A 121,896-nucleotide genomic window follows, 5' to 3' on the forward strand; every position below is an offset into this window, starting at 1 on the left:
ACTCAGTTTTAGTTGTAAAGAAAAAAAAATAATAACATGAAACAGACACACGCACTCTTCCCCTCGCCCCTCCCTAAAACCTGCTCTTGGATGCGAAAAGAAAGCGAGACTGAGCTCAACCAATCAGAAGTCAGCTTTTCCGAGGCCCCGCCCCACCCCTGGATGACAGACAGCTTGCTTCGCACCAGCCCAGCGCCACCTGCAGGCCGAGGAGTGCAAACGCGGCCCTTGCCGAGACCCGGCCGGGTCTGCGCGGCGCAGAGAGGCCTGGCCCCGGGGGCCCGGGTGTGACCGCGCGGGGGCCGCGGTGGGGTCCGTCAGGCAGGAACCCCTCCGGAGCTGTCAACGGCGGAGTTCCTCTGCTTTACTCAAGTGACTTTCCCACAACTTCTCCTTTCGTGGTAAAGTATCCCTGCTTGACTAGAAGAATGGATTTGATGGGGGAAAGTGTCTGAGAAAAGTGACACAATAGTGGTTTTATTTTTATTTTTTAAAATATTTTATTTATTCATTCATGAGAAACACAGAGAGAGAGGCAGAGACACAGGCAGAGAGAGAAGCAGGCTCCATGCAGGGAGCCAGATGCGGGACTCGATCCCAGGACTCCAGGATCAGGTCCTGGGCCAAAGGCAGGCACTAAATCGCTGAGCCACCCAGTGATCCCCAAGATTTTATTTATTTATTCACAAGAGACGCACAGAGAGAGGCAGAGACACAGGCAGAGGGAGAAGGAGGCTCCATGCAGGGAGCCCGATGCGGGACTCGATCGCGGGTCTCTAGGATCAGGCCCTGAGCCAAAGGCGGTGCCAAGCCGCTGAGCCACCCGGGCTGCCCCCCGCAGTAGTGGTTTTATTTTATTTTATTAAAAAAAAAAAATTTTTTTTTTATTTATTTATGATAGTCACAGAGAGAGAGAGAGAGAGGCAGAGACACAGGCAGAGGGAGAAGCAGGCCCCATGCACTGGGAGCCTGATGTGGGATTCGATCCCTGGTCTCCAGGACCGCGCCCTGGGCCAAAGGCAGGCGCCAAACCGCTGCTCCACCCAGGGATCCCCCGCAGTAGTGGTTTTAAATGCTTCAGTTGCATCTGTTTGGGGCCCAACCTCCATTAAGCAGATAGCTGTGGAGAGGGGGTGGCACCCTTTCCCTGGTCTCCTCAGTGGGGCAGGGGTGCAGGGGTGCAGTGGCTGCCCCCATCCTCCACCTCACCCCAGTCTGTGGCCCAGAGAGCCCGGGCTGCTGGCGTCACACCCAGACCTGCATGCTGGTCCTCATTCTGAGTGGGCCCGACTGGGTGACAGTCGGCTCTGTTCTCCCTCACCTGGTCAGGGCACAGAAGTAAAATAATCACTATTCATTTCACATGCCTAATCCTGACTTGTTTTTTTTTAATTAATTTGTTTATTTATTTGCAAAGTTTATTTATATAAGTAATCTATACACCAATGTGGGGCTTAAACTCACCACCCGGAGATCAAGAGTTGCGTGCTCCTCCACTGAGCCAACCAAATGCCCCCTTATTCCTAATTTAAAAAAAGTCGGAGGAGTATACTGCAGGACACTGAAGACTTGCTTGGCTCACGGTGGATTCTTTCTTTTTTTTTTTTTTTTTAAAGATTATTTATTTATTTATTTATTCATGAGAATACACAGAAATGAGAGAGAGAGAGAGAGAGAGAGAGAGAGAGAGAAAGAGAGAGAGAGGCAGAGACACAGGCAGAGGGAGAAGCAGGCTCCATGCAGGGAGCCCGATGTGGGACTCGGTCCTGGGTCTCCAGGATCAGGCCCTGGCTGAAGGTGGCGCTAAACCACTGAGCCACCCAGGCTGTCCTGGATTCTTTCCTTGTTGCCCTCAGAGCAGTCCCTTGGTGCCACCTGCCCTCCTCTGCAGTAGAGGTTTGTTCTGGAAGGAGGGAAGCCTGACATCTGGGAAGTCCAGTTGCTCTCAGGACCCCCCACATACGGAGAAGATGGGGGAGGGTAAAAGTGTGGAGAAGAGGAATTTTTATTTTATTGAGCACCTGCTATGTGCCAGGTACTGTGTTAGATTTCTGACCAGGACAGCAGTGTCCTCACAAAAGCCCAAGAAATTTGGTTTAAAAAAATATATTTATCATTTGAATATCACATGTTAATTTTACACAAACTAGAATATCCCTTTAGGTTCTTCTTCTCCCACCTGGCTCTGCTTTTCTAGTCTGTGGCCAAAAAAAGTAGAGATCTGTGGGTATAGAATGGAAAAGCTAAGGTGACCAAAGTCACCTGAGAAGGGAGAAGAGATCCTGGTCTGATTAGGACCAGAGGAATTGCAAGAGCTGGGAAATAAGGATCCAGGCCTTTCCCAGGTGGGCAAGGACGAAGCTCAAGGTTTCTGAAGAAATCAGCTCTGGAGAGTCCAAGATGATGTGCCCCATCAAGGGGGAGTGGACAGGGCAACCCCACACGCCCTGCTCACTGCTGGCTGCTGGGAGGGGAGGGTCTATGTTGGCTACCGAACCTGGGAGATCTACTGAGGCAGGGCCCCATGGGGGTTGGTGGGGGAGCCACTTTGTCCAAAACCACCATAGTGGTGAGGGAAGAGTCTGCCCTGACAGAGCCAAGAGCCACCCAGGACCTAAGACAGGCCCTTCCTGCCACCCCCTGAGTGAGAGGCCCCACACCCTGGAGTCCCTGGGTATCATAGTAAAGTAGCCTGTGCTGTGGGTAAACTGAGGCAGGCACCACTAGGACCCCTAAGAAGTACCAAAGCTTAGCTGTTCCCTTTTTGATGTAGCCTAATCCCAGGCCTCTGTTTCTCCTCCTCATTCCAATTTCCACCGGCTACTTGGTCCCCAGGAACATGCTACCCTCAGTTTTGGTCAGAAAAATCTGCTCCCATGGCCCAGCTTCTTCTTCGCCCCTCCCAAGCCTCTTCTCCCCTCCCCACTCCCCCGCCCTGCTCCAGGCCTCCAAAATCACCAGGGCTACAGATCACATTCAGCTCCTGGGAATTCATTAATTGTGAAATAAAAGGAGTGGTTGGTCTCCAAGTAAAGAAATGTCAAGATGTCTAGGGGTAGGCAGGTCTTCTGAATGCCTCTTGGATGCTGGAACCTGGGATGCCTTGGGAGTGGGGCTGGGTGCTGCAGGGGCAGGGCTGGGGTGAGGCCCTAGGGAGCTCAGGGACCGAGGACAGCCCAAAGCCACACACGTGGCATGGCAACAGGTGAGCAGGTGAGATAAGCCCACTGCCTCGGCCATCCGCCTGTGCTCAGAGGAGCCCTGGTCCCTCTGGGACACTCCATGTGGACACTGAGTGTGGCTCAGAGGCCAGCTCTGGTCCCACTGGCCAATGATTTGCCAAGACACCTCTCTGACCTTGGTGGCCTCGGCCTTCAAATTGACATAACGTTCTCTGGCCCACGTGCCTACTGGTTTGTGATTAGGATTTTAATTTTAATTTATTTATGTATTCATGAGAATACATATTTTTATTTTATGTATTCATAATTTTATTTTATTTTTTATTTTATTTTTTAATTTTTATTTATGTATTCATGAGAGACAGAGAGGCAGAGACACAGGCAGAGGGAGAAGCAGGCTCCATGCAGGGAGCCCGATGTGTGACTCTCATGTGTCACATTGATGTGTTCCAGGACCCTGGGATCATGCCCTGGGCTGAAGGCCGACGCTCAACCACTGAGCCCCCCAGGTGCCCCTTGTGATCAGGATCTAATGGGAGCTCAGCTGGAAAGCGCACTGGAAACGTTAGGTCCCACTGAGGGAGTTATCTGTATTCCTCTCTCACCTTCTCAGGCAAGGGACAGAGGGAAGTGGAGACGCAATTAATAAAGGGACTGTCAGCACACCTGAAACTAATATCACACCGCATGTGATTAGACTCTGATTAAAATATATTAGACTTGTGTTAAAAATAAATAAATAAAAGTACTGTCTGCTGATGTTGGTAGAGAACTTGCTGTGTGCCAGGCTCCGTCCTGGGCACTCAGCATCATCTCATTAAATTCTCCCCAAAAGGAGCAGCCCGGGTGGCTCACCGGTTTAGCGCCGCCTTCAGCCCAGGGACTGATTGTGGGGACCCGGGATCCAGTCCGGCATTGGGCTCCCTGCATGGAGCCTGCTTCTCCCTCTGCCTGTGTCTCTGCCTCTCTCTCTCTCTCTGTGTGTGTTTCTCATTAATAAATAAATAAAATCTTAAAAAAAAAATTCTCCCAACAAGCACAGGTGTGCGCAGGCCCGTTCCCCAAGCCCGGCCTGTTACTCCCTAGCTCCGGGAGGTGGGAGGTGGGAGGTGGCCGGCGCTGGCACCCGTCTGCCTTCACCCACCGCCATCTGGAGCTGGAGCTCCGGGAGCGGGAGCGCCCGTGGCCTGGGCAGCGCCTCCCGGGGTCTGTCCTGAGTCCCGCGCTCTGTGGCTCCCGGCGGGCCTTCTCCGTCCACCACCCCCTCCTTTGTCTACGAGGGGCTTTGCTCTCCACGTCCCCTGCTAGGTGTTCGGGGGTCACTTCCATCATCCCCACCCTGGTCCTCTGTTTGGCTGGAAAAGAAATAGACGGCGTGGGGGGTGCGGGGACGCAGAGTCCTAAAGCGGACCTTGGGACACCTGTGGCCCTTGAGCATCCCCACGTGTGGCCTGGACTCAGCCGCCCGCGGGTGGCAGCGGAAAACTAGTGCCCGATAAGGAAAAATGACTTCTCAGGTGGAAGAGCAAGCTAGAGGCAGAGCGGGGCTGCATCCAGATCCCGGAAGCCCTGGCCCCGCGCTCTGGGCTCCCCAGGCTCAGGCTCCAGCGGGAGAGGAAAGAACAGGGCGAGGCGCGCCTGCAGGGCTGGGGCCCTCCTGAAAGCCCCTGGGGAGGCCACGACGTCGCCGGCACCTGCTTCCAGAGGCGGCCCACATCCCTGGGCTCGGGGCTCCTTCCTGCTCCTTCAAAGCCAAGCAGCAGTAGGTCAAGTCCTTCTCAAACCTTGTCACTCTGCCACCGACTCTTGTCTCCTGCCCTACTTCCAAGGCCCCTGGTGTTTATGGACCCCAGATAATCCGGGTGATCTCCCCATCTCCAGCTGGGCTGATTAGCAAACTTGGTTCCCCCCCTTCCCCCGGCCATGTGACCTAACATATTCACAGATGTCAAAGATTAGGATGTGGACGTCTTTGGGGGGGGTCATTATTCTGACTGCGTATGCCCCTTGTCCCAAGGGCGGCGTCTGCAAATAGTCGCATGTCCTGCATGTCTGACACATGGACTGTGATGTACGCCTGCAGCTCTCTCCTCGCGCCTCTCGGGAAGGACTGTGGCCAGCCCCTGCCTCATCCCTCGAGGATTTCCCCTCCACTCTGTGTTCCCCTGGAAGTGTTCCCACGGCCTGCCAGCTCCTGGTGGGAAGGCCCTGGTTCCCACCTTCTCAGCACTTTCCTGTCTTTCTGTGTGTCCCTCCCACAAGTGGGCGCGTGGCCTCTGGGCCCGAGGAGAGTCAGGGAGACAGGCCCAGGTTGCTGGCTAGGCTCAGCAGAGGAACAGGGACACCTCTGTAGATGGGACAGGGAAGGGGTCCCTGCCAGTGCATCCGCTGACAGGTGGCCAGTTCTGGAAAGTGCAAAGGGCTAGGGAATCTGCTCTTGTCCTCTGAGGAGGGTCCTGCACCTCACTGGAGAGATGGAATTGGTTTCAGCTGGCAAAATGGAGATGGGGGGCCAGGCCCTGCCTGCCTGCGTGACCCTGCTCAAGTAGGGGGTGGAGGGTGGGTGGAGGAAGCGGACGGTGCTGAGCTGGGATCTTCTGGGATCTGGGGTGGAGGCTGTGAGTTTGTCCCTGTCCCCCAAAGTGCTGGGGCAGCTGGGAACTGGCATCACTGCTGGTCTCCTCCATTCTGTCCCCTGCTGCTTGCATTCTCCTGACACTGTCCCCTCAGGGGCCAGCTGGGGCGGTCTTGGGTCAAATGCAGCCACCTTGTCTTTGCTCCCTGTAGTAGGCAGCTAAAATGGTTTCCTGTATTCAGACTCCTGTATATTCCCTTCCCCTTGAGTGTGAGCTGGTCTTGGAGGCCTGCTGTTTACAAAGAGGATAGCTGAGTCTGATGCAAAAGTCTGTGACTTCCCTCCTGCCTGAACACTGTCTCTCGCTCTCTCAGGCTTGTCACTCTGATGAAGGCAGCTGCCATCTTGTGAGCTGCCCTGTGGGGAGGCCCACATGACAGGGAGCTGAGGGCCGCTTTCAGCCTTCAGCCAGCGTTGACTAGAAGGCCTCAGTCCGTCAACCCACAAGGAACTGAATCCTGTTAAGAACTATTGCATGAGGGAACCCTGGGTGGCGCAGCGGTTTGGCTCCTGCCTTTGGCCCAGGGCGCGATCCTGGAGACCCGAGATCGAGTCCCACATCAGGCTCCCTGCATGGAGCCTGCTTCTCTCTCTGCCTGTGTCTCTACCTCTCTCTCTCTCTGTGACTATCATAAATAAATTTAAAAAAAAAAAAAAACTATTGCATGAGTGAGCTTGGAAATGGATCCTTCCTCTTCAAACCTGGAGATGGCAGGATGCCTGGGTGCCTCAGCGGTTGAGCGTCTGCCTTTGGCCTAGGGCATAATCCTGGAGTCCCAGGATCGAGTCCCACATCAGGCTCCCTGCATGAAGCCTGCTTCTCTCTCTGCCTATATCTCTGCCTCTCTCTGTGTGTGTCTCTCATGAATAAATAAATAAAATCTAAAAAAGAAAAGAAAAAAAAAGTTAAAAAAAAAAAAACAAACAACCCTGGAGATGGCTAGAGCCGGCTACGTCGGTTGTAGCCTATGGGAGACCCTGAGCCGATGACCCCATGAAGCCACCTCCAGATTCCTGACACACAGCATCTGTGAGATGAGTGTTGCTGTTGAAGGCACCAAGGTTTGGGTTAATTTGTTACGTGGTGATAGATCACAGATATACCCCCTTTGTCCTTGACCCTGTCGCCCCATCAGCCCTTTGTCCTTGGCCTCTGTTTACTCATCTGGTTCTCCCCTTGCCTTCCTGAGCCTCCTTCTCTCTCCTTCGCCGTCATCTCTCCCACCCCAGGCTGAGGTCTACCCCAGCGTCTCTGGTCTCCACACTCCCCAGGGAGAGCCCATCTATTCATGGCTTCCATAACGTGTAAGTACCGTGTCTATAGCGATGCTCCTCCAGTCATTCCCCACCCCTTCCATCAGCTCATCAGCATTCAGTTCCATTTCTCCTCCGGCCCCTGAATATATATTTTATCTGGATGTTACTATAACAACCCAAACCAGTGAATATGTCCCTTCCCGTCATCTCTGTTTCCAGTCAGCAATAGATGTTCCTTTTGGAAGGCGGCGGATCGCTTGCTCGTACCCCCTGCCAGAGCTGAGCACAGATCTCCTCGCCTCTGGGCTGCTTCCCTCCAAAGACTCACCTTCCTTAAACATGATCCCCAAGACATCAGATTATCAATCACTCTCGAGTCTCCAAGTTCTTTCCCATTGAACTTGCCTGATGTTTTCCACCAACATCCCCACGTGACTCTAACGGCTGGACCAGTGTTTCACCTCCCTGGCCTCAGGGAGGCCCCAAATGTAAGGCTAACGATTGGAAAAGCCCCAGATGTCCTTCAACAGATGAATGGCTAAACAAACGGTGGCACATCTGCATGTGGAATTTTACCCAGGAATTAAAAAAAAAAAAAAAAAAGGTACCATTAACACGCGCAACAACTTGGATGAGTCTCCAGAGGTTTATGTTGGGTGAAAAAAGCCAATCCCAAAAGATCTGACTCCATATGTAACAGCATTGAAAGGAGAAAACTGTAGAAACAGAGCATGGATTCGTATTGCCCCGGGTTGGGGAGAGGCAGGGGGGAGGTGGGTATGGCTGCAAAAGGGGATCACAATGTTCTGTTCCATGACCACGTCAATGTTGGTATCCTGATCGTGATACCACACTTAGGTGTTGAGAGAAGTTATCATGGGTCGGGGGGAGACTGGTAAAGGGTACAGAGGATTTCTCTGTAGTTCTCACTACTGCACATGAATCTAAAATTATCCCCAAAAAGGGATGCCGTGCTGGCTCAGTCAGTAGAGCACACAACTCTTGATCTCAGGACTGTAAGTTCAAGCCCCATGTTGGGCACAGAGCTTACCAAAAAACAAAACAAAACAAAAAAACAACTCCAAAAAAGTTTAATTAAAAAGATACCCTTTTTTTTTTTTTAAGATTTATTTATTTATGCATGATAGATATAGAGAGAGAAAGAGAGAGGCAGAGACACAGGAGGAGGGAGAAGCAGGGTTCATGCCGGGAGCCCGACACGGGACTTGTTCCCGGGACTCCAGGATCGTGCCCTGGGCCAAAGGCAGGCGCCAAACCACTGAGTCACCCAGGGATCCCCAAAGATACCTTTTTTACTGAGTGGCATGGAACTCAACTTAAAGCCTGGAAGGTATATTACTAATATAAGAATATGAATGAAAAAAATCACTGCTTTTTACTAATGAAAATGTTTGTATCTGACACAACCACAGGCTTCCAGCCTTTTATTTTGACATTGAATTACATGCCCCACAGAGAGCCAGGCGGGCTGTGGGGTTGCTCAGCAGCTGCCCTGAGCCCATGAGGTCCTATTCAGCAGGGGGCAGCTCCTTTCCTCTTCCCTCTGGAGGAGCAGAGGAAGGAACCAGGGGAAGGGCTGGGGTGAAGGAGGTTGCAGCAGAGTCAGGAGAGTTCCACAGGGGAGGGTCCCTGAGTCTGAGGGTCAGGCCAGCAGCAGAGGGAGAGAGATTGAGGGGGAGTGACCCTGGGCATCACCTCCTTGCCCTCCCTGTGCCTCTCTGGATATTGCCCTCTCAGTCCTAATGCCCTCACCCACCAAATCCCAAGCAGCTCTGGCTCAGTTCTATTTCCTTAGAGACCCTCATCCCAGCCTTAATCCCTTCTTGTTTGAACACCACAATTTAAATTGTATTTAGTATTTTATTTTTATTTTTTTAAAGGGGGGCGGGGGGCAGAGAGAGAGAGAATCCTCAAGCAGACTCCCTGCTGAGCACAAAGTTCAATGTGGGGCTCTATCACACAACCCTGAGGTCATACCCTGAGCCAAAATCAAGAGTCAAAGGCTCAGCCGACTGAGCCACCCAGGTGCCCCTGAGCTCCACAATTTAGCTCATGATAACTGGCTAATGTTGGTCTGGATTGTGTCTTGTGATAATGCCTCACAGACGGAAAGCATCGCACCAGGCTCCCTGGCACAATGCTGGCTAAAATAATTGTTGGCTTTTATCACAGTCAAAGGGGTGACCCCCTTGATTTATGGAGAGGTCATAAAAATCAAGAAGAAAGAGATCCACAGCCCGATAGAAAAAGGGTCAAAAATAAATCTATAGTTCTCAGTTTATAAATGCAAATGGACCTTAAACATATGAAAAGATGATCAACCTCCTCAAAATGAAAGAAATGCAAAACAAAATGTGGTGAGACATCACTGCTCACCAATCAGATGGGCAAAAATCCAAGAGTTTGGGGCACCGGAGTGGCTTAGTCCGTTAAACAGCTGCCTTCAGCTCAGGTCATGATCCCGGGGTCCTGGAATTGAGCCCTGGGTCTGGCTTCCTGCTCAGCGCCCTCTCCTTGCTTGTCTTCTCTCTCACTAGCTCTCTCTTAAACAAATAAATAAAATCTTTAAAAAAAAAATCCAAGAGTTTAACAACATTTCTCAACTGGCAACATATTTTTTCGTACATATTCCTGATGGGAAGGCAAAATGCTACAACCTCGGGGAGTGATTTAAAAAATTTTTTTATTCAAAAGCAATCTTATTTTTTTTTTAAAGATTTCATTAATTATTTATGAGAGACACAGAGGCACAGGCAGAGAGAGAAGCAGGCTCCCCACAAGGAGCCTGATGTGGGACTCGATCCCAGGACTCTGGGACCACACGGAGCCCAAGGCAGATGCTCAACCACTGAGCCACCCAGGCGTCCCGACCTTGATATTCTTAAAAAAAAAAAAAAAAAAAAATCAGTTATTTTGTAGAATATCCCTTGTTTTGGGTTTGCTATGGTCTGATGTCTGTGCTTCTCAAAATTCATACGTTGAAACCTACTGCCCAAGGCGATGGTATTAGGAGGTAGGGCTTTGGAAGGCTCTACCCTCACGACTGGGATTAGGGGTCATAAAAGAGATCCCACGGGGCAGCCTGGGTGGCTCAGCGGTTTAGCCTTCAGCCCAGGGCCTGATCCTGGAGACCCAGGATGGGGTCCCACATTAGGCTTCCTGCGGGGAGCCTGCTTCTCCCTCTGCCTGTCTCTCTCTCTCTCTCTCTCTAATAAATAAATGAAATCTTAAAAAAAAAAATTTAAGAGATCCCAGGGTGCTCGCTTGTCCCTTCCACCACGTGAGGACACAGCGCAAAGACGGCTGACTATGACCCAGGAAGCCCTCACCAAACACTGAATCCGCTGCTGTGATGGTCTTGGGCTTTTCAGACCCCAGAGCTGTGAGAAGTGAATGTTTTCTTGTTTATAAGCCACCAGCCTATGGTACTTTGTCATAGCAGCCCAATGGGTTAAGATAGGGTTTGGATGCCTCCTCAAGATTAACTCAGGCGATGCATCTCGGGTTGGAAGATCATAGAAATGATGCTGTGTCCTTCTCACAGCCTCTGTTAGGCGGCATACCATTTCCATTTGGCTCATTACTGATGACGTTACCTTCAATCATTTGACAAAAGGGAAGTGTTTCAGGTTTTTCCATTGTAACGTCACTCTTTTTTCCTTTGCAATTAGTCAGTATTTTGTTGGGAAGTATTTTGAGACCCTGTAAATATCCTGTTCCTCATTCAACCTGCGATGTATTCATTTATTTCTAGCAGGACGCATAGATTTCTATTTTATTCAGTGGGCTGTAATCTGTTGGTATCATCATTGATTCTGATGCTCAAATTTTCCCATATTTTGCCAGTGGGAGCCCCGCCCCTGTATCCCATTATTCTTTGAGCACTTCCTTACTTTTCAGTGTGACATACTCTGGGCTCATCTTGTTCCTTGCTTGGTCCTACTCTGGAAACTGCCATTTCTCCAAAAAGGTTCAGTTCCTTTTAGTAAATAATGGTATTTAGAAACTAAGATCTGAGCATGAGGTGTGCTCATTCCAATGGAGGTTTTATGGCTTGTAGGTGCTCTCAGTGGACAGAAAAAGGGACTACTGATATAGAGACACATACAGGCACGTGTGTGTGTGTGTGTGTGTAGATGTATTTTACATCTATGTTTTTATATCTGTCAATACAGTGTGAGGCTCATGCTGGGAGTGACAGATAGAGGCTAAGGTGTCTCCTGATGGAAGGGGCTGAACCAGCATCTAGAAATGGGGGAGGTTTATGACAGTTGCTGTGGGAAATCCAATAAAAGGATAAAATAATTGAATTAAAGATTGTGTATACACAATAAAACACATAAAACCACACAGAACGAATTTGTGTCTTTAGGAGTTTCTCTGTGCATGAGAATGCTGGCACTTTAATGGTTGCAAAGCACTTTCACATCTACTCTTTGTTTTCATGTTTATAACTTCTGTGGTGGGTTAGCAGAGTAGTCCACCCAGCCCTTTGGGACTTTGGGGTGGGTGCTGGTTGCTGGTCCATGGAGTCCCCAGAAAATGAGCTGACTAGCAGTTGGCTGAGGCTTTAGGGAAGTAATATCAAATCCCCAGATCTAGGGATTGCTCAAACTCTGAAGGAATCCCCAGGAAGACTTGACCGTGCCACTAGGAAGCTGGCCCCCACCAAAGGAAACTTCTTCCCCATAGGCCCTCAGGCACAGCCATGGAGGACAATGAACCAGGGAGATTCTTTTAGGACTGGGACCTGGATCCACCTGTGAAGAAGTGAGCCTGGCAGCCCAGGTGGCAGGGTGTGGTCCAGGCCATGAGCAGCAACCCCTAAAGGTTCTTCCCCTTCTCCTCTTTTGCGAAGTCAGTCCCTGTTGTGGATAATCTGTTTTTTCTCCGACATCACAGATTTGGCGTTTTGGGTAGTTGCGTTTAAAATGTAGCCACCGTGGTGGATAAGAAGCAGCCACATCCATCTCATTGAGAGAAATGCACATTACTCAGAGATCCTGATTTTAGAGCTGGTCATGACTTGGATTATCTTCCTTTGGGAAGGAGATCAAGTGCATTTTTAGTTGTAGATGGCGTGGGTTCTTCATTTTAGTAGGAACATCTTAAAAATATCTTTTTTTATTGAGGTGAAATTCACAGAACACTAATCATTTAAAAATGTACAATTCGGTGCCGTGTAGCACATTTGCAATGTTGTGCAACCACCACCTCTATCAGGTAGCCAGAGCGCTTGGAAAGTGCATACACAAGGAAAGAAGGTACACGTGGATGCCGGGCAGCCACGGGAGGAAGTGGAATGTGTTTGCTCAGCACCCCTTGCTCCGGGGAACGAGTTTGCTCCTACTCCATGGGTGCTGGCTGGATGCACCAGTCCCGATGCCATCTCCTGCACTCCCTTATGGGGGTGGGCATGTGATTCATGCTCTCCTGCTGGCTGTAGAACCTGGTGCGCTGTGGGCTTGTGACCACGGCCAGAACAACGAAGTGACCCTTGGAACGTTTCTGCTTCAGTGAGGGTGACCATGAAAACCCAAACTGAACAATGATGTGTCTCAGACGTCGAGGCTCCAGGAGGGGGAGGTGGGTCGTTGCTAGGGGACATGGAGCTTCATGTCCTAGAAGCCTTAGGCCACTTCCTGAGGGAAACGAAAACAATGTTCTTCCCCTGGGATTCTAAACTGGGAGAAGGCACGCCTGGGCCTGCTGGCCACCATCTTGGAGTCTGTTTCAGGGAGGAGAGAAGCGCCAACACAGTGGGGAGCAGACAAGAGTGATGGCGACCATGAGCCCTGGAGCTAGCATTTGAGAAGCCGGACTTCCCTAGTCTCTCCAACCTTGGGCCTCCCCATTGTCTAAACTCTAAACCACTGAATCCCCTCATTGAAACCAGTTTAGGCTGGGATTCTGTCCCGTGTGACTGAGAGTCTTGACGAATATAACAAGCCACATGGAAGGTAGGTGGAAGTATCACCATTTGCTATAGATGAGGAACCTACGTGGATAGTGGTCTATGATGCAGCTCTCCGGGTGGGTGTGACAAGCAGTGGATATTAAGATGACCCAAGTGGTGAGTCACTGTGGGGCTGAAATCACCGAGCCTGATGGTAGGTGAGCCAGGTCTGCACATCAGGGAGGAGGTGCAGCAAAGGCAGGTGGAATGGTCTCAGAAGCAGGCTGGTCCAGAGGACATAAAGTCTAGCAGGGTGCTGGGGCCCAGGGTAGACTCTCATCTGAGTCAGAAGTGTGGGAACTGAGTCTTCCGCTGGAGTCCCCAGGGGGAAGATGTTAGAGGAACATGCTGCCGGTGAAGCAGTTGGAAGGGCCCCTGTGGTAGTCACTGGTGCTGGTTGCTAAATATGTCTGGTTCTCCCTGCTTTGAGATCCGTGGTAGTGTTTACTTCCTGGATCCTGATAGTTGAATGGAGCTGTTTGACTGGTTCCAGCCAATGAGGGACAGATGGCTATGTCAGTGTGATACCCTCCAGTGCCCTCCTTGCGATGGTGGCTCTTCTGTCAGCCAGGGTCCCAGAATATTCCATGAGCTCTACGCCTCTGCAGACTTGCCACAGACACGTAACAGGAGCAAGAAAAGTAAACCTTATGGTTTTTCATAATAGATTTAATAGATTTAATTTATAGTCATACCGTGCTCAATTTTTTATTGTGGTAAAATATGTACAGCATAAAATTGCCATTTTAACCATTTCTAAGTGTCTAATTCAGAGGCATTAAGTGCATTCACATATTGTGCAACCATCACCACCATCCACCTCCAGAACTCTTTTCGTCTTTCCAAACTGAAGCTCTGTAACCCACTAAATACTAACTTCCCACTCCTCACACACACCCACCCCTGACACACCCCAGTCCCTGGCAACTACTATTCTACTTTGTCTCTATGGATCTGACTACTCTATGTGCCTCACGTAGGTGGAATCACACAATATTTGTCCTTTTGTGTCTGACTTACTTCACTTAGCATAATGTCTTCAAGGTTTATCCATGTTGGAGCAGCTTTCAGAATTTCCTTCCCTTTTAAGGCAGAATAATATTCCACTGTATGCATATGCCACATTTTATTTATCTATTCATCTATTCATGAACATCCGGGTTGTCTTCACCGTTTGGCTATTGCAAATAGTACTGCTGTGAACACTGGTGTACAAACGTCTATTAGAGTCTCTGCTTTCAGTTTGTTTGGGTATGTACGTGGAAGCGGGATTGCTGGATCGGATGGTAATTCTATGCTTACTTTTGGTGAGGAACCACCATATTGTTTCCTACAGAATTCTTGTGATTTTAAGTCACCAAAATTTGGGGTTGCTTGTTGTTGCAGGATAGCCCAGCATATCCTGGCTGATACTGCCCCTTGCCCCAGATAATCTAGGATCAACCAGGATTGGCTCCAGTGAAAGAGACAGAAGTGAGAGGGTACAGGAGCCCAAAGGCTACATCAATTGGAGCTAAACCCAGTGTGATGTATGGTTAGGAGGGCCCAGCAGGGTTAGCCAGCACTGATATGCCTCTTCTTGGGACCACCTGGAGGGGGGCCTTCATATGCCAAAGACAATCAGGGCCAGGCTCTGGACCAACCCTATAGCCACATGGTTGCTTCTTACTGGACATAACCCCCCTCTAACATGGTCAACTCGGGCCTCCCGACCCCAGCAACACAGATATCCAAGGTCATACACATCATGGGCTCCCAGTGATTTCATCACAAATAGTTCTACTCAACAGATACTTGATCCTGAGAATTTCAACTTGTGAAGAGCAACTATAATGTTTTTAAAAGTGTGCTGTGGTGATTTCAGGGTGAGGTGAACCAGGCTTTGAATCCTGGTTCTGTGACTTCCCAACTGGCTAGCTTTGACCAAGCCTCAGTTTCTTCATCTGTAGAGTGAGGATAGTATAAACCGCCACACAGGTTTGGCAAGGACTATGCGAAATGTGCCAAGTCTGGTGCCGGGCACACAGGAGGCCCTCGGTAAACAGTCGCTGCTATTTGGGGGCAGCGTTATATAAGCCCTTGAGGAAGGGAGAGGTATGGCGCCATCTTTCTCAACACGGTCTTCCCTTTAGCCATGTGTTAGAGTATTTGTGGATGCCCATCTGGATGTGGAAAGAAAGTGGCAAGGGGCCCGCAGTGCACACATGCGTTCAACCGATGTTTACTGAGAACTTACTGGGCGCCCAGTGCCGAGCTCCACATGTGGTTCTTGTCCTCATGGAGGAAGCAGCACGAGTCTCTGGAACTGGACAGCTGCAATCCACGGACGGCAGGGCCGGTCACCAGCGGCATGGGGTGACGATTGTGTGGACAGTGGCCTCTGACCTTGAGGCTGGGGGGTGGGGGAGACTGGGGCATCTGGGAGCATTAGAGAGCTTCCAGAAGGGGATCGTCTTGGACAAAAGTTGAGCTTCGTGTCTCAACGAGTTAGGTGACTGTTCTTGTGCCCTCAAAGGGGTGAAGCTGGTGGGAGAGAAGGGAGAAGTAGGACTGGTTTCAGCAGTGAGGGCCTGAGTGCCCATCTTGGGGAAGCCCCTGCCCACAAGGGGGCTGGTGGGTACTCGGGTCAGGGAGCACAGGGCACTGCCAGGTAGCTGAGGCGCCAGGTGGATTGGGGGTGCACAGTGGAAGGGGCTGCTGGAGGTACAGGCAGAACCGGAGAGCCAGTCTGGGGGTGCTCAGGGGGTCCAGCGCCAAGGCCTAGAGGTAGCGGTTGGGAAAGTGATGAGCAGAGGGTGGCTATGCTGATGGAAGTAGACAGAGATGCCCCAAGTCAGAAACCTGGAGCCCGGAGAACTCTCTGGGAATGAGAACAACCCCCACGGGAAAGGGGTGAGTAAGCGTGAGGGTGGAGTGTAGGTGTGCACAGAATCTTAGAGCTGGAAGGGATCTTCAATGTCATTTAGTTCAACCTCCCACCCCACGAAGTCTTTCAGTCTTCCACTGTCCAACTGAGGGCACTCAACTCTACTTGGACACTCCAAGGTACGGGGAGCTCACTCCCTTCATGGGGACTCACCCTCGCGAGGCGCCCGGGCCTCCAGGACGGCCTGGACGGACCTGGCGCCGCGACCTTGGCCGCGCTGAGTGGGCCGGCCTCCACTCGGCGGCGGCACCTGGCGGGGGTGGCGGGTCGGGTGGGGATTGCGGTGCGGCTGGGCCGGCGCTGCTGTCCCCGGCCCCAGTGCTGAGGCAGGCAGAGTGCAGTGGGCTCTGGTGGAGGTCGGGAGAACTGCAGGGTGAAGGCCGCCGGGGGCTCCGCGGGCTGCGGGGGGAGGCACTTGACACCGGCCCGGGGAGAGGAGGGGCCGCTGTCCCTGCGGCCAGTGCTGGATGCGGGGACCCAGCGCGGAGGCAGCGCCAGGTAGCGGGGCGCCCGCGGGTCGGGGGAGGGAGGGCTGCAGCAGGGCCCCCGGCGGAGTGGCCCGGAGCGCGGCCGAGGCGGGGCGCCCAGGCCCAGCGCAGGGTCGGGGCACTGCGGGGTCCGGCCCTCGGTCTCGCTGCGTGCCGAGACCCCCGGCGGGGCCGCGGGGGCCGGGAAGTCGGGCCGAGGGCGCTAGGACCGGCCGCGCGCCCAGGCCGCTACCGCCGCGGCGCCCCGGGGCCCCCCAGTCGGCGCTGCCTCCCGGGCCGGCTCCGCAGCGCCGGGGCCGGGGCCAGCGCGGCCGCGGGGGGCGAGCGGCGGGCGGAGGCCTGGGCCCGCGGGCGGCCGGAGGGAGGGAAGGAGGAAGGCGGAGAGAAGGGGTGGGAGGGGGGGACCCGGCAGAGGAGGCGGAGAGAGGGAGCGCGACAGCGAGCGGAGGGAGGGAGCGAGCGCGGCAGGCAGGCGGGCCGGGAGGGAGGGAGGGCGCGCGGGCGGCGGCGGCGGCGGCGGCGGCGAGAGCAGAGGACGAGCCGGGACGCGGCGCCGCGGCACCAGGGCGCGCAGCCGGGCCGGCCCGACCCCACCGGCCACACGGTAATGAGCGCCGCCGCCGGCGGCCCGGGGGGCCGGCCCGGAGGCGGGCGGGGCGGGCGGGGGCCGGCGGGGGGCACGCGGCGGGCAGTGCCCGGCTCGGGGCACGCTCCCGGACCCCTGCAACTCGGCGCCGGGCGCTCGCGGGGCCGGGGCTGCGGGCGGCGGCGGCGGGCCGGGCTGGCCGGGGCGGCGCGGGGCGCCGAGGGTTTGTTTATGTCCCCGCGGGCCCCGCAGGCGCCCCCTCCCGTCCCGCCCGCTCCCGGCGCGGAGCCCCCTCCCCGCCCCCGCCCCCGCCCGGCTCCGGGCTCAAGTTCAAGTCTATACAATGCCGCGGGGGGCCCCTCCGCCGCCGGCCTCCGCCGCGGTGCCCGGCTCGGCGCTGCCGCAGGGGCCCCGGCCTGGCCGCCCCCGCCTTCCGGGCCCTGCCCCCGCCCCGGGGCCCCGCCTGGGGCCTGCGGCCGGGGCGCTGCAGGGCGCGGACCCCGACCCGGAGCGGTCGGCTCCCGCCGCGGCCCGCAGGGAGCGGGGGAGGGGGCGGGGGCCGGGCCCCGCGCAGGCTCCGCGGCGGCGGCAGAAAATGGCAGCCTGGCACGACCCGGCCCCCCGCCCCTCCCCCCGGCTCCCGGCCCTCCTCGGCCCGGCGGGGCGGGGGACCCGGAGGCCCCGGGGGCGGGCCGCGGGGTGATCCGGGGGCCGGGCCGGGGAGCGCTGCGCAGCGATCCTGCTCCGGCCACCTGTGGCTGGGGGTGCGGGTGCCCGCGGGCCGGGAGGGGGCGGCGGGGGTGGCGGGAGTGCCACTCGGGGGCACACCTCCCCGCGGAGGGCCGGGCGGCGCGGGGGGACGTCGTGCCTGGCTCCTCCCTGCCCCCGCCGCGGGCCGTGGGAGCCGGGGCGGCGGCGGCGGCGGCGGCGGCGGCGGTGGCGGCGGTGGCGGCGGCGCCGCAGTGTGGGGGCGGGGCGGGGGCGGGCGAGGATCCCGGGCCGGGGCCGCGGGGGCCGGAAGACGCGGGGCTGGGAGCTGCGGGCCGGGCCGGGCCGGGCCGGGAGCGGCGCGGGTGGGGGCGCCCGGGGTCGCCCCCTGCAGCAGCACCCCCGGTCGCACACACGCACACGCACGCGGACACACTCACGCACACGCACCCCGCTGGGCCGGTGCAGACGTGTCCTTGAAAGCTTCGCATCTGCACAGTGAAGGACGAGGCCTCGCGGAGGCTGCAGATCGGGGTCTTCGGCCCCGCGGCCCCGCGCCCCAGGACACCCCGAGCTTCGGGGCCGTAGGCGGCCGCGGCCCGCGTCCCGCCCTCACCCCGCTCCCCTCCCCCAGGCCGCCCTGCCCGCCCTCCCCCTCGGCGCGCGGACCGAGCTGGCCTGGGTCCAGGGCCCGCCCCCGGCCTCCCCCAGCCCCCCGTCGCTGGGGCCCGCGGCCCTCCGGCTGCCAAACTGCATTTCGCTTTCCTGGAACCTCCCTTCTTGGGGGCACCCACCCCCTCCCCTCCCCTCCCCTCCCACCCCCTCTGTTATTTCCCACTTTCCTCTCCATCCCCAGCGTCCTTCCACCTCTCTGCGCGGCGAGGCCCGCGGGGTAGGTGCTGCCGCCCTGGTTGGGGCGCGGGGGGCTTCCTCCCCTGCGCGGGGGAGCCCCCCGCGGCTGCACCTTGACCCAAGATGGCGGCCAGCACCCAGCGGGCCGGCGGGGCCCGGGGCGGGGGCGAAGGGCCGGGGGCCGAGCCGCTCCGCGCGCCCCCTCCCAAGCCAGCAGGGCCGGAGCCTGGGCCACGGGCGCCCTCTGCCCTGTGACCCCGCTTGCCCCTCGCTGCCGTGCCCGGAGCCTGCCATCAGCATCCCTGGGGGACTGTTGAGTCTTCATGTTTCACCCTGGGCTGCCAGCGGCTGGAGCGGCCTCCGGCCTGCTGGGCTGGCGGCTCCGAAGGGATCCTGGGATCAGGTGCTGCTCTAGCTGTGCCTCCTCCCTTGCAGGCAGATGTGACAGCTGCAGCCAGGGAGGCTTTTCTCCTTCGGCGTTGCTGGAGTGTGAGGACTGGCCTGTGGGCTCTGGGGAGCCCAGCTGTCAGGCGGGGGGACCCCCTTGGGCTGCCGTCCTGCTGGCAGGGGCGTCTGCTGGTGCTTTCCTCGGCTGCACGGTCTGGAGGCTTGGGTTGTCAGGAGTTCCTGCCAGGTTTCTGGGGCAAGGTGGTCCCCCTCCGCCTCCAGGTCCCGTTGAGGCCGTCGTTGGGCTGTTTGACAGGCAACTCCGTGGAAGTGTGAGTCTGCGGGCCTGGGAGTGCATGTGTGTACATGTGCTGCACCGGGCCGGCAAACTTGCACTTCGGGTCTGGCACCTGCCTGCCTGCCTCCCTCCCTTCCCTGGCCCCACTTCTTTGGGCTCTGGCTCCCTCTCTGCACTCTTGTCCAGCTGCTCCGTACTCAGGCTTCAGCTACTCCTCAAGCGCATGGCTCCCGGCTCAGGCTCGGGCTCGGGCTCAGGCTGGCCGAGCCTGCTGCCCATCCCAGGCACGGGGGCCTGCGGTAGAAAGCCTGCCTTGGGAAGGTGAATTCCTTCTAGATTCAAGCAGTGCCAGGGGCACAGAGCAAGGCTGCCCTCCTAGCACTGGAGAGGACGACCGCACTGTGGCCATCTGTCAGGGTGTCTGCCGACAGGATTCCTCTGTGGGGTGGGGGTTGGATCGGAGCTCGGAGGTCCATTCCAACTTTGAAATTCTATGGCTCTGATTCTAGTGGTGGAATTTCAGACCCGGGAATGGGGGTGGGGTGGTCTGTTTTCACCACACAGCGGTAATCCGGAAAGGCTTCCAAGGAGTGGAGGTCTGAGCGGGCCAGGCCTCCTGGGGGATGGGCCTGTGAAAAAAAGGGGCGGGTGAGGGGTGGGGGGGCCCCCCTGCAGGGAGACAGGTTTGGCGCAGGTGCCTCCACAGAGAGTGTAAAAAGACAGCCTCCAGGTAAACCTTCACACGTAGGTTCACACGTAAATCTGTGTGTGTACATAATTTCCGAGGGTTCCCCCCCCCCCCCGAGTCCAATTCACAATATGCTCTCGAGTTCCTCGTGGATATTTTCCTATCACGGTCACACAGCACTGCCAATGGTCCCCTGCAAGAAATGCAGGACAAGTTAGAAAATCCTTGCCCAGGGTGACTTGGCCCCTGGGGAACTCACACAGTGTCCCCTGCTCCAGCTCTCTCCCGTAAGCCTGTGGTCTCCACAGGATAAGGACCTCGACTTGGCGGCTTCTGGGTCCCCCATCAGACATTTAGTGGGACCTCCCTGGGTGTCTGCTGAACAGCAGGGGAGCTTGCTACACATCTGCGGTTTTGGTGTGTGTCCTCTCCTTTAGCGGTGGCCCGGCAAGGCTCCTTTTGTTGGGAAGCACATAGGGAACTCAGAATCGCCTTACCTGCTTCCTGATGGATAATTTAAGAGTAGACCCCTCACTCCCCATCATTGCACCTGAAATATTAACCATTGGTATCCAAGCCTTACAACTGAGATTTGAAAGAGAACTTGAAGCTCTGAGAACACTTGGAGCTGGGTTGGGGGCTGTTTGGGTGTGGGACCAGGCCGGGGTTGGAAGTACTACCCAGAGCCTGAGGCCAGGATTGGGTGCCCGTCACAAGCTCCCTCGTCTCTTCCTGCTGCTGGTGCGGGCATGGGGTCCCTGGGGAGATGTGTGGTATGGCCCTGGGGAATTGTTTCCACTCCTACTCCGGTATCTAACAGATAGTAGCACCAGTCAGGAGCCCCCACCTGCCCTTTTGAGGCTGGGCATCTCTGTGACCACGTTTTACCGCTCCAAAGGGCTTTCATGGTCAGCTAGGGTGCCACATTCCTTTCCTCCCAAATCTTGAGGACTCGTTTTCAGTCCTCTCTATTTTTTGCTTAAAAAAAAAAAAAATCAAAAAACTCAAATCTGAGACCCATGACATATCAGAGATATGTGTGTGTGTTCAAGCTGGCCTGCACTTGGCTGCATGTCGTGGGCAAGACAGGGTGTGGTGCATGTGTGTGTGTGCATACTTCCACGGACACGGTGTGCAGCCACGTGGGGAGAGATAGGACTTGCTTAGACACGGGCCTGTTTCAAGGCAGCTGAAGTGAGGGCCCTGGAGTCCGATGCTTCCCTGCTGCCTCGAGATCTGGACCACCTAACTTAATCGCCCCGTGCCTCAGTTTCCTCACCTGTACCATGGAAATAAGTTGAGGGTGTCGTGAGGACTCAGGGGTCGATGCGCATTACTCCCTTGGTGGAGTGTCCATGCTCAGTGTCAGGTGGCTGTGAGGATCCTCATCATTTGGGCAGCTTGGGTGGACCAGTACTGCGGGAAGTGCTCTCAGAAGCCTGTCCACCTTCCCGCCTCTTTTGCTAAAGAGTGGATGATGGAGGAAGGTGCTGGTTCTGATTGATGTGGATGTTCTGATTGACAGATCTGCAGAGGGGAAGGCTCCTCGGTGCCACTTAGCCATCTGTTCTGGAGAGTAACAGAGCACGTTGTCAACAGGTTGTCTGTGTACCCACCTTAAATCCCTCGCGCTGTAGTTCCAGCTCTTTATTCTGATCCTGTCTTGAGCGTCTCGTGTTTGCTTGTTGAACATTTCTTGTGGGCAGAGCCCTGTGCTAGGATTTGAGGGAACACAAAGTGAGTTTAGGATGAGCCCAGCTAATTGATGACCACAGACCAAGGTCACAGGAGAGGGAGAAATAAAGTGCTCAAAGAACAGTGAAGCCACAATGAACCAGAGGGGATCAGGGAAAGCTTCTTGGAGGAGGTGGTACCACTGAGGTGGGGCCTCCAGGCCTAGGGAGGGAAGCCTCGCTGTGGGGGATGGGTGGCTGGAGGGTGGAGATGCTAGGGGGTGGGGTGGGGGTGGAGTGGGGCCTCTGGTGAGCTGAGGGCCAGGCTGAGGCCCCACATAGATTTGGGGAGAGCAGTCCCTATGCTCTGTAACTCCTGCGTGGCCCTGCGTGTAGTGTCTTGGCGGGGTGGGGAGAAGCCAGAGGGACGGATGGGGAGGTGGGTGGCAGGAGGGGAGCAGGGAAGGGGCCAGCTGAGCTCATTTGGTGTAGGCTCTGGATGATCCCTTTATATTCCATAGACTAGCACTTAAGAGCTCAGACTTGGAGGGAAACAGCATATTTAAATCACAGTAACCCCAGGGGTCTGTGGCTATTAAGGGGAACACCAGCCAGGGTAAGATCTGCACTCCAGTGACAGCAACGGTGGTATGAATGGGGAGGAGGAGGGTCCCTTGCTGGGCCTCCCACTGCTTCCCCTCAACCAGGCTGAGGTGCCCCAGCATCCAGAACATTCCCACAAGGGGCTGTGAGTAGGGGAGAAATGGGGGCAGCAGGGCTGACTCTGCCCTTCCTTGCAGGCTCCCTCTGCCACCCACAGCAGAACCGAGCAGGCTCTGAGGGGATGTGACCCGGGTGTGGCTGCAGGTGCCTAGCAGCAGGCCCCCCCACCCCAAGGACAGCTAGTAGTCAGGGCCCTCCAGGCCACATCTCCCTTGCCGATCACATCCAGGCCAGGCCTGTCTGGAGGACAGCGACGGGGGAGGAGGTGCAGACGTCTGGGGCTTTCCTAACTGAATCCCTGCAGGGAGTGGAATTTTTTTTCCAACCATAGCTCAGCTCAGCTCAGCGTGGTCCACCCCTGTCCTGCTGAGGTACCCTCTGACCCCTAAGGCTTCCCAGCCTTATTTATTTCTATAACCAGGTTCCTATTTTCTCTTTCCTGTGGTCATGGCCCTGCTCAGTGTCATCCCTATTGATCTCCCCTCTCTGTTTCTGTTTCAAATGTCAAGGTCATTTTTATTCTGAGCCAGTTGTTAGCCACCCTGTCTGGGAACACCAAGGGGACAGAGGCCCATCCCTCCCAGCGAGTAAGTGGGGGTCAGAACTTGGGTGTCCTGACTCCTACTCTAGTTCCTCTGCTGCTGTGCCAATGAATGGGCCTAGGGATTGGTGCAGGTGTTCTAGACCTAACACATCCCCTAGATCCCTGTGTCCCAGTGGGCTTTACTTGGACAGATTGAAAGATGCTCAGAGAGGACATTATGGGACAGCGGGGTCAGGTCTGTGGTTTACTGAGCCATGCATGGATTGACAGGGCCATGTCACGGGGAATATCAGGGAACTCTGGGCCTGGGTGGCCGTGAAGCTGGGGGCTCTGGGAGTGTTGCTCCCCTGCAGAGGTTCCCCAGAGGACCCTGAGAGGGGCAGGGGAGGGCACACAGGCCTATGCCTAGCAGCTGGTATCCTCTAACATTCCACCAAACAGAACCTGTGGGAAAGGGGTTTCTTGAAGAATGGTCCTGTATGATCAATTTTAGAGATTCTGAAAAGAGTAATACATTTAATGGATAAAGAGGAATCTATTTAGATTCCCCCAAGCCTTTGAAAGGAGGTAGTAAGCACGTCTATTCTGATGTGTTACATGCCTGTGATATGGTGTTGGGTAACCCACGAAGGCAGTGTGTGGGGGTGTGAACTTGTTTTTGTAAAACCCTTTAAAAATAAATACATATATACATGCACAGAAAAAGTTGTTCTGGAAGGTTACCCAGCAGACCTGTCCACAAAGTCTCTGCCTCTTTATATACCTTATACATTTTTGTAATCTTTGAAAAGATGTAAACGCACACGTGTTACTTTCTTAATGACAACAACAAAAATAAATAAAACCATACTTTTTAAAGCTTCTGGATGAGAACGTGGAAAAGATTTGAGTCATGGTAGGGCTGGAAGGATGACTCTTTTTTATAATGGGTAAGAAAGGAGCTTGGAGGCCGACAGCAAAGGCTAGGGCCACTCAGGTGCCTGTTCTTTCTGGAAGGGTTGTAGGGACAAACATTACAGACCCTGGGAAGCCTCTAAGCAAAGGCCAGGACTAGCAGGGATGGGCTGTGAATGGAAGATAGGCAGCTGGCTGAAGCCTGGCCTGTGGTAGGGCAGGGCCAGTGGGCCAAGTTAGCTCTATGGGACGGTGACTTGAGCTCTCAGTTCACCCAGAATGGGAAATGAATCACTGGGGGACTTCATGGACGGCTTCGATCTGGTGGCTCTTGTGGCCCAAATGGTTCCCTGGGAACCGGTGGTCTAATCGGGGCCTGGTCCCCAGGCGGAGCTCAGGCGACCCGGCCCTGGCATAGAATGGGCAGCGCGGAGAGCCACACGCAGGGAGGACAGCGTAGGGCTTCAGGGGGGCCCAGAAAGGGATGGAAGGGGTTCTGGGGAACTCTTCAGGCATGTGGGCTCCAGCTGGGCCCAGGTCTGTGTCCAGAGAGGCCCACGAGTGGGTGGCAGCGACCCAGGTGACAGGGCGGAGAGGGGAGGAAAGGCAGCTACAAATTCCTCTGCCGGTTGCTTGGCAACAGCCCCCAGCTTCCCCTTCCATGGCCCGCCCCCAGCACCAGCCCCTGCCATGGGTGCCTTCCTCCAGCTTGTTTTCCCCTCCGAGGCGACCCGTTCAACACCACACGGGAAAGGGTATGCGTCCATGTCTGCCTCGGCCCCACCCCTGGCTGAAGGCCGGCAGAGAAATATGGTGACATGGAAGCAAGCACGGAGGGTGTCCCTCTGCCGCACCCCCGGCCTCAGCCCCAGGCCAGCAGGGGACAGGTGTGCCGGCCTGAGAAGGGACGTGGCAGGCAGTCGGCCGGCGCACCTCATGTGCATGTCAGCCCCACCAGCCCTGGCTTAGCCTGGGCCTAAGTGTCCTTGTGCCGCAGATCAGCATGAAAGGCCTCCATCTCTTACCAGCATGGCAGGAAGCCAGTGGAATCCTGTCTGAAGAACAGTTGGCACTGTCCCCAGCACACAGTAGGAGGCGAGGAGACAGGAGCTCCTGTCGTGAGAGGGCTGCATGCGGGTGACTGTGGGGACCGGGCAAGATGGCCCCCGTGAGGCCCTGTTGCTTTGCAAGACCTTACAGAGGTATCTGTCATCCTCCCTGTGGGAATCTCGGGGCCTCTGGAAGGTCGAGGTTCAGCTGGTTGATCTGTAAGCCCTCTGGCCCTGGCCCCCCGATCCCTGGGCCTTTAGTCTTGGTGGAGTCCAGGCCCACTAGGAACCTCACGGGTCCCCTCAGTCCTGGGCCTTCTCTCTCACTGCCCTCTGGTCTCACTGGGCCCAGAGCAGGCCGTAACCTCTCTGCTGGGTTCTGGGCCTGCTGGCAGGGCCGGCTCTGCCCCCTGGCCTGGAGGCCTGGGAGGGTCTAGACCACAGCAGGCCAGGCAGCTGGCACACGGCAATGGTTCCTAATGGTTTTACGACCAGCAACAATGCGGTGCCTATTGCCATCCTCTCACGGCCGGCTTCCCCGCCCATCTGGTGGTGGCCTGAGGGCCTGCCTGGCACTGGGGGCTCAGCTGGGAAGCCCAGTGGGGCCTGGCAGTTGCTTCTGGGTTTTTTTCTGTCAACACCCTCTACACGGCCTGGACTCCAGGAGAACTGGGGTTCAGCAGACTGAGCTGCCAGGACCCTGCCTTGGCAGGCCTGGCAGCTCTCGAGTTTCTGTCCAGAGGTCCCTTGCTTCACATCCTTAAATAATGTTCATCTGTTCATTTATTAAAGACCTACTATGTGCCAGGCATGGGCCACAAAGATGAAAGAGACTGAGCCGGTGCTCTGACATGGAGTGATTATTAGAATGCAGGTGGGTGGAGAGAGCTCAGGGGCTCAGAGAAGGGACATCTCATTCAGAGGAGAGAAAAAAATCAGGAGGGGCTTATTTGTTTATTTAAAAATTTTATTTATTTATTTAAGAGAGAGCGAGAGAGCACAAGCAGAGGGGAGGGGCAAAGGGAGAGGGAGAAGTAGGCTCCCCACTGAGCAGGGAGCTGGTGCGGCTGGATCCCAGGACCCCAGGATCAAGACCTGAGCTGAAGACAGACACTTAACCGACTGAGCCACACAAGCGCCCCAGGAAGGGTTTTAACAAAAAAAATTTTTTTTAAGATTTTATTTATTTATTAATGAGAGACAGAGAGGCAGGGACACAGGCAGAGGGAGAAGCAGGCTCCCTCCAAGGAGCCTGACGTGGGACTCGATTCCAGGACCCTAGGATCATAGCCTGAGCCAAAGGCAGACGCTCAACCACTGAGCCACCCAGGTACCCCTAAATAAACAATTTTTTTAAATTGAAATTTAGTTGACTTATAATGTTAAATTAGTCTCAGGTGCACAACATAGTGGTTCAACAATGTCATAATGACGGGCTCATCACAATACTGTTCTAAAGAGGTGATGGCTGAGCTGAGTGTCAAGGGCAAGGAGCAGTTAGCCAGGGGCTCAAGGGCCTTTCCTGACCTGATGGGATGAGGAACTGTGGGCTGTGGGGCCAGAGGGCAGGGCTGGCACTGGACCCAGAAGGGCTGGGATGTTACCTGCTGATAGATGCTGGGCTTGGAGTACCCATATTTGTGTATGTGGGAGAGCACCCAGGGGCGTCAGGACAGAGAGATCGGACAAAAGGAAAGGGGCAGGGGCAGCCTGGGTGGCTCAGCGGTCTAGCACTGCCTTCCGCCCAGGGCATGATCCTAGAGACCCGGGATCGAGTCCCCTGTCAGGCTCCCTGCATGGAGCCTGCTTCTCCCTCTGCCTGTGTCTCTGCCTCTCTCTCTGTGTCTCTCATGAATAAATAAATAAAATCTTTAAAAAAGGGGGGGGGGCAAGGAGCTGAGGCAGGAGGGGAACAGAGTGTGAGCATGGAGGTGGGGTGCTTAGGGGGGCATTTTGGGAGCGGAGCTGGCAGGAATGGCTGGGTGATGTCACCTGGCCAGCTGCATGGGTGAAGGTGGCAGCCACTGAGAGGCACAGGTGGGGGTAGTCTGGGAGTGCCTTCATGTGGGGGAAAGTACTGGAGTTGGGGCGCCCAGGGCCGGGCCGGGCCCAGCCGGACAGATTAGAAAGGTGGGCACATTTTCTTCCATAACTGGTAGCAAACCCTGTAGATTTTTTAGGAAGAAAGTAACTAGGGGAATCCTGGTGGTTGGAAGCCTGAGCAGGGGCTTGTACTTCTAAGGAGGCCCCTCAGAGGATGAGCCTCAGGCCGCCTGGGTGGCTCAGTTGGATGAGCATCTGCCTCCAGCTCAGGTCATGATCCCTGTGTCAGGCTCCCTGCTCAGCAGGGAGTCTGCTTCCCCCTCTCCCTCTGCCACTCCCCCTGCTCATGCTGTCTCTCTCTCAAATAAGTAAATAAAATCTTAAAAAAAAAAAAAGATGAGCCTCAAGGCCTGGACTCTGTCCTTGGACTCCCCGGCTGCAGGACCTGGGGTGAGTCCTGTCCGCCTTTGAGAATGGCATGTGAATTGCAAAGTTAGCATCCACCCCCCCTCCAGAGGCAGGGCTGCCTAGATAGTAGGGATATGCAGTTTTGGGAAGCAAACAGAAGAGACGAACAAGAACTTTCTCTAAGATCGAAGTGAGTCCTCTATATGTCACAGGAAGGGCCATTAGCAAAGAACTTCTTGAAAAATGACGTGAGCCGCATTAGCGCCACTGAGACAAGAGGCAGTGTGGCATCGTGCCAGGGCCACCAGACCCAGTGCTGGACAGACAGAGGCCCCTCGGCCCTGCCACCTCCCAGCTGCATCCTTGGGCAGATCAGTCCACCCTTCTTAGCCTCAGGTTTGCCATCTGCAAAGTGGAGATAACCTCACAGGCTTGTGTTTGCTTGTTTGCACTGCTTCATGCATTAAACCTGGGCATTTGATGTCACTTGTCACACTCTTTATGTCACCCGTCTTTTAAAAGAACCCTTATGTGGCTGGCCTCATAGGTACTCGGGAATGAACACTTGGCTGTGCATGCTCTCTGTCTGGTGCTGGGGAGGCACACATGTGTGCCCCCCTTCTTTCCCTCTCTCACTGGCTGAGCTGCTTCTTGGTCTTTGCCTCTGGGAGCCCTGTCCCCCTCCCCCCCCCCCGCCCCCATTCCCTCAGTCAATTTTGAGGAGTTGCCTGTCCTGGGAGGGTCCATTTATCATGTTCCATTGACTCTCAAGCCTGGTCACCCCAGTGTACTTGAAGAGCATCTAGTGGGCTACCTGGGAACTGGGGGAGTTGGTTCCTTTTCTCTTTAGTAAAGAGTGGATAGAACTGCCCAGGGCTGTGTGGAGAGCAGAGGGCAGGGAGGGAGAGGCTCTGCACGGGGCCTGGGTGGAGCACAGCCGGGACGTTGCCCGGAGCTGGCTCGGTGTGCTAGGCAAAGGGGTGCAAGGCTCTGGTGGGGTCTGGGAGACGAGCCCGGGGTGACCTTGTCTGAACAGTGAGACTGGCTTCCTTGTGAGCGGGCACACATGGTGACCATTGGCTGTATCCTGGGCCCTGTGACACGCAGCCATGCCCGTGGGGAGACCTTTGAAGCATCTCTGCCTTCTGGAGGAGGCTCTGGTGGGAAGATGGCTTTCTCTCCTCCCAGGCTCTCATGGCCGTGATGTTGGCAGGAAGGCCTGGGCCAGAGTCAGGCCGTCTCTGGCTGGGCAAGGGGTTGGGCTGGGACCACTATCAATTTGAGCGCGGAAACCAGTATTTCACTGGGTTTGTACAGACCTGTGCTCGTACCCTGTCGGGGGGGCAGCCCTCTGGAAGCTGAGCATATATGGACTGAGGGTGTGGTGGTGTAATCAAATGAAACGTACAGCATAATTAATCTGGCATGCCCTTAATGGTATGCATAATTGTGCTGCATGGTAATTAGGTGTAAATGGTAAGCAGTTCACATAAATGTTTTTGTAATTGGTATTAATTTTGCAGAGGCAAACTAAGTTTATGCGGTTTTTCTCTTCTTGCTCTGTTAGTTTTCTAGCACAGGCGATTCCTAGCTCTTAGAGGAATTCTATTGCAAATGTTTGTTTATCGGGCAATGTTTTGTGTTTTCTCTCAGAACAATGTTATGAATGGTTATGAGGTTCCCAAGCTGGTTTCCAAATGCCTCTTTGGCCCATGCCGTAGGTGAAATGTGTGACGCATGTGCAGGGAGAGCCTGGTGCATGAGAGGAATGGGTGTGTGTGTGTGTGTGTGTGTGTACCTACGTGCCTGTCTGTATATGTGTGTCTGTATCTGGCTGTGTGTGTGTGTGGGGGGGAATGCCTATATGTGTGTTTGTGTGTACATGCCTGTGTCTGTGTCCACATGCGTGCGTATCTGTGTGTGCACATGCATCTGTGTGTATCTCTGTGTGCATGTGTGTGTATGTGTTCGTGATGACAGATTCAAGGCTGTGATGAAGAGGTTACCCAGTCTTGTGGCCAGGGGGATTAGGGGCAGGCTTGGGCTTTGCCTCAGAGAGGACTCTAGGTAAGGTCACAGGGAGCAAGAGCCACTTGTGGGTGTGGTCTTAAGCCAGAGTCTAGGTTTCCTGAGGACACTTCACTGGCCTTTTGCCCTGATTAATCACATAATACTTTTTTAAAGACTTAACATTGATTTAGTGCCCACCGTGTGCCAGGCACCGTGCTAAACGGTTGTCTCGGGTTCTCTCATATCTTAAAATGGGCTTATAAAGTAGGAGCTCCTATTTGCTCTGTTGTACAGGTTGGGAAACCAGAGCTCACGTCTCTTGAGTGGCAGAGCCAGCATTTGAGGCGGAGTCCGGCTGAGCCTCCCTAGGGCTGCAGTGGGGCGTGATGGCACCAGAGCTCCTGGGCAGGGGTTAGTGATTCTGAGATGTGCTGCCCAGAATCTGGGACCCTTTTTCCTCCCCTCCACTCCCTCCACAAGAGGTTTGGTTTTGGGTGGGGCGGAGGGTGAGGAGAAAGCAAACCAGGGACTGGTAGGTAGTTCATTTAGCAGTGGGTGGAGAGGAGCTGTGCCTCAACAGCAGCTCCCAGGCCCTGAGGACCCTTTAGGGGAGACATCGTAGCCTTGGCCTGGGAGGGGGTCAGGTGGGAGGTCGCTCCTTGTCATTTGATCTAGGAAGAGTGGAAGAAGTGTGTGCATAGATACCTAGGACTCAGCTTCCAAGGGCCTGGCAGGGTGCGGGAGGCCAGCCCCCCTGGCTTCCCATGGTTCACTGACACCCTGACCTGGGACCCTCACAATTCCCTTCTCCCTGGGCATCTGGGGGCTGGTCGGGCCTGCAAACCCCACAGCAGGGGTACATCCTGGCCTGGGAAATGTGGCACAGGAACCCAGAGCTCCAGAAGAGGGCTTTTCCATTGGCACAGTGCCTTGGGGAACTCTGCTAAGCGACCCCTAGAATGGGGCTTGTGGGGGGTCACTCTGGGCACTGCAACACTGTGCTAGGGATGTTGCAGCTGCCTGGGAGTGACTTCACACAGTCCTCTCTGCCTCAAGGGTCACCCAGAACAGGCAGGAGGGGGAGGGGCAGGAGGGGAAGACAGCTGTTGGCTGTTTGGGGGGCCAGCAAGGTGCCAGACATGAACTCTGACCTCATCTGTTTGGGGAAAGCAGACACATGCATATACACATGAAAAGCAAAATGACCACACAACAGAAACTGATTAAAGACCCCTGGATGGGTGGTCGAGGAGAAGCAATGGGAGTGGGGTGGTGCTGAGGGATGGGGGAGGGAGGGCCCTTCCTCCCCCCAGTCAGAGGAGAGAATGGTGTGAGTGTAGTCACAAGTGTGGGGATGGAGGATGTAAGCTGGAGGACAGTGACCGGCCCTGGAATGATGGGGTCAGCTGGGAAGATGGGGTGGGGGAGCATGCTGCAGTGAGCCATCGGTGTAGGACCAGGCCAGAGTTTAGATTTTACTCTGTGTGAAAATCATTGGCATCATGACGTTTTTAAATTTTTTTATCTTATCTTTTTAATTTTTTTAAAGATTTTATTAATTCATGAAAGACACAGAGAGAGAGAGAGAGGCAGAGACATAGGCAGAGGGAGAAGCAGGCTCCCCACAAGGAGCCCGATGTGGAACTCGATCCCGGATCCCAGGATCACGCACGCCCTGAGCCGCCCTGAGCCGAAGGCAGATGCTCAACTGCTGAGCCATCCAGGCGTCCCATGAGTTTTTTTTTAATAACAGCTTTATTGAAATATAATTCACATACCATCCAATTCAGCCATTTAAAGTGTGCAATTCGATGGGTTTTAGTACATTCACAGAGTTGTGCAACCATCACCACAATCAATTTTAGAGCATTTTCATCAGGCGTCATAGGTTTTGATTGAGGAAGCCATGTGTGGAAAATCTTTGCTGAGCGGCTGGGGTGGGAGTAGAGGGCCGGAGAGGCAGGGAGCCCCGTGGCAGAACCAAGGTCGTGCCCTGTGGTGCAGAGAGCGGAGGAGCTGGGGCATGGAGGCCTGAGGATCGGTGCCTGGTGCCCGGCGGAATGTGGGGACTTCAGGGGAAGGGGATTTCATTTCTCTTCGGGGTTTGGGGCTTCGGCAGCTGAGTGGAGGGAGGTGCCACTTCCACATAGGGAGAGAAGCCAGAGGAAACAGGAGACCTTTGGTTCTAGAAAAGTGGGATTTTAGGTGACTGCAAATCAGCCAGTGGGGGATGTTCAGAAAGTGGAGGTCTGCTCTACACGAAGCCTGAGTACCTCAGCAGAGGGGATTTCGGAGGGCAGCTGGGGGTACAGTGGGATCCAGGATGGTGCCCACGTGCACTAGTGGAGAGGAGGGCCCCAGGGGTGGGAGGATCAAGGGCACAGAGCCAGGTGGAGGCATGGACAGGAGAGAGAGCCAGAGAATCCACCGGTTTGTGAACTTCCAGAAGGAGAGGTGTCTCGTGCTCAGCAGTGGCACTCAGTAAATGATTGACGTGCTTCAAGCGGGGTCGTGGTTAGCTGGCACGGATGCTGGATTGAACTCACGGATGGTGAGGATGGAAAAGGCCCTTTGAGGCTGTGGGTGACCATTCAGAAGACAGAAACCACATAGTGATTTAAACAGGAAAAGTTTACTATCAAGACTTCTTAACTATAACAGGGGATTGGAGTAATGAGAGTTTGGCTAGAAAGCAGCAAAACAAACTGCAGAGGATCTAGAAGTAGCATGTTTGAGACCAGCTACTTCCCTGGGGTCGCCATGGAACACCCACGGAAGATACCCCGCAGGGCTGGGACCCTGATTTTGTTGGAGAAGGCATGGCTGTGGCGCCCTGGATGACAGACATGTTGGCCGAACTTGCTGGAAATCTGCCCCTGGAGCTCACTGGAAGTCGTCCTTTGGGTCTCAAGGAAAGTTGGGCATGAGGAGTTATATTGCTGGAGGCACAGCGCCACTAAGCCCCCCAAGGGAGTGTTGGGTGAAGCTGCTGGCTGCTGTTGCTGATCACCCAACTGCAGAGGCCAGGCCCTGGAGGAGCACCCTCCTGGCAGGAGCCCAGTGCTGGATGGGGCAGGACTGGGCAGAGGGGAGCCACAGAGACAACAGGATGTGGCTGCTGGAGAAGTTGGGTATGGTATTGGAACCATAGGAGAGCACCCCGGGTCAAGGAAAGAGGACTCCCTTTTCTTCAGTGACCCTCCATCACCCTCTGCTGGCAGAGTCTAACGCCCGACTGCCCGCTGGCAAAGAAGAAATATTTCAAGGGCCTAGCTCCATTTTCACTGAGCAGGAAATGAAGGATGAATAAATCGATAACTGGCACAGTCTGCTCCTTTGGCTGCACAGCTCCATTTGCACCTTTCACACACGTTTGGGGCCCCCTACAACTACAAAATAAGCTATATTTCTATCTAGCGAGACACAGCTATTTTTCTCACTGAGGTTCTCACTCTTTTCCCCAAATGAAGAGTTCCACCAATCACTGGATCAGCCCACTGTCTCCATGAATAACTTCTCAAATTCAATCACAGTCCTACTGACTATTCTGTTACCTACAGACTAAATTATAGGGGCACCTGACTGGCTCAGCCAGTGGAGCATGCGACTCTTGATTTTCTCTCTCTCTTTTTTTTTAAGATTTATTGATTTTATTTGAGATAGCACAAGCAGGAAGGGCAGAGGGAGAAGGAGAGAGAATCCCCAGCAGCCTCTGCACTGAGCCCAGAGCCAAACGTGGGGCCCGATCCCACAACTCTGAGAGAACAACCTGAGCTAAAACCAAGAATCAGATGCCTAACTGACTGTGCCACCCCGGTGCCCCTGAGTGTGTGACTCTTGATCTCAGGGTCCTGAGTCTGAGCCCTTAAAAACAACAACAACAAAAAAAAGACTCAATTATAAAGTTAACTTCCAACAACTTGTGTATGAAATCATGGTGAAATAATGGGACGAAGGAGGAAAAAAGAGAAAAAAGTCACCATGTACAAATAAACACACACATGTATATCAAGAAAATAGAAAATATGCAAAACTACTACGGTTTCATATCTATTTGTTTGCAAGGCAACATTTAATGTCTGGTTCCTTTCTCCCATTACTCACCCTACATTTCCTCTGCGCTCAGCTGGACTCCCAGAAGGCCAGGCTTCTTTTACCTGGTGGAGTGAGCTAAACCTAGATTCTGGAAGGATCTGAATACCAGATTGCCCTGTCTTCTTTGTTGTATTGTTACTGAAGTTTTCCCTTAATCCTAAATTTTTGGCATGGAAGAGGTAACTGAGAAAATCCTCTGGATTCCAAACATGGTCTTCTTTGCCTCTGTTGTAAACCAGCAACCCAATGTCTCTTTGGTAATCAGGATCGATCCCCCAAGCCAGGGGGGTAACTCCTTTTTTTTTTTTTTGTCTGTTGATTTAGTGGCATAGGGATCCTGAAAAGCCAAGCTGTTGACTTACCTTCCAGTGGAAACATGGTGGTGGGGATTATGACGTTCAGCACTCCTATTGGGTTTCAGACATAGGGTGCGGACCAGATGCAGGGGTCAATGGGGGAGTAAGTGAAGAGGCTCTGGAGCTGGCAGGTGTGGACCATGGGCCACCTCCAGGGGAGGACAGAATCTGATCCTTGCTCACGGCTGCCCCAGACAGCAGGCCCTACCAGGGTTCACGTGGCTGATTCTCACATGGACCCTCAGCCTGGCCTCCCTGGGTCCCTGACTCCAAGGGTGTGGGATGCCCATCTGGCTGCTATAACACACACGGCTCCTGACTTGTCATGCTCAGAATTGCATGCTCCTTTCTGGAAGTCTGTACTGGCTCTTTTTAATGCCCAAGGACAACTTCAGCTCCTTACCAGCATCTATTTTGGGTATAAATCCTTTTTTTTTCTCCTTGCTTTTGGGGCTGTGTCATGGTAACCATTAGTAAGAGCAGAGGAGTCTTATGCGACTCATCTCTGCTAGTATGGCTGCCATTGTGGCAGCAGGTTTGGTGTGATCATAAACGCTCACACTGGTGGTGCCCTGGCCTCAAGGGTGGTGTAAGAACCACAAGTCATCTTGTTGTGACTCCAGAGCCAGACAGATGGGCTTTGAAGTGGCAACAGGATGGCAGGACTATTGGCCTGTTGCCAGTGGCTTTTGGTATTCTATGTGCAGCTGGTGGTTTGGATGGGAGAGACGTTTCTGGAAGCCAGAGTAATGGTATGATGATGTGCATCTCACTCATGTTGAGGGAGAATGAGCAGTCCAAAGGAGAGATACTCACCCCCACACTCCCACATCCAGCCCAGTCTTGTGATCGAGAGAGGCTGTAATGGGGGGAAAAGACTTGGCAGATAGACATCTCTGTCTAGGAGACCCTGATCACTCCCATCAGCCTTCTGCTGGCCCCCAGCTTCCCAATCCTGGAGCTTATCACCACCCTGGGTGGCATGGGGCCAAGATTACTCTCCTGCCTTCTGTCATCCACAGGAGTCATTTGTACCTCCTCCCAAGCTCAAGTGGGAAATACAGCTAGAAGGCTGTTTTCTGTGGGCTGGTGTCATACCAGGGGCACGTAAAGCTGATCTGGGGTGTATGCTTAGCATGCTCATCCATGACTGAGTGCTGCCATGTGTGTGAGGACTTTGGAGTTAGATTCATAATCCTGCGCTGGAGCCTTCTACCTGTGTAACCACAGAGAGGCAATAAACCTCTCTCAGCCTCAGGTTCTCCTTCCATAAGATGGGAATAACAAGAGAACCTACTTCATAAACTTCACAGGATTGTTGTGAGGATGAAACGGAACAGTGCCTGTCTCTTAGCAAGTGCCTGGCACACAGTAGGTACTCAGTAAATAGTTGAATGAATGACTGCCACCTTGGGCAGGGCACCGAATACTATGATTAGAAGGTTACATTGCTTACCACCTCCCCTACCCCTGCCCCCTACTGTACAGATAGGCCTAACCAGGAAAGGGAGGCTAACTAGAAACTTTGCTTTTGGACCAATCTGTGCCCAAAGTTAACATGTCTGCAACAGTCACATGTTAATGGTAAGAGGACATGATGGAGGGGAAAACTCTAGACTTCAAGGTAGTACAGATCTGGATTTGAATCTGGTTCCACCGTGTAATAATCACCTTGGGCAGCTTTGTAAGCCTCTCTATACTTGACTTTTCTAATCTGGAAAATGGAGGAAAAATAGTCCCCGCTTCAAAAGGTTAGGGAGTGAGGCGTAAGGATGATCTCGATGTTGAAATTGTAAAGCTCTATACACAGGGGCTGGCACATCGTGGGAGCTTCCTAAGTACCAGCTCCTGTTTGAGCGATGTAGGCTCACAGGCACTCGGGGGATTTCAGGAAAGGAGAGAAAACTGTGGGCTGGATTAGTCAGGGACTAACAGTTGTTAAAATGTATTGCGTATTTTCTTATTTTCTTCGTGCCAGGCACTCTTGTAAGCATGCTCAATGCATCTCATTTAGAGTCTCACAACAGCCCCGTGAAGTGACTCCCTATTATTTCCCCCATTTTACAGCTGAGTAAACTGAGGCTGTGGGCCATGGTTCTGCCCCGGTTGGTTCACACAGCTGATAGAGTAACCAGGTCAGGATTTGAACCTACGCAGGAAGAAGCCCTTGAGGAGGCTGAGATTAGCATATGAGTCAGGACTGTTAGCCTCGGGGCACAGACTCACTCACACCCCACTACGGAAAGCCTCCCATTACGAGGAGGTTCAGAGATGCCCTGCCTCCAGGTACAGCTAGATTCGGGGACCCAGACAATGACCACAGTTTGCCATCCCTCTAGCTTCAGCCCTTTGTTCTCGGGCAAGCCCTCCCCCGCAGGCAGCCGCTCCTGACTCACATCCTACCCCGTAGCATCTTTCCATTGCACCACCACGGTCCCGGGAGGCGTCTGATTGGCCCTGCCTCGTCACGTGCTCACTCTGCGCCTGGGGAGACTGGGGAGAGGTGCGGGGTCCCAGCGAACACCCCAAGCCCACTGGCGGGGTGGCTGGGGGAGGCCGCTAGGTAGCTGGAAACAAGCAAAGTCCACGAGGAGACAAGCCGACTTCAGATGGAGGCAGGAAGGAGGGCCTGCTACAGAGAGAGTCAGAGGTTTTTCAGCAGCACAGGTGGAGGACTCGAGGTGGAGTGGAAGGGATTCTTAGGGCATTGACATTAGGTTTGTTTTTGGTGGAGCAAGGATTTAGGCTTGGGACGATCCTGGTTTTGCTTCTGGAAGAGAATACTTCTGTGCAGGCCCTTGTTGAGATGACACAGTGGGGTGACAGTGTCAGTGCTTGGTCGGGCAGGCTTGGAGGGGAGATTTGGTATGATCAGCAAGGGGAGGTGCTGATGAGCTGGGCATAGTGAGGAAGGTGGGGATGGTGCTGGGACAGCGTGGTGTGAGCTGGGGGTGGGAGGTGACGTGGCAAGGATGGCTGAACTGTGGGTCTCTGACTGAGGTGGGCTCTTGAGTGAGCCAGGGTGGTGGTTAGGGATGTAGGCAGCAGTGGCATGCACAGATGCAGTTTGGGAGGAATGTAAGGGAGGCGTAGCACGCTGTGCCTGGCCTGGGCCTGGTGGAAGTGATGTGCTGGGAGATATTAAACGTTTGGTGAGGGGTGGGGGGTGGCGGGGAGGGAGGTACCACTTTTATAGCTGGTGATGGAACTCTGTGTGGGTGTGAGGAGCTAGCTGGTCATGGTTATGCTGTGGGATGTGATGGTTTCATAGAGCAACAGAGGTAGAAGGGCTGAGCTGCACTCAGAGAGGAGGATGGAAGCCAAACCCAACCAGTGGTTGCAGTTGGGAGGTAAGCCCTTGTTCCCATCCCCTTTCTGTCTTCTTAAAATTTCTTTTCTATTTCCTCTCAGTAGTACATGCATATCATTTAAGAAGGCAGTACCAACATCTCTTCACTAGAGAGACGCTCCCACCCTCTTCCTCTTCTCAGAGGCAACCACTTTTAGCTGTTTCTTCTAGCAATTTTACATCTCACGTTTCTGAGGAATGTGCATATTTTTGACTCTTCCATTTTAGACATTTCCCATTGATTTCCTATTTAGTAAAGAAGAATGTTCTCTTACATGGCCACCCTTTCCACTCCTAAATAGTTCTTGTGGTAGGCATACTACTAACAGTACCCTACCAGTGCTCTTTCCAAAATGTTTTATACACATATGAGTATGTGTATATACATGTGTTGTAAGCAGTTTAATACCCCTCCCCCCCCAAATGGACACATCCTCATCCCCTGAACCTGTAAATGTGTTATTTTATATGGCAAAAGGGACTTTGCAGTTAAGGATCTTGATGTGAGGAGATTATCCTGCATTATCTGAGTGGGCCCAGTGTCATCACAAGGGGCATTAGAAATGAAAGACAGAAGCAGGAGATTGCAGAGGAGCTGTGATGGAAGCGGGGCCAAGGAATGTGATGAGAGAAAGCCTGGCCATTGCTAGCTGTGAGGATGGAAGGGGCCATGAGCCATGGCATGGGAGCAACTTTTAGGAGCTGAAAAAGCCAAGGGAATGGATTCTCCCTAGAGCATCCAGAAAGGAATGAAGCCCTGCCAATACCCTTATGTCTAGCCCGGTGACATGAACCATTTTGAATTTCTGACTTCCAGAACTGCAACATAGCAAAATTGTGTTGTTTTAAGTCTTCAATTCTGTGGTAATTTATAACAGCAGCAGCAGGAAGTTTATGTATATATACACACATGTACCTCCACATGCATTATGTATGTGTGTATATAGACACACTCATATTTGTTAAATCAACTAATACAACTGTGTTCACAGCCAGACCTTATAGTATCCTGCAATAGTTTCCTTTCTTTTTCCCCCTGAAAGTTAATAATGACCTTGTCTCATCTGCCTTATTTTCTTCGTACCTTCTGCTAATTGCTGTCTCACCTTTGCAGCCATCAATGGGGCTCTCTGCAAGGGCAGTTACATCAGCTACGACATGTTCCAGTTCCCGGTGTCTGCTGTCTGGGTGGGTGACACGTTGTAGCGGCCATCCTGGGACTTCCTTTTGTGGTCCTCCTTGGCATTCCCTTTGCCTTCCTTCTGGTTGGAATTCCTGTTTTCTGGATCTTGTGTCTTCTCTCATTTGGTTTACTCCCCTTCTTGGAGCCCATCATCTAGGACAGATAGCGGTCAGTATCTGAATCCATTCAGTTCCTGAGTTCGGATGGCGGAGTGCACGCAGTGAGGGACACCTGTAGTTTTGTCAGATTAAAAAAGACTGTTCGATGGTCACGGGCATGGTGACGACAGCACTTAACAGGCCCAGGTCTTGAGTTACACTGCTTAGATCTGAACAGTGGCCCTCGATGGCTTCATTTGACCTCTTTTCACCTTAATCCTGGAGAATCCCTTCCTTTGTCTTGTGTGTCTTAGAGGACATCTGCTCAAGTGCGGTTCTTGAGAAAGGAGTGTCTGAAAATATCTTTTTCTATTGCACCTAAATGATGATTAGTCTGCAGAAAGAATTCTAATGGGAGAATTATTTTAAGAATTCCAAAGGTATTGGTCCTTTGTCTTTTTGCTTTCCACATTAATGTTGAGCAATCTGAAGCCATTCTGATTCGTGAGCCTCTATAGGTCACTTTTATCGCCCTTTGTGTGATCTTCTCTTCGTACCAGTATTCTGAAATTTCAGTGATGCAACTTGTCGTAGGTCTGCTTTCCTCCATTGTGCGGACATGCAGTGGGCCCTTTCCCCCGGTCCACTCTTGCCTTTCAGTTCTGGGAAATTCTCTTGCATTATTTCATTGATAATGTTCTCCCCTGTTTTTTTTTTTTTTTTTTTTTTTCTTTTCTTTTCCATAACGTCTGCTTTTCAGATGTGGAAACTTCTGGACCAGGTCTCTCTTCCATCCTCTCTAGTTTTCATTTTTCTTTTTAATGTATCTTGAACATTGAGTTTTGCCTCTCTCATAGCATGATTTGTATTTCTACAAATCTTTTTTGTTCTCTGGATGTGCTTTTTAAACAACACCACGTTACTGTTTCATGAATGTGTAATCTTCTCTGGGCTTGAAGTGTGTATTTTCCAAGTTGTATTTTGGTTCAGTTTGGTTTATTTGTTCTTGTGTCTATTTTCCAAGTCAGAGACTTCCCTCAGATGTCTACTGGTTCATGGTTGTCCTGTACAAGATTAAGAAGAGGGGACTGGGGAGCTGGTTGGAAGTTCTGTGCATGTTGGTGGGGATTGTTTCCTGGCAGATCCACACTGGTTGACCTAAGCAAGCCATTTGGACACCATTTGGGTTCTGGGGGCAACATCCGTATCCATAGGCCTTTCCTCTCAGACTGGTAAGATTCCCTAGAGAAGGTAAGGGTCTGGCTGCCAGGGTTCTGGGAGCCCATTGGGAGAAGAACTGGGAGCATTCAACATCAGGATTTAAAATACCTTTATCTCCTTAATTTTGTTATGTTACCTTTGCTCTCAACTGCACTAGTCAGCTCTGTGCAAAGACACTCTGTTTTGTGTTCCCCAGAGAGGAAACCTTCAGATTCCTGGGGGAGGAGGTCTAGGGTTTTTACTTCTTTCACTCAGTCTGCTTTATTTTCACACGTGGGTCCTCTCTGCCCCTGGTCTGGGGGGTACCTGTTGCTGTTGCCTTAAGTGTCTTTTAAGGATTCTTTTTTTTTTCTTTTCTTTTAAGGATTCTTGGATTCTTGTTATAAATTAAGTTTGACTTGATTTGACTTTGATTTGAAATCAGTTTTGTCTGAAATTTGGCCATCACAAGTCTGCTTTCCAGACCCCAAAATTTCGTTGGTGGTGTCTCCTCTTTGTTCAGCCCACTCATGTGGCTATATGTTTTTAAAAAAGCTTTCAGCGAAGTTGGATTTAGAAGGTGGTGAAACCGTCTGTGTATATTCAGGATCCCAGCCCTTCTTCCACAACACTTTGTAATTGAAATAGTAATAATGGTGACTATGATAGTTGTGATACTAAACTTTTTTATGATGGGATTCCTTAAACGTTTGTTAAAGTTATTGTTAAAAAGATTATTAATGGCCACATGTGGCCATAAATAATGGCCACTGTGGCCATTAGGAGTATAAGGGAGGAAATAAAAGCTGCCTGTCATGGTGGTAGGGTTCTTGGCATGGATTTTTTTTTGGTGGTGGTTTTTGTGGTATAGCCCTTGGCATGGGTGAGGAGGATGCTTCAGTGCCAGGAACAGCAGAGCCATGCTTGGCAAACGACCAGCATGGTGGACACATGTTGCTGTGTTGGGAACGTGGGCCTCGGGGCAGGTCACTCCTGCTTGAGAGCAAAGGAGGCTTCTAAGGGCAGGTGGGAAGCGCTGTGTCTAGTCCTGGACTGTGGCCACCATCGTGGATCCCCTGGAGTTGTGCAGTGCATGGCCTGCCTGGCCATATGCTGGAGGGTTTTGGAGGATGCTGGGTGATTCTGAGGAACACTTTCTGACAGAGCTGTTCCCTTGAGTCACACAAAGGAACCTACAGACCGATCCAGGTCAGCTGAGTTTGCTGTAAGGGTAGCAGCTCAGATATCAGAGGGATATGTGGAGAAAGAGGAGGAGGAAAGAGCATTTCCCTTCCTTTCCGGGGTGTCTGCCCTCAGGGTCAATGCCTTGTGATGTTCTGCTTTTCCCTCCTACTTCCTTCCTCTTCTCACTGGCAATCAGAGGTTCCCTGAAAGTGGTTTTGTTTGGTTTTTTCCCCCCCTCACAGAAGCTCGCTGGATATTTCTAGGCCTTAGTGTTGAGACAAACATCTGGCAGAAGGTTATCTGCCTCTTATTTGCTTTGTGCCTGGGTCTTCATGGACTCCATGCTGGGGCTCTGGGGCTCCTGAAGGTGGCCCAGCCTTGTCTGCTTCCCCCCACTTTGCCCTAGGCGCCTCCCACAGCTTGGCGGGGCAGGGCTAGAAGTCGCCTTGTGGATCCTGTAGTCCAACTCGCCCATTTCATGGATGAGGAAGCTGAGGGCCGGAAGCCCGAGTCAGGACTAGAACCCATGTCTGCTGACTCGAGGTCCAATGTTTTTTTCCAACCGGACTATGCCCCTCCTCTTAGCTCCCACATCCTTTTGAAGGTTTTAATGGTGTGTGTGGGGTCATTGGACGTGTTTGTGCTAACAAACGGTGTGTGGGTTGGAAGGGGAACCGCTGGCTGATAATGGAGGGAAGCCCCGTGGAGTTCTGGGTTGGACCTGTTCTCTAATGGACTCTCGAGAGTTGTTTCTGTGGGGTGGTGTGTAAGTGGAAGGATGAAGCTTCCCAGAAACTGCCCTCAGAACTTTAGTGAGAGAGATCTGGATTCAAGCCTCCACTTTGACTCTGGAATGTGGACCAATCCTAATCTTTCTCAGCCTTAGGTTCCACTGTAAAGGAGGCATAGTCATAGTACTAGTAGCTGCCCAAAGGAAGGAGGGCCGGCCTGTCACGTGCTTAGCACCGCGTCTGACACATAAAGCGACACCCTCTGCTGCTGTCTACGCACTCGTGTGTTGGGACAGCAAACACGCATGGAACCCAGGAGGATGCTGAGCTTAGAAGTCCGTGTTGCACCTGGAGCTTCCCCATGGCTCACCTGTGGGGCTTGGCGCACCTTTAGCCCAGGCAAAGTTTTAACTGCCAGGAGTCCCGGCCCCAGGGAGGCTGCTCCTAGCCCCAGCTTCCGCCTCCTCCACCCCAGGGCCAGAGCCCACCTCCCAGTTAGGCGCCAGTCCCTGGGGACGGGGCTGCGCCCGTGGGAGACCCAAGCCTGTGCTTTCTCCAGTGCCTGGTTTTCCAGGGAGCCTTGGCTGGAGGGGGATGGGAAAAGAAGCCCAAGAGGGAGGGGAAGCCGGGGAAGCAGAACGGGAACTGGAAGGGGAAGGGTGTGGGTGGGCCCAGATCCAGCTGCCTCCCACTTTCCTTCTCCTGCCAATCCCCTCCCTGCGGGCGGGTGCACTGGAGGCAGGGGCTTGGCCCGTGTTTCCTCCTGGGGGGTGGGGAGCTCGAGAACTCAGTGTCTCTGAGCCGAGGGGGTTGAATCTGCAACACCCCCACCCCTTGCTGAGGCCTGCGCAGGGGCTTTGTTATTTTACTGGCTTGAGGCCCACACCTGAGGCAGGGAGGATGAAAAGCCCCTAAAATTAAGCCGTGTGGGTGCGGAGGGGCCTCCCCAAGCCCCCCCTTCCCCCCCTGGTTTCCCGAGACAAATGGGGCCGATTGGTGGGGTGGCGGGGAGAGCGGCCTCTGGTCGGCCCTCAGTGTGGCCTTGGCCGTGGCCTCTCCCCACCAGGACGTCCTCCGAACAGCACTGCAAACCTAGGCCTTCAGCCTGGCCGCAGCCGAGTTCAGCCTCAGCTTTCTCTGGGCCCAGGCGCTGGTCCTAAAGTGAGGTGACATTCATTTCACTACATCCTGTGACTGCAGCTCACTTCCTCCACGTGGTGGGAGCGGTGTGGGGGTGGGGGCGTGAGGGGAGGACAGATTAGAAGGAAAATGTAGCAGGGCTAGGGACCTCTGGGATTTCCCAGGGGGTGGCTGGGTGGGAGGGAGGGTGCGGGAAGCTTTCAAAGGAGAGAACAGAAGTGAATGAAGAGAAGGGAGGAGGCAGGAGGCAGTTGGAAGTCCCAGAAGTGGCGCCCACTGTGCCACAGCAACGCGGAGGCCTGCGGAGACTGTTGCCGCCTCAGAGGCAGGAGGCAGCCCTGAGGGAAGCCAGGCAGTACCCTGCCGGCTGAGTCGGCCTCGGTTGCCCCCACTCTGGGGTGCTAGGCTGGCCTGAGCTGCTGGTGAGCCTGGGAAGAGGAGCAAGGTCAAGGAACAGGCCTCACAGGCCTCAGAGGCCCTGGGGCTGAGGCAGGGGGTGGAGTCAGGTGGGGCCTGGGTTGGGGGTGCCCTGCCCTGCTGACCCCTCTTGTCTTCCCCCCTGCAGGTGGAGCCACTGGAAGCCCACACCCCACGCAGCCGCAGTCAGAGTCTCACCGGGATCTATGTCTAAGTTCTAACTCTTGCTTACAAAGACCACGATAATTCCTTCCCCAAAGCCCAGCAGCCCCCCAGCCCCGCGCAGCCCCAGCCTGCCTCCCACCGCCCAGCTGCCCGCGATGCCCTCCAGCGGCCCCGGGGACACCAGCAGCTCCGCTCCGGAGCGGGAGGAGGACCGCAAGGTGAGCGGCTGGCTCTGCCCAGGACCCTTTGGCCCCAGCGGGGGAGCAGGGAGGAGGGGGACGGCCCGTCCTCAAGTAATGACACCTCTGGTTGCTGAGCGCTGGACCGCGCAGCTCAGGCTTCCAGTCGGGGTCGGTGGGGAGGGCTTAAGGCCCTGTTTGGGCCAAGGCCGGTAGAGGTTCAGTCCTGGTGCTACGGCGGGAATTTGAAGCACGGAGTCAGGCTCCAGGACCCAGACTTTTACCTCCCCTGGTGTATGAGCAGAGGTTCAAGCCCAGGGTCTGCACAGTGTTGGGGGGTGGCCCAACACCCTTTCTGGATTGGCCTCTACTGGCTCCGTGTCCTCAGGTGGGTCGCTTTACCTGTCTTAGCTGCCTCTGCTTCCCCGGGGTATTCAGTAGCTTCTGCGAGGCCAAAGATGAGTTCAAGGTGGCTCCATAGATATGAGGCCGCATGAGGGCTCCCCCTCTCAGAGCGCCAGGCACACGGTGACACCAGTCATCCTGGAGATGGTGATTTCCTGTCCCTCACCCCCACCCCCGGGCTCTAAGTGTCACTTCTGATCATGGAGCCAATGACGTCCTTGTTTTCAGAATCCCCTGAGGGGTGGCTGAGGGGTGACCTCATCACCCTCCGCTGAACTCCAGGATGGGCCTAAATCAGAGGAGATCCCAGCAGACCCATAGGGATCCCTGCTCAGTCCCAATAGGCTGCCTTGGGACCTCACCAAGCTGTGTTCATCTATGGGCAAAGCCACCCCAAAACCCCAGCACTTGGACTCTATTTTCTCTCTCTGTGAGTGAAATGGTAACCACCCCCCACCCCTACCTCCACCACCTTTCTTGGGAAGCTGTGCCAGCCACGGGCCTTTCTGGGATGTCTTGTTTGTTGTGCCCTAGCCCCCATGGTCCCCTCTTCCTGAGCAGGAGTGTGGGAGGGTAATGCTTGGTCGGGAGTATAGTTTGTCCTTCTGGAACCAGAATGGACTCCTGGCACCGGGTATGGGCACTCTGAGGAGTGTGAGTTCTGCTTGCCCACTCTCAGGGACAGCTCTGAGACCTGCTCCCTGTTCATTCTGCCCTATGCGTGCCCAGCTCCGTCCTGGGCTCCCTCGTCCTTAGAGCCTGTTTCTGTTTTCTGAGTGGTTTCCATCCATGTGGTACTTGGGAACAACCCTTGAAATAAGTGGGGCAAGGACAGATGGCCCTAGTTTACAGATGAGGAAGCTGAGCCCAGCTACTCAGTGGGGGGTCCAGATGAGAGTCCGATGGATCAGAACCTTCCCCACTGCCCCACTTGTGTCAGTCGTTATGTGGACACACAAAGGTGTGCGCAGTAAGCTCAGTCACCTGCCTTCCCGGCCTAGAATCATGCGGAATGCCCTAGTAGGGGACGCCTGGGTGGCTCAGCAGTTCAGCGCCTGCCTTTGGCCCAGGGTGTGATCCTGGAGTCCCAGGATCGAGTCCCACGTTGGGCTCCCTGCATGGAGCCTGCTTATCCCTCTGCCTGTGTCTCTGCCTCTCTCTCTGTGTCTCTCATGAATAAATACATAAAGTCTTAAAAAAAAAAAAAAAAAAAGAATGCCCTAGTGGGGGATGTATACCCAGCAAGCAGGGGAGAAAGTACTTGCTATGGCCTGTGGAGCCAGGCTTCTTGGGGCTACAGGTCTCCTTTCTGACCCCACAGAAAAGGAACAGATAGTCCAGGTTATCCCACAGGCCTTCTGAGCTACTCCTGTCTCAGGCAGCAGTAGACCCACATTCTGCTGCCAGAGTCAGGGCCACCTGCGGCTGACCCCCTGTGCTCTCCAGTGGAAGCTATGGATAATTCCCTTCCTTCCCAACAGATCTGTTTTGCTCTCCTGTTGGATTAGGTGACCCTGACTTCCCTGCCTGGTCTGAGGCCCTGACCGGTGCTGACAGAGCTCTGTGTCCATATACTTGTGGCTGGTGTCAGCTGCCCCCCACAGGTGGGGAAGGTGGGAATAGCCAGGCCAGGCTCCTCCTGTTACTGGACCGTGCTGCCCTAGATAGCAGAGGCCCTGGCTCCCTCGCATGGAGAGCAGCGGAGCAGGCTTTCTGATATGACAGTTCAAGCTAGAGAAAGAGCACTGGACAGAGTCAGAAGCCCCAGGTCCCAGGCCTGAGCGTGCCACTTCCTGGAGATGTGACTTCAGGCCATCTGGGGCTTGCGTTTGCTCAGCTGTAAAGTGGGGATAGTAACTCTAGCTGTGCCTGTTTTACAGGGTGGTTGTGGAAGTCAGATGAGGTCATGGGCATGGAAATGCCCTGCAAACAGCAAAGTCTGGTCCAATTAGGAGGGATTACGATTGCTATTATTATCTACCCATAGTAACTGTTCTGGCTCATGTGGCAACAAACACGCACCCAGCCCCAGGTCCCGGTGCTGGTAGGTGCTGGTAGGTGCTGGTAGACCGGGCTGATGGACGGGGGGCTGGGGCTTGGCGGGCGCTCCTCCTCGGCCGCCCACACCACAGCGCGCATGCTGGCTCACCTGGCACACCTCCCCGGCACCTCCGGGCTGGCTCCCACAGCAATAGGGAGCCGCCCGGGGAGGGCGGGTAGAGACGCTGACAGCCGCCCACGGCAGCCTGAGAAAGCCAGGCCTGGGGCAGAGGTGCCGTGTCACTGCAGAACGGGAAGATGGGCTTGGGCTGCAGCCCAGGGAGCCTGGCGGAGCTGCCGGGGGCACCTGGCACTAAGGAACTGGTCGGGGAGCCAGAGGGAAGAGGTGTGGCCACCCACTGGCCCTGCTGCACGAGGCCCCACGTGCCCTTCCAGCCTCCTTCCCGGCCACGCCTCCGCGCACCTTCCACTCTGGTACTTCCTGGAGCCGCCAGGCCTTTGTTTATGCTCTTTCCTCTGCCCGGTGTGCCCTTTCCCTAATTTTTACTGCTTTTCTCGGATCAAAGCCCTTGCTTCCTTCCGTCTGCCTTGAATTACAGTTTGTAGTGGACCCGGGGTTCTCAAAATGTAACCCCTGAAGCAGCAGCACCAGTGGCACCAGGAAAGGTTAGAAAATACAAACCAGAACTTCTGGTGGAGGGGGAGGGGACAGCAATCCGAATTCTAATCAGAATTCTAACCAGCCCTCTGGGGCCTTCTGGTATGGATAACACCCATCCCCACTGTGGCCCCTGGAGGGCAGGGCCTGACTAGCACAGAGTAGGTGCTCAGGAAGTACATTGTGGCTAGGGTAGGAAGGAAAATGAGAGTGGTGAGATCCCTTCCACAGGAGAACAGCCTGGGGCCTGGATCAAGCGGGCTGGGTACAGAGCCATGGGTGGTAGCCAAGGAGTTCACTTACAGCTGGGAGTGCATAGAGAGGTGTGCCCAGCAGCCGTTCTCCCTGCCGTTCTCCCTGCTGGCCTCCCCCTTACCCTGCCATCTGCATGTTGGATGGGGAGGGAGCTACTGGGGAGGCTGAGGCAGTGCAGCTTCTAGGGGCTGAGCCCTGGGGCTCTCGCCAGGCTGGGTCAGCTGGGTAAATGTGGCCAAATTGGAGGAGGGGGAGTTGGCCTTATGGGGGGATAGGGTAGGGGGTGGTGAACAGCAGGGAGGCTCAGCAGGGAAGCCAAGAGCCAGGGTGGGGTGTCAGGCCCTACGTGGAGGGGAGGGGAGGGATAGAGGGAACAGGAGAGGGGACCAAGAACATTCCAACCTTGGGCTAGAAGGGCCCCCTCAGATCCCCAAATACGAATCAGCGCCTGGCCAAGAGTCCAAGCCCCAGGCTGGGCCCCCAATCGTGGTGCTCCCCTCTTTCTCTTTCCTCTGGCCTCAGGAACACAACAGCCAAGATGCACTGAGTGTTGACTATCTGCCAGGCACTACTTTAAGCTCTGTGCTCACGTGATCTTATTTAATTCTTACGGTTGCTTCATAAGGTAGGCTATATTATTTTCACCACTCTTATTGATGACTAAATGGTTGCTTAGAGACATGAGGTCACTTGCCAAAGGTCACACAGCTAGTGGGTAACTAGGTGGTGGCGTGGAAGTCCGGCAGGCTCCGCTGTTGGCTGGTGCTCATCAGGCTGCCTCCTGGTGGAGGCCGTTACACTCCACAGTCCCACCCATCTTGCTTCTGCTGTAGGTTCCAGTACGTTTATCTATCTGGACTGGAAGTCGGGATGGTCAGAGCATGCTTTTACATGGGGTAGCAGCGCTCTTACCCTGGAGTGGAGGCTGGGGGCACTTCATCTCCAGTAAGAATCTGCAGACGAGGCTAGTGTGCACGACTGTGGGTGGCTGTGTACAAGCACATACACATACACCCCAGATACACACTGTTCAACAAAGACAGAGCTGTGGCCATACTGCTTCTTACTGTTCCTCTCCCTCCGGCACGCATTGTTTCTCTCTTCTTCTCTTCCTCTCTTTCTTTCCAGGTACCCAGCACATAGTAGGGCTTCACAAGTCTGTTGGATGAACTGAATGAATATTCCCTAGTAAAAGAATGGGATGGGAACATAGCAGTCTTGCCTACTATCCAGAGGAGGGAGGTCCCTCCTGGACAGCTGGCTAGTAGGAGCAACAGCAGGGGATGCATATTTGTGCTAGGGAAGCACAGCAAGCATACCTGTGTGCGTGTGTGGGTGTGTATGCATGTGTGGCCAGTGCGGTGGCCGGGGCTTTTCCCTCACCTAAGTCCAACCCAGAGGCCTGGCAAGTGCCGACTTCCCTTGGGCACTGACCACTTCTTGCAGTCTGATACCCAAGCTACAGGGCACCTGGGGTGGGCTTTTCCCAGCTCCACTACTCCACTGTTCTTGCTGTTGCACAGGCCTATTGCACACTCCAGGCAGGCTCTGCCTTTATTACACTCAGATGTCCACACACCATCACTTAGGGCCGGCTCTTTGCTTTATAATAGTCACTACAGGGGTTGTTTAAATAGCATTCCTCTTAGCACATCCAGTTACAGAAAAGGCAGCTTTACCCTTCCCTTTTCAGGAACACAGCTAATAATAAGGATGCATCCATTTATTTTTAAAGATTATTTTATTTATTTATTTGACAGAGAGCACAAGCAGGGGGAGTGACAGGCAGAGGGAGAGAGAGAAGCAGGCTTCCTGTGGAGCTCAATCCCAGCACCCTGAGATCATGACCCGAGCCAAACACAGATGCTTAACAACTGAACCACCCAGGCGCCCTGGATGCATCCATTTTTAACTCAGTGGAGTCGATTAGATGCTTGGTCCTGTAGAGCAGGTGTGTGATGCAAACTGTGCCTACCCCTGAGCTGACTGGAACCTGTGTTTTACTTCAGGTTCTGTAAAATTTTCCAAGTTAGATATATGACAGGCATACCTCAGAGATATTGTAGATTCAGTTTCAGGTTACCACTGGAAAGTGAATATTGCAATAAAGCAAGTCAAATGCATTTTTTGGCTTCCCGATGCATAAAAGTTATGTTAGTACTCTACTGGAGTCTGTCAAGTGTACAACAACATGTCTGAAAAACTTACATACCTTAATTTTAAAATATTGCTAAAAAGTGCTAATTGATCTTTCAGCAAGTTGTAAATCACTGATCACCATAACACATAATGTTAAGGAAAAAATTTGGAATATTGCAAGAATTACCAGAATGTGGCACAGAGGCATGAAGTGAGCAAAATACCCAGCAATAGACTTGCTGGATACAGGATGCCACAAACCTTCAATTCATAAAACATGCACTATCTGTGTGGTGCGGTAAAAGGAGGTATGCGTATGCACATCAAGTTTGGGTAACTTGCAGTTGTGAGTAGGTGTCACTTGGGTTCTGGAGACAGACCTGTGTTCGAAATCTGGAAAAAAAAAAAAAAGAAATCTGGACTCTGCTGCATGGCTATGTGGTCTCTAAGCAGGGAAATGAGAGGTTTATGTGAGCTGGTTTATATGGTGTGTGTGTGTGTGTGTGTGTGTGTGTGTGTGTGTGTGTGTGTGTGGTAGTGGTGATTTTTTTTTTTTTTTGAAGATTTTATTTATTTATTTATCCATGAGAGACACAGAGAGAGAGGCAGAGACATAGGCAGAGGGAGAAAAAGGCTCCCTGTGGGGAGCCTGATACAGGACTCGTTCCCAGGACCCCGGGATCATGGCCTGAGCCAAAGGCAGACGCTCAACCACTGAGCCATCCAGGCGCCCCCATGGTATGTGTTTAACACAAGGGCCTGGCACATACTAAGTTAGTCTTGTGACTTATTTTGGAAAACTAGCCAGCTGGCTATCTACCTACCTAGCAATCTATGTATTTACCCACCCAGAGTGGAAATGGGCACATGGCAGTGGGTGTCCCAGGATGAGGCGGAAAAGAGGATGATGCCCTTCCTTTCTGGCACCTGGGCCTGGCCATGCCCTGCGGAGAGCCACAGGGCAATTAGGGATATTACTTGTAATCGTCCCACACACCGTTTGCACAGTATGGAAGGGCATACTGTGCAAAGGAGTTTCCTTGGCTTGGCAATTAGCTCGCTTCATCCTCTTGATTGCCCTAGAGGCATCTCCTCTCATTATCCCCATTTTAGAGGTGAGGAATTGAGGTCTAGGGAGGTTAAGAAAGTTCGCAAAGGTCACATGGCTATGAAGCAGTTTCGTCTGGATTCTTTCCTTCTATAAATCAATAAAAATCATGCCCTATGTAGTGTTGTAGTGCCTCCAGAAAGGGGTTCCCCGGTGGGGTGGGGATGAAATGATGGGCTGTGTAGGGCCAGCGAGGGCGGCCTTGGGTCCACGAGGGGGACACTCTACTCAGGTACTTCTTTGATTATGTGTTGTCTCTCTCTAAACTGAGTGTTCTATTTGCTTATCTCTGTATCCAGTACCCGATAGGTAATGTATAAATGTTTTTGAGCACACCCATTGGCCTGGTCTCGTGTTGGCCTTGAGGTCATCATGGCTGGGCTGCAGTGTGTTGGGTGTGTGCTTAGTGGAGTCTCCATTCTGGAAGGCAGTGAGGACCCAGCATGGCGCACAGGTTGTTTGGGAGGGCTGCAGCCCTGGCAGGAGGGCCTGAGAAAACCCACAAGTACCACCATTTTCAACCGTTTGGTACTTATGGAGCACCTGCTGTGTGCAGGTTCCTGGGAGCTGTGGGGGCTTGGAGGGGCAAACAGAACATGGTCACTGCCCTCCAAGAGCATAGCCCTTTGGGAGGGATGGAGGCTTTCATCGATATGTATAGTATGAAGTGGACTAAGCATTTGATGAATACTTGTTGAATGTTGTTGAATAATTGAGACAGAGGGCTGATAGCCACTCACACTGCCGCCTTGCCCTCCCTGCACATTCTCCAACAGAACGTCCTGCTGCCCACCTGTGCGTAGGCCCAGCCCGGGTGTGGGGCACTTGTGAGCGCATATGCGCAGTGTGGTGTGCAGAGTCCCGTGGCTGTCAATCTGCAGACCTGGGCCTCAGGCAGCCCAGAATGGGGCTGGGCCTGACAGGGAGGCCAATTGGTTTCACTGAATTCCACGATCACAGACAGAGCCCCTGGAGGCCAGCCAGCCAGCTGGCCAAGGCTGTACGTGCTTCTTGTCCCAAAGGGTCTGGGCAAGCGACTGGCTGGATCCGGCGAGTTCATCCCCTCAACTCAAACACCAACTTGAGACATCTGCTCAACGGATGCTGGGTCAGTAGCATCCGGTGTATGTTCTGAAGGGAGCACGTACATCTGGCTGGCTGTTTCCGGGTGGGACATAGATCTCTTAAGGGGAGGGGTCCTATGTCCAGGCATGAACTCCTGAGACAGCTGTGTGGATGTGTACATGCGAGCGCCAGTGTGTGCCTTTACCTTGGCTTGCCTGCATGTTCATTGGTTTCCTGGTGACGCACACGGTGACACACACGTCAGTAGCACATAGTGTAGTAGGGTGTAGTGCAGTGTTGCAGCAGATAGACCCATGAGCTGGGAATCAAAAGATTTAAATGTTGGTTCTAAAGCCTTTTTTCCTGGCTCTCTGATCTCTGCAAGTTAGATAACCCCTCTGAGCTTCAGATTTCCCGCCTGTGTCATGGAAAAAAATAACACGGCTCTGCTTTCTGTAAAGCAGAAGAATAAAATGAAACAATGTATGTGAAAATGCTTTGTTAATTACCATGTACTGTACAACTGCGGAGAGATTATTATCGTCACAGCCCAGCTCATCAGAATGAGAAGTTGTATGTGGCTTAAAATAATCCATCCAGCGAGCTGTGTTAAAATCTAGGTCAAATCATAGCCTCAGAAGTTTAGAGAGGCTGATGGTAACTACCTAATCTAACAGGCCACCAAATGTGAAGGTGCTTTGAAAGCTGTAAAGAGTTACATAAATGTAAAGTGACATGATTGTGTTTAAGCCTAGAAAGTACATTTTAGTCATCTTGTTTCTTGATTTGAAATCATAAAGATCAGAGTGGTACTGGAGCCTCATACACAGTTATATTTATGCTGGTTTGTGGATTTGCATGCCCACCTCTCTGTGTGTATGTGTGTGTGTGTGGGAGGGGACTCTCTTACTGAGTACCTACTATGTGACAGTCACTCATCAAGTGTTTCTGAGTGCCTGCCTTATGCTAGGTGCATCGGTCTAGGCCCTGGGGATGCTGAGGTAAGACACAGTCCCTTCCTCCGAGGAGCTTGTGGCCTGTCTAGGACAAGAGCTGACAATTGCAGTGTTGGGTAGTGGGTACTATGGGAGAGAAAGGACCTATGGACTTAGTCAGAGGATCAGAGGAGGAAGCCCCGGGGAAGGAAATCTGGGAAATGAGGTGGAGAAGTAAGGGTTTGCTGGTCAACCTGAGGGGGAGGTGGTTGGGGCAGAAGGAATGCCAAGGCACTGGAGAGGGAAGAAGTCCACTTTTGCACCTGGTGCAGTCCGTTGGCGATGGGTGGGAGGAAGGCCGTGGGGAGAGGAGACCAGGGCGGCCTGCCAGATCCTGGGGGCCTTCCTTCACACTGGCTAAGGAGCTTGGCTTGATCCTGCAGGCCCCTGGAAGCCCCCTCAGCAAGGGCTTAAGCTCTGCAGAGTGACATAATCAGCTTTGCATTTTGGAAAGATCAGAGAGCCCCATGTTCCTGAGTATCTCACTGCAGCAGGACCAGCCAGATGCTGGGGTTTGTCTGTAGCAGTGAGTGATGGCTGCAAATGCAGGATGCTGGGATTTGCCTGGGGATGGGGAGGGAGGGCCGGGGAAGGGGGAGGGATGCACTTTTGTGAATCCTTCTGGTCAGGATGTGTAGAGCAGAAGTTAGCGTGTACTTGAGGGGCTATCCTGTGTCAGCTTTTGATATATTACCTTGTTGAATTGTCACAGCATCTCTGTAAAGGAGATACCGTCCACCCTGTTTTATAGGTGAGGAAAGCAATACAGGGTAAATAGCCTGAAATTATTAGTGATCAAGAGCAGGCCAGAAAGTCCAGCTCACTGCTACCACCCCCCACCCCACCCTCTCCAAATCCCACCCAACTAGAATGTCTGCCCCTCTCCTGCCACTTCCCCACCGTAGGGATTGACTAATGCAGTCCCCTTAGCTGATGGATGAGGAAACCAACCTGGGCTCATGTCTGTTCCTACTAAATTTGTTGCTGTTTTCCAGCTGCTCCGAGTCACCCTGGATCAGATTCTTTCCTTTCAGAGTATTAGTGACGCCGCCTATTCAGTGCTGCTTACAGATTTGATAAGCATGTTTTACATTCCTTTGCTCAGTCCCTCAGCAAAGATATTGAATGAAACCAGATCTGCCCCTGTGGCAGATGAGGGGATGGATGGCTTGATACGCCTCCTTGAGGAGCATGGCCCTGAGCCATCTTCTCACCCTCCTCTGTGTTATCCCCCTAACTTTGTGTGAACTCAGGCGGGCCCAGAGCAGGAGGTCCCGCTGCCCTTCTCTTTGCCCTGTGACATCGCCACATCATGGAAGAGTGATGGGTTGGCCCCAAATAACATGCTTTTCACAGATCTGTACTTTAGGGCCTGATGGAATGGGCACGGGCCAGGAGTTGCACAAACTTAGGTTTGAGTCCCAGCCCAGGCTCTTTGGGTTGTGCCTGACACCTGACTGTTGAACGGGGGCCGTGTTGCACCTTGCCCTTGCCCCTGGCACAGGGTGCAGGCTCAACACACGGCAGCCTACCCTGATAGTGTGGTGATGTCCACACTATCAACATGTCGAGACCTGATTAGGTGACATGGTGTCCAGGCATTCCTTCCTCCCGGGGTGTATTGCATTGAACTGAATACAGCGGGGTAGGATGTGTTGAGCATCTCCTGTGCATCAGGCATAGCACCGGTCCTAAATGTGCCAAATTACAGCAGTGTCCAGGTAGCATGGGAGTTGCCTATCGGGCACCACCACACCCAGCCCCAAAAGGCTGTCTCCACATGCTGATGAAAGCCAGGGCTTGCCAGTCCTGAAATGTCAAGTGCCTTTGTTTTTGTTTTTTTTTAAGATTTTATTTATTCATGGGGCGGGGGGGTGGGGTGGGCAAAGGGAGAAGCAGGCTCCATGCAGGGAGCCCGATGTAGGACTTGATCCCAGGACTCCAGGATCACGCCCTGGGCCAAAGGCAGGTGCTAAACTGCTGAGCCATTTGGGAATCCCCAGTACCTTTGTTTTTAGGTCATTGCAGTAGGGTAACTGTGTCTCCTTGTTGCTGTGCAGGGTCTCAGGTTAGTTCAGAATAAAAGAAAATCAGATGAATCCCTCTGCCAGAAATGCAGTCTGCTAAAGAAATAGTTCAAGCGTGGAATTTCTGGGCAGCAGGAGTCTTCCCAGACCCTGTGGCCACCCAGACTGATCCTGATGCACGTTGGTGCCCCCCTCTCTTGCCCCTTGCCTTGTGCATTTCAGTCCCATGGGCCCCGCCATGAGGAACGGTCAGCAGCTCGGCCAGGTCTGGCCTGGTGCTTTCCAGGCAAACACAGCGGGCTGAGCCGGCCTCCTGCTGCCAGGGAAAATGGAAGCTCCCTCCAGTGGGGGGCATGTGGAGCACTCACTAAGTGCAGGACCCGTTTGAGGCTCTGGGAACTCAGCAGTGTGCAAAACAGACAAGAGGACAAAACATGGGACACCTGAGTGGCTCAGCAGTTGGGCGTCTGCCTTTGGCTCAGGGCGTGATCCTGGGATCCAGGATCGAGTCCCACGTTGGGCTCCTTGCATGGAGCCTGCTTCTCCCTCTGCCTGTGTCTCTGCCTCTCTTTCTCTCTCTGTGTCTCTCATGAATAAATAAATAAAATCTTAAAAAAAAAAGAGGACAAAACATTTGTTCATTACTCTTCAAAACCTGAGAAGCAGGCAGAATGGGCACCTTCATACTCCCCTTTTATGGATGGGGAGAGTGAGGCTCAGAGAGAGTGATACTGTGAGTAGCTAATGAAGAAGCCAGGCTCATACCCATTTTGGTCTGCTCTAAGTCCTGTGCCTTCGCATGACCTCACATAACCTCACATGGACTGTTGTTTTTGTTTTTTTAGATGATTTTATTTATCTATTTGAGAGACACAGAGTGAATGAGAGAGAGCATGAGCATGAGCAGGGGAGGAGGAAAGGCAGAGGGAGAATCAGATTCCCTGCTGAGCGGGGAACCGGACGTGGGGCTCGATCCTAGGATTCCATGATCATGACCTGAGCCAAAGGCAGATGCTTAACCAACTGAGCCACCCAGGTGCCCTGTGGACTCTGTTTTGTGAATGCTGTTACCTAGTCAGAATGATCAGGATCGTGCTCATTTAGCAGCAGTGGAACCAGCACCATCTCGGCCTGAAATTCACTAGATCCAGTTGATCCAGTTGAACTGGATCCAGTTGAAACCCTCACCAAGATCCAGTTGATTCAATTGTGTATATCAGTTGAAACCCTGACCAAGGGACGCCTGGGTGGCTCAGTGGTTGTGCACCTGCCTTTACCCCGGGATGTGATCCTGGAGACCCGGGATTGAATCCCATACAGGGAGCCTGCTTCTCTCTCTGCCTGTGTCTCTGCCTTTCTCTCTGTGTGTCTCTCATGAATAAATAAATAAAATCTTAAAAAAAAAAAAAAACTCACCAAGATTAAGGTACTTTGGTAATACTTCCTCTCCCTGCGATCCAAATGATCATTTCTTATACAGGGGTGTCTGCAGGGGTCTCAAGGAACAGCCCAGAACCAGAGGCCTGGCCTACCATGGGGTATGTGCCCCAGCCCCTCCACCATCTGGCGGTTCCCCCTGTAGCCTTTCTGCCCTCACAACTTCTCCGCCATGTTTTCCTGAAAAGAGCCTGTCAAGGGTCTCTGGTCCTGGTACAGACTCTCTGTCTCTCCATCCTGGACCCTCCCCTCCCGCCCACAGACGGGCAAACCACAAGCGATTTTGAAATCACAGAAAATGAAAGTTGAGTGGGATGTTGAGGGACATCTTGATTAAATCCACAGGGAACCCGCACACCTTCCCTTTTACTCTTCTGGGGCACCAGTTGCTGCTCGGGGTTGGCATCCTCCCCAGGGAGGACTATGAAGCCATCTTTGGCTCCTGACATCATGCAGTGCTCAAAGAGCTGCCTGTAGTCCCTCTGCTGGGTCAGGGTCCCTTTCTCCTTCCCCAACATTGTTTCTGTTTGTGATTAGTCATGCTGGAGCCGGCTGAGTCAGAAGCGACCCGTGGGTGGTTTGTGGCCGGGCTGCTGGAGCAGTGAGGCAGGAGGACTTTCTAGGTTTCTGACTGTGCTCCAGGAGACAATGTTGCAGGGCCCGGCCCTCGTAGGTGCTGGATGAGGTGGGTCACGGAGCCAGACTTCGGGTCCAGGGCTCAGTGAATTCAGGGAAGGCATCAAGATAAACCCCAGACAATGTCTGTGAGATGCTCCTGTGGGGTGACAGACATGCGGGGCAAATGCTTCTGGCAGGTGTATTCTCAGGGGCCGCGACAGTCCTCTATCGTTTGCCACGGTCCTCATTCCAAGTGTTGCATGTGTTTCCAGTTGCTAAATTTAATAATTCTTTTCAGGGGATCTTACTCTTTTCAATAAAAGTGACCCATTAAATATATGACTAATTTAATTTTTGTACCTGTGTAAGACTTGTTTCACATAAATAAAACCCTATCCAGAGACACGCTTTATGTCAGAGCATGTGTTGTGATTCTGTGGCTGAGAAAATGTGTCCACCAGGAGACACAGCTGCATGGTGCCGAGTTTGCAGCATCTACCCTGAAGTCCCCCAAGGTTTTATTTGTTGACTGAAGCTTCACCAGGCAAGACACAGATGAAAGTCGCCCCTGCTGGGGTGGTAGGGGAACAGCCTGACAAGGCTCTGGAACTGTGGCTGTCATGGGATGGGGGGACAGGGGAGGAGTCCTCTCAGATCCCGCCCTGGCTTCATAGGCTGTGTCTGTACCCACAGGAGGGAGAGGAGCAGGAGGAGGCCCGTGGCAAGGAAGAGCGGCAGGAGCCCAGCACAACTGCACGGAAGGTGGGGCGGCCTGGGCGGAAGCGCAAGCACCCCCCGGTGAGTGTCATGGCATCCCCCCAGCACGCAAATGCACACACGTGCACACATGCATGCTCTACACGCAGTGATGTGTGTCCTGCAGGCGCCTGGGGACATTAAGACTGGGCAATGTGATGCACCCCTCCAGCTGCAGAGCTCACTGACATTCCCTAGGCTTTGAATCCTACCACCACCCTCACAACTTTCCTGTTTTCTGCATTGAATTGGAAGCCCCTAGAGACCAGAGGACTTGCACTGTGAGTTGTGGCAGAGCTGAGATCTCCTTCCAGAAGAGTCAGTAAGATGGCCTGATGGTTTCCACCAGCCCAGCCCTGTGGCTTGGACAGCGGGACTTGCCATTCCCTGGCTGGCCCACCCAGGGCCCTCCCCTTGCCATCCACACACCCACCCTGGGCCTCAGCCCCACCTGAGGACCTGGAAGGGGGGAACCTGGGTCTTGGAGTCTGATCAAAGTGAGGAGAGAAGCAGGCTAGCGGGTGCCTTCAGAATAAAGAATGAGAAGGAGACACTGTTTAAGTGTGTGCTACGGGGCTGGCCCCAAGCCCAGGCCTCTGGAGGCCATAAGCCCTGAGTCTGGGAGGAGCCCCAGGGTTGCCCAGGATGAACAGTGCTCTGGAGGGTACACCCCATGGGCTCAACAAGCCTGCCTACCTATGCCTTAGACTCAGAGGCAGAGCGATAGTTCCTTGCCAGCCCTGAAGACAGCTGGTTCCTCTCTTTCAGCCCCTTCCAGCTGAGAATGGGAAAGCACAAGCCAGTAGGCAGTGGGGAGCAGGAGGTCAGATTTGTAACTAGCCTGTCAAGGAGATGTTCCCAGTGGGGCAGGGTTTTCTCCTTTGGACTAGAGAGTCACGGTGAATGGTGGCCTTAGTGAAAGGGACAGCAGAGGGAGGGAGGGCTGCGCCAGCTGGAGATAGGAGGGCTCTCAGCCAGAGGGCTGCACCTGCGGGTACCAGTGCCAGTTCTACTGGAAGGTTGGGAGGGGCGGGGGGCAAGCAGAAGTTAAGTCATTTAATTGGTAAGTAATTTTAAGCATTTTAATATTAAAGCAAACATGGATATTTTATGGCCTGTAATGAAAAATTCACACGAAGTTGAAAGATAAAACAGGGGACTTCAAAGGAGTTTCCAGCTTGCAGCAGACTCCAGGCTGTACTCCCAGGTTCCCAGGGTGCCCCCCTCCTCCCCAACTTGTGGGAGAAGGTGGAGGGCCCCAGTGCAGGCTGGAGTGGGAGGGGGAAGGGGAGCCAGGCCGAGTCAGAGCCCACCGGTAATTCCCCATCTACATGTGTGGTCATGATCTGTGGGCTAGAGCTCCACCCCTCATCCAGGTGCACCGGGGACCACAGCCACCACCTAGAGCAAATAGAGACCCAGCAACCCTTTGGCTCATCCCTGTGAGTCACTAGGACCCAGAGGGAGGGCACATCACCGAGAGGTGGAGTAGGCCCCCGGGACAGAAAGTGCAAGGCAGTCAGGGACAGGTGTGTGGAAATGTGTCCAGAGATGGACAGATGAGAGGAAGCAGAGGCAAGGCCGAGTGGGGGAAGGGTCAGAGGGTCATATGCCCTCCCCTCCCCTGGCCCGGAATAGGGGCTAGTGTAGAAGGAAGAGCACTGTCTTCAGAATATAACAGACCTGGGTTTCAGTGCTGGCTTCACCACTCACCACCCATGTGACCTTGCAGAAGTCACTGCCTGAACATTGGCTTCCTCCTCTGAAAGACAGAGATTATAAGGTTGCATGCCTCCTAGCTGCCCATGGGAATTAAACGTGTGCAAGCACCAGAGAACCAGTGCTTCTCAAAGGTCCATCCTGCCCTTGCCCGGCCAAACCTTTTCATTTTAGGAGGCCACAGCAACCTCGGTTTGATAGAAGAAACAGCACTGGATTTGCTGCTTCCCAGCTGTGTGACCTTGAGCAAATTACTGAACTGCTCTGAACTTCTGCTGCTTCATTGGGAAAATACGGCTACCAGTAATATCTGTCCTGTCCAACCTCCAGGGGTACTTTGCAAATAGCAAAGGGGATCCAAATGTGCAGGGTGGGCCGTATAATACACCTGCCCCTTGCAAGGGCCAGTGGGGCCAATGTCTACCAGACCTTTCAGGTAGGAGCCTAGCCTTGGCCTCTGAGGAACCCTGGCGGGAGGTGCTGCACATCCTGTGCAGGTCATAGTCTGCCGTGGTCCAGCCCATGCCCTAGCTGACACCTGCAGCCCCCCGGACTCTCAAGAGAGGCCCCAGGACAGGAGAGAGAGCATGGGGAAGGCAATGCTGATGGGGGAGGCAGAGGGCTGAGGTGGCTGTTGTGAACAGGCCTCCTAGCCCACTGGGGGAACAGAAAGACTGACTCTAGAGAAGAGAGCTCATGGGCTTTCCCAGGCAGCAAGCCTCTGGGCCCCCAGGGGAGCCCACGTGAGGGACATTGGTGCTATCGCTAGAGGTTGGCTCCTGGTCCCCTGGCTCCTAGGCTGTCTGGCTGGCTTGTGGAGCAGGTGCTTGTCCTGGCCTCCTGTCCCCAGCAGAGGAACATAGCCGGAGGGCTTCTTGGGGACCTGGTTTAGCTGTGGCCCTGGGAACAGATTGACCAGGGAGCTTTAAAGCAGCTGAGTGTGTGTCATCCAGCTAAGCCTGGAAAGAGGAGGGAGCTTGGCTCAGATCCCGACAGGTGGCATGGAGGGGGGAGTGCTGGGAGGCTGAGAGTAAGAGCTGGCTTCGGGCTGGGGTCTTTATTTGTGCATTTCCTGTGCTGGCCTGGGAGCCATAAGGTACAGCCTCTAGTGTCCTTAACCATCCCCTGGTTAAGGGGCTAAGAAATCATTGTCTCTCTCTCTCTTCGTTTTGTCCCCAAGGCCTGTCTGTCCCTGGGTATCTTCTACTCATTTGTGTTCTGGCATCAGCCTCCTGGCTGCACCCCCACCCAGACCAGACCCCAGCTGCTCCCAATATACTTTATAACTCCTCGGCCACACTTGATACCCGCTGAAGGGACCACACTGGTAAATAAGACTTACCTTTCAACCTGGTGTGCTAGAGAGAGGAGGGCCACGAGTGTTACACTAAATACTGTCCACGGGACGATTCTGTCCAAGAATTTTCAGAGACCCCATTTCTTATGGGACTGAGATCTGCTCTGTTGCTTAGAGTCCACTGCTTTTGTCATAAAAACCCCAACTTCTCGCTGCCCCCCGGGGCAGAGAAACCCAGGACATTTCTGTCTCCCTGCCCACTGTCACAGACCTTCTGAGCTTGCCCTGCAAGTGAAGCCCACTGCAGCCATTGTGACCCTCCCTTCTGAGCTGTTTGTAAAATTAATCAAAACGAACACTAGGGAATAAAAGAGTAGATGGGGGCGCCTGGGAAGCTCAGTCAGTTAAGCATCTGCCTTCAGCTCAGGTTGTGATCTTGGGGTCCTGGGATCAAGCCCTGTGTCGGGCTCCCTGCTCAGCGGGGAGCCTGCTTCTCCCTCTCCCTCTGCGTGCAGCTCCCCCTGCTTGTGCTCTTTCTCTCTGTCAAATAAATAAATAAATAAATAAATAAATAAATAAATAAATAAATAAATAAATAAATAAATAAATCTATCTTTTAAAAAAGTAAAAAGAGCTAATAAGCCCATTTACCATATGCTTGGAGGGCACTGGGCTTTTGAACTGTTACATGTCCTATAAAAGGACCTGAGAATAAGTAATTTGAAACTTTTATGTCAATCTGATACTGTCACCACATCCACATGCGTAATTTTGTATTTTACCAAAGTATCATTTCTTGATGGATTGAGAACTAAGAAAACTAAAACAAAAACCTGGCCTTTCATCCCAGATAGTTAGAAAAGCACACAGAGGAAGCTTGTCCCTTCCACTAGATTTGATGTTTCGTGCCACCCCGCATTGCACTGTCTACCTACCTCACTGAAGCCAGATACCATGAATAAAGGCTCAGAGTTGTGTAGCACTTTATTGCCTAAGGAGGCTTTCAGCAAGGATGACCTCCCTGTGTGAGGTAGGTGGGGCCTCTGTCATCACCATGCCCACATTCAGATGAAGAGACCGAGGTTCAGAGAGGATGACTGGGGCTTGGACACCACATGTCCTGCTTGCAAAGCCCACAGGGCTCATTCCTCCTCACCCCTCCAGTCACGTGCCCTGGAAGCCTGGGTGTCCAAAATCCCCTTTAAGTTAACATGTGAATGCAGTGCTGTTGGAAAGAAGTATAGGCCTGGTCCAAAAAGCAAGCATACAGAGTGATTGACCTCAGTACCGGGGAGCCTGTGGGGAAGTGGGGAAAGTGGCGGTGGTCCGAGGTGTGAGAGTTGGGCCCATTAAAACCAGGCAGTGGCGCTGGGCTGCAGCCCTGGCCTCAGAGCCAGGATGCTTGAGCGGAGCAGGCAACAGGAACAGGAAGCCAGTGCGGGGTGGGGCGGGGCCTAGGAAGGGAGCTGGCACCTGGGCTCAAGGCCTGTGGGCTGGCCCGTGCCCACGATGGGGAGGAGGGACAGCAGCATGCAGGGCTGATTTCTGCTGGCCGGAGAGTGTGAGCCTGTTTGTGGGTGTGAGCGTCGGGGTGGGAGAAAGAGGCGTCTTCCTGTCCAGCAGCTTCTGAGGACGTAACAAGTGAGGGCGTCACCAGGCCCGGCAAGCCCTGTGACCACCTTTGTCTTTCATGCTGGTTACAGCTGGGGCATCAGGAGGGACGGTTGCTGCCCTTGCCCACCAGACCCTGGAGGGTGACCAGCCCTTTGGGGCTCCATACCCTGTTTACTAGCTATATGTATTTATTCATTGAAGATTTATACCCACCAACTTCCTCCAGGGTTATTTTTGCTCAGTGGGAGCATTCTGAGGTCACCTCTTGCTAAGAATAACCCAGAGGGGGAGGGGGGAGGGGGGCTGGGGCTGGGAGAAGGGGCTGAGCTCAGCCAGGCCAGTCCAAAGCCAGCATTACTCACTCCACGTTGGAGGCTAAGCCTCTGTCACAATGCCCAAATGAGTTCAAGAGGACAAAGCCGCCCCCCTCTTCGGAGCAGAAGACTTGGGGTATAAACTGGGAAGTTAGGGAGCCATTCAACTGCAGCTTAAGCCAGCTGGGGACAGTTTGACTCAGCTGTTGGGAGTTTGCAGCATTGGCTCATTTGCCAACCTAATAGCAACTTTTGACTTGTCTCCTGGTTAAGACAGAGCTCAAATCCCCTCTTTGTGTCCAGGTCGGAATGGTTCCTTCACCAATCCCTGGAACCTTGATTCAGTGACTAGGTGCCCCCTGGTTTTTATGCACAAAACTTTCAGAAAGAATATCTCCCAGTCCTAGCCACCAGCCCCCTCAGAGGGCTCCTCTCCCTGCAAGGCGCCCCTCTGCTCATGTTTTTGAAGGTGTGAGGAAAACAGAAAACAGATCTGTCACACATCTTAGGAGGTTAGAACCCTCTCTGGTAACTATGCCCCGCGGATTCATCTGCCCATTCCTGCACCCGATTGGTCAAAGCAGCACTCACCAGTGGCATCCGGTCCTGAGAGCCTGGCTAGAGGTCTGGTCTTCAAGTGCCAGAGATACATTGGTGGGGGGTGGGGGGGGTTGGCGGGAAGGGGTTCGGGTTGGGTCTGGGAGGGAAGGGAGTTAATGTTTAGAAATCCAGGGAAAAGTGGGAGACTTTCCTACCCAGAACCTTCCTGAACAAAGGTGTGGAGGGAGGAATGTGCACCAAAGGAGAACCTTGTGCTGACTGGTGTGGCTGAGTGCCTAAGGGCTTCGTGTACGAACACATTGGACCTTGGTTGGAGAGGGTGTTTGCCGGCGGCCTGAGGTGTTTATCCTCTCAAAAACGTGTGTATCTGGAAGATTTTTGAGGGGGTCTGGGGGCGTGAAGCGATGGGGGTCATGTTTTGGGAAGCTGGCCCTGGCATCTGTGAGCATGGGTTGAGCACGAGAGGATGCGAGGAGATAGGAGGGTGGGGTCAGGTGGGGTGGGATGGTGCCAGAAAACACCCCCAGAGCCTGCTAGGGGGAGGCAGCCGGGGACAGAATTGGCTGGGCCCTTACTGCCAGCCCCTGCGGATCAGGGAGAGCCAGGGGAGAAAGAAGATGTTACAGGCCCCAGGGCTGGCGTCAGTGTTACTGTCAGAGACGGAGACTTCTGGAAGAGAGCAGATTTGGCAGGGGCCCTTGTGGAGGCCACTGTAGATAACTGGTCTTAGAGGGGAAGCATCTCAGTGAAATCCCAGAATCTCCATGTTGTTTTTCCAAAAATCCTCGTTGTTTTTCATCCCTCCCTGTTCCCTTTCCTGGACTCACACAATCCAGGGCCACCTCCAGAGAAAGTCACGTGCTCCCCTGGGTCTGGCCTCCGTGGGCTTCTGTAGAGCCCGAACTGCACCTGCGCCCCTCCTGTGAGGCTGAGACTTGCCGGCACTGCATCTGGACAGAGCTGTTAAAGCTGCTTTTCTTTCATCATCCTTGCCTAGAGAATAGGGTGCCCTTCGGTCCTGCCACCTCGAGAAAGATAGAACCCAACTGGAAAAGCTCCAGAGCAGGGCAGCTAGCTTGATCAAGGGGAAGGCAGTGGTGCCAAGCGAGGACAGACGAGAGATTATGGCTCCCCGGTCTGGAGAGACAAAGGCTAGAGGGGATGTGATTAAAGCTATGAAATCACATTGTGGGGTGGGGCAGGGGGAGTGCACCCCCATGGGGGTGCGGTGGCGGCAGTGAGGGGAAGAGATACCCATTTGAAGCTTTAGAAAGGTACGTGAAGCATAGAAAAGAAGGCCCCGTTTCCCATGGTGGGTTTCCTTCTTACCAAACCCCAGCCATGGACTGTAGAGGTTGAAAATAGAAATGACTTCAAAAGAGATTTACTTAAATATATGGATCTTCTATACATAATGGCTTTTTAGAGGGAGCCTCCAGCTCATCCTGAAATCCTTTGAGGTTGACTTCAAAGAGCACAGCCAGGCCCTCTTCCAGGTGGACAGGTGTCCCTGCCGGAAGCGGAACCCCAAGTGGCTTGGCCACCACCAGGCATGTTCGCTCTTGCATCCACTTGCCATGGCCAGCAGGGGCAATGACTGTGTTACCTCTAAGGCTCTGCTGGGCCCTGAAGTTGTCTCCTAGAATTAGTGTCTGTCTGTCTGTCTCTGACACAGGCACACATAGTAGAGAGATCTCTGGGAGGAGGAAGGGAAGGCAGCTCATCAGCCTAAGTGGTGAGGGAAATGGTGAGGCCCGGAGGGCATGCCCAGGCTTTCCAAAGTTGGCCTTCCTTGGCTTCTGGTCCTACTGTCCCTTAGTCCCCCTGGTGGCTCTTTTAGCTGCTCCACCAGGGAAAAGGAAATCGGAGGAGTCAGAGTCCTAGTTCCAAAGTTTTTGGAGCCTGACTCCATTCACCCTAGGAAAGCCAAGCAGGAAGGCTTTGAGGACCTCTCTCGGGAGTTGGCACCGGGCGGACCTCTCCTGTTCTCCCTGCCTCAAGGCTACTTCCGGCCAGTCAGATCCAGGGCTGCCAGCAGAAGGGGCTGCAGGAAGGCCTGGAGCAGAGGGGAGGGGGGGAGCATGGGCCCAGTGCCAGTGCTTGTGGGACAGGCTGGCCTGCTGTTTCCTGAAGCTAGAGTCAACCTGGGAAAAATCCAGGGCTCTGTCAGGGGGCTGATGGGCCTGCAGTTGTGAGGAGAGGGGGACTGTTTACGTGTTTTTGTTGATGTCACTTTGCCGCATCCCTGCACATCTCCCGGGCTGTGTCTCCGGGAGGGGGCGCACCCCTTGTGTGTCTGTGCGTGTGACTGTGTGTCTTTAATCAAGAGGCCAAGGCTGGCCGGATGCCAGGGTTCCCGGCTGGCACAGAGCTCAGTGCTGCCAAGGGCCTTACAAGCACAATGGCGGTAACATGGGATGGGAGGGGCCGCCTCACATCTGCCGGCCGCTGGGCCTCCTTCCCCAGCGCTGCGCGGGGATGCGGCAGAGAAGGCCCCTCCAGCCGCGGCCCCTGGCCACCGGTGGGGCAGGGCAGAGCGAGCCAGGTGCCCAGAGCCAGCCCCGCACGCCGGCTCGGACCTCCAGGGGCTTCCGACAGGAGAGGCCGGGCCCTGGGCCTGCCCCTTCCACACCTGGGCCCAGGTGAGCCTGCACGCAGCTGCTCCCCATGCCCCGGCCGCCCCCGGCGAGTGGACTTTTCTGCCCATGGTGTCTGGGCCTTGTCTCCTCTATGTCCTTTCCCTCATCTCTTATTTGCCAGGTATTAATTTTTTGTGTGTAAATATTGTTATTCTAATAAACGGCCTCTCAAAAGTCACTTCCTTATTTGGAGCCTCAGCCCTCTGCCCGGCCTTGGAAGACCAGGCCTCACCTGGAGAGGGAGGGGTAGGAGTTCTGGGGTCTGCTCCAGACTTCCAGCAGAGCAGGGGGAGGACAGGGGCTGGGGCCTGGACAGGTTCACTGAGGAGGGTTACTTCCCCGCCGGCTGCCGTGGCTGCTGCCAGGGAAACAGCCGGCGGCCTTTCCCTGGCCCTGCTTAGGCACATCAAAGCCTCCTTTTCCTCCTGGGAACCCTGGGGATTTGAGGTTGGGTTTTTCCAGAGACTCAACCCAAAGGGGGAGCCGGCTTTCCAATGCCTCTCTTGTACCTGGGTCATTCTGGAAGCTTTACCACTTAGAAGGTGGTGTGACTGGAGGCAAGCCTTGGAGCCTTTTTCCTCCAGAAGAGTGAGGGTAATACCCCACGTCAAGACAATTGTGATAATTACGTTTATTAATTGTATACGTGTATTTATGCTGTGTGCTGCGCTTTGTGCTGGGGAGCTGTAGGTGGAATGGTTGGAAGGGAGACAAATAAAAAAAAATAAGTAAAGCAAATCTCATGCGTCTGGGAGGGAGGGAGACACACAATGAATAATGAGGTGCAGCAGAGGAGTGCTATAATGAGATAGGGTGTGAAGAGCTCTGTAAACAAGCCGTGCCTGCAGTGGGCTGGGGGTCCCGTGACCACTGGGGTGGACTTTATCCCCACTCCTGCACTGGGGGGGACTGGGGAGGCCTGCGGCCTGGGGGCAAGGCCTAGCACAAATGCCTCCCGGGGGTGAGTGTGTGTTTGTGTTCCTGTGTCTCTGTGTGTGTGTGTGTGTGTGTGTGTGTGTGTGAGAGAGAGAGAGAGAGAGAGAGAGAGAGAGAGAGAGAGAGAGAGAGAGACAGCCAGGAAGACTTGAAAATGTTCCTGAGAAGACAGAAAGTAGAACAGTGGTGACCGGGGGCCAGGGGAATGGGGAGTTAATATTTCGTGGGAACAGAATTTCAGTCTCAGGTGACTAAAAAGTTCTGAAGATGGATGGTGGTACTGGTCATACAACGCGGACATGCTTAATGCTACTCAATTGTACATGTGGAAATGGTTAAAATGGTAAATATTATGTATATTTTACCACAATATTTTTTAAAGTTTTTTTTTTTTTTTAAAGGTTCTTAGAGAAAGGCAGTCTCTGGTCAGTGCCCCAACCCTCAGCACAGGGGGCGGTGGGGGGAGTTTCAACAGCAGCATTATTGACATTTTGGGCCAAATAATTCTTTGTTGTGGCTTCCGCCCTGTTCTTGCACACTTTTCAGCAGCATCCCTGACCCCTACCCACTAGAAGCCAGCAGGCCTCCCCACCCCAGCATGACCTCCAGAGGTGTCTCAGACACATTACCAAGTGGAGAGCCACTGCCTTCCTCAGCTTGGAATAAGCCATGGCTTTTCCCAAATCTGTTGCCCCCAAATCTGTTGCCCCGACTCCTTAGCCCCACCTCCTGGGGAGAGAGGGGCATGCACAGCCTGCCATTCCATTCATCTACCTCTCTGCCCCCTCCCCTCAGCTCCACAGGTGAGAAGCAGAGGAAGTTGAAATTGTCACCTTCAGCTGCTGGTGGTGGCTTCTAAAAGGACCAGGGGCTTCTGCTGCTTCCCCTCCCCCTTCCCCCACAAGGAAAAATGAGTATCTCAGGGTATGCCCTGTCTCCTTTCAAGGCAACTGTCAAATAAAAGCAAATGAAAACAATTTTAAGCAGTTACATGTGACCTGCAGCTAGGTTGAAACTCCGTCTATGCACATGAGCAGGATGTTCTGAGTCTTAACCTAGGCTTGGCATTCAGGAATCAGTTATGGGTACTGAGTGCCCACCCTGTGCCCTGCACCTGCTGAGTCCAGCCTGATAAAGCAAAGTCCCTGCCTCCAGGAATGGACAAGCCAAGGGTGATGGGGGACAGAAGGTGGCTGAGAGGAGGGCATGGAGGTAGGGGCAGAAGGGTGCAGGCCTGGCCCTCCGAGGGGCTTCCAGGTGTGGATTAGGCTGTTCTTCTCATCAAAGGTGCCCCTTTCAGGTGCCCCCAGCCTCTCTCAGAGATTCGGACAGCCACTTCAGGCCATCTGCCTGTGAACCTCCTTCCTTCCTCTCAGTGGTTTCTTATAGGTGGATTCAACTGCTCAGCTGCCTGGGCCCTAGAGAGGGAGCCAGTGAGGGTCTACTACTGGCTGGGGCAGGGCAGAGGTGGGGGTATGCCTTTTTTTTAAAAAAAAAAAAGATTTTATTTTTAAGTAATCTCTATACCCAATGCGGGGCTCGAACTTTCAACCCGGAGCTCAAGAGTTGCATGCTTTCCCGTACTGAGCCAGCCAGGTGCCCCAGGGTGGGAGGGCTCTTGGGGGTTAAGTTGGATCAAGGGCTGGCCTGAGTGGGAGTCAGCAGTTCCCCTGATCCCAGAGCTTTGGCCTACACAGGCTTATCTAGAACCAGAGAGGGTGGCCCGGTTGGGAAGAGAGGAGGTGAGGACTAGGGGGGCAAGGCGGGGATTTCAGCGTGCTGAGCTAACCCTGGAGGGAGATCTGTAGAGAGCACTTCCCTTCTCCTCATTTACCCACCTCTGGAAGGGGTGTGGGCCTTACACTGCTGCAGCCTAGGGTCCTCCAGGGTGGGCCTGGAAGGGATGCTTGATCAGCATGGGTGTCAGGGCAGGTACTCCTGGCTCTCTCTGCTATGGAGCTGGCAATCAACAGGAAGTGAGTCCCAGGGTGAGAGGAGGCCATGTGGTCCCCAGGCAGGAAGTTAGTGACAGCAGAGTTGTCTTGAGCAGCTTTGTGGGGCTGGGAGCCTGCCCCAACTTGAGGTGTCTGTGGGGCAGCACGTGGCCAGAAGGAAAAAGGACATGGGCATGATAAGAGCTTGGCTCTGACCTGAATTTCCCAGCCTGAGTTGGCCAGGGGGACTGCCACCCCACCTCCCTGGCAGTGCCACATTTAGAGCTCTGTGATGCCTGGTACAGCCGGACATTGGGGTGGCTATGGGGGCCTGGGCATGCCCCACTCTGCCTGGGCTGTCTAGAGGCGAGAGGATTTATACCAGGGAGGGGCATTCTAGGCCAAGGAACCCTGTTGGCTTGAGCAGGGAAGTAGGAAAGGCCATCTGAGTCCTAGACAGTGTGTCGGGCCCAATACTCAGGGATGGAGGCTAAGGAGAAAGACAGGGCCTGCTTGCTCACTTGCATGCCTGTGTTTGGCCTCCTGGCTCTGCTGGCTTCAGCCCTCTGTGACCAAGGCTGGGCTAGCAGAGGACTTCTTGTTTCTGCCAGACGCCTCCTCTTTCTCTTGCTCTAGCCCCACCCCCACCCCCACCTGCCAAGGACTGCACACATTTGCAGCTTTCCATGGGAGCTTCCCTTCCTGGAAGCAGGCCTGCCCCAAGCTACCCCACTCAGCCAGGAAAACAGCTTGGCAAGTCCCTCTGCTTGCCTTCAGGCTACCCTGTGTGCCTAGAGCCCTGGCCAGGGAAGACTCTAGTTTTTCTTTTCTTTTTTTTTTTTTTTTTTGTCCCAAAGGCCCTTGTTCCTATTTGCCACCCTGGGGGGTTCTTGGACAGATAGCAGCTGGGCTCAGAGTTGAGGATATAGACCTTAGAGCAGAAGCAGCCTTGGAGATTGCTGGGCTGTGTGGGGAGGGAGCCCAGCACTCTCAGGCTGTCAGGGTGCACTTGAGTGGTACAACTCTTTGGAGGGAATTTGGCCAATCTACTCACACTTAAAGCAGGCCTCTACCAGCCAGCCCACTTCTGGGACTCTGATTTAGACATACACAGGCACACAGAACTGTAAGTGCAGGGGGTTCACTGCAGCAAAAAGCAAATCGGCCCAAAGGCCCACAATTAGGGAACTGTTTGAATAAATTATGGAGCATCCATTCAATAGAATGTTGAGCAGCTGTGAAATAGGAGACAGATCCATATGCACGGGTATGGAGAGATGCCCACTATGCTTGGTAAGTGAAAAAGCAAGTTATAGAACACTGAGTAGTAAGATACCCTATTAGGGAAAAAAAATTCTGGATCTGGCTGTGTGTGTGAATCCATGTGTGTAAACATGTAACTCACACACCATCATAGATGCATAGAAACAAAGTCTAGAAAGGATACTCACCAAACTGTTAAGGGTTTACCTGTGATTTTGGAGGTAGGGGATTGAAAAAGGAGCCTTAACCTTTTACCACGACTCATTTTTATGTGGTTTGAATGTTTGTATGTGTCTGACTTTTATAAAGAGGAGGAAAAAAAGACTTAGGGGTGGCAGGCTAGCAACATGTTTGCCCTTCCCACAGGCATTCCAGGGATGGAGCCAGGCAGGACTGCTGAGGGCAGCCTTGTGCCCATGGACGTGGCAGGGCACTGAGCACAGGGGATGCTTGCCTCTTCTGCCCCAAGAGGACACCTCCATTCCCTCTGAGGTGCCCTAGCCTGCTTGCCCCTGCAGGGCCAAGGACAAAGTACTCACCAGGCTCTCATGCCCTCACTCTGTCCTTCAAAGTGTGCTGCCCCGAGCAAGTCCTAGAATTCTCTGAGAGCCTCCTCAGGGAGGGTGAGTGGGTCGACAGGGGTAACGGTGAGAGGGAGTGACCTTTACAAAGCACAGTTATGATTACCCTTGATGTGATTCTTATTACCTGGAACTGTAGTAGCAAGTTCAGTTCTTAGACTCTTGGGGATGAAGGGATACGTTTCCTTTTGGAAGGGGGACGTGAGACCACTGGCCCGGCCGGCTTACTGCAGAGGTTGCAAACTGCTCTTGAGGGCTGTGGCTCTCCAGGGGTTGGGGTGCCCGGAGAGCACGTGGGGTCCAGAGCTGAGGGAAAGACTTGTGCTGGGCTTTGGGGCCCCAGCATATTTGGGAGGCCCCCACTGAGCCTTGTGCTCCAGTTGGCAGCTAGTCACTATCTGGGTCTGGGCCTTTGGGGAAGCCAAAAGGAAAGCCAGAGGGATTTGGCAGAAGCCAGAGCAGCCCAAGGTTACCAGAACTGATGGGTGGCACTAGAATCTTCTGAGGAGGGGTCCTGATCTGAAGGAGGGATAGTGTGAGGAATGTTTGTCTTTTTTTTTTTTTTTTAAGATTTTATTTATTTATTCATGAGAGAGAGAGAGGGAGGGAGAGACACAGGCAGAGGGAGAAGCAGGCTCCATGCAGGGAGCCTGACATGGGACTCGATCCTGGGTCTCCAGGATCAGGCCCTGGGCTGAAGGAGGTGCTAAACCGCTGAGCCACCTGGACTGCCCGAAATGTTTGTCTTTTAAAAAAATCTTTGATATTTTATTTGATTGATTGATTTTTTTATTTTTTATTTTATTTTTTTAAGATTTCATTTATTTATTCATGGGAGACACAGAGAGAAAGAGGCAGCGACATAGGCAGAGGGGGAAGCAGGCACCCCGCAGGGAACCCAACGTGGGACTTGATCCCAGGTCTCCAGGATCATGCCCTGAGCCAAAGGCAGGCACTAAACTGCCGAGCCACCCAGGGACCCCGATTGATTTTTTTTAAGTAAGCTTTAGGCCCAGTGGGAGACTTGAACTCCAACCCTGAGATCAAGAGTCACATGCTCTACTGACTGAGCCAGCCAGCCAGGTGCTCCAGAATGTTTGTTTTTACTTACATAGATATATGGGTTTTTTTTCACTCATGAATAGCAGAATGTTTGTTTTTAATAGGGGCTGCAGAGTAGGCTTGGGAGTCCTATGTCACCTCAGGGAGTAGGGGTGGCGGCTTTGGTGGGGTGTCGCTTGGGCAGTGAAACCAGGCTGGTAGACATGCCTGGATTCTTCTGCTTCTTACACGGGAGGCCACAAACCCCTTGACTGCAGGGAGTCAGGCCCATGAATCCCTTGAAACTGAGAGCAAAATTGTGAGTATATTTGCTTACGTGGATGCCTGTGTGAACATGGTTTTCTGGACAAAGGGTGCATGACTTTCACCAGAATTTCAGAAGGGTTAGTGATCCAAAAGTGGCGCAAGACCACAGGTCTAATCCTCCCCTTCTGTTTCTTCATCTTTCCAGGTGGAAAGCAGTGACACGCCAAAGGATTCCGCAGTGACCTCCAAGTCCCCGTCCATGGCCCAGGACTCAGGCCCCTCAGAGCTGTTACCCAATGGGGACTTGGAGAAGCGGAGTGAGCCCCAGCCAGAGGAGGGGAGCCCTGCTGGAGGGCAGAAGGGCGGGGCCCCAGCAGAGGGAGAGGGAGCGGCTGAGACCCCATCTGAAGCTTCCAGAGCCGTGGAGAATGGCTGCTGCACCCCCAAGGATGGCCGAGGAGCCCCCACAGAAGAGAGTGAGTCCTGGGCGCTAGGGGAAGCCTCTTCTGGGCTCCCCAGGATCCCCCCCAAGGGTTAGAGACTTGGGGCCAACAGGTCCCAGGAGGCATGGGAGCCGAAGGTCTACTTGCCAAGGCTGTACCCTGGAGGCTGCTGGCTGGATGCAGCCTGCACACATGTTTTATTTGGCCCATGTAGTGTTTTAGACATTTTAAAAAATTAGTTGCCAGTATTTAAAAATCAAGAAATTTCACATAAAAATCTGGAGTTTTGGCTTCTCGTGAGGGGAAAAAAAAAAAAAGCTAGATCTGGCAACAGTGGGTTTATAGAATGCCAACAGTTGCAGGACTGGGGTGATGGCTCTTCCCCCCACCCAACCTCTCTGTAGGCTGGTTGTGTGCCTCAGTTTCCCTCAGCCCTCACCTGGCCTGCTTCCTCTTTTATACGACCCACAGCTCTCAGGGATTGTTGTGTCTGTAACCCTTCGCCTGAGTGTTCCAGGATGCCCTCCGAGGTGTTAAAAGTCCAGGAGCCTTCCCAGGCACAGATGTCTTGAACCCACCATGGGTTCAACTCAAATGTGGATGTGACTGAGTGGGTTGGGGGCGGGGTGGATGGGGGTGGCCAGTGAGCTGCCCAGCCCAGGCCCCTTCCTCCCCAGACTTTCTGGCCTTGCCCTGGAGTCCTGGAAAATTGCCTACTTTTCTCTTTCAGGTTAAGCCAGTGATTTCAGGGCCAACTGAGCTGTAAACATGTTAGTAATGAGGACAACTAGCATTTGTACAGGGCTTCACAGTTTACAGAGCGCTTTCTCATATATTATCACATTTGATCCTCCCGGGGCCCTGCCAGGTTGTTTTGCATATGTGCGTTTTAATTCAAAAAGTCTTCCTTCCAAGTGTGTATGATGGAATGAGTAAATTGATTAATTGGCATAACTTATTTTGTATGGCTCCAAACCCAATATTCCTGCAGGATTGAGAGCATTTCCAGAGAAGAAATTTCCAAATATAAAGATATATATATATATATATATATATATATATATATATATATATTTATATCTTTCACTCATTAATTATTCAACTAATATTTTTATGATGTTCCCACTATGCGCAAAGCGCTTTCTGAGGTACTCTGTATTCGTCGTTTTAGTACTCCAAACAGTCTTCTTCAAGAGGTATTATCCCCATTTTAAGGCAGAAAAAAACCCCTGCCACTTAGCAAGATGCAGTGACTTGCCCAGGGCCCCCAAGCCCATAAGGGGTAGATCCAGGATGCATTCCGTCTTGGTCTCTGGCTTCAAAGTTTTTATGCCCTTCCACTGTCCCCTTTTATTCTGCAGTGGGGCTCAGGACAGGCCAGCCTGGAACTGCCCAGGGCTCCTGGCCTCACCTGAGTGTCTTGTGAGTTTGTCCCGACACTGGGCTGGAGGGAAGTCCAGGAGGAAAGGAAGCAAAGGCAGCATCCCTCCCATTAAGAAGGCTGGGTGTTCCAGAGCGGAACCTGGGAGCCCATCAGTCCCCACCACCCCCACCTCCTGCAAATGTGCTGCTTCTCCCAGCTGGGCATGCTCACGGCTGATCCCTGGATACCTGGGACCCCACCACTGGCTGGCACTGAGCTGCAGTCCTTCCCATCTGATGGGATGGAGCCATTGCTCTAAGGCCGCCCTTAACCCTTGAAGGTTTGCTTTCACTTTGGGATTTCCCTGTCTCCGTTTCTATTTGTTCTCGAGTTCCTACTTGAAGTCAGTGAGTAGGTGTCTCTCAGACATCCATTTGGTGTGTGTGTGTCAGGATCTGTGCCAGGAGCTGGGGAAGCCCTCATGCACAAAATCCTGGTTCTTGCCTTCAAGGACCTCACAGTCGGCTGGAGAGACAGCCGTTGACGAGAAAGTCACACTGAGAAGCATGTGATTATACAGGGAGATAGGTTCTCTAAGAGAAAATAAACACAGTTCTCTGAGGAACTGTGACAGGGAGAGCCCAGCCAGCCCAGTCTGTTCCCCGAAAGCTGGAGGATGACTGGGGGGCCACCACTTTGGGGGGGGTAGGAGGGAGTGAAGACAGATTACAGAAGCTCCGGGGAAGGACGGAGCAGGGCACCCAGAGACCTGAGAGAAACCAGCAAGTCTGCAGTGGAGAGAGCAAGGGAAAAGGGTGTGAGAGCAGAGCAGACAGGGCTGGACAGGCCTGTGAGGACACCTTCCCCGGGAGGCTGGGGATGGGGTGGGGAGTGACATGATCTGCTTTGTGTTTTGAAAAAAATCACTCTGTGCTCTGGCTCCTGGAATGGAACAGAGGGGCCGGGAAACTGAGTTAGGGGGCTGTGACAGGCGTTGAGGGGCCGAGGGCGGCTGTCATGAGGTGGCAGCAGAGGTGGAGAGAAGCGGACAAGGGCCAGGAACATCAGGGGAAAGGGGAGAGATGGTGTCAAGGTGACTCCTGGGTTTGGGATTTTCGCATACCAGGTGGACCTTCCACAGAATCTTAGAGCTGAGTATGGCCGGCAAGCACTCCCGGCCTCCCTGGCCTACCGATAGCCTCGGAGTGCTCCTGTGTGGCCGCAGCTATCAGCAAGTGGACATGCTGGTGGGCCTCAGAGCTGTGGGGACCATGCATTGCCTGGATGCTGACACCGGTGAGGTGCTGCCCAGGGCCGTGGGTCGTGGTCCACTGGAGGCTTGGCCGCCTGGCCCACAGTCAGCCACACAGAATGCGTCCGCAGCTGCTTAGTTCCAAGGAGGGAGGAGACTGAGGCCACAGAGAGGGAGCAAGTTGGCTGTGGTCTCCCTTCTGTTCCCCTCATTCCAGGTCTCCTCTCAGGGAGCCCCATCCATCTTCCCTGAACCCCTTCCATTAGTTCTGATAGAGGAAAAACAGAGGACTTTATGGCAGCATTTTTGTGCACATAGGTGCCCCAGATCCTGATAATCCAGCCAGGAGAAACAAGGAGGAGCAGGGGAGATGATGAGTAATCAGGACAAGAGCCACCTGGATAGGCAGGTGGTGGCCTTGGGACCGCTCCTGCACTCCTGCATTAATGCCGCCATGATTATAATAGAAACAATGGTAATATGGCTTTCTTTTACTGGATATTGCCTATGTGTTGAGTGTCCTGTATCCTCACTACTCAAAGTGGCCCCACCAACCAGCAGTGTTACCTGGTATCACCTCGGAAGTTAGAAATGCAGAATCTCAGGCCCCAGCCTAGACCCGTGGAATCAAAATCTATTTTAAAGAGATCTCACGATTTTGATACATATTAAAGTTTAAGAAGCCCTTCTTTTTAGTTACATATTTTCTTGTTTAATCTTTGTGATCACGTGAGGAAGACTCTTATTGTCCTCATTTTTCAGATGGGGAGACTGAAGGTTCAGAAAGGTTAAGTCGCTTACCCAAGATTATACAACTAGTAAAGGACCAGGTTAGGGTCAGCACAAAGCCTTTCTTTGCTCGGATTGAACACCCAGTTTTGGGCTAGTGACTGCCCTCTGAGGGAAGCCTGGCCTTAGCCTTGTCATGGGGATTTGGATTCTTTTTAAAGGAAATTTGGGGTGGCCCCGGGGGTGAGTGTAGGTGTAGACCAACAGGTAAGTGTTGGAAGCACCCTGGCCTCTCCTGCCCCCTGGATCTGAGATACTCTAGGGTCAGGTCGGAGCCTGCCAGGGCCACCCTGGGAGGCACACTGCCACCTGGCCCGCCTGTGACCCTGGGTCTGGGCCAGGAGCAGATGGACTGCAGAGGGAGTGTTGAGAGAGCAGCTGACCCCCCTTGACTCAGAACAAGTGCTGTATTCTGAGGCAGCCCAGTTTGTTGTTTTGCTGGGCCAGGCTGGAAAGTGTGTGTGTGTGTGTGTGTGTGTGTGTGTGTGTGTGTGTGTGATATCACTCAGTGGGCATGTGCAGAATCTGTCAGGGAAAGAATTCCAGAAAGCAGCCAGTTGGAAACTGCACAAGGAAAAGTAATTCTGTTTGGGGGAGCACGGGGGCCAGGGAACGGGGAAGGGGAGAACATGAAGGTGGTGGAGGGTAAAGTGAGCGGGCTTGGCATTCAGGAGCCCTGAAATCTGGCTTCAGCTCTGTCAGTAAGTCCCTCCATACCCAGTCCTCAGCCTCAGTTTCCCCACTGGCAAAATCTAGCGGCCGGAGAGGCGCTCCATCGTCTCTACGGTTCCCGTCAACCCTGATTTTCCTTCGTTCGAATGAATGGAGGATTCCCCATAATGAGATGCCACGGAGGGGCCCCCATGGGAGAAACGCGGAGAGGTCCCAGGGACCCCGGGCCGAGGGCGGGCGCCCCCTACTGGCAGTCCGAAGCCTCGCCAGGACAACGGGCAGGCCTGAGAGGAGGGGTACCCCGGCGGCGGGAGGGGGGGCCCGGCCCCAGGGAGCCCGAGAAAAAGTCGGGGGAGCCGGCTGTGCCGAGCGGAAGCCCGGAGGAAGCGCCAGAAAGCCCGGGTGGGACATACCTTAAAAGCCTGTCGTGTGCGCGTGAGCGAGCACCCGGCTCCCGCCGCGCCCGCGATGGCCAGACGCGCACCGGCACTTCCTCCCGGCGCCCGAGCCCCTCGGGGGCGCCCCAGCCCGGCCCGGCCCCGCCCCGCCCCGCCCCGGCCCCGTGCGCCCCAGTGCGCGCCGCCCCGCCCTGGAGCCTGCCCCGCGCCCCGCCCCCGGGGGCACAGGAGCGGGGCGCCGGCACCGGGGTGCCCCTCCCCCGGGGCACACGCACGGAGCCCCAGGTCTCCTCTAGCGACGGAGAGGGAAAGAAACTTCCTCTCCGGGGCCTTCGGAGGCCTTCGGTGCCGTGTCTGGTTTCCGCTTCAGAGCCAGGAGATGAAGTAGGGGCTGTTTTTTCCGTTTTGGGCTCCCCCACCCCAACTCAGGAGCCAGCCTCAGTGACCTTCCTGCTTTGGGCCCAAGCTCAGTACTCTTGACTTTCAGGGGCCCAGGTGAGAGGAGAGCTCACCGTCCTCCCCCGACCCCGACCCCGACCCCCACCCCGCAGGAAGCTCTGGAGGGCATAACTAACCCAGCCCCTCAGCCAGGGCCTGCTAGCCTGCAAGGGTGTGCTGGACCTGGGGAGGGCACGTGGGGGAGGACCTGAGAGGACCACCGAGGAGCGCAGGATGTTCTGGAGGAGTGTAGCTACCCTCCCGCATGAGGCCTAGACAGGAACAGGGAGAGGATGAGATGAGACCCTCCTATGGACAGGACTTCTGGGGCTTCTGCCCCCAGGGGAGCCTTTCCTTCCAGGAACTGGAATCTGGGCCCAGCTGAGGAGCTGCAAGAGACAGGACCAAGGAAACACCTCAGGGAAAGGGATCCAAACTAATATTTATTGAACACCTACTATATGCCAAGCCCTGCTCCAGGCACTCAATGTTCCCAGTAACCTAAAGATTTTAGAACAGTTGGCTATGTTGATTCAGTAAGAAAACAGGCAAGGAGAAGTGACCAAGGTCATGCGGAAACACCTGGACTCCAAGTCTTTTAGAATGAAGGTTCAGAGACCTGAGAATGGGGTGGGGAATAGGGTTACAGAGGCAGATGTTAATAACAGTAACAGAAACCACAGTATTGAGAACTGCAGAAGGACCCTAGAAATCATCTCCAGCATCATGATTTTCCAAATAAGGAAACTGAGTCTCAGAAACCAAGTTGCTTCGCCAGTCTTGCTCCAGTGGCTCTGTACCCCATTGCCTCCCCCCACCCAGGATATCTTTGCCTCACTCCATAGAAGCATTGAGCTCACTTCCAGGGCAGGGGGAGGCTTTGCAGTCTGGCCCCCTCCTCTAGGAAGGGAGCTGTTTCTAGACGACCCCTTTTGTGTGCCTGAGACAGAGTCAGTGGTCCGGAAACCGTGGCCCTGGCTTTTCTGTTGTTCCTTCGGATTTGGGTCTCCAAACCTGCCACGGTTCCTTCTCTGCTCAAGGCCACACTCTGAGTCCTTGGGGCCAGCGTGGTGCCTAGCACATGGTGGGCCGTCCCATTTGACTTGTGAACACCTGAATGGTTGGAGGACCCCTGTCCCTGCGGCAGGGACCCCAGGCACAAGAGGGGGCCTCTGAGCCACTCCTGTAACTCTGTCCATAGTCCCTTTGTTCTTCCCTCTCCACAGGCAAAGAACAGAAGGAGACCAACATCGAATCCATGAAAATGGAGGCAAGTGTTTTCCTCAACCCCCAGGGGCTCTGTGGATCCTGATTCTAGGAGAAGAAAGCCACCTCTGACCACCTGTGGCGACTGTGTGTGAGGGGATCTTGAGGCGGCCCCGCCCCCTTCTTTACACGTCCCCTTGTAAGGAGGAAAGGAGATGGGTGTGGAGGTTAGAAGTCCTCCCAACAAGGCAGCCAGCTGGTCCCGCTCTGAGACCAGGCACCCCCCCTCCTGGGTCACGTCCATGTGCCCCCTCTCCCCCTGTGGCTCACTTCTCCAGCCCGAACAGGGGCTTGCCCAGCACTTGCAGGGTTGACCTCTTTGGCCAGGAGTCAAAGCTCCTGTGTTGTGTTTGAGGTGAGTGCCTCCTCAGTTTCCCCGCAGGAGGAACAAACCTTGCGGTGGGACGGTCAGCGCCCATCTTAATGCCAGTCTGTCTCTCTGTCGTCTCTGTCCTAGGGCTCCCGGGGCCGGCTGCGGGGTGGCTTGGGCTGGGAGTCCAGCCTCCGCCAGCGGCCCATGCCGCGGCTCACCTTCCAGGCGGGGGACCCCTACTACATCAGCAAGCGCAAGCGGGACGAGTGGCTGGCACGCTGGAAAAGGGAGGTGAGGTGCCTTCTGGCCTGGGCCCCAGCCTGCCCCACAGATTTGGAGAACCAGAACTTAGCTTCAGCCACCCTTGGGAGCTGTTGTCAGGTCCTGCTGAGCCTCAGTGTCCCCTTCAGGTTAACCTTTTGCACTCATAGGGAACTGTGTAACTCCTAAGCAGTGACCAGTTTCTTTTTTTGTTCCACAAATGTTTATTGATCACTTACCACATACCAGGTAGCATACTAGGCTCTGTGCGTATATAGTTCCTGGCCTCGTGTTGCTGACATTCTGATAGTGGAGGGAGACAGAACAAGTCAAGTAAAGATAGAAAAATAAAGCCTGGGCTGAAACAGAGATAACAGAGGCCTACTTTAGGTGGGGTGGTCAGGGGAGGCTTCTTGGAGGAGGTGGCATTTAAGTTGAGACCTAAAGGAACAAGAGCTGGCTCTGATCTGGTTGCTCCTTGGTCATTTAGTCTCTACTGCCTTGGTGCCTCTTGTTACTAAATCCCTCTACTACCTAGCTTCCACCACCACCCCAATCCCCCCCCCTGCTCCCTCCCACCCACGAGCCCTATGGAAGCTATCTGATGAGGAGCCAGGTGGGGTATAGAATGTTCTAGGCAGAGGAAACATCACAAGCAAGACCTCGACTTGTTTGGCAAAATGAGAGACCAGTATGCCCCGCGTGAAAGGAGTGAGGGAGAAAGTGGGGCCAGACAAGGCTGGAAGGTAGGCAGGGGTCCGACCACCTGGGGCTTTGCAGGTCCTGGCCAGAAGCTGGTGTAAATCTTGGTACATTAAAGGTTTCTATGCAGGGGATTAAAGGGACAGCAATGGAGACAGGGTAGATTCGGGATGTATTTAGAGATAGAGTCAGTAGGGCTTACTGAGGGATGGGAGGGGTGAGGCAAGGGAGGAAATGGAAGTGACTCAGGGACACCTCTCAGGGGTCTCACCTGAACCCCCAGTGATGATTGTGTGCCATGTCCTCAGGTGTGGAATTCGGCTAGTGGAGGCACAGGTTTGGGACTGGTGGGAATTACAAGTTCAGTCTGAGACGCTGAGGTGCCTGGAGCCTGGGGGGTTGGGAAGTCCGGGCTGCAGATGCAAAGGTCAGAGGACGTCAAGAGCAGAAGCTGGTGTTTAAGTCCAGGGAAACGGATGAGCTCACCTCGGGACAGGGAGAGAGAAGAGATCAAGTCCCAGAATCACATCCATAGAAACCCCAGCAGCTATGGGCCATGTAGAGAGGACTTCAGGGCCAGAGAGGCAGGCCCATTGCCTCTGACAACCTGGAGGTAGCTGGTGATTTTCCTAAGAGAAGCTTCCATGGGGGTGAAGCCAGGCCATGGCAGGCTACAGCAGTGATGGGAGGTGAGGCTGTGGAGACTGAAAGACCAAGGAGCCCCGGCAGCCCCTCAAGCCCGGTTTGTGGGGCTGTTCTCCTGTCTGACCATAGAGAGAAGGCACTTGACCTTTGGCACCAGGAAGGGAGCAGAAATGGCGCGACTTACCACCATCTGGGGCGTTCACCCCAGGCCTACAAAGGAAGGTTTACATTGTGTGAGAGCTTGTTCTAGAAAAAGTTCAGAACAAGGTATGGGTTTGGCTACTTGATTGCTTCTAGTTCCTTTGGGATCCAGGAAAGCAGGAACTTCTCTCCCCTGAAAGAGGCAGCCTGTTGAAGGTCCAGGTCCAGGAGAAGAGAGGCACTTGACCCTGAGCACGAAGTGTGGTCTTGGGATGAAATTCAGGAACCGGAGCTATTCTTGCCATCTGGTCGGTTGCCCACTCATCAGTCCTCGGCGGCCAGCAGGGGGGGCTTTGCATTTTCCTGTTCTCCCTTAGCCCTGGGGCCAAAAGCTTAGGCTTAGTGACTTTTAGACCTGGAAAATTTATAAATTCTGTGGTTCTAAAACTATGCTCCCTTGAAGAAGTATGATGGAAGCCCGCCCTCAGCTGCAATAGAAAAGGGGATCTTCTCTCAACTTACAGGAAAAATTAAGGTAGTAGGTGCATTTTCTCAATTTTAAGTTTTCTACTAGAATTTAAAAAGACTTTATCATGGGCTTCTTGTAGCATACACAGAAGTAGAGAGCATAGTGTGCTGAACAAACCCCCATGTGCCTGTCCCCCAGCTTCAACCATCATCAAAAACTTTTCTAGTAAATTTTAAACCTTTGGCATCTGCTTCTCCACTCCCAGCCAATAAAGGTAATCAATGAGCATTAACAGGAAAACTTTCAACATTGATTTAATTTAAAATGTTTTAGGTATATGTGACTTAAGGAGTAGAGACCTGCCCCTGCCCCCAAAATATATTTTCTGGGGTGCCTAGCTGGCTCCGTCGGTCAAGCAGGAGACTCTTGATCTCCAGGTCGAGTTCAAGCCCCACATTGGGTGTAGAGCTTACTGAAAAGAACAATAGCAATAACAAAAACCAGTATACTTTTTGCCAGTAAAACTGTTCCTTCCTTATTTGTATTCTATAACTAAAGATGTCCATATGAAATTCCGTGACTTCCAGTGTGGGTTTCAGCACTGCTGATCCCCTCACTCTCAGACTAGGGGGCAGGCGCTGTGCTTCTGCGCTGGCCACAGGTTCGGGTCCCATTCAGGCTATTGCCTGCCAAGGCCTGGCCGCAGTGAGGCACCCACCTGCCTTGGGCTGGGCCAGAAGTCTAGAGGAGAGCTAGCTGCAGGTATTGAGAATGTTGGGGAGACACAGGTAGCTCTCAAGCCTGCCAGGTTCCCTTCAGACCAAAGGGTAGTAACTATCACCAGCAGGCCTCTCTTTCTAGTGGCTTACCAGAGGTAAAGAAACACTTCCTCCTCTGGCAACCTCACCTCATTCCCTGACATTCGACCTTTTCTTCTGATACTGCTTCCCTTGGCCTTCCTGACCTCGGCCCTGGGATTTTTTCCCATTTCCTCCAACTGTATCTGCTCAGCATCCTTCTCTGTCCCTTGACGATGGCATCCCCAGCCCCCACTCTTGATCCCCTTCCCACTTATGTGCCGTGCCCTCTTAGATCCTACTACCTGCCCTCCCAAAAAGACACCACCCCTCCTAGAACTACATACAGTTCCAACTCTTTCCTAGGCAGTGTCACTTGAAGGCCCAGCCAGCATTTCCTAACCTCAAAATGCAACACCTGCTTTTAAAACTTCTTGCAGGGCACTGTTTTTGGGTGACCAGAACCCTCCATATCTGAGCACTGTGTGAGATACTGAGGGTACTGGAAACCTAGAGGATTCCTAATTATCCCAAGATAGGATGAGGGTTTGGGGCACCTTGGGAAGAGTATCACCCAAAGGGGTTTAGATCAATTCTGCCAAGATCATCCATGCATCAACAAGAGGTGGTTTTTGGCTTTTAAAGGATGAACTATAATTTAGGGAAAGGGAAGGAAAGGCATTGCAGAAGGAGATGTACAGCACGTGCAAAGGCTCTGGGGCATAAGGCAGCATGGCCTTTTCAGGATCAGGAACAGAAGTTGGTGGTAAAGCACAGGATGTGGGGCCTGAGGACTGTGTTGTCCTGTCTTGGGGCTTCCAGCAGACTCCAGTCTGCACCTGCTCCTTCCCTGGTCCACATGCCCCACCTGTGCAGCCTGCTTCCCTCAGAATACTCCCTCAGCTAAATTTCCTTTTGCCAGGACATCCTTGTCAGTCCAGTTATTGAGTGAGATTTACTCTTTACTTTTCCAGCTGATACTACATATCTCCCCAGGTTTTCCTCCCCCAGGAAAAAAAATGTTAAGAAGGCTTAGAATATCACAAAAGTGATATCATGAAATTTAAGGTAACTGGTTGAGGAAAAGGCGACATTTGCTCCTTCCCTGAAGCTGAGGTGGGAATTCCGGCTGGAAGTGGGAAGCTGTTGTCTCCTGTCTGTTCCCTCACATATTCCCTTCACGTCCTCACTACTACTTTTAAGGACTAAGCTCTGCTTGAATCATGACCAGGCCCTGCTATACAACCTGCAGTGGCCCCTGCATCGTCTCCCTCATGGTACCAGAAATCCTCTGTTTCTCAAGGGGTCAACCCTCGCTGTGACCTCACCCCACCCGGTTTCACCACTGTCCTCTGAGAGAAAGGGCCTCTAAGAGGGACCAGTCCTCCCTTTATATTTGCCATGCGCCTTCCTTCCTCCCTCCCTTTCTTCCCACTGATCTTTCCTTTATCTACTCTTCAGGAGTGAGTCTATGAGGCTCCCCAAGATTTCTCCAGTTCACACTAACCTCTTCTCTGCACTCCACAGCCCTTACTATCACTATTTTTGGGTTTAGCACTCAGTGATATTGCATAGGGTATGTTTTCCACTATTTCTTATGTGTTACTTGTGTCTTCCCCCCATCACAATACTGGGTAGGAAGAATAGGCTCCACAAATGGCCGCAGGTTGGCCAAGCAGTTGAGAGGCTGGTGAAGTAGGACACCTCCTCAGAGAGCTCAACCCTGGGATTTCTGCCTTGAGGCCCCAAGCCCTTGGTCTCCATATGGTTTTTTCCAGAGGTGCTGACAGGCATACCTGGAGAAGAGCACGGGGCCAGGGGACCCATGTGGGTGGGTTCCCATGGGTAAGGTGGTGCCCTGACTCCTCTCCGCCCTGTGCTCCTCTGCCATGCTTGAGCCCGAATCAGCCCAGACCCCAGCAGTGAGGAGGACAGACAGGAGGCGATTCCTCCTCCCAGAGGAGGGCAAGTCCTAGGTTCCTCTTTCTAATAATTAACGGAACAGAAAAACCCAAGGGAGTACTTTGGGCTTAGCAGGGGCTTCTCACATGTGTTATTTCATTGGTTCTTGCTGCTGTGGAGGCAGAGGGGGTGCAGGAGGCTAGTCATCCAGCCGGAGGGGCTGTGGGCTTCCAGTGTATACCACTGCGTATGGTTTTAGGACTCACTTGTAGCTGAGTGATGTTATGGCTCTTTCAATAGTCTCTTCACCCCAGCCCAGTTCTACATTATGTCAAGGCAAGGATACTATGTCCTGCTGATCTAGGATCTGGTCTTTTTCCTGGCTCCCATCCTGAAGGGAGGGACTCATGCGTCCTTACACTTATTGGATGCTTCATACATATTCAGTAGTGATGATAACAAATTATCTGTGATTCAAGTCTAGTCTCTTGCCTCCTTCCCCTCCTACATCAGGCAGCCCCCCACCCCACTCCCTGCAATCCCCTGCTTCTAGGCTGCCCTACAGGTAGCAAAGCTTGCCTATTCCTAAAGGGAAGGGTACCTTTGGAGGTGAGCTCAAATGCTGCTTGGTGACTTACCAGATGTGGGAACTTCAGCATCACTTTTAACCCTACCGACCTGAGGTCCCTTGGCTACAGCTGGTTTTGGCTACGCTGGACACTCCAGGCGGGTCTCATGTCCATGAGGGCAGCACTTGCCAGTGCTTGCTTTCTGCCTCTCCCCAACCTGAGCTTGGTAGATGCAGGCACTCTGGGCACCTCTGGCCCCAGGGCTGGCATTCAGGAAGGACTGGGTAAAGGTTTGCTGAATGAATAAATAATTCTAATATCAGAATTGTGTGGGTTAATAAAGTAATTCTTAATACCTAAAGCTCCTACTGTGGGCGTCTGGGTGGCTCCGTCAGTTAAGCGTCTGCCTTTGGCTCGGGTCATGATCCCTGGATCCTGGGACTGAGCCCTGCATGGGGCTCCCTGCTCCGAGGGGAGCCTGCTTCTCTCTCTCGCTCTGTCTGTCGCTCCCCCTGCTTGTAATCTTTCTCTCTCTGTGTCAAATAAATAAGTAGTCTTTAGAAAAAAAAATAATAAGCTCCTGGTGCAGGGCTAGCATATAACAGGAACCGGATGATTTAAATGATTTTAAATTATACCAGTATTACACAAATACATTCTTGTTAAAAAAAAAAACCTCATCCCTCCCCCATGATTTTAATTCCTGCAGCAGAGGTGCCCAGTGTTGTTAGTTTGGTGCATACATGACATGATTTTTTTCTATCCATCTCTGTGTGTATAAATATATAATTTTGTTTCACAGATGCCTTTGTTTCTTTTCCTTTTTTACATAAAGGGAACCACATTGTAGTTTCATTTTACAGCTTGGTTTTTTCACTTACGATAAGTATCAACAATCTAGCCATGTAATTATGGTTCTATCCCACCATATGGATTACCATGATTTTACTTAAACGTTCTCTGAGTGGGGGGCATTCATGTTGTTTAAGTGAGCACTGCGGCGGTGAACATCCTTGGTCACGGCTCTTTGTGTATCTGTTTCTCTAAGACCCCTAGAAAGAGAAATGCTAGGTTGAAGGGAATGTGTATTTTGCATTTTCTCAAATCTGCCAAATGGCTCTCCAAAAAGGGCAAGCACCAATTTATGCTCCATAAACAGGGTATGAGAAGACTTCCACCATTGCCAACATCAATATTTTCCTAATCTAATGGGTGGGAAAAATAGTATCTTATTATGATTTTAATTGGCATTTCCCAGATACTAAGTGAGGCTGGACATCTTTTCATATGGTTATTGGCCATTTGTGCTGCTGCTTCTATGAGCCGAGCAAATGTTGCTTCCTCTTACTTTATAACCCTGCAGTCTCAACAGACTGTGTTTCCTGTCCATCCTGGGAAGAACAGCCTGTGAGTGTCCAGAGGGTCATCTCCTGCTGTGCTATTTTCCATTTAATAAGCAATAACTGAGCACCTACTAAGTAGGGTGCCATTGTGCTGGGGGCTTTAGGAATAAGGAGATGAATTAGGTGTGATCCCTTGGGCTTTAGTATAGGAGACATGAGACATGGCAATGCAAAGTAGACCATTAAGGACTAAGATCAAATTATTAGCAAAGTATGTGGATAGCAGTTTTAGGGTATTGTGACCAGCAGGCATTCCTCACTTATCCACCATATATAAATTAATGACAACTTGAACTTTTGTAGGACAGCCTCAAAAATAACATCTCCCTTCAAGGAGGCGATGCCATTTGGGGCAGGAATGACAAGAGTACTTTACCAAAAGGCTGAAAATGTTTTTAAAGGTATTCCCATGAGGGCCTGTAGTCAGAGTGACTTCTAGGGCTGGCCTTTAGGATAGGCTATGAAATTGCCATCCTAGAGGCTCCTGTTGTCTCCTAAGTGGGTGGACCATTTGCACACTGGAGCGTTCACTTCATCTGGGGGCACAGAAAAGACCGCTTAGAACAACCCCCACTTTTTAGTGGTGAGAAAGCAAGTGGCAGGGCTGGCCACAGCAACCCTCAAACCAGGCAAAAGGGGGTCGGACTTTACTGAGCATCTATTTCGTGCCCAGCACTGTGCCAAGAGCATTCACTTTCACCCCAGAGCTAAGATGTGATCAAGTGAATTCATATGCTGGGAACCCCGCAAAATTGAGTCTGCTCCAGGGGCCCAGCCCAGGTCAGGAAGCTAAAGCTAAGTCCACCTGAGCTTCTGGGAAACACTTGTCCCAGAAGCCTCACATGCATCAATCACAATCCTACAGCTCACCTTTCCCTAGCAAACAGGACCTGCTAGCCTTATAAGGAAATTCCCCACTTCCTAGCCAATCCTGCCCTGTTTCCGCATTGCGTCTGTCTCCTAACATTCGTCAAGCTTGCTCCTGCCCAGAATCCCTCCGGAAGAGTGCTCTATTGCTTGTTAGGCACTGTACTCCCCGATCCGTGGATTGTTCTTCCTTGAATAAAGGACACCAAACTCATTACTAAATTGTATTATTTTTGTCATTTGACAGATATATTGTCTGCAATTACTGTAAGAATTATTTTTATGCCTGTTTTACTCTTAGGAAACTAAGATTTCCCCTAGATGAGGAGGTAAGCGCCACACGGATGTGCTTGTAGAGCGTTCCCAGGGGCAGAACTGATCTCATGCTACTTCTGTTTTGCACCCAGATGACTCACCTGCAACAGTATCTTCCTGGTTTGCAGTCATGGCTTCTCCTCAAACTAAAGTATGGGGTTAAAAGAGGGCTAGAGCTGCCCCCCACCCCCTGCCCCGCCACCTCCTCTCGCCACCTCCTGGGCTGTCCGTCCACTGCTGGCCACTCACCTTTGCCAGGTTTAGGTCCTTTTCAGCCATCGGGATGGGTCCCCCACTCTACTTATTTGGTCCTGAGGCCTTCAGGGCTCAAAAATTGCCGTTTTCTCATAACTGTACATTTGATATTGTGAGACTGGCTTAAAGAAAGTTGGAGCGAGATTCAGGAGGCCTGGTGTCTGGGCTCAGCCTCTGCCCCTGATCCATTTCGAGAAGGTCCTTCTCTCTGTATGTTAGCTTCCTTCTTTGTAATGTGACAGATAGACATAGCTGACTCCAGAGATCCCAGAAGTTTATCATTTGCCGGGAGGAGAGCTGGAGTCATGCTCTGTAGCACCTTTGTCTCCTATAGTACCTTGTACATGACTTCCAAATTAAATATTTGAGTACATTCTCAGACCTTACATGCATGCCTCTTTGAGAAGCATACATATAAAGTATCCGGATAAGGATCCATATCAAGACTTCCGTAACATTTACGTGTTTGGTGCTAGAGGCTAGCTTTCCTTTCCTCTTCTCTACCATCCCTCTTTCCTCTGCTGGTGTTATATGCCCAGATCAGAAAGGCTGACCGTGGTGCTCATCTTCAGACACTAGGCCCAGGCCAGGAAGAGGCTAAAAAGGAGAGGTGGCAAAGTGCTACCCCCCCACCCCCCCACAGAGGTTGACACTTGCTCCCGTCTTCCTGGGGCATTTCCTTAGCTTGGGAATTCACTTTCCAGCTTCTGGCTTTGGTGGCCATCTCCCAAGATCTGCTCCCTTATTATTGCTACTTTTCTTTTCATTAATCACATAATCCTTCATTATTTCAAAGACTTGTCGAACCTTAACTGAGCAAATACTGTGTGCTTAGGCTTTAAGATAGGTATCTTATTTATTTAGGTATCTACCGCATTCCAGCATTTTCTAGACACTAAGGAAACAGATTTGAAGGAAAGCCAGAATCCTATCCTGGGATCCCCCCACCCCCCCCCGGCCCTCAGAGAGGTAGGCAGGTAAGGGAATAATATCTCATGCTCCAACCCAGTATGGCCATTTTAGAAATATGAGCAAAAGGGCCATGGGAGCAACTAACCAGCCCTGTCTGGGGACCCTGGGGTGGGCTTGCCAAAGAATAGACAGCACACAGGCCTTCCACTGGAACCAGGAGTCTCCCTGACAGGGATGGTGGGGAGGGGTATTGAGTGCCGAGAAATCCTCTGGGAGTTTGGAGTCTGGAGCACCTCAAGATGGCTTGCATATTTGGCTCAACTGTGAGAAGCATTCTCGTAGCACTTTCTATGAGGCAGACAATGGAGAAGGTATAATGGTGATGTTCTCTCTGCTTTGCTGGAAAGACCAGACCATTTGTCCACGAGGCCCCAGGGATGCTGAAGCATGGGGAGGTTGGCTGGACCGTGTGACTCCAGGAAGGAGATGAAGGAGTTAATGGACTTGAATTCAGTCATCACTGAACACACACAGTACTGCGGTGGTGGTGCTGCAGGTGCACAGCTCCTGCCCCAGAGGCACATATGGCCAGTGGAGGAGGCTGGAATATTCACCGTGACCTTGGGGACAGGCAGAGTGTGGGGCTTGTTCTGTGCTCTGGGTACCAGGAGTCCGGTGAGCACAAAAGATGGCGAGAGAACTTCTAGGGGATTCCCAGGAAGCTTTCTGGCAGAGGCATCCTTTGAGAATTCTAGTAGGGATACGTAAGGAAGGTTATTTCGGGGAAAGAACCACTGGACAAAGAGGAGGCATGAAGCTTCTGGGTTGTTGAGGGAACAGTGAGAGCTCTGGCAACTAGGGTGTGTGAATCAGGGAGGAAGCATAAGAAGAGATAAAAGTGCAAAGGAAGATGGTCAGATCAGCAAAGGCCTTCCTGTCATGGTGAGAAGTTTAGGCTTCACTGTGCAGGGGAGGGAGAAATGGGCTTAAGGAAGATAAGCCCAGCAACGTTGCAAGGGAGTCCAGAGCAGAAAAGTGGAGAAGGAGGACGAGTTAGGAGGGCATTCCATCTGGCTTTGACTGTGGGTCCAGGTAACAGGAGGCAGACACAATAGAATTGTCTCCAGTTGGAGGGCAGGGAGAAACCTGCTTTGGATCTGGGGGCTGGGGATGGTGGTCATTATCTGAGCTAGAGGATCCTGGAGGAAGAGCAGGTTTGGGACCGGAAGGTGGCGTGGGCTTTTCATTTCCTTAAGGATGTATTTTGGTATGAGCAGGAGCTTTTAATTTTAATAAAGTCCAATTTATCCATTTTTTTCCTTTTCTCAGTATGGATGTGGATGTGTGTATCTCTAAGAATTCTCTGCCTACCCCAAGGTCCTGAAAGTATTCTCTTAGGAGGGAGGCAGACCTTTGTGTCAGGCATTAGACAGGCTGCTTTTGAGAAGCCAGCAGGGTGTCTGTGCACCAGGAGAGGTGTAGCAGGCAGCTCAAAAGGTGGCTCTGGAACCAGACTGCGGGTCAGGGTTGTGAGGACAAGTGCATGCTGCAGAGGTGTGAGGGGGAGCCCCAAAGGATGGAGAACAACCCGCATGACAGGACCAGGATAGGGAGGGGGAAGGACTTGGAGCTTCTGGGAGCAGCTGGCACCTGGGACCATGAGGAATTCCGGAACCAAAGGAGTTCTGGAACCTATTAGAGAACCATTCCAGCCCTTTCCTCACCAGACTATGGAGCCCTTTCTAATCTCTGATCTCCGTGAAGTGTCTGGCCCTCCTGGCCTTCCACCTCTCAGTTTATACTCTCTCCTGGTACGGTGCCATGTGCGCATGAGTGTGTGTGTGTGATTTTTACCAGTTTTCTTCCAACTTGCCATTTTTTAAATTACAAGTCTTTACAGATGCCTTATGACTCTTCCCCTGTTCCTCTGTAGTCAGTAAATGGTGGGCAGTATAAATATTTTAATTTTTCACTTCCAACTCAGATGGATTGAAGAAAAATAGGGATGAGACAGCTCAATGTCCTGTGTATTTGTATCTAGATGCTGTTTAAAGGGCAACTTTGTGGAGTAAACAAAAACCAGAAATGAGTTGGGCTTGCTCCATAAATAACGAAAATGCCATTAGAATTCAGTGTGTCTTAAAGGGCAGGTTGGTGTAATAATACTGCATCGAAGCTTCTGGGCAGTGCATTCAAAAGGCACATTCCTAGGCCCCTTTTGGAACCTATGGAAGCAGAATCTCTAGCGTGGTTCCTGAGAAAGCTGGTTTTCTAGCTAGCTTCCCAGATGATTCTGTGGCTTATTAGAAGTTTGAGAACCACCAAGCTTTGGATGATTCAGAGTAAACCAAACTTGGTACGGAAGTGATTTCCCAAAAGATGCATCTATTGTATCACGCACATCGTTGGGGCGGGGTGGGGGGTGGGGGGCGGGGTGTGTCTCTGTGCACTTTAGAATCACCTGGGAATTCCGTCTTGCTTTAACCGGCCCTGCCTGGGCCCCTCCTCGGGATTCATTACATTTGGAATTTAGTGATGGGCCCTGGCCCACGGAGTTTCTGAAGCACTCCAGGTGATTTCTAATGTACAGCCTGGGTGAGACTCTCTGATCTGGGAATAACTGAGCGAGGAAAGAAGTGCGAGTCTGAGGCGGAGCTAAGGAACTGTTTCCAAACATGGGGTGGGGGGGAGAAGACCGGAAAGGACTTGGTACAGGAATTCAAATTTTCCCTTTGGGATGGAGATGGTAGGCGTTCCTGCTGTTTTCAGCAGTAGTTTACCGCAATGCTAGTCTGCCGGGCTCCTCCTGGGGCTTCTCTTAGGACTCTGAAACTTGAGAGGGTCTGCATGCCTGAATCTGAATGGTGGTCCCTGAGGCCCCTCCCTTTGACCCCCAGGCCTGGAGCAGGGGTGGGGGAGGGGAAGGCAGTCTGTTTGGGTTTACCAGGTTCTTTTTGACCCCTCACACTTCTCTTTAGGTTCAGGTTTCTAAAGCTAAGTGACAACATCGACAAGTGCTCAGGCCACCTGGACATAGGGTTCTTTCCACTTCTCAAATGGTGCACCTTCCTGCCTTCCTTCGGTCCTCCCTGTAATATTCAGCAGACATTGGTGGTCCCATCAGACTGATCAGAAACCAGGAGCCAGAGAAGCTAGGCACCTACTGAAGCTAGTCCTGGCATCAGCTGTGATCCTCTGCTCAGGCCGAGACCTCACATCCCACTCCTTGTGTTGACGTGGCCAAGGCCATGGGGACAGCAACATTGCCACCTGTACCCCTGCTCCCTGCCCAGACCCCGCCCTCTATTCTCTCTGAGGTAGAGCCCTGCACACCCAGGGCTCTGATCTAGGGGATGAAAGTGATCCGGAGGAGAGAGCTGGCCTTGCAGGGAAGCCTTCCCCTTTTGGAGCAGACCTGGAGCTGTAGGGAAGGAGAAGGCAGATGGGTGCTTTGGAGCAGACCTGGAGCGGTAGGGAAGGAGAAAGCAGATGGGTGCAGTGAGGTCCAGGAGCCTCAAGGCTGCTCTGGTGAGTTGGGGCTTCCAGGCACACAGCATCAGGGAAGTGCAGCAGTGACTGGAGACAACGACAAGGTTGGGAGGAGTGAAGGCTGCTTGGGGTCGACAAGGTTGGGAGGAGTGAAGGCTGCTTGGGGTCGTGGTAGGGAGAAATGAGATGAGGGGTCAGTCAGGAGGTGCCTCCTTGACCCTCTATCGCTCCCCAGTTCAGAAGAGTACATCTGAGTGTGTGGATTGTGCAGCGGGCGCCAGGGCTCCTCCTCCCTCCAGTTGTGCTTATGCCTCACACCCCTGCCCTCCATCTGCTGGGGAGCCCAGGCAACTGCAGACACCCCTAAAGATCTGGCCTCTCTTGTCTGAAAACCCTGGGAGGTTGTGCTCACTCCTAGCTCAGCCCCTGTCACGCTCCCGCTCCCGTTCCTGCCCTTACTGATCTTGGTCTCTGATTTCCTTCAGCACACGGAGACAGCATCCCCACCACATAATTTACCATCTAATTGCATGCTGTCTTGGATGAGGGCTGTGGTTCCATGTGCGGTGGGTCTTGGGCACACAATTAGGCTGAGTAACAGAAGGGTGGAGGCCAGTCTCCCCCACCTCCACAGTGTCCACTCCCCTCCCCCCAGCTACTGCAGGTGGCTCAGGACTGCCAAGCTCCTGGATTCTGGGGTCCTGTCCGGGTGCCTTCCAGGCAGGCTTGGCTGTCGGCTCCCTGGGGAGTACAGCACATCTCTGCTGTGGGCTTTTAGACTGGCGAGGGGGATGGGGTGTCCCAGCCCCCCGGCGTTTGCTGAACGCCGCACCTCAGGCCCAAGTTTGGGAAGATGGCCCAGAGCCCAACCAGGCCAGCACACTGCAGGTTGCCATGGTGACCCTTTTGGTTTGCTTCCGAAGGAGGATAGTTTCTTTCAGCCCAGATCATCTGCCTGGACTGCCACCATGCTGTGCACTCTGGGAACCAGACTGTCCAGCCCCATTACCTCTGCTTTGTGCTACAGGGGATGGCTTGTCGAGAGGCTCAGTTCTAAATCACAATCGAGGATCAGCAGATAGAGCGTGTTCTGGCTTGAAGGGGAACAGGAGGGGAGCGGCCTCACCTCAGACACGTGCACTGGAGAAGCTCACCTCTGCATCTTCTTCTGCCTACCCCTTCCTCTCTCCAGACCGCTTCCTCTTCAGTTAGTGGCTCTGACCCTTTGGGTGGGTTTCAGTTTCCTCATTTGTAACCAGGACAGCCAGGGCCTTTAGTGGTTTCCACACCTGGCAAGCATCAGCATTACCTAGGGAGGTTTTTGAACAGATTCCCCAGGCCTTGCCCCAAGCTTGCTGATCTCCTCAGGGCCCAGAAATCTATATTTTTGAAAATCTCCTTGGGTGATCCTAATACAATTAAACCCAACCGACTTTGGGACTCTCCTGGCCAGAAGATCCACGGGGCCCTTGCAGGGAGAAAAGGAAGCTCTGCCCTGTGCTGAGGACTGACCAGCCTTGCTGGGTTCCCAGGAGCTTCTGAAGAGCCCCTTGCAGGTTACTCCTGTCAGGAAGCGGGTGTTTCCTGGTCACGCTGGCTAAGCCAAGACCAGGCCCCCACCTTTCCCCCACAGGAGAAGCCCAGAGACAGAGAATGACAGGAAGGGGGGGTAATGTTGCCATAACAACCAGCTCTAGGCAGAGGCCTCCCTTCCAGGGGCTGGTACTTCACCCCAGTAATGGTGGTTTCCATGGAGATGGGTTACTGAGGGACAGGGGGAACATTTGCCCCACTTAGAGCATTAGTCAGGAGCTGCCAGAAGACAGACCATCTCTAGGTGGGAGCCTTGGACCCCTGTCAACTTCAAGCTCCCCACCCCCCCAACTATGGCCTCTGCTCTCCAGGTGCAGGTCTGACACTCTCTCCTGCTTAGTTGCTCTCTCTGCGACTGGTCTCCCTAGCAACAAGTCCTGCTAACTCCTTGCTGTTGGCTCCGTGGCTATTTTTAGCTTCACTGCCAGCAGCCCAGTCCTGGTCATTTGCTTGCAACCTCCATATGGATTGCAGGGGAATAGGCAAACAAAGATTCCTGGCCTCTCTGGGGGGGCCCTAGGCTTGGACCTCTTAGCACCTATTAGAATTTTGCTCTGGAAAATATCTGTCCCCAATTGGGAACTTGGGCAGTGGATTCCAGATGAGGCTCCCGAGACAATGTTGAATTCCGTTCCACAAACACTGTTTAAATCCTCTACAGCGTGCAAGGAGCTCCAGTCCACACTGCTTCCATAGGAAGCTAAGGTCCAGGCCCTGCCCTCTAGGAATTTTTAATCCTGTGGAGGAGAAAGATGAGTACACAATTGCCTTAGTGGGCAAATATTGGCAGGTGCTAAGAGAGAGGATTACAAGGTGCTATGGGAGTGAGGTGGAGGAGGGGCAGGGTCATTTTTCTGTGGGGGTAGGAGAGAGGGAGGGGCCAGAGCAGCACTGTCCCACAGAACTTTCTGCAGTGATCAAAATGTTTTAAAGATCTGTGCCATCCAGGACAGTAGCCCCCAGCCACATGGGGCTCCTGGATACTTGGAAGGTGGCCAGAGCAACTGAGGAACTGAACTTTTAGTTCATTTTAATTAATTGAAATAGCACATGCTGTGAGTGGTTACCCTGTTGGACAGTTTGGGTCTAAAGAAACTTTCTTGGTGGAGGTGGACCAGGCCTGGAAGGATAGATAGGATTGGGGCTGGTGGGAGTTGCAGGGGAGGAGCAAGGAACAGCATGAGCAAAGGCACAGAGGCAGGGAAAGGGCATATTTTGGGAATAGCAAGTGGGTGGGCAGAGCGTGGGCTTCGTGATGTAAGTGCTGTGTAGATCGTGGGGGCCTTGAATGCCACGCAGAGTGTTGCCTGTAATCAGCAGGTAGTCAGAGTCTATTGCACAGCACAAAGGCTTTAGAGCTGTAGGCAGGAGAAGGGAAGGATCAGAAGAGACATCCATTTTGATCTCATGGCCTTTTGCGGGGATGAAGCCTCCTTGGCCTTGGGATGGCTGGGAAAGCTTATGTGGTAATAAATATATGCCGTGACTCCTCGATGTGGGGCTTTGCAGGTGGCTTCATAGGGATCATAGCTTCTCTGGTTTTGAGTAAAGGGACTCAAGTAGTTAAATATCCTGTTTGATAGAAGTCACATAACACCCCCCCTTCCAGCACTGGATTTCATGTCAATGCAGACCAAAGAACACTGAACTTTGAGTTAATATCAGCCCAGCAGATATGGCATTCCCACCTTGACATGTGGGACTTACTGCTCTTGGCACGAGGTGGGAACGGGGGTGCTCATGGCCTAGTAGTGCCTCATCTCAGTTCTTTGAGCTGGAAAGTCAGATTAACCACACTTACTGTGATCATGTTCTTCGGAAACACAGGAGAGCGACGTACACCAGGTTGTTAAACTTACCGATTTATAACAGGACCTGTCCTTGCTACACAGATCCTAATACTTGTCCTCTTGCCTTCTGGCAACTTATGGGTATCAGAGTCACTGGAAAAATGTAATTAAGATTAGAAGTTTCCTTGATGAATCCAGGGTCAGGGTAAAGAGTCAGGTGTCCTTAAAAGAGGCTAAATCCCTGCTCTCTGCCTGTCATACAGGAAATGTGCCCTTTCTTTCAGGTCACTCTCTCTTTTGGGCATCCTGGATACTTCCTCTCCAACACTTCTTTTAGGCTCTTGACATCCACCAGCTCTTTTTTTCATCCAGGAGTTCCCCCCTTTCAATGTACTTCTATCACGTTTCTAAGAACCTGGCTCGTTTTACATAACCCTCCTATTTCGGGTTGACTATCTTTATCACAATCAAAAGACCTATCTCGGGGTGCCTGGCTGGCTCAGTTGGATTGATCTCAGGGTCGTAAGTTCAAGTCTCACGTTAGATGTAGAAATTAGGGGATCCCTGGGTGGCTTAGCGGTTTAATGCCTGCCTTTGGCCCAGGGTGTGATCCTGGGGTCCCGGGATCGAGTTCCACGTCGGGCTCCCTGCATGGAGCCTGCTTCTCCCTCTGCCTTGTCTCTGCCCCTCTCTCTCTCATGAATAAATAATAAAATATTAAAAAAATTAAAAAAATAGATGTAGAAATTACTTAAAAAATAAATAAACTTAAAAAAAAAAAAAAGACCTAGCTCAGTAAACACCAGGAGGGTTGCTTTGGAAGGTCAAGGACATACATGACCTGAGGATCCTTGAAACCTGCCTTGGCTTTTTCCTGACATTTTGCTAAAGTCACCCCTTGTCCTAAATCTGAGGTCTCTTCTGTTTGGGGCCTGTCTCTGTCCACTGAGGATGAAGAAGACATGACTCTCTGAGTGACTCATGAAGGGAAGGGAACCTTTCCTGTCCACATAGCTACAGATAGAGGGATGGTGCCCGAGGTTGGCAATAGGACAACTTTGAGTTTGGGCTTTCTTTTGCTTAAATTGGGAGCTGTGTGGAAGAGGTAAAATTTGAGCTTAATTTTAGAAGATGAGAATAAGGAAATTTGGCAGCTGGAGGGAAAGACTATAAGTGGGCCAAGAGAAAGTGAAACTGATGGCCTTGCTCCATTCTGACACCTTGAGTTCTGGCTGCACGCATAGGCATCATTAGCACCGTCTGAAGGAGTCTCAAGACCAAAGAGTATAGAGTCTAAGGTGTTATGGCCACGTAGTAATGGAAAAGGAGAGGTCAGAAAGGAGACAGAATGTCTTTAAAAAGATCCAGCCAAGCCAGATCAGAAACTTCATTTTGAGAGGAGGCCGGGCTTTGGGGGTGGGGGGGGGTATCCTAAAGTGGCCTCGTGTACAGGCCTTGAATGCTGAGGAGACATCAGTGAGAGATGAAGTGAAGGAAGTGCTATTGCATTCCTCAAAGGGTGAGAGCAGGCAAGAGGCACAAATTCAGGGCTTCTCATCTCTGCATGGGGCTCTTCTGAAAAATTGTACCAGATACCTTGATTGGGTTGAAAGATAGTTTGAGCAGAAGAGCTTGTGTTTTGTGGAATGGCTCCTTCTGCTGGCTGTATGAGTTCTGGGACTCAGTTGGGGTGGGGAGAGGGAAGTTTGAACTCCCCAAGTATTATATGGAGAAAGTCCTCTGATGTGGTGTCCTTCTCCCTCTTCAGGGCTTGCTTGCTCTGATGGCTCTCAGAAGGATGCTGAGCCCCAGGAGGGATGGGAGGGCTGTCCTTCACAGCACAGCTCTTGACCTCATTCTACCAGCATCATCATCATCGGTGCCAGCTGGTATGTTCCCAGCTGACTGTGGCTGGAAGCCAGGCACCTGGGGCATCATCTCTTTAAGAGATGCTGGTATTCCAGAGCCTGGGAGGGCAGATGTTATCACTTCTGTTTTGCAAAGGAGAAAACTGACTTCTTGGGGTTAAGTGACTCCTTCAAGGTCATGGTAATGGAACCAGAACCCAAGTCCAGACCTTCCTAAAAGTGCTATTGGCTCAACAGCCCTCTGCTGCCCAGAGCAATTACCTTCAGTTTCTCTGCTCTTCCTTCCAATTTACTGTGCACATTGAAACCAGGCTGATCTTTCCAAAATATCCAATCCATCTGGTATTCTCAGAGTCTGCGGTTAGTCTTCACTGCTATAGATTGTATCCATTGACCTCTTTGCACCCTTTAGCCTTAGTTGTAGTGGGATGTGGCAGGTGGAGGTGGGCAAGGATTTTCTCTCACCTCAGTCTTCCATCTCTTATTTCCTTCCTATCTTACCTCATTCCAGATCTGATTCATCTTTGCTCTGCACTGCCCTCCTTAACCTCATTTATCATTCATACTGGCCACTTTTTTGTTGGCTTTCAAGCCAACCAGGTCCATGGGGCTTGGTATTTGTGGTACAGTTATCTTCACAAATGTTTTTCAATGACCTTTTACTATCTCTCCAAGTCTAGTTGAATCTGTCAACTCTTTGATTGGCAGGGCCAGGAGGGTCTGCTGCTTTATCTGATGTGGGTGGAGACTGTGTGTGTGTGTGTGTGTGTGTGTGCCCGCATGTATGTGAGAGAACGTATGTGTCTCCTTGAGGGGAGGGGCCTCTGCTGGGAGGAGGGAGCTTGAATTGGTGGAGGCCCTACCTGGAGGTTCCAGGAGAGGAATGTGGTCTTCTTGAGCTGCAGATGATTGTGCCCAGGAACGAGAAACTGCAGTCCTTCTAACTTAAGAGTGTGCCTTCCCCCCCACCACCTGACACACAGAAAAATGGGACATTCAACGCAGATCCTGAGTGACCTAGGGGACCCAGGGACTTGGCCAGGAAGAGGTTTTCCAAAGCCTGAACTCAAGGCACGCTTTTAAGGGACCCCTCTCTATCCACCTGTAGTATGAAGAGGAGAGCCCTCTCCCCAGCACTTCTTGTTCTGGAGCGCTCCCAATTTCTGCAGGCGTCTTCTGTCCGCCTCTGTGTGCTTTGAGTTTTCCCTACAGCTTCCTGGGCCTCTACGCTCATCTGTAAGCTTTTTCTTGTTTTCTTTCTTTTTTTTTTTTTTTTTTTTGGTTGTGCTTCCGAGAAGACTGACTTTTAACAACTTTCTCCTGGCTCTCCCAGGCTGTCCGCAACCTCCTCTCTCCTTTGGCCGGCGCTCCTGGCCCGCTCCGCGCTCCCGGCTTACCTCCGCCGCTGCAGAGCAGCCCCTTCCCCCCCGGTCCCCTTCCCTACCTCCGCGGGCTCCCCGCCTCGCCCCACGGCGCCCCTCGGAGCTCGCGCAGAGTCTGGGCGGAGGGGGCGGGCGGGCCGGCCCGGAGGAGGGGGCGGCGCCGCCTCCGGCCCGGCCTGGGCGGGGTCCTGGGAACGGGCGGAGGCCCAGCCGCGCCCCCAGGCCCCGGCGGCGGCCCGCGCCCCTCGGACGGCAGAGAGGGGCTGGCCCACTGCCAGCGTCTGAGAGCCGGCCCCCTCCCCCGGCCCGCCCGCAGCCAACCAGGCACTCCAGCGGGGCCCACGTGACCTGGAGTTCTAGACAAAGAAAATGTTCAAGCCCTCCCCCCCGCCTCCCCCCTCCCCCTCTCCCTGGCCCCCTCCGCCCCCAGCCCCATCGCCCCCTTCCCCTCCCCCCAGACGGGCAGCTACTTACAGAGCTTCAGGGCCGGGGCTCACACCTGAGCCGGACCACAGAGGGGCTGCACCTGGCCTTATGGGTAGGTTCCTGGACGGAGCCCTGGGGAGGCTGGGGGCGGGGAGGCGGCAGGGGCCGGTGGGAGGATCTCTGGGCCGCTGCAGCCCTCTGGATTTGAGAAGAGTCAAAGTATGCCTCCCTGGCCCGCAGGAGCTGGCCGCTCTGCCTGCCCGAGTTCTGGAGATGCTGAGTTAGTGCCGTCCCACCCACTCCCGCCTCTGGAGCCCCAAGCCCCCACTCCTCCCTGCGCTCAGGTGGGACCTGGCCCTGCAGGGGCCAGAAGAGCAGCCCCAGCGTGTGAACCTGGGGCAGGAGTCCCTGAAGGCTGGGGGGCAGGCCCTGGCCCAGGGGAGCTGGGCCACCAGGAGTTGGGCTGCAAGCAGCGCCTCTGGTGAGCTAACTGGCTGATGGCTCGTTGGCATTTCCTTGCTGACCAGTGCTCCTGGCTGGTGGACCATGCTGTCCTCGGGCCGTGCCAGCCTTGTGGCCTCTTGGGAGAGGGACAGTTTCCTCTCCCGCGTGTCCCTCGGAGCGACCAGGCAGACCAGCAGAGAGAAGTGGCGCTGGGTGGGAGGGAATGCTGTGACCCTGACAGGGGCAGTGGCACATCAGCGGGTGTCGCGGGGCGGGGGCGGGGGGGGGGGGCAGCCTGACGACAGCCTGTGATGGGAGAGGTGCCCGGGACAGCCTGGGATCCACTGCACCAGCGGGGAGTCCGCATGGGCGCCCAGACCTCTGACCTTTGGAACGGGAAGCAGCCCGAGTCGCAGAGGAAGGTGGAGGCGGGACAGCTGCCCAGGACGATGGGACTGGTCAGGGAGGCCTTGCCTCTACTAGAGTGGAGTTACCAGTGGCTTTCCAGGCTGGATAAACTCCAGACGAAGTGGCTTCCTTGAGCCGCAGTAGTGGGAGGGGGTGGTGTGGTGTCTTCCTTGGTCCTGCCCAATCTCTGGGCCTCTCTGGAGTAGGACCTTGTGAACTGGGGGTAGGAGCCTTTAGCCCAAATGCCAAAGCCCTGAGTTAACCCTTCTTTCTCCCATTGTTTGCCTGGGGAGGAGGGTGGGAGTGAGCGTGGAAAAAAGGCATTCCCACACTGCCCTAGGCAGACTATTCTAATGAGGCCCCTCCCCCACCCAGCCACCGTCTCTGCCACTTCTTCCCCTTTCCTCATGCCTCCTGCTGCTAACCCACCCCCTTCCTCCTTCCCCCACCCCTGCTGGCCTCGTCCCGATGGAGGCCCCCTTCCTCCTCCTCCGCCTGCCAAAACCCTGCTGGGTGCGTGTTCTCCTGCACCTAGTGGGTTGGGGGCGCTTAGCAGCCGTCAGCAGCAGCATCTGACAAGCTGGGGGAAGTTGTGGGGGAAGAATGATGTTCAGGAACTCACTGTAGAGGGGTTGAGAAGAGAGACAAAGGGGCTGTGGGGGAGTGACGAGGGTGGCATCAGGCACGACTCCCTTCTAGACCTGGGGGGGGGGTGGCGCGAAGCAGCCACCCGCTGCTGCTTGCTGTGCAGGTGACTTCACCTTTCCTCAGAAGGGTCCTCCCGCCCTCTGCCACCTGTACCTGGTTGTGGCGAGGGGCCGTATCACCCCTGCAGAGGGGTCTTTGGGTCACCCATGCGAGCACCATGGTCCAGATCAGTCATCCATGCCTGAATTTCAAGGAGGCCTGAGGCTTCTCTGTGAGCAAATCTGGGGTTTCAGTAGTGCTGCCACCGCTGATTCCAGAAGAGGATGGGGTTGAGTGCACACCTAGGTGCATCTTCCTATGGGGGAGGGGGTGGTAGATAATTGATGGTAGGAAGGGGAGGGCAGGTGAGAGGCAGGAAGAGCAGTTGCTCTGCATTCTTCCACTGCTGGCATCCGGCTCATTTTCCCAGCTGTTTTGTGGGCTGGAGGCAAAGGATGCATTAGCCCGTCTTAGAATCCTGTTAGGGAAAAAACTAGGATTTCCATCTCCAGGGTTCAAGGACTCCACCAGAAGTAGGTTTGGTTGGTGGCCGGAGATAAAGACTGGAAGACTGAAACAAAATGAATCAACAACACAGTAGACCTTTGGGCTCAGCACAAAGGTTCTTAACCAGGGACTCTAGGGTTTGGGAGTCCATCAACAGCTTTGGAGAGTCCTTGGCATTCTTGATACTTAGATACGTCCGATTCTTAAACCAGTCAGAGAAGTTCAATAGAAATCCTTTAGATCAATTGCTTTTTTAGGTTGGAGCAACTCTTGAGAAAGGACTGCTCCAGAATCAGCTGTTGAGTGAGTTGCAAGGCAAAGACCGGAACGTAGATGCTCCGACATCTAGCTTAGACTAGCTTCAACTCCAAGTGCCTCTCCCATTCTCTTGTGTAGTCTTGAGGGTGGGCTTCCAGTCACAGTTCTAAACTCTCTGGGGAGTCATATTGAAAGTATGCTGAGGTTGGGAGGTTTTTCTCCGAAGGTGGTGGAAACAGGTGCAGAGCCTTAAAGTTTGAGTTCATGGGTCCCTCAGATTCAGTCTCTGGGGTGAGATTAGGTTGACTGGTTCTTAGAGCTAAGGATTTCATGCTCTGCTTTAGGGAATCCTGGAGCAGGTTTTGGGAAGGATGAGCGCCAGACAGTGAATGGATGGAGGCTGTCCAAATGGGAGCATGATTGGTTTTGGATTGTGAATTTCTCAGGATGGCAGAGAGGATGCGTGAACTGTAGTGTGTTCTCCATAAACCATTTTTGAAAGAATAAATGCATTGATGGATCTGAAAGGTGTGTGTAGAAAGAAGCGATGAATCTGATAATGTACGTTTGATAGGATCCTAAGATTCCAGAATAGCGTGGGAGCAGGCAAACTCTGACAGGGCTTGCCGTGGTGTTCAAGCAGAGGGGGACGCAGAGCAGTGATTTCATGATCGTAGACATCACGACAAAACTAGATTTGTGGTCTGGAAGCCAAGACCAGGAATAGAAGGGGTAGATTGCCCAGGAAAATATTTAAAAAAAAAAAAAAAAAAAAAAAAGACGAGAGGATCCAGTTCGTGATTGGGAAGTAGGATAGAAGAGGACGCAGCAAGGATCTGTGCTTGAGCTAAGGCGTGCAATGACTATTTGAATAGAATAAATCTTTCCATGTCAGAGGGTGGACAACTGATGATGTTGACTGATGGAGAAAGATTTCGTGAGAGGCACAAGAGAAGGTTGGAAAACAGCCAAATGACTTGAGTTTACCAACCCACCTCAGATTTTCCCATTTTTTTCTGTGGCAAGCCAATCGAGTTGCTGAGCAAAGAACTCTGCCCTTGACCTCCCTGTCACTGTCTCCAGACCACAAAGAGGTTGATAAGAGCCCCCTCTCCCACTCCTCCCAGTATCAAGTGGCTGTGCTAACCTGGAGAGGTCAAGGTAACTTCTGTTCCTTGTTTCTCCAGGCTGAGAAGAAAGCCAAGGTGATCGCAGTAATGAATGCTGTGGAAGAAAACCAGGGGTCTGGCGAGTCTCAGAAGGTGGAGGAGGCCAGCCCTCCCGCAGTGCAGCAGCCCACCGACCCTGCATCCCCCACTGTGGCCACCACACCTGAGCCCGTGGGGGCAGATGCTGGGGACAAGAACACCACCAAAGCAGCCGACGATGAGCCGGAGTACGAGGTGAGCGGCTCGCTTCTTCACCTGCCTCGGCCAGCTCTTTCCTGGGTCCTTCCACTGCCAGCTCTTCCCGTCCTGCTCTCCTCTCTCCACCTGACCCCAGGCCTCTTCGTCTCCCCAGTCTTGCTCTGTCCTGGTCGGTTCAGATGGAGCTCCCTCCTGGCTGTCCTGACCCTCAGATGCCCAGGGCTGGGGTTGCCACGGGGGGATCAGGGTGGCAGGGCCTCGTGACCACCGCGTAATGACTTCTGCTCCTTGGGGCTCCAGGACGGCCGGGGCTTTGGCATTGGGGAGCTGGTGTGGGGGAAACTTCGGGGCTTCTCCTGGTGGCCAGGCCGCATTGTGTCTTGGTGGATGACGGGCCGGAGCCGAGCAGCTGAAGGCACCCGCTGGGTCATGTGGTTTGGAGACGGCAAGTTCTCGGTGGTGAGTCGTGGGATTTGGTGGGAGCCTCAGGGAGGGATGGGTCTTGGTCCTCGGGCCTGTGGTTTTGGGCTGGGGGCTCTATCTGGAACTGGGGTGGGAGAGGTGGGCTCTGCTCGCCCCCACTCGACACCGGTAACTGGAAGAAGCCCTGGAGAAAACCAGGCTGCCCTGGGGTACCTGCCAAACTCCTGCCTTCCAGAACTCCCTTCCTGCTTGCATTCAGGTCCCCCACCACCACTACCACCACTACGTTTGGGTTGGACTCTTCCTTTGAGCATCCTGTAATTACTTATCAACCTATCTGGTCCTCTCAAGGGCAGAGGCTGAGTCTTAAGGCCCCAGTACCTGCCCATTGCCAGGCACATGGTAGGGACTTGCTGGGTTTGGCAGGAGGAGAAACATGGCTGGTTCTCTAGGTGTGTGTTGAGAAGTTGATGCCGCTGAGCTCCTTCTGCAGCGCTTTCCACCAGGCTACCTACAATAAGCAGCCCATGTACCGCAAAGCCATCTATGAGGTCCTGCAGGTGAGTGCCCCTCCACGCCGAGGAGGCTGAGGCAGCAGGGACTCCTGGTTAGTCTGGCAGCAGGAGTTAAAAGCAGAGGTTAGACCTGCCTGGGCACAGGGTCTACCTGCAAGGCCCTTGTGACTCCCTTTTGTCCCCCCACCCTCCACCTCCATCACTTGCCCCTTTCTGCACTCCCCTCCTCTGAAGTTCTCCTGTGACCCTCCCCTACCCCTTCTCCCAGCTCTTTCCCCAGGCCACTTCTGCTGTCCGCCAGCCTGTCCTCACACCCTCCCCCGTACATGTTGCTCTCCAGGTGGCCAGTAGCCGCGCGGGGAAGTTGTTCCCGGCGTGCCATGACAGCGATGAGAGCGACACTGCCAAGGCCGTGGAGGTGCAGAACAAACAGATGATCGAGTGGGCTCTCGGAGGGTTCCAGCCTTCTGGCCCCAAGGGCCTGGAGCCACCCGAAGGTAAATGCAGGTGCCCAGGCTAGCCTTCTGGGACCCCTGCCAGCCAGGCAGCTCCATGCCAGGGTTGGGAAGGCCCTGCTTAGAGCTGCCAACTCTTAGGTGGAGTGGCCCAGGGGGAGTGGCTGCAAACTCCCTTTCCCTGGGGTCAGGATAGGGGCAGTGCTGCTCCGGGGCTCAGAATAAGCTGCTCCCGTTGGCTTGTTGGCACTGGAGAGCTGGGAGCTAGAACAATTTGGGGAGCAAGTGGCACGCCTTTGTAGGCAGAATAGAGGAGGGGAGGGAGCTGGCACTGCTTGTCAGCGGCCATGATCACGTCCCCTGCTTTCCCTCTCCAGAAGAGAAGAACCCCTACAAAGAAGTTTACACAGACATGTGGGTCGAACCCGAGGCAGCTGCCTATGCACCACCCCCACCAGCCAAAAAGCCCCGAAAGAGCACAACTGAGAAGCCTAAGGTCAAGGAGATCATTGATGAACGCACAAGAGGTAGTTGGCCTGGCTCTGGAGAGAGAGGCTCGGCGAGGCTGGCATTCAGAGGAGCGGGCATGGCCCCCTCAGCCCCCTCTGATGCTGGGCTCTCCTCCCCTCCGCAGAGCGGCTGGTGTACGAAGTGCGGCAGAAGTGCCGGAACATCGAGGGTAAGTCCTGATGGGCCTTGACCTCCTGGGGAGTACATAGTCTGTCGCCCCCAGGTCTGGCCGCAGGGCTTGCTTCCTAGTGTGGTGCCTGGTGCAGAATAGCATAGGTGCTTAGAAAGGTTTGAACGTCACGGGACCTTGGCACCCAGTGAGAGCGTCTCTCCTGCTTATGCCACCACCCCCACCCTGCTTTGCACACACAGCTGTCTTCCTGGGGCTGCCATCTTTCCTACCAGTGGCACGGCTGGTCGTTAGGGTGTGGGAACTCCAGTGCGTCAGAGAAGGGTGGCCTCTTCTTGGATTTGCTTGAATTCATGACCTCTGGCCTTCTTTCATCCAGTGGTCTCTAGAGCATCTCCCATCTGTCTCCCTTGGCCTAGTCTGTCTGGCTCGGGGCCCTCAGGACTGGCAGAGATGGGGGCAGGGCATAAGACTTAAGGACTGGCCAGGGACAATCTCCAGAGTCACCCAGGGTCCAGGCCCTCTTCTCATAGGCAGGTTCTTGTCCTCGAATTACTGCCTTTCCTGGATGGGTGGCATTGCTGCCCTGAGAGCTGAGTGGGCTTCGAGATTGGGGCCACGATGCCTCCCTGTTGCATGGGGTACCCTCCCAGACTCTTGTCTGCCTTCTTTTTTGGGCTGCTGCCCCAGCACACCCTTTTCTTGTAGCTTTTCTGGAGCTGAGCGTTGACCCCAAGGTGGGAAGGGGCCCTTCAAAGACATTCACTCTTTCTCTACTCTTTCCAGACATTTGCATCTCTTGTGGGAGCCTCAATGTTACCCTGGAACACCCTCTCTTTGTCGGAGGAATGTGCCAAAACTGTAAGGTAGGGGTACATCCAGCAGGGACGTGGTTGAAGGCAGCCCTCAGTCCCCGGTTGTCTGCACCTTCTCAGCTCTTTGGTCTTGTAGTCATCTAAAGTAGCTGCCATGCTGACACCATGGTTTGCTCTGGACACAGAGTCCTGATAAAACAGACCCTTGGGCTTCAGAGTGTTCGACAGTGTTATCTGTCCTCCCCAAGGAGGGGAAGATTCTTTCTCCCTCCAGAGCCCATTTGGGTCCCCAGATATGGGCTCACTGTGTCACAGTCCCTAGTATGGGATAGTAGGGTGGAGGGAGGGTAGAGAGTGGCTGACAAGTGGGTGAGTTGCCGTGTCCTTGGGGCCCCAGGAAAAAAGCCCAGGGCTATAGCAAGGAGCAAGGGGGTGCCGCCCCCTCCTTGGCCTTGCCCTTGTCCTTCTCACACACTGCTGTGGGTTGCGAGACCTGCTAGCCTCTTCCCAGGTCCGTGGTTCAAGAGGTTGGCAGGCTCGTGTCTGCAAGAACGAGTTGAGGTTCCCAGGTGAGGGCCCCGAGGCTGGGTTCAAAGCCTGCCTTTGCCCTGACCATGCTGCCTGTAGCCTGGTGGTCTCTGACCCTCTGCCCCGCCCTCTAGAACTGCTTCCTGGAGTGCGCATACCAGTACGATGATGATGGTTACCAGTCCTACTGCACCATTTGCTGTGGGGGGCGCGAGGTGCTCATGTGTGGGAACAATAACTGCTGCAGGTGAGGGTCCCTCCCCACCATTCCCCCCCTCCTCTCCCCTCCCTGGCTAACCCCTCCCAGGCTAACCCCTCCCACCCCTCCCTGGCCCACCCTGTAGCGGCTCCCTCCCCAGCCAGGCTCCATCTGGGGCTTAGAGGCCCCCCCTGCCACACTGGGCTTCCTTCCAGGTGCTTTTGTGTGGAGTGTGTGGATCTCTTAGTGGGGCCGGGGGCCGCCCAGGCAGCCATCAAGGAGGACCCCTGGAACTGCTACATGTGCGGGCACAAGGGCACCTACGGACTACTGCGGCGGCGGGATGACTGGCCCTCACGGCTCCAGATGTTCTTCGCCAATAACCACGACCAGGAATTTGTGAGTGCTGGGCCTGGGGTGCCTCTTTTCACCTCCTCCCTGCTGGAGCCAGAGGGCAGGCTCAGACCTGGCAGGAGCATCTCATGGGGCCCCAGGCAACAGGCAGAAGCACCTGTGCCGCTTGCAAGGGTGTGGGTTCAGAAGGCCAGAGTGGGCCTAGTCGGCCGGGAGGGCCAGCCCTGGGTGCAGACCTGCAATGTACTCTCAGGCGTTCACCTGGCCTGTTGTGCTCGCTGCCTAGGACCCTCCGAAGGTTTACCCGCCTGTCCCAGCCGAGAAGAGGAAGCCCATCCGGGTGCTGTCTCTATTTGATGGAATTGCTACAGGTGAGTGTGTGGCACACCAGCCCCACCCCGGGATGGGGGAGCTCCACTTGAGGGATCACCTATGTTTTAATTCTGGCAAAGCAGAATGCTAGTTAACATTACAGCTGTTAAAGTGTTACCCCTCAGAGGAAACTTTTTTTGTGTTCAGTGAGAAGTACAGTCAGTGGTCAACCACCATGTCTGGTGGACACCATTTCTCAGTGGGGGAGGCGCTCCAGCAGAGGACAGGGTGATCGCTAGTCAGAGGTTATTGAAGATTTTCACAAAGCCTCAAAAGGACAGACTCGGCGACCAAAACGAAAACATAGGCAGCGTTCTATGTACGATGACTGTCAGTCATGGTAAAAAAAACAAACAAACAAAAACAAAAACAAAAAAAAGATCAACAAGAGAGTTTAAAGAATATTTAAATCACCCATAAATCTATAATTAGCATTTTGGTGTATATCTTCTATTTTTTTTTTCAGTGCACATATGTGTATGTGTTTTTAGAATCCTACGGAGATAGAAAAATAAAATGAAAGGATAGTAAAATGCACACTGTGTTGTAACTCGCCTTTTTATTTGATATCGTGACTGCTTTTTCATGTTAATATGGAACTATATCCTTTATTTGTGAATGCTGCATCAGATTCCACTGGGTGAAAGTACCGTAATTTAACTAACCCTCTGTTGGGTTGTTTACTATTTTTTCTCTATTATGAGCAGCCTGTGACAAGCATCGTTACACACACATCATTATATACGTAAACCATTCTCTTGTAGGGAGTGCTGGGCACCCTTAGGAAGTTTGTTTTATGTGGTTCTTGACCTTGCCAGAGAACCCTCCCAAAAGGTGTTACTGACACATAATCATCCCTTTGCCGTGTCCCCAGGCCAGCCCATGGCTTCTCCATTCTTAAGAAAGGAATAACCCTCCTTAGAACTTGTGTCTTCACATGACCAAAGGGAGACGGCTGGGACATGGTGGCGTCCCAGGCCAGATGTTTATGTTCTGTTCTCAGCTCAGCGTTGATATTCTATAAACCTAGAGAAGTTAATTTACAGCCTTGGTTTCCCCTGCCAGAACCTTAAGGCCCACATAAACCACACCACACCCCAAGAGGCTATAAAAGCTCCTTCGTAGGGGGCGGGGGGAATCTGTGGGGACAGTGGAAATGGTGCTGCTGTACCCGATTTCTCCAGAAACTCTCAGGGTCTGTTCTAATGGTTTCCTTGCCCTCAATTCAGCAAACAGTTGTGAAGCCATCATGGCAAGGAAGTGAGTGTAGTTCACTCAGGAGGAAAACACGGATGAGCTCCTTCTCTGTCTGAAGAGCATTTACCACCCAAGAGAAGGGCTGAAGTAGAAATACCCACTGTTCTGATGAGGTGGAGAGCTATACAAAGTGCTGGGGGTCTCCAGAGGAGGGGGGTTGCTTCCAGGGGGCTGCAGGGTGTGGGGGAGTGGGGGTGATGAAACGTTTTTTAGAGCAGGTGGCATTTGTGTTGAGTCTTGGAGGATGGGTGGAATCACAGCAGGAGGCCATAGCTGGTGGGGGGTGAGGAAGGAACAGTCAGATGCAGGATGTAGGAACAACAAAGGCCACCCAAAAAGTTACCTGCTGTTCTCTCCGATTCCAGAAACCACCTCTTGTCTGGTCTTGACAGCCTTCTAAGTAGATCAAAGTAGGCATAAAATAGGATCCAGGAGGATCCTGCAGCTTCCTAGGCAGGGTGAGGCTCAAGGCTGTTGCTGGCCCACGTGTCCAGCCGACTAGAGAGCCCCCTGCAAAGACCAGGATGCTGGCAAGCAGCCCCAGTGACCGTGCCTTCTACTGGCTGGCACAGGGCTTCTGGTGCTGAAGGACTTGGGGATTCAGGTGGACCGCTACATCGCCTCCGAGGTGTGCGAGGACTCCATCACGGTGGGCATGGTACGGCACCAGGGGAAGATCATGTACGTCGGGGACGTCCGCAGCGTCACGCAGAAGCATGTATGTCCGTGTAGTGGGACCCGCCCCACCTCCTCTGCGTTCCTTGCACTTTGCTCCTGAGGGCGGCAGTAGCCACCTTGCATTTTGCTCACCTGCTCTTTTCCTTTCTCCCCCCCACCCCCACCCCAGTCTTATCTCCTCTGCCATGTTCCCTGTCTGGAGAGGAAAATGAGCAAATCCAAATGGGAACTGGGAGCAGGCCCAGGATTTAGGCCCTGGCTGCCCCCTGGCTAGCTGCAGGGCCTTTGCAGCACAGTGCTTCAGTTCCCATTTTCTCGGTACTTTGGGCAACAGCTTTACCAGCCTCCATTTCGGCAGGGGGTAGGAGATGGCTTTGGCAGAGTCTTGCCCAGATGACCCTTTGCCTTTCCAGTTATCTGTGTCTACCCCTGTAACTGCAGGCCCTCAGGGATGACCAAGGGCTTTTGGAGGGCGTTCAGGTGGCCCGAGCAACCCTGCCCAAAGTGCACAGAAGCACAAACTACCTTCACATGCAGCTGCTTAGCCCGGACCGCCTTCCCCCTCTAAGTGGCTGCTTTTTCTGTTGGGAGCACACTGTTCCCCTGCTGGCCTCAGAAATGATCCAGTTGGATCCCTTCACTTTGTTTCAGAAACTGAACTCAGCCTCAGTGACTTGTCCATGGTGCTGTGTGTGTGTGTGTGTGCGTGTGTGTGTGTGTAGTATGTACATCCGAGTGTATGTAGTGGGCATACCAAGCAGCTGGGTCTCCTCTCTCCCATGCCAAAGTACTTTTTTGCCGAATCCACAGATAATTTCCTTCTTCCTTTCTGCCTCTGTCCCCGGACATCAGGCCATCCCATTACCTTTATCCTCCCAGATCCAGGAGTGGGGCCCGTTCGATCTGGTGATTGGGGGCAGTCCTTGCAATGATCTCTCCATCGTCAATCCTGCCCGTAAAGGACTCTACGGTAGGTGCCGCACTCACCCCTCCACCTTCTGAGCTGGTGCTTCCGCACGTAGGTTTCCTCCTTGGATATTTCTGCCCTGGGACGGCTACTCCCGACGACCCTGTCCTCCCTTGCCCTCCCTGTGCCCGAGCCACACCACTGTCCCATGCAGACAGCCCCAGCTGATGGCTTTCTCTTCCGACCTCTCAGAGGGCACTGGCCGGCTCTTCTTTGAGTTCTACCGCCTGCTGCATGATGCGCGGCCCAAGGAGGGAGATGACCGCCCCTTCTTCTGGCTCTTTGAGAATGTGGTGGCCATGGGCGTTAGTGACAAGAGGGACATCTCGCGATTTCTCGAGGTATAGCCAGCAACCTTGGTTTGGCCAGCTCTCTAATGGCTTCTACCTTGGGCTGCTGCTTTATCCCTGTCTCATCTGCATTGTGGAGCTGGGGACTGGTGACTTCTGCTTTGCAAGGGGCCTGTTCGGGAAGCTCAGGGCTTCCCGGTTAGATAGGGAGGAAACACTGATAGAGGATCCCCCTGGAAAGAACCTGGTGGTCTGACTCTGAGAGGTAGTATGTGGGTGTGGGCCTCAGGGCTGGAAGGGCTTCACCATTCCCAAATAGGGTGGGGTGCCAGACTCCTAGAGTTTGGGGTTCTGTGTGGTGTTTCACGGGGGAAATCTTCGAGATGGCCAAATCCGTTTTCCCTGACCAGAATGGCTTGCCCTTGTTCCCCTGGCACCATGACAGATGCTCTGTGGCACTTAGGAAGTTTACAAAAAAAAAAAAAAAAAATGGCTTACCTGGATTTATTCCCCATGATGTGGGTCCCTTGTCAGTGCTGAGCCGGGTTGGAACCACACACAGAGGGTCTCTGTGGCCAGATGCATTCTCGGTTGCTGGGAGGGCGGGGAGATGGTCTGGGAGCTCAAGGCCGTGATCCAGAATCATGGGGTCAGTAACCCCTCAAGCTGATGTTCTTAAAATGCAAACAAACGTATATTTGGCTTGTAATCTGGACATAGAGCAAACATGTCCATACTCATTGGAACTTTCCTGCCCAGAGCCTCTGGGTCAGCTAGAGGTACGTAGTCCAGTAGGGTAGCCATCAGCCCTGTGTGGTATTTGAGTTAACATTAAAATTCCTCAGTCGCTCTAGCCTCATTTCAAGTACTCATTAGCCACCTGCAGCTACTCCGTTGAACAGTGCAGACAAAAAACATTTCTATCATCACAGAATATTCAGTTAGACTACAGTGCTCTAGAATGTTCTAATGAGAGCATGTGGAATGTGGCTGGATTCCATTCTGGCTTTTCCTGGAGGCTTCAGGCAGTCCCACTGCGTGGCTTCCTGAGAGAAAGGAGAAAGCAAGTGCCTTTCAGGCTGTAAGGCTCTCAGCTAGCAAAATTTCCTGGCATAATCTGTTATTCCTTTCTTTCTGATCTTTAATCTTTCTCCTGTTTTATAGTCCAACCCTGTGATGATTGATGCCAAAGAAGTGTCAGCTGCACACAGGGCCCGCTACTTCTGGGGGAACCTTCCTGGTATGAACAGGTTGGTGAGAGTGCCCGGGCCTGGGGTGGCTGCGGGTTGGTGTCTGCAGGCAGCTCGGCCCAAGGAGGAGGAGGTCACTGAGTGAGCCCGCTTGGGCACACCCTCCCCTGCTGACCAGCTTGCTGCTCTACCATGTTCTCTGTTTTCTTCTCCTTGAGGGAGAACGGGAGTCAGGGTATAGAAAATACTTGCCTGAGAAACCTAGGGGTCGAAATAGGTCGAAATAGGGGTCGAAATAGGAGAATCACTGTGCTGCTGAGTTACATAGTTGGTTCTCCTGCACTGGTGACGTATCTAGAATCTGCTCGTCCTTAGTCTCCAGAGGTAAGCTGTGGAGGGTGGAGTTGGGGTGGGGAAGAGCAGTGCCCACAGCTGGGCCACACCTGCTCCAGGAGAGGGAATCTCGAAGTAGCTCCATGCAGCTCAGAGGGTCCCACTTTGCTTACTATCCACGCACTTTGTTGGCTTCAGATCCTTTGTTGGAAAGATGTTCTTTGTTTCGATTACACAGGTAGAGATGTTCATGTCCAGGAATGAAGATAAGGATTTCTTCAGTATAATAGTTGGATTTTAAAAAGGCTTATGAGGAGAAAGGAATTCTGGTTGAGCATTAGCAGTTCAAGAGCAGAGTCGGGTCCACCCTATCTAAATATCTGTGATGCAGCACAATATTTTCCAGAATGTTCTAAGAGTGGATTGTCACCCTTGCTATATCTATAGATCGTTAACATCGTGTGATCTGGCCTCAGCCTTCTGTCCCCCTCAGCCATTAGCATGAAGTTGTAGGAACATCCCCAGTCATACCCGTTTGGCAAAGCTCCTATGTTTTATGAGGGCTTATTGATGGGAAGGAGACCTGTCTGGGGGAGGGTTGACCTGCAGACTATTTAGTGCCCCCTCCTAAGTTCCCAAGCTGTAGGTGTGTTCTGAAAGAGTAGACTGGGTCATGTAGTCCAGTATTTCATGGAGCCACGAACTCTGTGTCTCCTCCCAGACCTGGGTCCTATGGGATTGTTCTCCCCTCCTTCTTCCAACTCTAAAATTCCAGAACCCTGAACTTCGAGGGGGAGCAGAGGTGCCATGTGGATCCACGTAGAATGTGTGTGTGCATAAATGGGGTGGAGGCTGGAGGTGTGCACTTTGGCCTGGGGTCCCTGTGGGCCCCATGCTGAGATGGTAGACTTGTGTGAAATGTCAGAAAAGGTCAGCGCCAAAGGTGATGTTCAGTGATATGCTCTGCCCTCCAAAAGGTGACATGTTCAGCGTCACAGAGTTTTAGTCTTCTGGGAACTGCAGAAGTGAAGGTACACGCTTTGATGAATTTCATCTAGTGTGCACACCCATGCAACCCTCACCATAGTCAAGAACAGAACATTTGGTTGCCCCCCAAAGCTTGCTTTGTGGGGGGATACCTTTTTTCTTTTTTAAGATTTTAATTTATTAATTAATTAGCATAGGAGTTGGGGGGAGGGGCAGAGGGAAAGGGACAAGCAGACTCCCTGCTGAGTGCTGACACTCCCTCCCTCAATAATGCGGGGCTTGATTGAGATCATGACCTGAGCCAAGGTCAGATGCTCAACTGACTGAGCCACCAAGGCGCCCCGTAAAAGGTATTTTTAGAACTCAGTGTATTTTAAGATGACTGGCACAAAAGTAATTGGGTTTTCCTTTTTCTGGGCAGGCATTATCTGCTTATCTGTAGATTGAGACCACTGTGGAATTTCCCTTTAAGGATTAATGCTTGGTGGACTGCCCGTAGACGGCTGCAGTGTGTGTGCATATGTTCTGGGGGAGTTTGAAGGGGTCACGATGTGTGTGGGGGGTGATGACGGTCCTCTCACCTCTCCGTGTGAGTCCTGGCTGCTGGGCCGGTACCGCCACGCGCATCCCTGTTGCTCTCCTGGTCTCTGTCGTTATCTTCTCTTTCTGCCTCCTAGGCCGTTGGCATCCACTGTGAATGATAAGCTGGAGCTGCAGGAGTGTCTGGAGCACGGCAGGATAGCCAAGGTTAGCCCCGGCGCCAAAGCCCTGTGCTGGGGGGTAGGGAGAAGGGGAGAGAGGGCAGGATGAGCCAGTGTGCTTCCCAGGGCAGTGTCTGTAGCTAGTGCAGAGAAGGCAGTTTAGGAGGTGGCACGGGGTCACACACCCAGTCGGCCAGAGGGGAGGACCCAGGGGACAGCCTGAAGGGCAAGGAGAGAGACCAGAAATCCTTCCTGGCCTTCAGCCCATCCTCGCTGAGCTTGCCTGCTGGTCCTGTGGGACGCAGACACTTCAGAAGTCTTTGCCAAGGTCCCTAGATCTCCTAGGGCTCTTAAATCTTTTGGCCAGGACCTATTGCACAAGCCTTCAGAATGGTGCGTTCTCCTGTGATGTGGAAGCTGCACTTCTCTCTGGAGAAATCTCCCGGAGTGAGTGTACCAGGCGTCAGGTTCCATGAGGTCAGGCGCCAGCATCCGGGACTGCTGGCACCCCAGAGGTGTCTGTCAGGAGCCCCTCAGTGATTTGGCATCCTTTCTGCCTGCAATTCGCTACACCTGTGCTAGAACCCATTCTTAGAAGACTTAGGAGGTTCAGTGGCTCAAGCTGCTACCTCTCAAGTCCTTGGCCAGTGGGACCGGACTAAGAATGGCCGGGTGACTTCAAAGTGGAAAGAAGAGCAGGGCAGTGGGATCTGCGGAGGCTCACACTGGAGTCTGACCCGGCCACCTGGACGGACCAGGCCTTGTCAGTGTTTGACTCTCCCGTCCTGGCAAATGCCTGGTGCACATGTTATAGATGCATGGCCAGCGAGTGAGTGCTCATTCCTCTTTTCCTCTTCTCGTCTTCTAGTTCAGCAAAGTGAGGACCATTACTACTAGGTCGAACTCCATAAAGCAGGGCAAAGACCAGCATTTCCCCGTCTTCATGAATGAGAAAGAGGACATCTTATGGTGCACTGAAATGGAAAGGTAGTACCCAAGGCCACGTGCTTGTGTCCTGGGGTGCGTGGCGCGTGGTGATTGCTGCCTCTGAGGGAGGAATCGCTGCCCCTTTGGGCTGGGCTTGTAGTTTCCACAGATGCCACTTGAGCATTTCCCAACACGGCAGGTTCCTGGAGGGGTGGGGGTGGGCAGACGCTCCTGTGCATTGTAAGGCCAGCCCCAGGGTCACAGGGGTCTAGGAAACCCGTTCAGGGGGCCATGGCTCCCAAGGGGTCCTGCTAAACCTCCAGGAAACAGTGCAGCCCCAGGAGCTTCCTCCACTCTTACTACTTGTTTTGGGGACTTTACAAACCAGGACGGCACAGGACCAGGCGGGCTACATGGCCTCACGTCCTGACTGGGTATAAACTAATCATGTGGGCTAGACGGCCTCCTCGCCCCCAGTGTAATCGCAGTTTAGCCGAAGTGACCCTTTACACGCACACCTGGAGCAAACGGAAGGCTGAAGCTTCTCTAGCCAGGCAGCAGCACGGCTCCTTGGTCAAGTATTTGCTCTCGGGGGAAGGTACTAGGGAGGTGTGTTTATTACCGACAGACTCTGGAGCTGTTTTTCCCCAAATGCTAACTTTGTTTCTGCTGTGTGGCCACTCCCGGGCAGCGGGTGTCTTCTCCCTTCAGATGCACGGCAAGTGTCAGGGGGCCCAGGTCGTGATGGGTGACAAAAGACGGAAGATGCAGCCAGGTCGCACCCGCCCACGATCACCCCCCCCAACCCCCTGCCCTTTCTGCCTTTTCTCCCCAGGGTGTTTGGCTTCCCTGTCCACTATACCGATGTCTCCAACATGAGCCGCTTGGCGAGGCAGAGACTGCTGGGCCGGTCGTGGAGCGTGCCGGTCATCCGCCACCTCTTCGCTCCGCTGAAGGAATATTTTGCTTGTGTGTAAGGGACATGAGGGCAGACTGAGGTAGTGACACAAAGTTAAACAAACAAAAAAAAAAACACAAAACACAACAAAAACACCAACAACATGAGGATGGAGAGAAGTATCAGCACCCAGAAGAGAAAAAGGAAATTTAAAACAAAAACCAGAGGCGGAAGTACCGGAGGGCTTTGCCTTGCACAAAGGGTTGGACGTCATCTCCTGATTTTTCAATGTTAATCTTCAGTCCTATTTAAAAACAAAACCAAGCTCCCTCCCATCTCTCCCCCCCCCTTTTTTTTTGGTCAAACCTTTTGTTTTTTACTCTTTTCAGAGGGGTTTTCTGTTCGTTTGGGTTTTTGTTTCTTGCTGTGATTGAAACAAGAGGGTTTATTGCAGCAAAAACCAGTAACAGGAAATAGTAACAATACCTTGCAGAGGAAGGACAGGAGAAAAAAAAAGGAAATTCTACAGAAATCTATATATTGGAGATTTTTTTTTTTTTTAACTATATATCTTTTTTTGTTGTTGTCTCTAGCCTGATCAGATAGGAGCACAAGCAGGGGGCGGAAAATAGTGACGCTCAGCGGCAGAATTTCCTTCCAGCCGCTGAGCTGTCTTGCCAGCACCATTCCTGGTCATGCAGAACAGAGCCCAACGAGCAGCAGGGAGACAGATCACACAAGACCCTTTTATACAGTATTTCAGGTGCCTACCACACAGGAAACCTTGAAGAAAATCAGTTTCTAGAAGCCGCTGTTACCTCTTGTTTACAGTTTATATATATATGATAGATATGAGATATATATATAAAAGGTACTGTTAACTACTGTACAACCTGACTTCATAATGGTGCTTTAAAACAGCGAGATGAGTAAAAACATCAGCTTCCACGTTGCCTTATGTGCAAAGGGTTTTAACGTTGGATGGAGAAGGGAGGCAGCTTGAAGGTGAATCGTTGCCATGGCGGGCTTTCCCCCTGGTGTTTAACAAGGCGAAGGAGGAGAGTTCGGGACCCACGTACTCCCACTTCTCCCTGCCAAAAACGGGTGAGACGGGGTGGGCCGGACCGTGGAGGGCTGAGAGTGGGATTCATCCAGGCTCACGCAATAACCTTTCGATTTTTTTTTTTCCAAAAAAAAGGAGACTCCCTCGGCAAGATGGCAGGATAAAGGGGTCTTCATTCCCAATTTCTCACATTAGCCGATTCGAGGGCTCCTTGTGGTGGGATCAGAAATTATCCAGAGTGTGGGAAAGTGACCGTTAAAAACCCCACCTGGAGCAAATAAAAAAACATACAAAACGTACTGGTGCTTTCCTGTCTAAGTCGCCTTTTGTGTGTTCTTTTATGAGGCCCTCACCATCCACCCTCTGTGCACAAGGCGGCTTCCGGCCCCTGGAATGTGATGTTTTTGGTCATCTCCAAAGGCTGCAGTTTTATACTGGGAGGCTGATGACACCTTTTGTTATAATTATTCTTATGGTTCTGGTTATAATTATGTTTGTTTTCAGATTTTCTTTAAGAAAACAAAAACCCAACCCCCCCTTCCTTTCGGTTATAAACCAAGGTGCGGGGAGCAGGGTGCTTCTGAGTAAGTGGTGGCCCTGGTGCCCTGGCTCCCCACCCCTCGGGCCAGGTGGGCCACCGGGCGCAGCGACAAGCCGGGCTGCCAGGGGAGTCCCCTGAGGCCGGCCTTCTGGGCGCGTCCCTCTTCTCTTCTACTTCCCCTCCTCTTGAGTCACGTGTGTCAGGGCTGGAGGGAGGACCGGGCCATCTCTCTCCTCGTGTGTATGATTGGAGTGGTGTGTATTTCTTTTCTAGTACTTGGTCTGATGATAGCTGTGCTCGCACCTGGAGCCAGCAGCACCTGGAGCCCCATGTGTGCGGACACTTGGCTCCACCTCCTACCGAGGCAGGCAGCCTGGTGTCGGCGGTAGGCAGGGCCAGCGTTGGTGGCTCCAGGGTGAGGGCCCAATGGGCAGATGCTTGCCTGGATAGATGGGGTGTAGATATGTGGCATATAGAGATATATATTTTATAATGGGAGGGGGGATGGCACCTCCTGGGACTGGCAGGGCTGGGAGGTGTGCTGTCAAGCACATGGTCCCAAGTTCGCATCCCTAGAAAGATAGGGCCTACGGTGGTAGGCGCTATATTAAATACATAGATAGGGTCATGTATAAGAAATATTATGTAGTGGGGAGCGGGACAAGGGGGCTCAGAGTGCTGAGCCCCAGGTCTCACTGCAGACATAAGCCCCACACCAATCAATCAATCCCACACGCATACACAGGAACAGATTTCTACCGATGCAGAATGGGCGCACTCACACACGCACACACAGCCAGGGGCTCCCAGCGCTCCTCCCCAGGATTCAGGACTTGGTGGCGTCGGCCCTGCAGCTCTTTACCTCTGTTGCCCTGATTGCAGGTAGACCGTCAATCCCAGAAGTTGCTAGGTGCTGAAGGCAGGAAAAGGAGGAGGTTTTATTTCCGCAGGTGCTCTCCTCTAGCAGGTAGCGTTCTATCTCTTTTGCCCCTGGTGATGTCAAAAGATTCTTCTGTTAGCAACCTGTGATACTGACCTGCAACTCTAGGCACCAGTCAAGTCAGCCCTCGACTCCCCCTACCTATTCTCCCCCAACCAAAATAAAATTTGACATCCAGGTCTGTCTTGGCCAGGGGGCTTCCATTGGGGAAAAAAAAAAAATGGGACGGTGAAACTTATCTTTTGAATAAAGGAAATTAGCAATTGGTGACAAAACTAAACCAAGGCTTTGAATCCCTTGCTCGTTGCTCAGGAGTAAGCTCACAGCTGGTGGCCACAGTCTCCCGTTCCTTTTAGAGGTGCTTGGTCCTGGGCTTCAAGCTACTGGTTTCCTGGTCAGATTGGTTTTTAAGATCCCACCCAGGTGCTTCCTGCCAGCTCTGTGACGTGGTGGCAGGTGGCCATGATGAGCCCCCTTGGGGCTGGAGCAGCTAGGAGGGGGGATACCTCTGCCTCTCCCTTGTTGGAATCCCTGTACCTAACTGTGGTGCTCGCCCTGCCCCCTCCTTCTCCAGCCGGGCCCCATCTTCCTGGCCTGGGTCCACCAGCAGCACTCCAGGAGGGCTGCGGGGAGGAGGGGCTGCGTCAGGCAGTCCAAGGTGCTCCCTCCCCCACTGGCCAATGCTATGGTCTTCACAGCCCCCGGTGTCAGGACCGGCCCTTCATGGGCCTTCCTCTGCAAACAGACTTCCCAGCTCTCCTGGCCCTCCTGGGCCTTTTCCCCACTGCTTATGTGAAGGAGTTTGCCTTTCCTGATGGTCCAAGCTCCACCCCATGGGGGCGGGGGGGGGGGGGTTGGTGTGGGGAAGAAACTTGGTAGCCATGGAACACGGCAAGCCTGAGGGCTTAGTGTGGGCTGGCCAGCTTGCTGGGAGGAGGCCTGGTTGTTGTGGCTGATGTACATAAGAGCACTTGTTCCTCCTGGTCCCAACAACCTGACTGGGCCCTGGAATGGGCCAGATGACAGTTATCACCAGCTTTTCTTCCAGCCCAACCCACAGGCCTGGTCTCCCATCAGAATTTGGGAGGGCACAGGGGACCTTGGGAATGTGCCAACCTGACCACTTCAGATGCTCACAACAGTCTGCTGCTAGCCCTGGGTGGGGCGCTTCTGGGGACACAAATCCAGTCGCCTTCTGAAGGCTTTGTGCTTTGGCTGACGTAGGGTTGTATGAGGATTTAAGGCGGGGGTCGTTGCACTTGCTGTGGTTCGTAAAGCTGAGGATAGAAGCGTGGAATAGGAGAAACCAAGAAGGCCTCCGGAAAATTCTGGAGTGTGTCCCCAGTGGGATTTTCTTTCTGATGACATTTACCCCTGGAAACCAGGGCTTCCAGGGACTGAGGATGGTGCCTCCCTAATTGTTGCAGGTGCCAAGTGGAAGGTGGTGCCAAAGAGATTGGTGGTTTTTGTCTGGGGTAAGTCGCCGGGGGCTTGTGCCAGAGTCACAGAGCCATCAGTCTCCTGCTTGAGTAAGTGAGTCTCTCGCAGGCGGCTGCTGAGCCCTGTGGGCCAGCCTTGAGCTGGCTGGTGCTAAGCCCCTTACCCTTGGGACTGACTGGAGAGCAGTAGGCTGGGGGAACCACAGGTGAAGACTCAGGTGGGGAGAGAGTTCTTGCAGTCAGCAGATGACATGAGCCTCTTACTATCTGTTTTTCTCTCTAGACCCCAGAGTCTTCCTGCTATTGAACATTCTTCTAGAAAGCAAACTTCCCCAAAGAGCATCCAGGACCTCTTAGCTTTTGAGACAGGCCTGGGAGTGGTTGTCTGGTGGAAATGCCTGTAGGAGTCTTGGTGAGTCGCTAGGGTGTGGATTGGGACAGGCAGACCGGGCAGCAGGAAAGGCTGTTGGACATCGAACTGCTCTCCCTCCTTCCTGTTTTGCTGACGGTTCTGGGAAAGCCTAGATGGGAATACCCACCGTCTCTAGCACAAGAAGGTCTGTTGCAGGAGCAAGAGAGGGAATATTTCAGTGGAGCCCTCTGGGAGGTGTTCTGCAAGAAAACTGCAACCCGTAGTCTTCCTATGCTTGATGATCTAAGTATACGTAAAGTAGATCTTGGAGGAGGTTTTGAATTCCTGCCACCGTTCTGCTTGGCCAGAGTTGCTATGGCACTAGGGCCTTCCAGAGGGTCGTTAGCCCCCTCAAGCTGTGGATTAGGGCCTTGGGTCCTCCCTGGCACTGTGATCTGGAGAGGACTGGCTGTTTCCCTTGGTCAGGGGGATAGCTGACCCAAGATTCTGGCGAGAAGAGAGTTTCTAGCCAGGCCCCATACTGATCCCAGGAGGTGAGGAATCTGAATTTTTCTTTGGGCATTGTCTAGTCTGGTTGCTCCTAGGGTTGTGATTTGAGGTGACACTGGAGTTGTCCTTGGCAGGAAAGCTGAAGGCTTTGCTCCAGCACAGGATGGGAGGGTGCTATGGAGGACTGGCCTGGAGCTAGCATGGCCTGACCCCGCGGAGGCAGGGGGATTAACTACGCCTGTTTGCAGGGTCTGGGAGGAAAGAGGGAAGATTAATGGCAAGGATTGACTGACTCCACAATGCTAGCAGAAGCTCTCGAATCTCTTTACATTGTGGTAAAGGAAAGCCTGGGTGTCTTTGGGAAGCGAGGGCAGCCCTCCCATCCCCTTGTGTCTCAGAGACCTGGCCGAAGCGGGCCTTTGTTTGGTGACCTTTCCCTCAGCAGTGGGGCTTCTGGGGTGAGAGGAACAGGCAGGTCTGAACCCCGAGGACGAGCACGCAGGGTCCCTTTGCTAGTTGTGACGGGCTGAATTGTCTGAACGGAGGCCCGCGGACTCCTGGAACTCTGGTAACTGGAAAACCCCCCCCAATCTGCTCCACCCTACGGGCAGGCGGGTGACTCCCCCCGACCCCCAGTCCAGCAGCCTCCAGCCCTCCCCCCACCCCACACCTGAGGAGATGAGCAGGGATCAAAAGCCTCGCCCGCAGTCCCATTTCACGTCCCAGACTGATTCGGTCGCACAGCCCTAGAATTCACCAACCAACCCAAAAAATGCCGAAATTTCTTAGAATACGCAGAGGGAGGAGGTGACTCAACAAGGTGCTAAAACATTTTATTAAAAATATATATTGTTAAATTAAGTCTGCTGTCTGGACAATGACTGTTTGTTTTGTTTTCTTGTAGTGGAGTTTAAAAGAGACTATTATTTTACTCTGATATATTATTATTAAAAAGGCATTTTAACTTTGTACTTGAAAACTAAATGAGCGATTTCATGTGTTTTAGCTGAGGCATTGAAGTAGCGGGTGCTTACTTATTTGTGGGAAATCATGTATTCATACTGAAGAATAAACTCTGTAGCTGATTTGGTAATACCTTTTACTGTTACAGACGATTTCGCTTTGACCCCGGCGGCAGAGCACTTTTACTCCACATTCCACGCAGCTAAATGCAGGACTTCCTCCCCGCCCCTCCCCCCCCCTTTCTCTTCAGTTCCTCTTTTTTTCCTTTTTTTTTTTTCTTTTTCCTTTGGGTTTTTTTTCTTCTTTTTCTTCCTCCTCTTCTCCTCTTCTTCTCCTTCTCCTTCTTCTTCCGTTTGTTTGTTTTCCTGGTTCCAGCATCCTTTCACCACTGTATTTTTTTTTAGGGTTGCTTCTCTATTTATTGAAAATAATAATGTACATTTCACAGTCTGGTTCTGGGACATCCAAGGAGGGGCGTGGGAGAGGGCCCCCCCGCCCCCAGCGGGTCCCCCGGCCCCGTCCCCCTGGTGTTCTGTTGTATCTCTGTGTAAGTGATGCTCGTGACATAGCTGTTTATGAAATAATTAAAGAGATCAATGCGTACAGCAGATGTAGAAAGTCTGTCAGTTCCGCCTTCATCACATTTTTTTTTTTTTTTTGTGCCCAGAAGAATATAATAAAGCTCCTTTCTAATGTACTTGTGCTGGAGAACACTTGAATAAATGGACTGTTTTTGTGCAAAAAGAAAAACGGAAAAAGCACCGTAATAATGTCCTTTTGTCTTGCGTCTCCTTCTCCCTGACATGACTGTTCACAGCCTTCCTGGAGGGGTCAAGTGCCAGAGTGGGGAGGGACTGGCATGGGGTCCAGGCCAGGCAGTTTCTCCCTTGAAAACATCACCTGCATGAGCATTAAATTGGGCTGTAGTTTGGGCAGGAAAAAGGGACTGTCTGGTCAAGTTGAAGCTCAATCATCAGTTACGTAGTGAGACAAGGTCGCTGGAAGAGTAAATTCTGTCCTGGGCCAAGGGGTAGGAGCTTTCGGGCTGGAGCGGTGAGAGGTGGGCCTCATGCCAGTGCCTGGGTCAGACGAGCCGAGGGCTTTGGTTACGGGCACTGTTCCCTTCCCTAAGGGGTTTCTGGGAGGTAGACAATCTGGACTTTGCAGGGGACCCTGGCACAAGCAGAGGCATTTGGCCTAAATGAGAGCATGGAGAGATGTTTGCAAACCCTGACGGGGCAAGGCCAACATTGTTCTGGGTATTTCCAGAAAGCAGGCAGAAGAGGGGGCCAGTCGACAGGAAATCAGCCCATTTCAGCTCAGCTGAGGGTAGGTCCCTTTTCTGCCCCTGGCCAGCAGTGCTTTGGGCCACTGGGAGTGCAGTCAGGAGGTCCTGGATGGCCATCTGGGCATCCACTGGGCTTTCTTGAAACCCGCTTATGTCCCAGCACCTCCTCAGAACTGGCCTGCAAGTGGATGGTGCCTTATGGCTTCATTGAAGAGTCCATCTGTATGCAATGTCCCCTTCATCCTCATGACTCTTTGTTTAAGAGTCAATAGTTCCTAGACTCCACTATCTAAAAACTGGAATCTGAACACACAGAGGAACGAGATCTTCCTGCCACATCTCAGCTCTAACACCCCGGCATTCCCTGTGGTGTTTCTATTTCCTAAGTGCCAAGCAGGTCAGGGCCAATGGCTGCTTAAGAGAGGATTAGTCAAGGTTTCTTTCCTACCTTAAACTTCAGGAGAGGTTTAGGACTGCACCACTTTGTTGGCTGCTCTGAGAGAAATTCTAAATGGGAAATTTGAGAAAAAGGGAAAAAATAAGCTTTTCTCATGGGCACTTTTCTTTACAAAATTGTACATTTAACTTTTATCCTACTTTTTTCTCTATTTTTCAGTGTTGCTGTAGAATGCATTTTTTTCAAATGGCTGCATGGTATTTTCTTGTTGGATATCTGTTTCTATATATATGCATTTTATTTTAACTATAAATAGAGCTGCAATAAATATCTTTATGTGTTGGTTTTGTTCCCCTCCATATTTTGTATTTTTTCTTCTTAAGCTAGATTCCCAGAAGTGAGATGTACTGGGGTAAAGAGATGAAGA

The 121,896-nt window shown here is 53.1% G+C and overlaps 1 protein-coding gene across 8 annotated transcripts; it reads left to right on the forward strand.

The window, feature by feature from the left end:
• The first annotated feature begins 16,257 nt into the window (after positions 1 to 16,257).
• On the forward strand, positions 16,258 to 120,534 carry DNMT3A (DNA methyltransferase 3 alpha). Of its 8 annotated transcripts, XM_072767507.1 has the most exons (24): positions 16,977 to 17,069; positions 42,592 to 42,686; positions 43,231 to 43,465; positions 56,828 to 56,932; positions 71,262 to 71,532; positions 77,638 to 77,681; positions 78,135 to 78,281; positions 101,268 to 101,483; positions 101,748 to 101,906; positions 102,323 to 102,430; positions 102,726 to 102,882; positions 103,218 to 103,367; positions 103,475 to 103,519; positions 104,267 to 104,346; positions 104,958 to 105,070; positions 105,238 to 105,421; positions 105,663 to 105,747; positions 107,578 to 107,723; positions 108,563 to 108,653; positions 108,843 to 108,991; positions 110,105 to 110,190; positions 112,128 to 112,197; positions 113,020 to 113,138; positions 113,914 to 120,534. In XM_072767507.1, exons 3-24 carry the CDS (start codon positions 43,403 to 43,405, stop codon positions 114,053 to 114,055), a joined length of 2,730 nt encoding a protein of 909 aa, XP_072623608.1. In that variant the 5' UTR covers positions 16,977 to 17,069; positions 42,592 to 42,686; positions 43,231 to 43,402; the 3' UTR covers positions 114,056 to 120,534. The 8 variants fall into 8 exon arrangements, with proteins under 8 accessions (XP_025839682.2, XP_072623612.1, XP_072623607.1 ...); XM_025983897.2 differs by lacking the exons at positions 16,977 to 17,069; positions 42,592 to 42,686 and adding an exon at positions 16,258 to 16,475; XM_072767506.1 differs by lacking the exon at positions 42,592 to 42,686 and having other exon boundaries at positions 16,935 to 17,069.
• Positions 120,535 to 121,896: the final 1,362 nt, after the last annotated feature.

The sequence above is a fragment of the Vulpes vulpes genome, chromosome 8 (genome assembly GCF_048418805.1).
Source record: "Vulpes vulpes isolate BD-2025 chromosome 8, VulVul3, whole genome shotgun sequence".
Classification (NCBI taxonomy): Eukaryota; Metazoa; Chordata; class Mammalia; order Carnivora; family Canidae; genus Vulpes; species Vulpes vulpes.

Coding starts and splice junctions, on each gene's coding strand:
- DNMT3A (XM_025983897.2), top strand. CDS start 43,403: ATGCCCTCCAGCGGCCCCGGGGACACCAGCAGCTCCGCTCCGGAGCGG. Junction 77,682..78,134: donor TCGAATCCATGAAAATGGAG/GCAAGTGTTTTC, acceptor TCTCTGTCCTAG/GGCTCCCGGGGCCGGCTGCG. Junction 101,907..102,322: donor GAGACGGCAAGTTCTCGGTG/GTGAGTCGTGGG, acceptor CTGGTTCTCTAG/GTGTGTGTTGAGAAGTTGAT.